Raw genomic sequence first — 144179 nt, 5'->3', positions numbered from 1 at the left:
AGCACACTCTAGTTTTTGCTATTTCTAGCTCTAGGTAAAATAAGCAGTTGTTTAGGATAAGGCTGACAAGACAATCTGGTACCATTACTCCTTGCTCTGGGAAGCCTCATATTTGCTGCTACTTTTGCCAACACTAAAGTGGGTACTAGTTCTGTTAGACAACTACTGATATTACTCTGTGTAATATATGTGTGTGTAGAAATAATAAAGCATTCCAATGCCTTTATGAAAATGCTTTTCAGTTTTTCTGAATCAAACTGTCTTTAAAAAGAAGAAAGGATCTCCAGAGTCTTACACTAATTTTTTCATCATCTCCTGTTTCTCACATATCTCCACCTGCCTCATAAAGTTAGTAAAATAATGTATATGCAACCATGGTTCAGTCCATAACTGTGTTCAAGCAATGCAGGGTACAGAAATTACTCCAAAGAAGCAATAAAAAATAGCATTTCTAGAGAGAGACAGGTTGTGGGACAGTCAACCTGATCTTGATCATAGAAACCAGTTAAACAAGGGTGTATTGAAATGCAAATATATCACTTTCATAAGTGTTTCTGTGAATACCTGTTGAAGAAATTGTCTTCAAAAGCTATTAAAGAATACGTTGGGTTTGTGTCAAACAATACATAGGAACACAATGAGCTCACTTAAATAAAGATAACATGGAGGAATAACCTTGTTAAAGGCATGACTGTACGAAACAAGGTTGTGCTTTTACCACTGCTTGACTGTAATTATGACTTGTAGAAAAACAGGATGTTCTTTGGGAATTAAAATGGTGATGGCTGAATTCTTTTATACTTAAAGACTTTTCATTTTGGTTTTAACCCTTTTTATTTCCATTTGAATATTTTGGAGAGTTTTATTTAATATATGGCAACATATTTTCAGTAAGCAGATGACAGCAAGAAGGAAATCACAAGGGCCATGTGTAAGGGTTATGTGCACTCTAGTGGTAAGGTCTCACTGTGACTTTGTGCTCAACGGAAAACAGCAAACAATGGAGCTTTGCAGGTACTTGGAAACAAATCCAGGGCATATTTGGAACTTCATTGAAATCCAGTTTGCATAAACATTTCTACAGAGACAAATAACAAAACAGGAACAACATGTCTGAATGCACTCAATGAATTCCCACTCAGGCACAGCCTCACTTTTTTATTCATAGGAATGTCATGGAAATAACCAGAATTACAACTTAGATCAGGTCAGAACAGAAGCAGCTTATTCCTATAGCTATAGGAGAGAACACTGTGCAACGGAGTGACAGATTCTGCTGATAAGAACTTTGCAGAATTGGGACAGTTACAGATTTTATATACCTCTAGGTTATAGAACTCCTTCTTCACCAAAACTCGGTCAGATAAACTGAATATGGTAAATGACAACAGGAACTGAAAACCGTCAGATGAAGAGGCTCCAGGCGGCACATCCTTTTACAAAGAAACCACTCCTTTTATGAATGACTCCTTTGTTAATTAAATCTTGCTTACTGGCAAGACCATTAGCTGCGAAGGTTTGTTAACTAGGGAGGCCTGCAAAGACTTATCAAATGTTAACTATTTTGCTTCCACAGGAGGCCTTGACTGAGATAGGGGATGTGCTGTTTGGTATTTTAATTTGCTTAAATCAAGATTTTTAAAATCCCAACCTACAGCTTTGATGCCACAACAATTTCTGTCCCATACAGCTCTGTAATATAAAAGAAAACTCTGGATTTGTTAAAGCTCTGGAGAGGAGAGTTGGAGAAGCCCAGAACCAATAATGCCCCTCTTGGATTTCTACTCCGTCTACGCCAGCACTGCCTGATAGACACTGCCTGAACCACAGAAAACTGACACATCAGAGAAACTCCAAACATGCAAGAATCATGAATCAAATTTACTCTTGCCCTCCAAAGAATATCAATTAGCATCTTGCAAATACAATGCATGGGTTCCTTTCAGTTTTGTTTGAACTTTTGAGGAACACGTTGCCATGTTTTGCTCTGCAAAGAAGGCAACTTCAGCTTCCATTTCAATACAGGCAGCTGTGCCTCTCACAGGAGCCCAACACTGCAGGAAATGAAAACCACCAGATCTTACAGGCTTGATAATATTACTTACACAAACTATAGGCATCTTAAACGAACTACACAAAACTCTGTGCTAAGTTGAACTGTATCTATTGCTCGTTTTTTGATACATTGACTAAATCAAAAGGAGATTGAAAAACTTAAGGAAAAACAATTGATAGGAAGTTTGATTATGTTTTTTCCCAATAAAATGAAAACTCAGGAGCAAAAATAATCTTGTAAAATGAACCAAACATGGCTTATTCTATTTCAGAGAAGTTTAATTTTTAACTTCTGTAAAATTTCAGTTTTGAAGTGTTTCTCTCTTGAAGTGTGCTAATATGTAATGTGAAAATGTTAATTTTAAAAAAATTACTTTGAATTTTATTCTTTTTGCAGTGCTTTTTTCATATTTTTTTAATTATTATTCTGGGATATTTTTCAAATGAAACTATTAATAAATGCTGTTTTCAAGACAGTGTCAGTTCACTATGAAATCTTTTTTTTTTCCTAATCTAGATACTTCCCTTTAAAGCTTAACTCATTCCTATGCAGAAAGTGTGGTAATGGAAGTGAGTTTTGTCAGTGTAGTGAATGCTACTAAGCTCACTATATGTTTTGTCTACTAGTACTTTGCTCAGTGACCTGCTTTATGCTTGTTTAAATAGTTTTGCAGAATAAAGTTTGATATGAATTCCTATTTCACTGTATTTCAGAAAAATATGCACAATTTTATATTTTTAGAGTAGATCTAGAAAGCACTTTGAAGACCATTTCCAGGGTATTTGATTATCTAAGTAAAGAATGAGGATCCAAATGAGCTTTGCTAACATACACATTTCAAATCTATCATCAGAGGCTTCCAGTTTGTCAGTCTAATCTTTCTGTGTCCTCGGAGGCTTGGAAGAGGGGAGGTGGGGAGAGGGTAGGTAACCAGAAAATCCAATATGTTTCTGGAAAGACTCTTCAGAGAGAGTTAATTTGTTGTTCTCCTCACTGATTTTAAGTCATTTAGTGCTGGTGAAAGGTGCCAGCTGAAGACACAGTGGACGAGCAGGGAGCAGCTTGGGTACAGCAAGCCTGTGACTACTTCATACCAGCTTCTCTGCAGGCATGCCAGGGCTGGAGCGGGGTTCAGGGAACTCACCTGTACCTGCAGGAAGGAAGGGGACCTTCCAGTTTGACATCCCGCTTGGCTTTTTGCCAGCTGGCTCTTACCTGGGTTCACTATGTTTCTGTAGAACATACACTTTCTGAGGGAAAGTTTTCTTCTTATATTTTTTTTCTAGGTACTGAAATCCCGATAGCAGTTGAGGCCTACATGTATAAACTTCTGAAAAAGAATTATTGCCCAGGCATAAATTCCCAGGGTCATTTAGTCCCAGGAAAGTTCTGCACTGCATGTTTCAAATACATCCTATCTCCTTTTAAAAACAAATAAATAAATAAACGTTGAGGCTAGAAGAACTTCCAAGGAAGAGTTTACAAATATTTACAGTAGAAATTAAGGAGCTTGACTCCCTGACCTCCAGTTTAGTTGCTATATTATTTATACTGCTAAATTTCCAATGTTTATCACTATCTATATCAAAATGACATCACATTCCTTTTTCTGATACAAATCAGATTTAATTCAATGCTTTTAGCTTAAAACCATTCTGAAAAGTGCGAGGATGTATTGATTCCCATAAGACAGGGCATCAGTTTTTCAACTCTTCCATACTGTTACTTAGAGAAATACCAACTAGAAGGCATTGTCTAAATGACTTTAAAATGTGGATTGTGTATCAAAATAAGTGATACAAGGTACTAGATCCTTTCAATTCAGGAAATAGATATAGACCTCCTTGGATCTTGACACTCCTGTTTTCAAAAGACATGACAGTCCTGGTTTGAGGTAAAACAGAACCAGTTTTCTTTTCAGAAATTTTACTTTTCAGTTAAGCCTCTTCTAACTAATGGCACTCTCTGAAATTAACGGCATATTTTTCAGAGAGTGTCTGCTGTCTGCTTCTAGCAGGTAAGGTCTATGTTTATAGTTAATATCAAGGAATAGTATGCAGAGAGGCTCTTGCTTATACTTATTGCTATAATAACAAAGGTGAGCTAACTTTGTTATGTACTAAGTTGGAGGGTCAGAAGTGGAAGAGCATAGAGGGGTCATGCTGTTGGGGAGGAACGGACAGGACAGGTGACCCAAAATTGACCAACAGGGTATTTCATTCCATCTGCATCATGCTCAGTATAAAAGCTGAGGGATCAAAGGAGACAGCCCTTTTTCTTCAATGGCTGGTGTCCGAGGATGACTCTATCTATTCATCTGTCTGTTCACCTCCCAATCTATGCATTACAGAATTCAGTTACAAATCCAGTCCGGGACTTTTCCCAGTGCCTGCTGATGACATGATCATCATCCTGGGAACTCCATACTGGTTTTGTATATATTGTATATATTTCATTATTTTCTTATTGATATTATTATATTTTCTTTTTATTATTATTATTTCATTAAAGTAGTTTTAGCTTTCTTTTCAACCTATAACTCTCTCCCTTCTCTTCTGGGAAGGGAGAGATGGATTAAAAGAGAGCATCTGTCATTCGTTTAGTGGCCAGCCCAGCCTAAACCACAATGACAGAAACCCAGCTAACCTCTCCAAGCAGCTATTTTATGCAAGTGGCTTCACAGCCATCTGTTTCTAGTGTCAACAGTGCATCAGAGTTGAAATTCAGACTCCATCCTGAACTGGGAGCTGATGCTTTTGAATAAACCCCATCATCCAAAATATGTCCCAGATCTCCAGAGCAATAAAAGCAGGGAAGAGAAGAGGGGTGAGCTCTGCAAATGGGCCATTCCTTCAGTTGTGATTATTCACGGGTTTGCCTTGAATACATTGCTCTCATCTGACACTGTCTTTGGACTAGCCTTGAATTTCAGTGGCTACAAAATAAAAATCACCTGTACATCTGTTTACAGTTTAGCAAACTGCCATGGTTATAGTAAGATCAAGAAGTAGAAAAAAATGTGTGGAGAAAAAAAAAATAAACCAGAGAAAGTTAACACATGGTCATGGAAAAAATAATGATGCAGGTTTCTTGATAAAAGAACGTGAAGTTCACAAACATGAAGAAAGGAGTTGTTTCATTTCGGTAGTTACAGGGGCTGAAAGTGACATATTTACAAATCTTTGTATAGGAATTAAGCGCTGTTTCAAACAGTATAATCAAGAACCACTCTGCATAATACAGCACTGGAGAGGAACATAATTAGAAATGTACAGAGGGCAAATGGCTGTTTCACTGAAGAACTGAGATTTAAAAATACGTGTTAATTCAAGCTCTAAGTGAAGACCAAAGTCTTCAGAATTCTTAAAGCAATAAAAAAAGACTGTGTGTACATGGAATTGTTAATATCTAATAGCAAAAATAAAGAACACAAAAATACACTTCAAAACGTGAAAATAAAATATAGCATTTCAATGTTGTTGGAGCTTTCTCTATTCATCCTAAACAGAAGTTTAGAAAAATAACTTTTTTTTTTTAATTATTGATGGAATATTACCCTGTCCAAGTTTCGGCAAATTGTTCCGCTGTGGGGATAGAAGTGATAACCTCACACTAAATTGAATAATCTTCTCACATGCTTCTGTCTTTTAATGGTTTTCAGCAAAAGAAACTCAAGTAAGTCAACTGATTACTGCACATGTGGTAACAAAAGCAAACTGATTCTAAATAATTCTGGAAAAATAAAAAAATACAAATGAGAAATAACAGTTTATCTCCTTGGATCTGCCACAATTTAACTGATGAAGATGTGAATGAATAATAAAACTGTCCTTCACTAAACCTGGGGACATAATTTTTAGACCATCATCTGAGCTATTTGAATTGTGCTAGAAATAACTACCCAGCAACCCACCAGTCAGAAAACACCCGAAGGTCCAGTGTTCTGGCCATCTTCCTCTTCTCTGTCAACACTCTCTTCTCCTACTAGTTCCTCACCACACTCTATTGATTGCTTCCCTAAAAATAAACTAAAAATCCCATTTATGGACATCAGTTAACTTTCTATTCCCTTGTCACTACCAAGTCGGCACAAAGAGATCCAAGTGAAGCCGCATACCTTTTCCACGCTGCTCTTGAAATCTCAGTGACTATACAATCTGCATTTCAGCATTCCTTATTGCCCTAATAACTTCAATGTCATTAGAGATATTAAACATAGGAAATGCTGATTTCTTAGTGTTATCTGCTGTATACAACGCAAAGCACCATAAGCTTAGTTTTCACACAGCTAATTCTTTTTATTCTTGTCATGGGGAAGGAAGAGGAGAAAGTGGAACAGATTTTAAGTCCTGAACAGAGAAAGCATATTGTCATCACAGCTTTCTGTGCTAACATGAGCCTTGACTGCATTAGAACACATTAAGAATTCATCAACAACATGGATTGCTGAAGTAATAAAAAAAAAAAAAAGACCAACAAAAAAACCCAGAACAAATGCATGGGAAAATATAATTAAGTGTATAATAGCATAAAAATTATCACCAAGTATATCATCTTGATATACTAACAAATGTTATTTATTTCCTAAAGAGCTATTTAACTGTCTACTAGGTCCACAAATTAAACTGTACGTTTGGATGTCCTAAGACTGTCAAGTCAAAAAACATACACAAAGCGAAGTTGGTTGGTTCTTTAACCAAATGATAAATCAAATGCAAAGATATCCCATTGAAAAGAGTATTATTGTTAGAAAGTAAAAGCAAAAAGTTAGGGAATGCCAACTTTAAGATGAGTGCAACACCAAGGGGATGTCAGAGGTACTTTGTGACAGAGGGAGATGAAGGCCACATTCCCTGCCCCCTCCTTTGCCAAAAAACTTCAGAAGATATTTTTTCTGTGCTGTTGGCTATTTGCTCCATATCTCCCCTCACTTGGATTTCTTTCTGCTCATGCCATCTGCCTCTCTTTCACTGTCATCTCAGTTCTTGTTGTCTTCCCGAAGGTCAGCCCAATCCTAGCCATTCATTGGATTGGCAAGATGATAGACTTGATCTATCCTGTGGCATAAATCTCTATATGTTTTACTAATAAATTGTTAGATCCAGAAAACACTTTGTAAGGCTCTCGATGCAAAGTGTAACCCTGTTTTCATTGTGGAACTGGTGTAATACCAAACATCGTGGGAATTCCGCCCAGGAACTTGAGACATACAAAATGCAATAGTGGATTGCAGGTGCATATACACTAGTGAAAACTATGTAACATCCCTTTGGCCCTCTCAATGCTTAAATAATGCTTACTTCAGTTATCTATTTCCTGTTTGAGTTATTATTTACAGTATTTACTCTTCTCTGAAATTTGTGAGGAGATATTTTTTGATTCATTTTAGATCATGGAAACTTTCGTGTCTTTAGTAGTTAGCTGTCATTGATCACACTTATTTAAAGGAAGAAAATTTGGCAAAGATGTCTTTGCCAGTGTTTGTTCCTGTGACTATGGATAAGTTCTTCCTACATCAACGGCAATTGCAGTATGAGAGTTTTAATAGTGTTTCAAAGCTATGTCTTTTGCATTGCCATTTTCAGATGTATCGTCTACATTGCCTTTTAATATCTACTGTAACTCTTCCTACGATCGTGTATATAACTCTGTGAACTCTAGTGGACTCACTTGTCAAAGATAAGCTATTTTATGGAGAGAAAGACTTTATAATGAGGCCAGTGTTGGGCAGTGACGCATAGAGACCCCTTGCACTGAATTTTCTGGAAGTTGATCCAGTTAGATTTGCTCTACACAGCAGTCTAAAGAAAAGTAATAAAGATCATTCTTGTCCTCCTGGTTTTGTTTGTAATTTATACTAAAATAAGATCAGTATCCAAACCCAACAACATTCTTCTATGTGCACAAGAGTTTAAAATAGAAAAAAGCCAAAGGAAATACTGTAAAATACGTTTTACAGACTAAAAAGGAGGTACAAACCTATCAGTCGCTTTAACTAAAGTCAAAGAACAAACACACAGCAATATTAGTGACTGAAAAATACCTTGGAAGCCTCTAGAAGCCAGAAAATTATCATTCCTCCTAGAATGTATGAATCTTCTTTGGTACCATAATCAAGTCTCTACCAATGATATACACACACTGTTGCAAAATGTCAACGACGAAGAAAAAAGAAAAAGTACTTACCTTGTTGTGGCAAGGTTCATTATTCTCTCTTCTGACAGGGCTGGAGAGAGCAGTTTTCTTTAGTCCCAGGGTATTTCAACTGTTTTTGCAACACAAATGTATTCCTCTTATTTTCTGCTTCTTTGACTATAGAGAGAAGAAAAGATCACTGTTCTGGATTGTAAAGACCATGACTTTGTTTTGCTCTCCACATGAATTTGGAGCCTATGTCTTTGCAGGCATAATTTTTCAGTCTTCAACTGAAACACTGCAAATGACTCTCATGAAGCCCATGAGATGAGCTGTAATATTTTCTAGCTATAACCTTGTCACAAGTGTTGAACGTACTCAGCCTTGTGCTAAAGATGAGAAGTTCGTTCGCTCCTACAGATACTGACGCTGCAAATAATACCAAAATTCCCTCTAGGTAATGCACTGAAGGCCTGGAGATAAAATAAATAAAATACAGAAATGGAGTCTCTGTTCACCTTTATATATCCTTTAATGTGTCCACTGCAGGTAAGCAAGGAAGAAAGCAATGCTCTCATGAGTTCTACTTGCTCTTTCCTATTCACTGTTAAACTTTTACAAATAAACCAACTTGTAAAACAGAAGAAGGTGCAAAGTGAACTTGACCAAGCATTTAAATATCCTTTTATCTACCTTTGCTAAGCAGAAGGTGATTTAAGAGGGATCCCACTAAGAGGTGAAAAAAGATTTTGGTATCACCATAATATATATGTCTGAACACACAGGTAGAATTCAATTTCAAAGCTTTTACAAAATATCACTACAAAGCAGACACAGTAAAGATATAATAGATAGCAAATGTCCTTTCCAGTGGAAAATACAATGTTAATTAATTCATATAAGCCAAAGAATGCAGCATAATTCATCTTATCAACAGCTTATTATGTAAACATAATGCAGGACTTGAAGTGCCGTAGTGCATTGCAAAATATAAATGAAAATAAAGAACAAATTGGGAAGTATGTTACATAAGAGTTATTATAATTGGTTAATATAAGAGCCGTATATATGTATCTATTACCAAGGACACACAAAAACACTTGCATATATCCTTGATTTTTAAATATGGGTCTGTTCTATTAAGGGCAGAAAGAAGAACTGCGCCAATGGAGAAACAAGCATGGGCAAGTCCATGACAAAGCTATGACAGGGTAAAAATTTCCAAAGCATTCACATTCGTCTTTTAAGATCTGAATTTTCAACAATTTTCAACACCAATGCTTCCACCTGCCCACAGCTGAAAACTAACCAAAACACTTTCTGTAAATATTTCTTTTCAACTGCATAGTGTGAAAGTGCTCCCATGCCCCACCTTTGACAAATGGTCTGGGTAACAACACTTGTAAAGATAGGAATGCGAGTGTAAACAGCATGAGTGAATCAAACTACACAAAACTATCTGGGAGGACATTTGCCCCAAATTGTTCATGTTAGAGCAAAAGGAATCATCAGCTGCAATAAATAACATCTGAGAAATTACAGAGACTTCTGAAACAAAGAAGTTGTCAGCCTGAAAAGAATTACAGAAGCATGAACATTTGTAAGAGAGAGGAGACCTTGAGGTTGACACAGAGGTAGTCAAAACCTGGTCTGATGCTGCCACAAGCTGTCCCAGGCAGCACATCCTGTGTCAAGGCCTGATGGAGCATGGATGAGCAGCCACACTTCACCCAGGAGAGTGAGCCCACAGGGTGCACCAAGCAGGGACCCAAACCTCGAGCGGGTGCACAGCACTCGGGGAGGGTGCGCAGCTTAGGGGGGAATCTGAGCCCATCAGCCTTAAAACTTGGGGATTAGTTACATAGGGGTATTTAGAAATCTCTGGGCACGTTAACATTTTTTAAGTGTCTGGTTTTGTGGCTTATCTAATATTTATCCTGAATGTATACTTCACTAATTGTCTGTTAATTACTTGTTTTTATTATTATAACAATTATTCTATAAAGTGTTTTGATCCTGATTTGGTTTAAACTATGTGATCTGAGCAGTCGTTCTCTGTGGAGCATGGTTTCACATATCTCAACATTTTACTTTTTTTCTCCCTAACACTTCAGCTGGATAAAGTTTATATATGTGAACTCCTAACAGTCAAAAACAAAAAATAAAATTATTTACCTTGGAAATTTTCTGCTGGTGGCATTTTTCGTGTGCACACTTCACAGAAATACTTTGAAACCTAAGAATCATCAATCCCTAAATTCCGTCTGTTGCAGACAATCATATAACTAACTTCACAATTCTTACAATGCCATTAAAATTATTTAACTATTGCTCAAAACACTTCCAGGGAAAGTTAAATATCATTAGTAACTCTATTTGCAGTGGATAATTCAGAGAAGTTCAATGAAGAATAGCCCAGGTTCATGAAATCTATCCCTGTTTAATTTCAGGGACTTCTGTGAACTAATTTAACTTTGTTGATTTCAGTTTCCCCACTACTGAGGAAAGACATAGTAATACTTGATTACCCACAGCACTAAAGGGAGTATTCTTTAGCTGCCGTCTTCAATCCAAAACTGCCAATCAGTTTGCTGATTACTGCATTTGGTGACTGGGTTGATTAATTAGTTCACAGAAAAGGTTAAAAACAGTCAGGAGAGAAGAGTGATGGGAACAATTTGCTAAAACCTAGCTTTTTGAAAATATTCAGGGCTCTGATTCATGACCAGGGATGGCTTGCATTGAGGTGGCAACCATGCAATCCTGCTCCAGCTGACTATAGGGAAAGAACAGCTACTTGTGTGGCAGCTGCTGAATAACCACAAATTACAGCCTTACGTATTACAGAAAACCAAAGGGCAGTTTTGGTTTCCCTTAATACATTGTGCTCTGAAATTGTGATATTTCAGCTTTTGCTTTTGTTTATCTAACCAAACAGTTCAGTGCATTCTGATTCTGTGACAGAGGGTGAACCGTGGGGTAGGAGCTGCTATATCCATCTTCTATTATGTGACTTGCTCTTGTGATAACAACTTAAATGCCTGAAAATTCCAAATATTTCTAGAGCTGATTTTGCCAGTATTAAGTGCTACCAAAACAAGATATTTTTCTCTGCAACACCAGTTCTCCACAACATTCCATAGCGTGTTATTTCATGACTATAATGTATATTAAAAAATATATATATTTCTAGTTTTCTTCAGATTACTTATTCATCACTCCCCCAAATTTGTCTTACACAGGCCTTTGTTTTTATACACTACATATCTAACATTTCCTGAGGTAATTATTTTAGCTGCAGTTACATACTACATTTAACAGAAGCTAATAAAACCGTGTATTTTCAAAGGTGAAAATTATTTCATATACAACAAGTTGTCAGTTACAAGTGCTTCTCATACTGCATCTTTTCACACCATTCTCATTTACTATTAGAATTCTCCTGCATATTCAGAAGCCCACTTCTGAATACTACAATTACAATACAAAATATCGCAATTGGTTCCTGAACTCTAGAAGACAGAACAGGCTTAATTATAACAGATTTGACAAGCCTGGTGTGTTCTTAACAAATTGTATCTCACACTGCTGAAACCTTCACACAATTGGCAGAGATGAAGGCCAAAACAGATCACCTGGTTAGCGTTCATGCCTACTTCCTTTAAACAAAGCAGAGGGAGAGGACTGGAAACCTAAATAGAGTACATGCTAATTGCTCATTATCACAGCTATTAGTAGGGTCTGTTTTATTTTGATACCATTCTAACAGAAGAACTTTCAGAAGGCAGGGTTTCCAAGATGAGTATAATATTAATAGAATAGACATTATGGAGCTAAGGTAGTTTAGAAGCATGTGGCACAGATAAAAACAGTCAAATGTGGAATAGATCCATTTAATAGCACCTGCAAATCACCATCCACAAGTATTTATTCTCATACCTCTGCAATGCGGTGCTTCTCAAAAGAAAACACTGTGATTCCCTCAGTATGAGAGATATATTAACAGTATATCAACAGGCTTGAATAATATGCAATATTCATAGTCAAACTCACCCAAGCAAATTTTGGAAACAAAGGCTAGAATTTCCTCTTCTCTGGCTCTAGCACATCCTTTTGTGATCTTTGGACAGAGAAGTGACAGGAACACTGCTGAGGTTTATAGCACCATTTTGCAGATCCCACTAGTGTGGCTACTTAGGATTCAGGCCGAATGTAATTTTTGATCTAAAATATCTAATATCTAAAAGCAGCCACAGTGAGTTTGAAACATCACTGGTCCTAAATCTAATCCATTCTGCATATAGCAGTTTATATCATAACTCAGAAGTATCAGCTACAGGTGCTGCTTTACCATTCAAACCAAGAAGTGAAATGCAGTGCATATTATGCATCTGAAAACTCAACCTTTTCCAAAATCTACTATCTCTGCAGAAGAAAATTAAGGATCAGGTGAAAAAAATGTGCTACATTAAAATATCATAAAGTAATGTAAAAATAAATTTGAATGAAAAGAACTCTTTCATTGGACTGATTATGATTAGCTTTGCAGAGCAGAGTAATCTGTGGTGGAAAATTGGAAGGAAGGAAATTAAAATCTCATCACACCATTTTCCTAAAGCTACTCAATAAATGCAGATTTTGAAATAGTATGTAAATAACACAGAAAGAGGTAAGTCTATTTGCCATTCAGCATCCAGCACTTTGGCAAAGTATTTTTCAGAGAAGAAACAACAGATTCTACTCTGGTCGCTCCTTATCATCAATTATTGACTCATTCAGTGTCTCCACTATAAAAAGGACAATAACTGATTTAAACTGAATCTGTTAAGACCTGTAATTGATTTCCTTATTGGCAGAGAAGGAAAAGAAAAATGAGACCTTTCTTCCTTCCTGTTGTATACATGATAATTATGGCAGTGAAAGACATTATTATACTGAGCAGCACCCTGAACAGTACATGGATTGCCACCTAATAATAGCATCATAGTTACTATACCATATATATTTTTAGGCCTATATTAACTTAGTGTCCTAGTGTTCCCTTCTGCAAATTCCAGTTAACTGGGATTTTTACAAGGTTACTGAAGGTAGCAGAATGTTACCACAGACCACAAAGGACAGCTATAAGCACATGAGAGATACTACAAATGACTCAAGGTAGTATTCATCCCATGGCATTGCATTTGGCAGATGATCTATGACTAGAGGGATCCTTTGCCCCTACTTATAGCTCATTCCAACTTTCCTCCTTTCTTCCTACTCTGCAAATGAAGCACTGTGGAGTGCTGCTTCATCATCCTGACACTTTGCACCAGCTCACTGCATTGTCAGCCATAGCCACCCAAATTTGAAATATGCTTTTGCTGCCTTGGGGCTCTATCAATACACACCAAGGTAAAAGGAAAGGGAGGAATAAGATTTTATCGCACATAGGTAATACATTGATTCTTTGAACATAAATTCCATTTGTAAAAACCACGTATTCACTTTCATATTTTTTCCAAAGGATTACCAAAAGAATTACCAAATACCACAGACTTTTTAAAAGCTCTCTTTCTGACCTGAAGATTATTGTGGTTTATAAATAAAAATCACAGTACCCTGAGAATTTTCACCGTGCATCAGTCTCATTGCAGCTACAAATATTCAATTGGAAATTATTTTAATGGCTTTCCTCGTCCACATAAACATTTCCTTCTCACAAAACATGTTTCTTGTATAAATTTAATCTCATTTAAGAAATAATCTAGTTTAGTCTGGGACAATAAACAAGAAATTGCTTTAATCATAGTGGGATTTTAAGAAGTGTGAAGTTTTTGGATTTTTCTACATATCATTCATAGTTAATCTGAAAAAAAAGACTTTTGTTACCAATATCTTTAGCACTGAAAACCACATATCATACTATAGATGTGGGAAGCAAGGCCTAAGTTGATGTAAGGAAGCCATTACTTCCTTATTAAACATCACATGGATACATAGCACTAATTCCTTATCCCCCCTCCTCCAATGCTGTATACAAAATTATTAAAAGCAACAAAGATGGTGAAAGGACTAGAGGGCATGATTTATGAGGAGCAGCTGAGGATACTGGGTTTGTTCAGCTTAGCAAAGAGGAGACTGAGGGGTGACCTCATTGGTCTCTACAACTTCCTCATGAGGGGGAGCAGAGAGAGGCAATGATCTCTTCTCCCTGCTGCCTGGTGATAGAAACACAAGGGACTGGCTTATAGTTGCATCAGGGGAAGTTCAGATTGGATATTTGAAAAACGTTCTTCACCAAGATGGTGGTAAAGTGCTGGAACAAGCTCCCCAGGTCATGGCCACAAGCCTCTCGGTGTTCAAGAAGCATTTGGACGATGTTCTTAGATATATAGTTCAACTTTTCAGTTGCCCTGTGTAGAGTCAGGAGTTGGACTCAATGATCCTCATGGGTCCCTTCCAACTCAGGATATAAAATTAAATTAAAAAGTAATTTAAATTAGTTATAGTCCATTCATGACACCCGTTCCTGTGAAGTATTAGGACATCTCATACACTCTAAGTGGCCTGACCGCTGTCTTTTCAGGCACCCTGCTCCAATGATCAAAGCTCTTTATTCATCCACAAAACAGATAAAAATGTGCTAGGAGGCAGTACGTGGTAGCCTGTAACAATGCTACTAATTTGCCACATCAATCCAAAGGTGCCAAAGTTAGGTCTGTGCTTCACCTTGGCTGCTGCCGCTGAAAACACAAAGGAGGTTAAGCAGGGCAGCTGTGGTAGTGAGACTCAGTGTCAGCACCTGTCCTTTGGGAAGTGAGCAGAAGTTATTTCCCCACAGGTAAGCACACGTTGCCAGTCTAGGATAGAGTTGCGATGAGCTAGTTAACTAAAAATTACAAACTTTGAGCTGAAGAATGCCCCTTCTTAAACGGTGTGGTAAATTAGAACCAGAGTAAGTGCTTTCAGCATGTGACACTGAACACACAAAAAATATAACTTTCCTTTATGCCATTTATCACATTCTCTTACTTAACACTAATTTGTCCTAGCAATATTTCTTCTCCTCCTTCTCTGCAATGAAATGTGATTCCTTAAAAGGAAATGAAGTGAATTATGCCTGGTTTCACTTTATGTCTACAACCTCTTCTTTCTTTGAGTTCAGAGCATATAATTTTTCTTTCCCATTTGGATAAAAAAGTTTCTGAAGGATCATAGTTAGTTAGAAGGACCAGTTAACTGTGGTATAATCATGCATCCATATCCACACTTTAGGATACTCTGATGGAACAAAATTTGATATGAAATCCCAGTCTTACTGAAATAAATGGGGAAATCACCATCTTTACTTTCCAAGAAAGTTTCACCTTCTGTCACCGATTAGGCTTGGTTGTCTTGCCTCTGCTTCCCATTCAAGTCTGACACTATCTGCTGGAGCTGCAGACTCTGAGCTCCCTGTTGTAACTCCATATTCTCACATGTAGTTCTGGAGCCTCTCCTGCCTTGAGCAGGCTCACAAGTTGTCAAGTAAGAAACAATCTCCTATTCCTCTTCCCAGAATTCTTAAAAGAACATTGACTTCAGTGTGAACAAAGAAACACTATTCATCACATATTCTAACATGTAAGCCCTTGAGGAAACAGTGCGTTTTGATAAGATAGAAAACTGATAATTTATTTTAATATGTTTTAAAAGAAATACTTTCATCTGCTCATAATATAACCCAAGACATATATAACCCATTTGTGGAATAAATACTAAACTGGCTAAAAAACCAAAAGTACAGCATTCTTCACACATTAAGGAAAAGTATAAAATCAAGAGGCTTCTGAGGTAGAAAATAGCCACAGCTGGCCTGAAGAATACAACACCTGTGGTTCCCTGATAAGCTACATGGGGTACGGGATGGGATGCAATTATTCCGCAGCTTTACCTTATGATGTATAGCAGATACGGGAATGGGACAGATAAGCTGCCAATTAGCTGCCCGCTCAATACTCAGAGCCAACATTTTGTCAAATTTTGATGAAATGCTGTCTTTTGTGCAAACTTTGCTCATTATAATGTCATTATAATACCAAAACACACCTCCATCCCGAAGGCTACCCGCCTCCAAGGTGCAACCACTGCTTCTTGAGTCTGCGCCCTGAATTTCTCGTAAACTATACCTTTAATTGTGAAGCGAGAAAAATTTACACCAATCATGATAAAAGTATGTATGACTAAAGTCACTCAAACTCCACCTTGAAGATAACACATAGTATAAAAATAGCCCGAGAGAGGGGGGATACCGAGGGAAGACACCATCGCAAAGAATTACATCACTGACTTCTGGGATCAGTCGACGGGCTGAGCCTCTCTTCCCCCACATAGGGATGCCTTTGGGTAAAACTTAGATTATACCGAGTGCTTCCTCGGGAAACTTAGAAATTTCTCTAGAGACTCTTTTTTCTACTTTTAGAGCCAGGCTGTATCGTTTATAACTTTGTCGCGCGTTTTGTATATGTAACAATACTTTCATTTGCACGTGCTTTGCAGACAGTGTATTTATCACTGGCAATCCTAAGAACCTATATATCTGTTGTTTAAATAAATTGCACTTTTTTTTAAGTAGCTAGTCATTTTGGTTTCTCACTGAATGCGACCAAAGACTCAAGAGTGGCCATGCTAGTTCATGAGCATGACTAGACTGAAGGTGCAGTCCACTATTAGTGTATCCAAATCATAATAGTTTAATACATATTAAACACGATTGGACTGATAGTGCTGAATTGGGCATCACTCAGAATTTAAACCTAGCCGCACCTAGCCTCCCACCTCGGTGAGGAGTGTTAGAATGCAAGGGGGTTTATTTTCTGCCAAAACCACTTTGCCCCTTTTCATGCAACACCATTATAAAATGGGTAGACAGAGATTTGAATCAAAGTGCACATAGAAGAAGAAAGAACACAGATATTTTGGTCTTCTTTCTTGCTGATACTAAGACAGCAAGGCAACATGTGTTCTGTTCTAAATACGTCATTTTAACCAAATGAGCCCCCATATTAGATTTATACGTGTTATAAGCACATCTGAGTGTCATACTTGGGTATATAAGTTCATGTAATGTAACCTCCTATTTGTTTAAGCACAATTATCTATAATCCATAGCTATGCATTAAGAGAGTTAGTTAAGAATGATGGGCAGATAAAAAACATATCATACAGTTATTTCAATAAAGCAGTGCAAATAATGCAGTTATTTTAATAAAATATTCAAATGAGTTCTACTGAACATGGCCATCAATGGAAAAAAATGGAGAGGTTCTTGATTTCACTTAGCTTTGGATCTGAACCAATACGACTATATTATTCCTTGCTTTGTTTTTTTTTTATGGAAAGATGATCAAATTCTTTTATGAAGGACAAAAACTGTCAACAAAATAGTTATTACATTTGTGAAATATTTAATTCTCAAGCTATAAACTGCAGCAGTGTTACTGTGAATATTTTTCTTCACTGTTTTGTAGTGTCTCAGAAAAAAGATACATGTTAGGAAGCAATATGAAAAAGGCAGAGATGGAAAATCTTAAATTAAAAGGTGAATATAATGTTTGAAACATATTCATCACTAAAAGGGAAAATAAATATGGATAACACCTAATTAAAAGCACTTTTGAATCAATTATCTGTTCATTTTCTCACCTTTCTGTACAGCTACAGTAACAACCTCTTAAAACGCTAACACATTTTGCATTTTTTGCAGCTTTGCAGAATATTCACATCCTTGAAGTTTTACCAAATAATCGTTATTTGTAAGTACAAAACCAACAGTCAGACTCCTTGGAAGCATTTGAAATTTGTTACTACCAAGCTCACTTATTCATTGTTCACATAAGTTAAATCTTCATGAAATAAAGACATTTCCACTGAAGACAGAAAGGAGTTATTTTATGTATGTTCTCTCCAACATAATGCAATAGCCTGTAAGCCCATGTGAATGAGGAGACAACAGAGACCAAGTCACAAACCACCCATCCTTCCTTATTTATATTTAATGGTAGCTCTACTCTACCACTGATGAATGAGAAAGTTGACAAGATAAAGGCTGGAGGAACAATGGTGGAGCCCTACTATCTACTGGGTTTTTGGATAGGCAAATGTTGTTCCTTTGTCCTGTACTTCAAACCCCTCTGAGATTACAGGATTTTAGCTCGCTAATCAGAGATGATCCATCCATTTCTATCTCCTGGTACATTCGTCTATGAGATGAAATTTACACTGAACTTAGAGTAAACGTGGGTAGCCAATGAGGTTAGTGGTTCATTTGTGGTTCTGAAGACTGATTTTACTGGTCTATTGTCATTTTGTCTGTTTAGCCTTCCTTATTTTTCTTTAGCCTTCTGGTGCTGGCATTATGTTTGAAGTTGCTAGTATTCATTTTCCACTGTGACCCAAGCAATGTGCATTATTTCACAACTTAAATGAATTCATTAAAAGATATAAGGGGAGTTTCTGTTAGTGTTTATTAAGCTTCTAATATCTTGTGGAACAATACATTACTTATGTCTGACTGGGATCTTGACTTTCTCTGCTCCCTCTCTATGGGAACTGAAATAACACTGAACTGTGTTGTGTTTTCCTTTCTAATTGGATTGCAATTTACATTTAATTATTTGATTTTTTTGGCCAAAGTTATTAAAAAAAACCCAAAACAAAGTGCCTATGGTTAGTAATATTAATCTCATGGTAATAAAACATGCTTCCTGTTGGCTATAGAGGTATTTTTCAGTCTCAGGGCAACATCCTTCACCAGTCCTCCGTCTATTGGGTTGCCTTTGTGCTACTGTGTACAGCATACACTAAAAGTGACTTTCTCTTATTTTTAGGAGAATCTTTATGTCTCAAAGTTAATTTGGCAATAGTCAGCGTATTCACTGTAATTGTGGCTGAGAAAGAAAGATCGGGTTTTAACAATAGTTCATCTCTAAAGAACTTCATTTAAGCACACATCCAGATTCCCAAATCAATGAATACCATTAATAATTACTATGAATATTCTAAGAAATGTAGAAACGCCATAAGCTCTGCACTCATGTTTTAGGATCTGTTGGAAATTTTCCTTTGAGGAAGGGAAAGCAGTATGCTACATACTGCTTTTTGCTCTTTGAAATTGCCTCTTGCTGGTGGTGCTGAATATCCCAATCGTCACCAGCACATTGAGGCCTGAGGCAGCCACCTGAAAGTGAAACAGCTACACAGCAGAATTTAGTATGTCCATTCTGCCCTCTTGTCTTCTCTTTTCACATACCATGAGTCTTCTTCTGATCTACCATTCCATTTCCTCTCATAACCTGCAGTTGAGACCTTTCATTTCAGCTCTGGAGGGAGTCTGAGTAACACGTCATGCGACTGAATTGCGCATATACACCAGGCAGGGAAAATTACAAATGTAATTCTAGGCCAACATTTCTGGGGAGATTCCAGAAAAGACAGCAATCATTTCTATGATATAACTCTTCCCTAAGAGCTCACTTGAATTAATGCTCCAATGGGTGATTACATTCTTTTGTTAATTCCTTCTACAAAATACATCCTCTACTCAGCACAGAGTATTACAAAAATTAGGAACATCACAGCTTGTTCTCTCAAAACTCAACATTTCCCTAAACACAAATAGATAAATGAAAGGCTATACATAGCAGCAGAATGTAACAGTCCCTCACACCATAACCCTGTGGAACAGATTTTCAAAAGGGGCCTATAGAGGTATGAAAAAATCTATGCATATGTCACACCAAGGCTTAAAAACCAGGCAAGCTATGGCACTGCAGCAGTACAGAACATTCGATGTGTTTTTAAAAGGACTTTAAAATAAAGCTTGTATCCTGGATCAGGCAAGAAAGAGAATGAAGTTGGATATCCATTGTTATTCTAATTAAGTATTCTTTGTTAATTAGCACAGAAATTAAATTGAATCTTCAAATCATGGAACAATTAAGTGGTACATTGCATGAGCACTGTCAAAAAAATTCACATTGATGGGAAAGCCAGCAGAAAGAAATTCTATTTTTATAGGTACTTTTTACTGTTTACTGCTAAAAATAAAAGATGAGTTTGGCTAGGAAAATCTTTAAGAGTTGTTTTTACTCTGCTTAAATGGCAAAGTTTTAAAATTTCTAAAAAAAATAAAAAATAAAAAGTCACAAAACTGTTAGATTTGTATAGGCAAAAATTGCATTAAATGTGATAGTTACAGACAGCTCTGAATCTGTCATCTTAAAACATTCATTCCTACTTTTAAAATCAGTATACAAGTTGAAGTGGACATGTTTTAGAATAGTAGAAAAATTAAATTATTTTATTACATACAAGTATCACTGACCTGTTGAGAATATCAGGAAAAAAAGAAAGTTGGTGTTGGTGTTTTTTGAACAATAGCAAAGTCCTTTCATGAATTAATAGAAAAATTACGTCAACACATCCAACCCTTTGTCACCCTTGTGAACTCTATGTCTTTTTGACCCTAGCTGGGAAATGACTAGCAACGTGGTAAAATCTTTTTGGCCTCAAGAATACATTTGAAGTCAAACGTGGGTTTGACTGAGATAGAGATTTGTTCATTGTTTAAAGCTTGCAACACATGAATTTACAAACAGATACCACTCTAGAACTTGCTCATGGTGTCTTCATTATACATGTTCCTTTGGTGATTTGGCTGCTGTATATTTTACTAATGTATTCAGTGGCATAATTCATCTGCGAATAAGATGCCCTTTTCAATTACATTTCTGGGAAAAAAAAAAGGTTTTCTAGCCAACTTTTTGACAGTACTTTGGGAAGAGTGCAAATGGGAAGAATAAATTCTTGAAATAGTGAAAGAGGGTTTCTGGAGAGGGGTTTTGGTTTCTTTTTCTTCCTGCTGGCTCATTTAATTTTGGGCTGCTAGGTTAATAGTCTTCCTCCATATTATACTCCTTCAGTAACAATTATTTGAGTGTTTTCGTAATTAACTGCCACACTGCTTATAGCTGTATAGACAAAGCTTTACTGTGATTAAATCCAAATTAATTATTTCCACATAAATACTAGCAGAGTGGAATTTGCTGGGGGGGGGGGAGGATCTTTTGCATTTTCCTCAGCTGTTTCAAATAGAAAATTCATAACCCCTCCCAGAGAAAGGGTTTTAAAAAAGCAGACTGAAATTAAATGAATTAAACTAACAGGTTTCTTTATGGCTTAATTAGTCTATTGGATGATATAGTTACATAACAGGACAATTTTGGTTAATTTGGCAGCTATAGACCATGAATAAAGGGAGATTTCAAAGTAGCCCTCTGCAACATCGCATCAGCAAATGCACAAGGGTCACAATGGACACCCCTCTCAAATTGCATAATGGTCAGATGGCAGGAAAAAACTACAAGTGACCAGCTTCAGCCAGAGAGAAGCATTAGGGACCCCAGTTCCTTCTCTCCTGGGGCAGGGATCACACGATTCACTCCCAGGATGGCTCCCCAACGCCCTTGTGCTTTGGTAGTGTGGTAGAGGAGTTAGAGAGCAGCCATGGGTTGCTTTTGCATTTACACCACATCTTGCACAGATTTTTCTGTCTTCTAAGGAAAGAGTTAATCTAGATTAGTGCCTACCACAATTTCACCGTAGAAGTTTGAACTGCCAGAAGCTGCCATCAGCAAAAGAGAGTTCTTTCCTGAAACTAGGACCGGGAAGCAGGTTATGGACTACAGCCTGGGTTCAGGCCGGAAGACAACCACCATGGTGTACTTGAATGTTTTCAGAAGCAAAACCTTGTAATGGCTTGGTTCTGCAAAATGACTGACTCAAAGGTATTCCCTCCTAACTTGTGCTTGGTAAGAAGTATTTTTGTCACCATCTTTCCAAGTGCCTGCCTAGGTAAGCAGATGAGAATTACATTTGCAACAAGGATTGTTACAATGGAGTCCGAATCTGACATTCTTAAGGCAAGTGTCAGAGGACTTGTGAATAGAAGTGGACCAGCTGCACTTTCTAAATAAATGAATAATGTAAAAACAACTCTTGCTTTTCGCAGCTACTGCGCAGTATAACACACAAGACTTTTGGGGGGGGGGTTGTTGTTGGGGTTTTTTTTGCATTTAGCTTCAACATGGATGTTTTATATTTACAATAGCACTTTTCTCTGGGGAAGTGACAATTATGACAACTGATGACAATATCTAGAAGGCATTTCATAATTAATGTGCTACAATGTAAAAAACCCACAACTAACAATGAATCCACTAATATCTAAACAAGCATTCCCCCATAGATTAATTGATGCTATATTATCTGCAGTTCCTCAGTCCAAACATAGCTTTCCCCATGCATCCAAGCTTTCTTCTTAGGATCTACAGACAAAACTCCCATATTCCAGTATCAAAATAACACAAGTGACAGTGGTACTGTTTATACCACTGATAGGAATAATCATGTTAGCTAACAGCTGCTACCCTTAATCTGTTATTGACGCATTTTGTAAAAGGGCTTGTTTGAAATTCAGTTTGTCTGATTTGAAAACAGGATTCTGAGAGGAAATATTTTCAATGGCCTGCCAGAGCAATTGGCAAAATATGAATAAACATAAACGAGAGTTACAAACTTTGTTCCTTCCTGTGAAGCTTTATTAGTGTAGATGTAACTGCAGGGAACATAGGAAGGTATTTCCCTGCAAGTATAATGTAGATCCATACTTGCCACTCATCCCTTATTTAAGGAAGTACATTGATCATTATGCAAGAAATGTTCTTTCTACTAGCTAGGAACATTTTTATGCTAGGTTCAAACATAACGAAGCAAAGCAAAAAAAACCCAAACCAAAATAAAAAAATTGCCTTATGCAGATTAGGAAGCCATATTCTGGAAATAAAAAGAGTTGCAGCTCAACAAAAATCAATCTTAAAGTCATAACAAGTTGGGTTTGTTATACATTACATCCTTGCTGAAGGATTTGATCTATGACATTTTCTGAATGACATTTGAAAAAGACATCAGGAACGTAAGGCACAGGGAAGCAGTTAAAAGGTTTCATACTAATTGCACATATAAATATGATTTTTTACTATTTAACAGGTTGATGAGCAGACATTTTCTAGTCAATATTTCAGGAAGGGGCACAGTGAATAATTAGGATACCTTTTGCCCTTGCCTTGAGTTAAAATGCCTGACTCAGTGATGTCATCAAATAAAACAAGTTCAGCATATTTTTTGTGCATCCAAGGGAAAGTCATTCATGTCACATGAAACGAAAGTTGTGTGGCATCTGCTGAAGATTGAAGTGTATCATGGCACAGGCTAGGATAGTCAAAGCAGGAAACATGCTTGTCTGCAATCAGAAGTTCAGAGTGATGCAAAAGAGTGAAGTGTGCAGTCATGCAAATACAAGGTAGTATTTCTGAAGCCTGTTTCAGAGAGCATTTTGGATTGTCTAATACTTTGGATTCTCTGATGCGCGGTTTCATTTCAGATGAATTTGAGATGCACGGTTTCATTTGATCTGATGCCATTTCATTTGAGAGAAGGAACAGACGCTTAGAAATCATGGAAGCACCTGAGAGGGGTCTGGTGGGAAATGGGGCCCACACTCACAAAAAGGTGCTGGAGTCATTGGCGCATCTGAAGTGCATCTATACCAATGCACTCAGTATGCGCAACAAACAGGGGGAGCTTGAAGCCATGATGCACCAGGAAAACTATGACATAGTGGCTATCACAGAAACGTGGTGGGATGCCTCACACGACTGGAGTGCCATAATCGATGGCTACAAGCTCTTCAGGAGGGACAGACAGGAAAGGAGAGGTGGAGGAGTGGCCCTGTCTATTAGAGAATGCTATGAGAGCTCGGAAATCAAGTATACTGATGACGGGGTGGAGAGTGTTTGGATTAGGTTAAGGGCCGATAAAGCTGTTATCGCTGTGGGAGTCTGCTATAGACCTCCCAACCAAAGCAGCAAGGCGGATGAAGCTTTCTATAAGCAGCTGGGGGAAATCTCGCGATCACTTGCTGTTGCTCTTGTGGGGGACTTTAACCTCCCGGATATCTGCTGGGAATACAACACAGCAGAGATGGAACAATCCAGGAGGTTCCTGGAATGTGTGGAGGATAACTTCCTCACACAGCTGGTAAGTGAGCCAACCAGGGAAGGTGCCCTCCTGGACCTGCTTCTTGTGAACAGGGAAGAACCTGGGGGGGAAGTAAAGGTTGGTGGCCGTGTAGGGCACAGTGATCATGAGATGATCGAATTTCTGATTCTTGGGGAAACAAGGAGAGGGGTTAGTAAAACTGCCACCTTAGACTTCCGGAGGGCAAACTTTGACCTGTTCAGAAGACTGCTGGACAAAGTCCCCTGGGAGGCTGCCCTTAAGAATATAGGAGCCCAGGAAGGCTGGACATACTTCAAGAGAGAAGTCTTAAAGGCACAGGAGGAGGCTGTCCCTGTGTGCCAAAAAACAAGTAGGCGGGGAAGGAGACTGGCCTGGCTAAATAGGGACCTTTGACTGGACCTCAAGAACAAAAGGAGAGTCTACGACCTCTGGAAGAGGGGGCAGGTCTCTCATGAAGGCTATAAGGATATAGCAAAGCTATGCAGGGAGAAAATTAGGAGAGCCAAAGCACAGCTAGAGCTCAACCTAGCTACAGCTGTTAAGGATAACAAAAAATGTTTCTATAAATTCATTAACAACAAAAGGAGGATTAGGGAAAATCTCCCTCCCTTACTGGATGCGGAGGGAAACATAGTCACAAAGGATGAGGAAAAGGCTGAGGTGCTCAATGACTACTTTGCCTCAGTCTTTAGCAGTGGAACTAACTGGTCCCTGGGCACCCAGCCTCATGAGCTAGGAGACAGGGAGGGGAAGCTGAATGAGGTCATCACAATTAAAGAGGAAATGATCAGTGACCTGCTACGCTGCTTGGATGCGCTCAAGTCTATGGGACCGGATGGGTTACATCCAAGAGTGATGAAAGAGTTGGCGGATGTGCTCACCATGCCACTTTCACATTATTTACCTGAAGCCATGGCTAACTGGGGAGGTCCCAATGGACTGGAGGGTAGCAAATGTAGCGCCCATCTACAAAAAAGGCAGAAAGGCGGATCCAGGAAACTGTAGACCTGTCAGTCTGACCTCGGTAGCAGGAAGGACATGGAGCAGATCATCTTCAGTGCCATTACAACTCATATAATGGACAAGCAGGGGATCAGGCCTAGTCAGCACGGGTTTATGAAAGGCAGATCCTGCCTGACGAACCTGATCTCCTTCTATGACAAGATGACCCGATTACTGGATAGGGGAAAGGCTGTGGGCATTGTCTACCTAGACTTTCGAAAAGCATTTGACACTGTTCCCCATAGAATTCTCATGGAAAAACTGGCGCCCCATGGCCTGGATGAGCATACGATCTGCTGGATCAAGCACTGGCTGGATGGACGGTCCCAAAGAGTGGCGGTCAATGGAGTTAAATCCAGCTGGCGGCCGGTCACAAGTGGTGTCCCTCAGGGCTCAGTGTTGGGACCATTTCTGTTTAACATCTTTATTGACGACCTTGATAAGGACATAGACTGTATCATCAGCAAGTTTGCAGATGACACGAAGCTAAGCGTGAGTGTTGATCTACATGAGGATAGGGAGGCTCTACAGAGAGACTTGGATAGATTGGACCAACGGGCCAATGCTAACGGTGTGAGCTTCAACAAGGCCAAGTGCCGGGTCCTGCACTTGGGCCACAACAACCCCATGCATCGCTACAGGCTTGGGGAAGTGTGGCTGGAGAGCTGCCTGGCAGAAAAGGACCTGGGGGTTCTAACTGACAAGCGGCTGAACATGAGCCAGCAGTGTGCCCAGGTGGCCAAGAGGGCCAATGGCATCCTGTCTTGTATTAGAAATAACGTGACCAGCAGAAGGAGGGAGGTGATTGTCCCCCTGTACTCAACACTGGTGAGGCCACACCTTGAGTATTGTGTCCAGTTCTGGGCACCTCAATACGAGAGAGATATCGAGGTGCTGGAGCGAGTGCAGAGGAGGGCAACGAAGCTGGTGAAGGGCCTGCAGAATAAGTCTTATGAGGAGCGACTGAAGGAGCTGGGACTGTTTAGTTTGAGGAAGAGGAGGCTGAGGGGAGACCTCATCACTCTCTACAACTACTTGAAAGGACACTGTAGAGAGGATGGTGCTGGTCTCTTCTCACAGGTAATTAGTGATAGAACAAGAGGGAATGGGTTCAAGCTGCAGCAGGGTAGGTTTAGGCTGGACATTAGGGAAAAAATTCTTCACAGAAAGAGCGGTTAGACACTGGAATAGGCTGCCCAGGGAGGTGGTGGAGTCACCATCCCTGAATGTGTTTAAGACTCATTTAGATGTGGTGTTAAGGGATATGGTGTAAGGGAGAACTTTGTAGAGTGGAGATGATGGTTGGACTCGATGATCCCAAGGGTCTTTTCCTACCTAAATGATTCTATGATTCAAAACTCTCAAAACGGAGTCATGAGAATGGACAAAAAGATCCTGACATGAAGTAGTGGGAGCAAAATAAGCAAAATACAGAATCTAACATAATGGGGGGGAAGTAGATTTTAACATGGATATATAAAGACTGTGTTATTAGCTGTCTTCACTGCAACTGTTTTCCATTCTCTGAAATCCAATTTCTACATCAATGAATTAAGTCAGAAACAAGATTTTTTTGAAACACATATATAATTTTTGAAACAAATAAATAATTTTATTGGGTACTCACTCTACTAATTCTTCACAAGTTAGTTATACTAGAATGTGTATACAGGAGGAAAAGGACAGGAAATGAAGTTACAGAATGCAAAAGGGTTTCAAGTTTTGTGATATCTTTCATGAGCCAAATGTGTCAAATTTTGAACAGCATTACTTTGAGTACAAGTATCTGAAAGTGGATAAGGAATGACACAAGTGAATCTAATTTGTCCCATGATAAGAAGAGACAATGAGAAAAAAAAAAAAAAAAAACAAAAATTGTGCCAGTGTAATAATATTACTGTGAAACATTAAAAAATGTTAATTCTGTGCTACTTTTGAATGATTATAATGCTTTTATACTGCCATATCCTATTCATGGTCATTTTGCCTATGACAGTCCACCTGCTACTTGTGCTCTCTGAAAGCAGGAAACCATCCAAGACTTCATAGACTTCTCTCACATCCTCTCCCCAGTTGTCTGTGTCTTTCCTTCTACTCTGAGCTAAGGAAACACATAAAGATTTGAAATACCTCTCCCTCCTCCACACCTCCATGTTTAAACTTGAAAAATTAATTAAAGAAATAAATAGTTATGCTTTTGTATAGCTCTGCATTTTTGCACTACTGGGGGATAATTGAGATAGCACAACACAGTAAGAGGTTTTATCTGATTTCTCTGATGGTGAAAATAACGGTTTCAAGATAGGAAAGGTATTGCCAAGTAAACTGTGGCACAGAAAAAAACAGACTACCTGCTGGTCTCCCAGCATGTGATGTAATCATTGATTTCTCCTTTCCAAGTAAAAATATTTTAAATCATGTGAGCCCAGGATTTTTTCTGGTTAAATAAAGTTAGTTTTTAGTAATGATAATTCATTTTTAATTATAATGTATGAATGAAAGATTGAAGTGCGAGATGAAAGTGCTGAAGCCGAGGGAAGAATGGGAATTCCTTTTTCTCTCTAGCTTTACAGATCTCAAGTCAACCCTTTGAACATTTCACAGACAATTCATCTCTGAAATGCTCAGTACTTTAAATCACATGGAAGCTATGCTTGTTACCTTTTTTACTTTAGTTTTTGTCACAGTGTATGATTCTTATGTCACACTCCTCTATATGCTGCCATTGCTACTAGACAAAGTGCCTAAATACATGTCAGATACAAACCCACTGTAGAACTAGCAAGTTAAAGCTACACGCAGCACTAGTCCTTATTTGGCATGGAGTTGTTAGCGGGTGTGTAAGCAATGCTAAAGCTGAAATCAGGCTTGGGATATTTATTCATCTCATATGAAACATTTTCATTTTTACTATCATGGTTAATTATTTTATATCGTGTGAGCCTTTAGTTCTAATGCTATGGTACTTGCTTTTAAAGTGGGCAAAAAAACGTTCTAACTGAAAGGGAGATTAGAAAATTTCATTTAGAATGTTTTGGGACATTACAGAATTTAATTTAGAATATTGTCAATAGCTTCTTTGTTAGAAGATGGAAGTCCTTTAGCATTGTCCCAATATTTTAGAGGATTCTTAGAAAAGGATTTAATTTATTATGGGCAAATATTGAAGATAGATGCATATAATTGTATGTTTGTGTGTATATTTACACTATAAACATACATTAGCGACACAAGATCTCCAAATTTATTGAGGACAATAGAAACCTCTTTCCCTCATGCAACCGAAATGGCTTCTATTCACTCATAATAGTCTGACAGAAGGTAGAAAGCCACTTATCAGCCTTATAAATTGAGCTGGTTATTAGTCAAGCAGTTTTAGAGCAATTCAAAGGCACTAATTTCGTTCTCCCTACCCCTACATCCCAATGCTCTCATTCCAGCACTCTATGATCACAGCCACTGATACCCACCTCTCAACTCTTATCTACTTCACACCTGCCTCCTCCACATCAAATCGAGTAACAGTGTGCTCCACTACCCTAGTAACCCAGGTGTACCATACCAAGCACTTTACTCCAATAAAATCACGCAGGCAGAAGCTCCACAATGTGCTGTGAAGACAAGCAGTCTGTAAACCACTAAGATAATACCTCTTAACGAGACAGATGCTTAATATTCAGTGGGAAGTAACAACAAAAACAAACTACTCACAGAACTAGCTATTTAGGGGACAATACACAGAAAATGCAGTAGATTAATTCAGCTCCCAAGTAAGGATATCTTGGCAAGTAATCTGAAATTAACCCCTCATTATTTGCCAGAAGTCTGTCCACAGCAGCAAAAACAACAAGGTATTTTGGCTAATTTAATTCACAAAGGCGTTTTCTTAGGAGGCTGAGGTGGGATAGAAAGTAAGCTTAAAATCTGAATAGCCTGGAAAACTAAGGCTGAACAAATAGGAACAGCATATCAATAATAATTTTCAAAGTCTACCATATAAAGAAAACAAAATCCTCAATCAAGTGAAAAATCTGAATCCCAGAAGGTTTCCTATGGATATATCCCTACCCAATGAAACAAGTGCATCTCCAAAGAGAGAGACACGAAAAAAAAGCAGGACCTGTTTTATGACAGTCCTGAGGAGGAGTTGGGGATGTGAAGTTGATAAGAACACCTATCTCAAAACCAATACTGACAGGTTAAAGGAAATGTTTTTCCATTGTTCTTTCCCACCAAAAGAAGCACTCATATAAGCGCTCAGATATTAGAAAGGCAAGTAATCAATCCTGGGCCACTTCTGTAAGTTTCTGACATTTCTTGTCTGACAGACAACCACAGCCATGCCACAGAGCACTGGAATTTTTTCAAACTTTAGTGAGAAGTTTTAAAGAATATCCCAGTGTCTAGTTTCTTTGCTCTCTTTCTCACACACACACAAGCATACCACCTCTTTCTTGCCTTCCTCAACAAAATGGTTTCTTTTCAAGTAAAATTATTTTCATAGCTTTCTGAAGCTATGACAGAACAGAATGAACGGCTGTTTGATTTCCTACAAATCCTAAGCGTGGGCTCAGCATTTTGAGAGAAAACTGAGAAATAAACAGTGACAGTAATGGCCTGCCTCCTTTTTCTTGAAGGAATATACTGTACAGACCTAGTGCAACATGAATTTCTATAGTGCCCACTTTGCTCCACGTGTCAGAGAGAAGTGCCTTGTTTTGTCCATTCACTCCTTGCCTTCTTGCATGACAGCGTGTCATACCTCTTATCCAGGTCCTGCAGTGGTAGGCTTGTTTTCCTTGAAAGTATCCAATCTTTGAAGTATGTCATGCTGACATAACGTCAATTAAAAAAAGTAAATTTAAGTTTCAAGGTGATGGAGAATTCTTCAAAACACTAAGGGCTTTAAAAAATATGAAAGAAATAAAAAGAATTCTGTATTTACTGTTCATTCAAAAAATATTTCAAAATGTTTGGGCCTACTATGATTTATCTAGAACAGCAGCAGCTCTGCAGATATACCATAAATATTGCGAGCTGTCACATGGAAATAAGGAGGTGACTTGTTTCTCCTCAATCCTTTAGCAAAGGCACATTATATAGGCTACGCGGTCTGGCTCCAGGGAAGTTAATATAGCACTTTGTATTCTTGAAACTGAAAAACATAAAGCTGAGTGAGGTTCTTTCAGGTTTTTTCTTTTCATATTGTGAAACGTTTGCTTTCACTAATGTTACAGGGTAGTAATCATTGTTCATGCATTAGGAGCAAACAATCAAATCATTTCACAGCTCTCTAGTATAAATAAATATTTTCTTCTAATCATACCATATGAATTAAGTACAGGTGTTCATGATCTTCTAGAGGTACTTAGCACTATCTTGCAAATATAGAGTTTTTGTCTTTCTCAAAGATTAAGAAAATCCCTAGATGACACTTTTTAATGCTGCATAGGTGGATATTTATGATTTGTGACATATAATTGCAATGGAACTATGCATAGTATTTACTTGAATACCTGAAGAGTTTGCTATTATTGAAATAACTACAATGATTCTATAAAAAAAACAGCTGTCTGATGTTCTAGTACTTAAGTATCTCAAGTTGATTTACAACAGTAAAGTGAAGGGGAAACAGACAGCCTCTGGGAAGGTGAAAACACATAGAATCATAGGGTTGGAAGGGACCTCTGGAGATCATCTAGTCCAACCCCCCTGCCAGAGCAGGGTCACCTAGAGCAGGTTGCACAGGAACATGTCCAGGCGGGTTTTGAATGTCTCCAGAGTTGGAGACTGCACCACCTCTCTGGGCAGCCTGTGCCAGGGCTCTGCCACCCTCAAAGTAAAGAATTTCCTCCTCATGTTTAGGTGGAACTTCCTATGCTCAAGTTTACTCTTGAAATTTTACCAGTTGTCCTGATGTACTTATGTTCCTTCACCTTTTCTGTTTATGGGGGTGTGTATTTTTGGGGTTTGATGGTTTTGTGCCATTTTTTTTTCAGTCTATTTCTCACTCCTGGACTTTTCTGTATCCCTGACTAAAAGTAAAAAGTACTGATTACAAGGAGAGATCTTTTAGGCTGCCCTCATTCAGCAAAGTGGCTTCAGCATTTCTGAACGCTAAGTAATGGTTAAATCCCAAATCTTTATACCGTTTAGCCCAATGGCTCTTATTTGCAAATGTTACTACTATTTAATCTGAGTAGGATGAAGGGTTGTGATATACTGCTTTTTACCAGTGGTATCACGTTCTTTTCCACAGAATTAATCTATAAATAATTAACATGAGTCATCACAACATTTACAGGCTGATCTTGCTAGATTTCCGTTTCTACCAAGTCCACTCAGAGAAGGAACGAGCCTTCAAAGCATGTCCCTTCTTGCTGCAATAAAAGGGGAAAAAACGTTTGGAAAGAGGCATTAAAGTCTGACAATATTAGACAATTGCGGTACAAAGCAAAAGGAAGCTGGCAGGTGGTCAGTTTGTCATGCATTAGAGTTTTGGTCACTTAGATAAATTGTAAAGTGCACAAGGCAGGATATTTAAGTGCACTGAATTATAGTGACACATTTTAATGTTCTGTGATTAGTTAAAAGAGTTATTTTGACCCATAAGCAACTGGAGTATGGGAAAAGAACCATCATGCCATGCCAATCTATATGAATTTGACAGACAGTGACAGAAAACTTAAACAGTGGCTAGCAAGTAGAAGCCAGCCCTTAATAGTGTCACTCATTCTAGACTATGAAAAACTGCATGATTTCTTTGCTTATCCTGTATTGAACATCCCATAAAACTGGATCAATGACAAATCAAACGGGAAGCTTTGAGAAGCAGGCTTCCCACGCACACTCAAGGTAGGTTTTTTTATGTGTGTAATTGATGTTGTTGTTAGATTAATAAAAACCACAACAAAAAGTGGAAATACTTAATATGTCAAGTAGACAATTTCACTGGATCCTGTCACAGTGATTCTAATGGAGGAGCTTAATACTTGTGTATTTCTTATAAATTACTTCAGCTGTCACTCAACATTGTCTGTTATGAAAACATATTCTGCATTTCACACCTGTACCTGTAGATTATTAGCCTAGAACACTTTTGTGTAATCATTTAAAACTCTGCACCTCCATTTGCGCTCCAATAAAGCTGCACTTCTGTCACATGAATAAGTCAGTCAAGAAATCACAAATTTGACTCTTGCAAAATATCCTTCCATTCAGTCTAAGGAGAAGATACAGTTGATTACCAGAGACATAGGTCTTCTAGAATAGAAGACTTTGTGAAGGTGTCTGTTTTCCCAAACACAATTCTTACGATGCAACAATACTGCACGCAACAAACCTTACATCACCTTTCAGAAAATAAGATTTTTCATAGTATCCTTTACCTTTTCAGGGGGGAAAAAAAAAAACCAAACCAAAAAAACCCCAAAGCAACAAACAACATTAAAAGTGATAATAGCTTATATTTTGTAGCTTTAGTCATCGCTAAAATTCATGTGACATAATTTATCTACATGAACTTTGCTCCAAAGGTGTGCACAGTATAGCTCGTTTGGTCAATACAAGCTCCTCAAGAATAATTTTCAATAAGAAATGTTCAAAGCATTATAACAGTAAGTTTGCCAAGTATTAGTCCTCTTCTGGACGCAAGAAGTATTGAAGCCCCAGATAATCATGTGCTCCGACTCTGAACTGTTCAGACCAAACCTAGGCTTAGAACTCCTCACACATACAGGATTCTCATTTCTCTGCTATAAGTAGTTTTCTTGCGAACCAGCAACTTACACAAGGGTAGATGGCTCTTCTCCACATGCGGACCGATGGAAATATAGATTCAGCATAGGATCAGTGGATATTTCACAAAAAAATGAAGAACAATATTTACAATTTTTTAATGCACTTTGTTCAATTAAGTTTATTGGGTTTTTGCCTGAATGGAAACCCATACCTTGTCATTATTATATATGCCACTTACGGAAAGAGTTGTACCTTTTACTTAATAAGTTAGTGCAGAGAAGAAATACGAAATTTTCTTTAAATATATATATCATTATATTCTCCATTAATTAAAATATTAATTTCATGTGTTTTTCAGGTAAATGCAGTACTTTTGAAAAGAGCTCAGATTAAACGACAATGGATAGTTAAAAGGAAACTTGAGGGCGATACTGAATTTAGCTACCACAGAGATGAGGGACTAAGAAAGGGAGAGAAAAGGCAGGGTTCCACTGAGTTCTGGGTGGCAGCAGAAAAAGATCTAAAGAGCCAAGCTTGCTGGTGACTGATACTGCTGCAACTGGCAGTAGCAGCCAGTGGTTGTAGTCTGTCTAAAAATCTCATTCACCCCATGCCAGTAGTAGCAGCAGCAGCTTAACAGTAGCAAGGCCCACTTCTCAAGGACCTGATGGAGGCAAAACAGAGGGTGGTACCATTGCTGTTTGTTTCTGAAAGTAATGTGCTGCCTCAGACAGATGCTTCCTTGCTTCTGGCTAGGAATGGTTTCAGGACAGGTGAATCTGTTTCTGGATGAAAACTACCAGATAAACAGCTCTAGAACATGAATTCTTCATAAATCTCAGGACAGAAGTAGCATATACAGTGGAAGTACAAGCTCCTCAAATGCACTGTGCTTGAAATGTAACCATGGAGAATCTTCATTCTGTAAGTCTAATAGTTCTTAGTCCAATACCTTGTGCAGTGTCAGCTGACTTGGTTGTTTTTGCAATGGTTCACATAGCTACCCCTGCATGGCGTTCTGCCAGGGGATGTGTGTCAAGAGGCCAATGATGCTCTATAAATGTATATATTTGGGGTATATATTAAAAAAAATCATGACAAATGTACAAAACATGTAAGAAGAAAAAAAAAAATGTATCTCTCATCCTTCCTATTCCACAGTATTTATTTCTTGCTGCTGAAAGTCTTATATCTGTAGTACAAAAATACCATACAAGATGAAGTGATTCAAGTCAAGTTACCTGGCAAAGCTGTGTCAGCAATAGGAAAATAATGCCAACGTTCCTGATTTCCAGTTAACTGAATAGACTTCTAGATTCAGGTGTCCAGTATGCTAGGCTATCTTATACAACATCTAAGTAAGCACATCTTATCCTGGGGAACTAATATTAAAGATAGCTCGTATAAGGAACAGATGTGTTCAAAGTCACACTTCTCAGCAAAATTCATTCTTACCTATCATGTTTACTGTTCCCTCTAAATATTTAATGTAAATCATAAGAAATGCACTTTATAAATTACTTCAGTAATGTTAAGTTGGAGGCCAACCATCCAAACGGAACAATATGCACAACAGAAAGTTACATGGCCTCCAGGGCTGAGCATACCCCTTCTGCATCTGGCTGTACATGAATTGTTTGTAACACCTCTGATTTAAGTTTGTATTAGTGTCCTTGTTAGGTTTTCATGTCAAAATATTGATTTTTTTAAAAATACCATTATCCTGAGTGTGTCCCTGAGTGTGCATAATGCACAAAATTAAAAGGTCAATAATGACTTCCAGCAATACCATCGGCCTGATTCTCCAGGGCTGTTAATCTTCTATGTCTGCTTAAATTTGTGCCAAGAGAATACAAAATGTTACAATGGGCATCAGTGATTAGAGAAACTTGCTGGATCATGACCCATGAGCTCTTTGCCCAGGTGAATTGGAGTCTTTGCATGCAACTACCCAAAGTGAAAAGGAATAAAGAATGAGGCCTATTGCCTCTGATGAAGCAATTACAGCGATCACAACATTTTAGTTTGCTTTCCATCAATGTCTGATTGTACTATATAGCTGTGGAAAGTGGTAGCTGACCACCTTTCTGATTGCCCTGTATAACTTGGACTCGGGCACCTAGAAAGATCCAAAGAATATAAAGCCACTAATTCTGAAAGAAAAAACGCTCCCTCCATAATGAAAAACCAAACATGAGAGTAATTTTACTAGCTGTCATTCTTGTTAGATTATCTTATGCATTGAAGCCCTGCATTACTCTGTTTAGACTGACAAGGCAACTCGTGATTAGATAGTAAATTTACTGTTTGAATAGGATGAGCATCAGAATGGCAGAAAATGCCATTGACTGCAGTTTCAAATTCCAATAAAGTCTGGCACGCTCCACTGCCTGTGAGCGTCTCTGAAGTAAACTGCTGTAGTTAAGCTTTCACCTCGCATGCTGGTCTAGAATTCATAGAAAGAACAGGAAAGAAATCATCATAAGAAGCTCTAGCTATTGTTCAAATTGTTACTACTTTACTCATGGTGAGACAACATATTTAGATGCTTCTCAGAATGCACTTTTTCACTCTGCTTCCCTCTCCCTGACCCCCACTCTTTTAACAATATTGTCTACTGTGCAGCCTAGGAAACACAGTACAGGGTGAAAACTTGTTCAGGTAAAAGGTTCAATGTCTTCCAAGTGAAACGAGCATAGTAGAAAGCAATCACAGCATACAAAACACCCCATTGCAGCAATTACAGAATAGTAAGACTCTTTAGATATAATTTAGGTGATTTATTACGCACTGTTGGTAGTCACTGGAGAAGACAATCTTGTAAACAGAATTATTTTATAGCATTAAAATGCTAAGTACACGTGCATTCTTGTTCTTCACATTTTCATATCTGGTGGCACGGAAGGGTCTGATGACCCCACACTGTCTTCAGACTGATAAGGGGTGTCCTTCATTGGCCTCTGGTTCAGACACAGAAATCTTCCTTCAGTCTCCATGGACAAACAAGCCAGGAAGTCAGTAATAATTCCCTCCAAGTCTCAACCCACCAGTATTTTAACTTTATTGAATTACAGCATAGGCTGAAATGAAAACAGCTATGCAAAGTCACTGCTCATTAAGGTCAGATAGAAAAATATAATTTTCTCAATTGTATATAAAAAGTCAACTATGAAATTAACGGATGGAAATTGTAGATGCCCCATGACAAGCACCTACAACTATGCAACGCATAAATTATATAGCCGAATAATTTATATCTGACATATCTTCTTGCATGTCCCCCCCTCTTTTTCCAAGGTGACTATACTATATTTCCCTTCTGTTCTGGGTTAGTAACTGGTTAGCAGAATACATTGGTCCTGATGCAAGGTCAGCAAAATATAATCTCAAAGTTAGAAGTTTGCATTTTAAAGTTATTTTACTTTCATTCAGGCTTCAGTTTCCTGATATCCATTAAGTCATTAAGTCATTCTCCACTGAACAGCTTTTCCTACAAAGTACTTCTGTATTTTGAAAATACTCATACATTGTAATGAATGCCACCTCTCAGTCTTCCCCGGTGGTCAACTAATCAGGCTGACCTCTTTTGTGTTTCTATAGATAATAATCTCCAATTCATATACACAGGGGCTTTGTTTCTTTTTTGCACTGTCAGAAGACTTTCAACACTCTTTTGAAGAACATGAGTACTGGAACTTCTCACAGAATTTCAGTATCACTCTTACCTGCGGCAAAGAGAGATGAAAAACCTTCCCTTCTCACCAATCTCCATTGTAAACAGCCAAGGACTCCCTTAAACCTCTTTCCATAGCTTTGTCTTGAAAGCTTATTTTCATCTATCCACCCTGACATCTATGTTTCTTATACAATCTCACTTTTTTAGAGAAAATAGAAAGGTTCATGTGGAGTTAATATTCACCATCCACATCTAATAAAACGTTGAAATTATTTTTCTGATCAGGGACAGAATAATCCAATGTAGTTTAGGTAATTTCTGATAAAAAGGGTAGAAGTTGAAAGCTCTTAGTATCCTCCAGTAATTTTTCTTTAGCACCATAAAATAGTCTTTACAGACATGTCTTGTAAATGTCAACATGTTAATAAGCCAGGCAAGGAGGAGGAAAGGAGGAATGAAGGAAGTGCTCTGTCACAAGGCTGCCAAAAGAAAGCTTTCCTACTTAAGCCTCTGCTTAGGTAGCTTTTCCCCCCACTCCCCCCGCCACAGTCTTCAACCAAAACAGAATTTAGTGGGTTTCTACAAAGAGAACTGAGTTGCATTGGGCAGAAAAGCTGTGCCAGTAAAGAGAGGGACTCACATGAGTTAAGAAAACAGCTTGGATAGCTTATTGCCCTGTAGTACAAAGAGAAAAATGAGTACCATGTTGTAACAGCAACCATATTTTCTTGCTACCGCTTTCTGAGGCAACACAACATAATATAACTTGGAGACACCAAGGGTAAGAGTACTTTCAGTGATAGTGGCTTATGTAATTAAGAGACAATATCAGCATTTCTTACCTCAATACAGCCTGTTGAAATAATCCAGAAGATTACTCTATAAGAGATGAAGAAGCAACATCAGTTATCCTTTTGTATATTTCTCTTGTTCTGTATTCTTTTAACAAAATTAGAGTAGCAAGAATGTTTCAGTATTCCTACCTCTAAAAGGTCACATGGGTTCCCCAAATCCATCACCTCTCTAAATAAAGCAGCATAGGTTAGCTCCATTTTATAACCTGTCACATGTTTGTGTCAAAGTTTCAAGAATTTAAGCCTTAATTTGAGCTCAGGGTGGAATAATTTAATGTTTAAGTAGACCTCAACAGTTAAGTACTATAAGCCAGGGGAACCAGTAGGGAAATACACTTCATGCACAGTGCTGTTGAGTTGCTGTTAGAGGTTAAAAGGACTGAAGCACAACAGCAACCTGAGAAATATTCTTCTTTATTCTCTCTTTTTCTAAGAACACCTCTTTCTGAAACTTCCTAGCCAGTCATATTAATTCTACTGCTGCAGCTAATTGTCCATAGCTGCTACTCTTCCACTTCTTCAGCAGCATGGACAGTCTGTGCTGCATGTAGTATGTATAAGAGTCATTTCCACATCATTTTACCTGCTGTTTTTCAGTCAAATAGTTTTGCAGCTGGTTTACTAAGATCAGCAGAGCATTCTTCACTGAGTGCCGAATGTATAAACAAATAGCGTCATGCTTGAACCTGTCAACTTCTTAGTCCCTCCAAGTTCTTTAGATGGCTGATGGTACAATAAATAGAGCCTGAAGTGGACTCATCCGTTGATGTTAAACAAGTTATGTTGTCATGAAAGAATACATAAAAATAATATTAATATTCATGTCATTTACAAATGAGGGATGGTCAAGCAGGATTGCCCTTTTATTATTCTGACACAACTAAACAACTTTATTGTTTCAACAGACTCAGTTTTGTGACTGGACAATGGAGAAAATTTTTCTACTGCCTGATATTTCTTTTCATTTTTTATTCTCCAACAGCCTAAATGTCTGTTTGCTTTTTCATCAAATAGGGAAGAATAAAAGAACTATCTAAGCTTAAGTACTCGTGGATCTTCAAGTGTCCTTTTCAGCAGACAAAGAAGAGGCAGTTTTTAATGGAACTTCTTCCTCTGCGGTAGGAGGGCCAACAGGTATCTCTGCTTCACCCTTTTGTCAATTATTTGAATACAGTTGCAAATTGCACATCAGCAAGTACAGGCTGGATGTAAGAGAAAAACATTTTCACAGGAGGATGGCACAGCACCAGAACAGGTGAGCAGTGTGGTTGAGCAATCTCCAGCTTTAGAGGTTTTTGGGGACTCAGGTAGACAAAGTCTCAACTAGCCTGATCTACTGTTGGCCAAAGTCCTATTTTGAGCAGGAACTTCAACTTCATGATCACTAAAGATGCCTCTGAGCCAAAATTTCTATGATTCTGTGTAATTGCAGGCAAACTACAGGTCCAACTGAAATTCCTCCTTTGACACATTCCCAAACCTTGTCTCAGACAGCCGTAGTGAAGCTGTAGTTTTCTGGTATAATCCAGACTTAGTATATTTAATCTATCTATTTATGCCTCAATTTCTCTGTGTGTAAATTGGGATTAATGTATTGCTCAAGAGCGGCTGTCAGGGTCACACAGCTAAAGAGCGTGAAGTGCTTTGATGTTTTGAGACTTTTTTTCCAAAAGGAATTTGAAATCTCAACCCACATATGTCAAAGCACTGTTATCATCATTATTGCATTTTAATTGCTTGGGGAAAAAATACATCCTATGAACAAAAGGATCCGAAGGTGGCAAACACCCTCTCCTCACTGGCCATCGGTAATACAGGAAAATGTAACTTTTTTTTCCTGAGGTTGTAAAACATCTCAGCATACCCACACAACCTGCCAAATTCCTGACGCATGCATTGCACGTACAAACATGTCCTAACATATTTTTTCACTAAAGACTTTTCTTAAAAGAAGAAAAAATAAGTAACCCTCCCCCCCAAAATAAAACCAAACCACAAAACAAACCAACAAAAAATATACGATATAATTTATTTTTAAATTACCCCTTATTTATACTTGTTACAGTCTGTTTGATAATTTACAGGCAGCCAATATAAAGATGACAAAAGAGGTGTAATCTGCTCATGATTGTTCAAAACCAGAGAGCAAATATGTCCCTGAACTCTGAAGAAGCGTAAGTAGAACAGCTACTCTGCTGGAAGCCTGACTGAGGGGGAACAGCAATAAATCAAGCACTATACTTATGAGGAGGATATCTTGCAGTTGCAAGGTCAGCGTGGGACAATTAAGAGCACTGGATGACCAAAATGTAGACTTTGAGACATTTTCATACTATGTCCAGCAAACGGGGCTTACCATAGAACAGATGTAGTTTGCAACAAGTAACAGACAAGAAGAGGCTTGCTGCAGTGACACTCTTCACTAGTAAAATAAAAGTAGGCAAACTACTACATTCCTTACATACCTATAGCATCACTATCATTTCCATCAAGCAACTGTTGTGTCCTTGCAACAATACACTGTAAGCTTGTCTGGGCAGGGAACATGTGTTTACGTAGTGTTGCTAAAGACACCCTGAATGACCTCCCCTCGGCAGCCAGGCTAATGTTTTTATAAAACTAAGAACAAAATAATTTGTATGCATCCAGATGGCAATGTCATGTAAGCAATTCTCCAGAGCAGAGACTAAACTCCACAGGGTACAAGACACACAGCTGTACATTATGAGGATGCTGATGTTATTCTGTGTTGTGTTAGGAAACAATTTTGTCTAGAGGCTTCACTTTTTCTTTGAGCAACCAAGGTTTGGAGACAGATCCCTGAAACACGTCATGTTTCATACCTCTGGGCACGATCTCTGCAGCTTGATTATTTCTCACTGGTCTTAAGACAGGATAAGTTCTGATATTCCAGTAGCATCTCTTAGTTGCTGAAGGAATCACCCATGATTAGTCACATCAGATGTTGCTGAAACATCTGCTCTAAAACACCTATATCTTTTGAACCTCCAGTTAGATGTAATACCTGCCCAAAAAGCTACTAGTGTCTCAGAAGTGATGAGTAAAGAAACATACTCTCTTTTTCATGAAGTAATAAATCTAGGCAATAACTGATAGGTTAACAGATGGTTTCTGAACGAAGTATAAGATCCTTGCTAAAAGTGGTCACTATTATTCCAGCTCTCCGTAATACATTTTTAATATCTCATGACCACACCCATGTTTTCTAGCAGCTAAGGATAGACCACAATCAGAATTGCACGTACCTTTTAGTCACTTTTCACTTCTTAATTGCCCATACAAAGACAAGTAAAACTGAACACATAATACGCAATGTGCTCTTGCTTCACGTTATTGAGTACAGGAATATGCTGACATTTGCAGAAAAGAGGTGTTAAAAATAATGAGTAAGACATCACAATATATGCACGGGAATAACTTAGACACGTCTGCGTCATACTGTGTCATGGGCACAGTTCATCCCAGAGTGGATGTGATCTACATAAAGAACAGCAGAGGTAACCCCTGGGTGGAAGTGCTGAACACAGACACATTTAATTGCCTTGTGGAACCTATATTTTACTTGTGAAGTGTTATGCACATAAATGAGGATGTATGAAGGATGTTATTATTTACCTGCTAAGAATACCAACATTCCAGTTGTAAGCATTTTCGAGTGATTGACTGTCTTCTTTCTTTTTCCTCATGAGCCTTAATGCAGAATATCTCCTGCAAATTACACTGAGGAACTGTTTGCAGGGGTAATTATTCTTAGTTGTTATTCCTGATTCTTCTTATTCATCATCTGCCATTGGCCCTGCTCTTTTCAAGTAAAAAAGGTACACAGATCTGAATTAGTTTACACTTCTTTTAAACAGAAGCAGCTAATTCAGACAGTAGCCGCACAAGAATTATTTGGGAACAGCTAGCTCCTTTAAACCCAAAATTGTCATAATACAAATCAACTTTAGGAGATTAGACCTTCATTATGTTCAGTTTTACATCAACGATAACCCTAAGATCTCATTGTGAACCAGCAGGGGTGAAATGTGAGCATTCAGCTATTGGAAACTAGTTTGACAGGTGCAGGGAAATTAAAAAATGTAACTAGAGTAACCACAATGTTCCTAGTCTTAAAAGTATTTCATACTTTAGTACTTCTGCAGAATGACATTGAAAGTGTTGTCAATAGGTTGCTTGGGAGGCAACTACTTACAAGGCTGGAACCAACATTCATAAAGACTGTGTAGGTCCTCCCTATAGGGAGTATTTTGCATCTGGAGCACAGGGCAAGATTCTGAGAGGACTTTAGCCATCTTAAACTCTCTTCGTAACTCTGTTTGCTGTGCCATTATGTATTCTATCAATACGCATGCAATTTCTTTCAACTAAAGAATAGAATTAGTCATTAAAAATATAATACAAATAGGCTCTACACAGAGTCAGAACAGTTTTTATTCTGGTAGCGGAAAGAAATGGACATGGACTTCCAGCATGAACAATGTGAGAAACCTTGTTCCTCTATAGTGTTTTTGCTGCCCTTGGCACTTAATGGGGTACAACACCCTGTCACGACTTGCAGTTTGAGATACATGCAGAATGCATCACCATGATATTAAAATAAAATAATTAAAAAAAAAAGTTCGGGGGGATGGAGAAATCCTGTGAGCAACTAGCACTGCTAACCTGATAAGCTCAATAGTGCCACCTGCTGAGAAAAAGTTCAAGGCACTTGTGCCTTCGAGGCCAGTGACTCGTTCAGCCAGTACGTCTCGTTTTACACCGCCTGCGCTGCCACGATCAGATCTTTCCACAGTCCTGCTTTGCATAACACACCGCAGGCAGTACGGCTCCCTTCCCTGCCCGGGTTTCATCCTCTTTAAGACGTGGACAAACATAAAGGAGGACAACATCTGTCTGGCAGTTGCCTTGAAATGAGTCTCAGCTGAGGTGCAAGTGAGCTGTGGATTTAGAAGGTGGCATGTTATCCACCTGTCTCTTCCTCATGTTACAACAGCAGGTTTAAAGGGTCTATCTTCAGATAATTATTTTTTCTTAATACAGCCTCCTCTCTTAGCTTAATCAGGCTTTTGTCATCCTGCATTAGAAAATGCTAGCAGCTCAAGCAAATAGGCGCTCTTTTCCTTTGTTAGAGCTAAGAGACAAGCTATTTCAGAGAGATACAATCACAGGGTGCATAAAGGTAAGCAGACACAAAACATACAGTTTCCACTGTCAAGCTCATAAAATTGAGGAGACTACAGATCTCCTTCTGTATGTGAATGATTGTGTTTTCACATCAGAAGGTCTCAATCTATGCCAACACTGGTCAGCTTATACACCAGCTAACACAGCCTTCCTGTTAAACCTCAAAACAAAATTCTTACAGACAAGGTCATGCACCAACAAAGGGCAAATACTGCACAGAAGATCCACAGCCTCTTTGGGGCTGGACTTATTTCACCATAGTGCCATGGCCACTCAGAAACAGGGAAGGATGTTTTTAAGCACCTGAAAGGAGTCCAACCATCAGAAATTTTGCATACCTCCAGAAGACATGGACTATACTTCGTAGGACATAGCTTGCTGTCCCTATATGCATACACTTAGCATTAGCCTTGACATACATTGCCCTGGAATAGAGGGATAATTCAGGAGCCTGAAGCACATAAATTTTGCTTTTTCTTCCCTGCAACATCTTCTCATGGTAAAGACTGAAACAAGAGAGGAAAAAACCCACAAACCACACATCTCCTTTCAAAGTAATGGAACCATAAAGAAGAAGGACAAGGCTACAGACAGGGTGATCTGTTTCACAGTTTGTAACCTGTGCTTCCTAGCGTGGAAATGAAGCCTACATGAATAACCTGTTAGCAAGTCTAATTCAGGAAGTGTTCCAAAGAGAAAAATCAAGCGCAGCTCTAACAGTTTGTGGTACACAGCCTCTAGAGGTACAACAAGGAAGGACATCTTGACCCACACATTTTACAATGAATCTGGTAAACTCAGTCAACTGCCAAGAACTATCATGTAATACGAACCAGCAGAAAGCACCCAGTTTCCACTGCACTGAACCCAGTAAGTCAGACCTAAGGATTGTCCTTGAAGTCTTCGTAGCCTGGGGGGGGTGGGGAGAAAGTTATGATCAATTAGAGTCCAGGTTGCTAGTCTTACTTTATCACTCACATTTCATTACGAAAGGTATTAATTGGGCTTCATGCAAGAAATCTGCCATAATTTTAAATAACTTTAAATAATCAAGTTACGAAATTAAGTAGCCACAGGTGCTTTGATCCACCCTATTTGGTTTTATCTGTATTTTCTGTTCTAATCCCCACGATCTCTGAATAAGTGAAAACAGAACAGTACATCAAGCTTTCTAATAAAGGCATTTCTGTGGGGTTTTTTGCTTTCATATGCTGCGTTCCAAAAAACACATCACCAAAACTGCTTGGTGTCCTCCCCCACCACAGCACTTTTAAATTGACATAGCTTTTTACACTATTCAGAGAGAAAAAGTAGTTCTTTCCCATAAATATTCACATTCTTAAGCAGTCGTCACATACATTGATGATACCTACAATTTCTTAAGTGACTTATCTATAGGAGGGTGCACTAGACTTGGCCATCCCTTCACTTACTAACAGTTTCGTGGAAGAGAGAGTTCTTTTTCCTATGATGAAGAATGAATTACAGTCTGAATGGCAGATGCCAACAGTGTGTTAACTATTTATATCAACTCACAGGCAGACTACTATTGAACTTCACAGTGTTATCCTAATCTTCCTTCCAATTTTTTTCGTTTGTGTAACTATGACATGAACTTTCCACAGGAACACACAGCGTGTGAAAGCTTTCAAGTGTGACGTGCAGAACTATTTTCATAAGAATTTTGAATGTTATTATCTCTAGTATGCCATATAAGATATCCTGTTCTACAAGCAAAATCTTCCAAAGGAGAAAAAGGTCCTGTTTTGCCATGGGTCTCCTGATTTCTTTCACCATTTGCAAGCAAATGCAATGCTATTTTGGAGAAAGATTAATCTATTTGTCAGGTGCATGCACTTAATTTTCCCAGACATGTTTCAATCTGTACTAATTCTATCCTGATGACTCCTCTGTCAAAATATAATTTCCCCTTTAGTTTCATATGATGAGGAAATTTTATTGTAATTATCACCAGGGTGAGTGTAAGCTGACTTCAGTTTTGCTCATGCAAATGTGTATGTACAGGTAAATATGGAATATATGCATTGAAGTGACCAGCTAGGCAGGTAACCACTAATTTCTGTGGACTGATTTCTATAAGATGTTACCTTAATAATAAACCAGCATATCTATTCAGTTCCATAGCAGAGGCAGCTAGAGCAAACTAGTGAATTCTATACTGGATAAACTGTCTGGTGGAGAGGTATAGATAGTTACCAGAGAGCTACAGATAGATACCAGAGAGCTACATTTCCCTGAGATTTAATACATCATATAAGCAGGCTGGTATGTGTTAAAGTTACCTGACATATGTCCTATCTAAAAAAAAAAAAATAAAAAAAATTAATCTCAAATTTCAGCTTACACTTCAAGTCAGTGTAATTTTTTTTCAGGCTGTTTAGGCTTCTTCTGTAAGACAGATGCGTAGCTAAGACAATAGAATTGTGGCCTCATCAGTTTACCTAAACTTGCTTTTTTATTCATTTTATAAGACCTTCAGAGTTGCATAGTACTATTCAGCCAGAAATGGAGGAGAAGAAAAAGGGAATCGTATCCAAAACAACAAGGACAGACAGAATAATCTCGAATAGATAATCATATAAAACAATTCTTCAATCATCTCTTTTATTCATGATTTTGTTTTTCCTTATACTTCTGAAGGGGACAATATGAATTTTTTTTTTTTTTTTTTTTTTGAGTTCAGCTTCATTTAAAGATCAGGCCTCATTAATTGCCAAGACAATGGCAGACTGAATGTTTTAAGCCTTTTGGGTTTTGAAAGATTTTTCAGCTGATAGAAATTTATGTGAAATTTTGCAAAGAAAAGCCTCATTCATTTTTCAAGATAACTTTTTTCTGCCTCTGGATGGTGCTGGCAGAAGGAATAAAAAGCTTCCCTCTATGGAATTTTAGCTCTCCGTGTTAGTGAGGCATGTGAGCAGCCTGATGAACAGAGTCATGGAAGTGTCTGTTCTTATTAAGAACTTTAACTTAGATTTCCAAGAGAAAACAAAAACATAGTCAGGGGATGCCAGGGCTATTTATGTAACAACATTGCCATGAAATGCAGATGGATATTCTAATGCAGAACAGCAGCACTGATCAGGCAAACAGCCAGAAGGACTGTGCATAGGTAGGTGTCCACAGAGGCACTCAGTACCAGCTTCCATGTCCTTTCACAGCATGTGCTGCTACCTGTTATTGTTATTCCCATGCTACAAACAGAGCCAAGCCATAGAACCCAAGTAATTTGCCAGAGGAATCAAACCTTTGATTAGAACTCAAAAAAAGCCTGAGCTTACTAAATTAGATTACAGTTAAATTTCACCACCTCGGGTCTTAGGCTTTTCAGTTGAATACAGGCAAAGATGCACCTTTTGACAAAATTCTGTGCCAACTTTTCAGAAAGCTGCCCCTACCACCTATGGGGGGGATGGCTAATCCCCCCCTTCACGTTCTTGGCCCAATGCAATTATGAGATAAAGTGTTCCCAAAATAATTTTTTGGCCTGTGATCCTTCATTATTATTCCAAATGAGGCCAAGATGATATAAATCATGGTTATAAGTGGGCTAACCCACTTTCAAATGGGGTCTTTTTAAATATTCACCTATAACACTGTCCTCTGATCTGTTTCTGATCAGATGGTAACTTCACAGTCAACAAGAACAAACACAACACTGTAATATTTAAATAATAATGGATGAAGGGACTAAAACTATCAAAGGCTCTAGAAAACAACAGCAAGTTGAGCTCTTTTTGGTATACATGTAAAGCCAGATACTCTTTACCAAAAAAAAAAAAAAAAATCCAGATCCAACCCAAAACTCTTTACAGGAGGAAAACTCATTAGAGTCCTATTTTATGTCCTATTCTCAATGCTGAAAAGCACATACACACTAAATATCCATTGATCAGCAAGGGCACCCTGTGCAAAGAAAAGTGAACAGACCTTTAAAGATAGTAAGAATATTAATTTTGTTTGGTAATAAGAGCTTTTCAAATGTTAGGTTTCCCTCTAGAACATTAATAGAGAACAGGATTCTATCTAAATGCTGTTTGACCTGTCCTCAGGATTTTAACTGAAACATTTAATCCATGTTATAAATTTCTATATGATTTAAAAAAAAAAAAATGTGGCCTAAGACCACAAGGACCACTATTTCCACAGCTATACAATCTACTCTTTTGACAGACGTGTAATATGCCCAAATGTGCAAACAGGAGTCATTGCTCAACACCTTCATAGTATAACTGCTTTGGCATTGTGTAAAGGAGACATTTACCTTACCAGTATTATGCTACACCATAGCAAGCCAGAAAATCATAGAACTCCTGCAAACGCTAAAAAGGAACTAGAAATGGTATATAGTCATGCCAATGAAGGCAGGTATGCAATGCTCAAAAGTTAACATTACAAAATGGATTACCTTCACGTAACTGGATGCGAGAAAAATATATCAGGGACTTCTCATACAGTACAAGGTTTCATCTTGCAAGCTATTGTTGACTTTGTATTTGGGACTTCTCCTTTGCTTTGAGTTTCCCCATTCTGGATCTCATCGTAGACATTCATCAGTTTCTCAAACTTCTTTGGGAAGCTTTTCTTTTTTTCCCCTAAATCTTAAGTCAAACTACCATGAAGGTTTACATTTTTTCCCCCTATATTGGTAATAGACGTGTTAATTGTTTGCCTTTTTTTTTTCCAAGATTGTAACTTTGTTCTTGTTGAGCTGCTAAAAGAAACATAATTGTCTAACTGCTATTCAGATTGTTTTTCTTATGTGCCTGCAAGTTGTCCACTGAAGTACGACAGTGATTACCTAAAATGCACAAGATTTTTCCTGATTTGCTTTCGGTTCTGTTGACCTCATTTTGCTGGGTGCCAACAGAAATTCTTGATGGTAATAGCAGTAGACAAGAGATTGCAAGAATTCTCTATGGAAGGTCTCAGGGCAGCATGAAATCAGATACACAGGACTCCCAGAGAATTGATTAAGGGTCTTGACCCTTAACCATGGGTATTAGAGCCACACGAAATAGAGAAAAATAGCTCGATTACGCCACTCAAGTTCTAGTCGCAGCAGAAGCAGCATGAAACTCTCTCTAGGGCAACTGTGCCACTGTAGTTTACACTTTGTAATAGTTGCTTGTAAGCTTGTGCTCCAAGAATATAGGAATGCAAATACCCAGGTTCTATAACAAGTATCAACAACTGCATGGCACTAGGAACTCCCTGGGACATTTACACTCATAATGACTTCAGAATATAAGAAAAATATGCTGAGCTCCTTAAGGTATCCTTCTAAGTAATGTACAGTTTCATTCCAGTGCTGTAATGTCATCTGAGCCAGCATAATTTACTTCTTTTCAGTAGGTTCATGGTGCATCACTACAATTTCCCAACTCACTAACCAAAAAATTAACCAAAGGGCTCTTGAATGTTATTAGTCTACAGGTATCATTCTGAATGATTACTCATTCAGCTCATACTGAATGAATGTTTAGCAAGGTGTAAGTAAGAAATTCTAATCTAGTTAGACTAACCTAAAGCATGGATCTCCTGTTTTTACATTACTGCTGGGACTGTTGTCCATTTCCTTTCTGTATTAAGTACTAACACCATTTTCCAGGTTGAACATTCTCCCCTAGTTGATTTTATGAATAAGAGACCCTAGGTTTTTTTGGAAGCTTAGATAATGTACCTTCCTCTTATAGAATAATAGAGATTTCAAACCGAGAACAAACAGAACTACTAATTCCACTTGCATGTCTCCAACACACGCCACGGTTGTCACTGCAGATTATACATATTTACATACATGTTGCACAAGTATGTGTGTGTATAAACCTAGAAATAAAAAAGAAAGTGAGGGTGGTATAGTCTAAACTCTAAATGGTGGCAACACAGAAAATCTTGGTGTTCCATCAAAACAGTAGGGATTAGGGAGTTTAGCTAAACATACTCAACGTGGTCCTCTCTGTCATGATGCTATTCCTTTTTAGGCTACTATTTTTGTTTTTAAACAATTCAAAACTACAGCAAGAGGAAAAAATTACTTTGCAATCATGGAAAATTTGTATACAATTTGCTACAAGATAGAAACTTTGGTATACCTTTTTTGGAACCCCTCCTTTTTCTTCTTCGTCCCATATACTTAGAAAAGTCATTTTTTTTATCCTTTTCATAAAAAAAAAAAAAAAATCAAGGTTTTTGTTGGAAATATATCAAATATATGTATCAAATAACCGCAAGAAGGCACGGCACTAATATCCACTTAAGGATAGTTAGATTCATAGTTATGAAAAAGAAGTGAATAAGTAAAAAAGTTCTTAATAGTAACAGCAATTACAACAATAGCATGAAGAATTTTTGAAGTCCTTTTACAGTCCCAGGCCATCAAATCAGCCTCTAAAATGCACAGATAGCAAATCACTGAAATTAATGGAAGGACTTTTGAGACTTTGGTCGATTCAGACATAGATATTACAGAAAAAACAGCACCAGATCTTTTTGGCTCTCATTCTCTATGTTGTTATGATGAGGAAGAAATAAGTCATGCTAAAAAATCATAGTCATGAGGTTTCTACTAGGAGATATAAAGAATGCATATAACAAGGCTTTCTGTCCCACATCTCCAGCATGAAAAAGGTCCTCTAGTGAACACCTCAAAATTAATCATCATATTGATCTACCATGCCTAAAGTCATGTTAATGTTCCAGAGTGCAGTAGCTTTTGACTTAACCTAAAAATTGAGCATATGTGGCATGTAACTTTTGATGTTACTAAAAAAAAAAAAAAAAAAAAAAAGTGTTTTGTCTTCAATACAACTATGGTCTTGCATCAATCCATGCAAATCTTAGCAGAAATACATTCAGTTTTATAAGAAACTTTAATTTCAAGGCCTAATGAACATGATGAAGTCTTAGGCAATAAAACATATCACAGCTTGAATGTGTCACCCTTTCAACATATAAAAAGACATTTGCTCCTCAGCTATCAGAAACATGAGCACCCATGGCCTAGAAGAACTAGTTATTGTAGCTGTAGCCATTTACTCTATTAAAGAATTTCTGAAATGTTGCAAAGACTTTTCTCAAAGTTAACAGTGCGATGAAAGACCACATATTGGGAGAGCAGAATCAATTTTGGAATTCTGGAGTTAAAAAACATAGGCTTGGAAAAAAGTATTAAATCCTCAAAGCATTCTCTGCTTAGTATTAAAAGCAGAAATGGAGCCTTTGATGTAGAAATCGGTATTTACAATTAAAGTAGGAGGCTATTATTATCTTGCTTTCCTTTCTTAATTCAATCCTTTTGACTGAGCATTCTGAAAGAAAAATAACAACATATTATATCTGAACTACTAGTGAAAGGCACGATTATTCACTTTTAAGTTTGCTTTAATTGCTGCTTAATGTTCATTAGTTATTTTCATGTTTAAAAGGCTTTTTCTCCCCCATAATGCTAAAGCTTAATTCCCTGATAAACTATAGCCCCCAAAAAGGAAACCTGGCTTGCTAATTTTATTTATCTTACTGTCCATGCTTCTGTTGGTACAAGTCCATGAGAGAAATCCTCAGCTGGTGTACACTGATACGATTCAACTGATTCTACATAAGCTGGGCAACTTGCACTAAAGGTCTGATATTTCATTACGAGAATTTGCAAAACTCTATTCTGTTGTGAGATTCCAACTGAGTTCTCAGTTTGGAATGGAGTATTGGCTACTTCTAGGTGCCTTGCTTGAAGCTGTGTATCGATCGCCTAATTAGTCATTCAGATTAAAAACTGGATTTGTTTTGAAGTAGAGTCTTTTGTCTAACCTTGTAGCAGTCAGCCTCCCACAAATATTCTCACTGAAAGTAAGGCAGCACTCAGAAATACCTCAGAAAAAAAAAAAATACTTTGACAAAGGTCTGCTCCATTCCCTTGCAACTGATACATTTCACCTGCAACAATCAAGCCACAGGGCTCTTGTCAGAGCTTCTTAAGGGCATACTTTCTTACCATTCTGACATAATACTAACTAGTGTTATTCATAATTTCAGCACATGTAAAAAAATCTCCTATATTCAACTGGTCTTTGAGTTGACCTGTGTTAGAACATGAAAGCATCAGGAACAGTGCTTTGAGATGGTAATCCTGGCTGAATGGTGTCAATCTACTGTAGTGCTTCTTTGAGGTCTTATGCAAGACCTCTATTTGTAATTGCCCTTGCATGGAATTCAGAGATATGCTTTATATATCAACATCATACACTTAACAGCTTTCCCCGACCACCCCATAGGACTTAGAAGTACTCCGGATCGTTCGCACCAAATAATTGCGGCAGGCTAAAACATACTGAACATTTTCTTATGCCTTTGCTCTCTCTTTATTTGCTTGCACATATCCAGTGACAATGGCTGGGCTCTAACAATGCAGGCATTCTTGTTTCAATTCTTCAATAAATACAAGCAAATAAGCACCCATGCAACAATCTTGATGCTTTGTTAATTTAAAATAAAAATTACAGAGCAAAGTTAGCTTTTGCAACTTTCTTAACTCATGCTTTATTATTTTTATATAATTTCCCACCATCTCATTAAATTGAGGACTTTCTGTAACATGTATTTCACTAAAAACTATAATCACACTAATTTAAATGCATGATATCTAACAAAAATACAGACACTCCTGCGACCCTTCCTCTTCCCTCTCCAGATTATGGAAAAGGCAAATAGTTGGTTGATGGGGGGGTTGTGGGGTGTGTTTACAGTTCCAAATTAGTTTATACAAACTCTACCAACTGTTTTAGTTTTGCTTAATAGTAAAATTCCTTCTATTACTGTAATTAGATAATTCAGGCTGGGACTATGGCTTTCCTATGCTAACAGTTCTCAATATTTTCTGCATCCTCTTATCCTGAGAAGGAGTTCTGGCTATCTTGTAGCCACAGTCATAGCTCACCTTTTCCTGAGATACTTCATTTCCTTCATAAGTTTCAGATGTCGAAAAGAAGAAAATAATTATTCAATGTTCTGTACCTTGCACGTTCACTTACATCTTTGTATAATGTGGAACCTTAGCAAGTAACTCATCCACTTTACAGGGTGCAAGTAAATTTCCATCTCTAATAACATTTCTTTAAGTATATTTTTTAAAATAACAATATTGTGAGATAGTTTTTGAAAATGCTATATTGTCCTATGGGCTTTATCCTGCGTTTTATGAAGTCAGTTCTTTCACATAAAGATTTCTGGGAGTGCCTGAATATATGCATGCCTATCTAGCTAGTGACAGCTAGGAAATGCAATGGGCCTGCAAAGTGAATAAAATTACAGCTGGAAGGAGGTCCCCCAGAAACACAGGTGTATACACTTGTGCCTCAAGATCAGAAATTGATACAAACCTTATGAAGAACGACTGAGGGAGCTGGGGTTGTTTAGCCTGGAGAAGAGGAGGCTGAGGGGAGACCTTATCACCCTCTACAACTACCTGAAAGGAGGTTGTAGAGAGATGGGGGCTGACCTCTTCTCCCTGGTGACAAGTGATAGGACGAGGGGAAACGGGTTCAAGTTATGTCAGGGGAGGTTTAGATTAGATATTAGGAGACATTTTTTCACTGAAAGGGTTATTAAACATTGGAATAGGCTGCCCAGGGAGGTGGTGGATTCACCATCCCTGGAGGTGTTTAAAAAAAGGGTAGATGGGGCACTGAGGGACATGGTTTAGAAGTGGCTCTTGTCAGGGTAGGCTAAAGGTTGGACTTGATGATCTTAAAGGTCCCTTCCAACCTCAACAATTCTATGATTCTATGATCCTGCTTTTTAGGGAAAAGTATGACTGATATTGCAAAAGCAGAAGGGAAAAAAAAAAGCCTATTTTTAAAAGAGTAAAGGTTTACCTGAGAATCAGAGATCACCTAGCCTTATCTGATACCTAGAAAGATTCTAGAAGAATTGCTAAGCATTCTGAGGATAGATATAAGTAAATAAGATACCCACCTCCATGACGTACAGTCTTAAAAAAAAGTCTGACTAGAGCAATGGAATTTCCTTCTAGCTAGCTTAATGAAGCAATTGGTGTGCCACATCTCAGCTTTAGTGAAGTATTCATCACTGTAACATTATAATAAACTGGAAATATTTGCAGAATGGCAAGCAAAATAATAATAATAATCTCAAAAACTAATAGTTTATGACTCATTATCACAGTAAGAGACTTTACGTGAGGTCTTTCAGAAGTCCATCCTGATATGTTTGTTGTTTTTTTTTTTTTTAAACTACTCAAGCCATAATATCAGTAAATCATTTGAGTAACGACATAAACACACAAAATCCATACATGGCATCGTACTTGGGGAATTTACAAGCATTTTGGATGGATGATCAGAATTTGAAATGCCCCTGATTAAGTCAGAAAAATGGTTTAAGGTTGGTAAAACAAATCCAGATAGGAACAGTGCAAAGCACTGCCCATAGTAAGGTGAAATGAAGAGCATAAATACAAGGAAGGGAAATGAAAAATCATATTATGTCAGGGAAGAATCTGGTTTTAAGATTAAACCTGAATAAGCGTCAACCATATGGGGCACTTATTCTGAACTGTACTAACAGGAAGTGTAAGTCTGAAATGGTGCAAATTGCTCTGTTTTTCATCGACCTGGTGAGAGCTCAGTTAGAACATTGACTGCAGTTCACCCAGTCTGCTTAAGGCAGACAAAAGCAAATTACCAAGTCCTGAAGAGAACATCAAGAGTAATAACAGGTTTTAAAAATGTGACCTAAAAGGAAAAGCTGCAGAAATTCAGTAGGGTTAGTCTAGAGAAGAGAAATCTTACAGGTAACTTGACAACAGTTCTTTAATGTGAAGGTTGGTAAAAATGCTATAGTGATAAATTGTTCGCCAATCTCACTGGCAGAAGCAAAAAGAGAAAGAAACTTTGGTTGCAGCAGAAATTTCAGATAGATATTGGAAAAAATTTTCTAATTCAGAGTGTTTCTATGTTTATCATTAGAGTGGACAGGGAAGTACTGTCACTGCTTAGACAATGAAGGACATAACATCTGTCATAAATCCTATCTCACTGAAAGGAGATGAGCCAAAAAAAAGGTCTCTTTCTAATGTTACATTTCTAAGATTTGTATGCATCCTTTCACTAAAAGACACAAAACTAAATACTGAAAAATATTGTACAATAGTAGTATTTGGAGTTTTGCAGTCAACATGAAAGCAGTTGTTTCTCCATTTTAACATAACTAAAAGCCCAGATGGTCCACGAAGTGCTTAAATTGTATTGATCATGACCTGTTCTGCATACAGGCTACATTCTTCTGCACATTTAAACTATGAGTACTGTACACATTTATGTAGCTTTACAGTGAGAAGGAGAGGTAATAATGATCTTTGACTGGTGAATGCATATGCCACTCCTGAATAGAAATTTTGACCATAAGAAGCTTATTTGCTTGCTTTTAAGTCACTGAAAGAGTTTGAGTAACAGCTAAACCATTTTTCGCTATTCAAAACAAATACTCTAAATCTGCCTGGTGTTTTGTAGGTGAATCTTGTAAAAAAGATACAAAGTATTCACAGCAGACACATCCTTTTTTAAACCCTGATTCACAATGTCCATTGCTATCATACGTCTAAAACCCATGGAATCTAGTGCTGATGGTGTTTTTTTCCCTATTTAATTACTTGTATTATGGGGAAAAAAACCACTGTTTTAAATGTTGATTTCTCATGGGAACATCAATACTGTATAATTTCTTTCTACTAATATTTGGGGGGAACAGTGTAATTTTCTTAACCAGTAAATGTGACTAATAACGCTATGCTATTCAAGCCATTATGCTTGTAATTTAGCCATGGCAGTGCTGTGGTACATTACAGACACATTCCTAAAATTTAGGACTGCTCAGAAACCTTACCATCTCTGCAAGTGTTCACTTAAGATATGCAAATAACCATATAAACATATATACCTGCCTTCTCCTAATCACATGAGGAATCACGTTCATCACCCTCCATTGCCAATCATCCTCCAATTTGTCCCTTGATTAACTTGATGGGCCCAGCTTTTCTCAGTTAGGAATCTCTTGCTCAAGTTGTAGGAGAAAGTAAGTCAGGACAACATACCAAAAACAAACAAACAAAAAAATCGCCACACAAGCAACAAATCTATTTCTAATGTCTTCATCCAGAGTTGACAGCACAGCCAGAAGGCTACAAGGTACATTAGGAAGATGAGTTTATTAGAAAAATTCGGTTTCTCTGAATACAGAAGTAAAGAAAAGGAAGGGAGAAAGAGGGAAAAAAGCTTTTATCCAAGACAGTCAAAAGCCTGGTAATTACTAAAGCAGAAACCTGATGTAGGAGACTGAAATTCAAGTTTTTGCTTTCAGCTAGCTCTCAATGGTCTTCATGGAGTTGACTATTTTCAATAGTCACCACAATTGTGAAACTCGGGGTAATCTTCTCTCACATTTTTAATGAAAATTTCAACTACTTAAATGAATTAGAGATACCAAAAGAAAAACTGTATTTTTGTCCATCGTATTGTTCAGGAAAAAAAAAAAATAGGTTTCCTAATGACACTTACCTAGAGACCTTGAAAGCTTACACAGTTGAAAGGACAACTCTTCGCAGCAATAATGTAGCAGTAGCAACAAATCATGAAAAAGGGACAAGAACTTTAGCCTGAGACCTAGATGAATTACTGCTTAGAGACTTGCTAGCAGGGATTGATTTTCTTTCTACTTCCTTTCAGTCTGTGAGGCTTTTTACCTTGCGCTGAAGTTTCCCATACATTCTCATCAAAGGAGAGAGAGAGAATAAGGAGAGGTCCTAAATTTGCATCGGCCAATGAAGATGCCAATGGACTAGTGAGGCAAAATGGCCCTCATCATCCCTCTCACCTGAGTACTAGGGCTCTTGCAGCTGTTATCCTCTAATTGCTCCACATCCACTTGAGGGTGAGTCAGCCAAAAGGGCTGAAAAGCATTCCTCTCCTTTGTTGGCAAATACATTTCTGTTGCTGCACAAACAGCCTCTTCTCTACACATCACTGGATCAGGAGCAGCATTTACAGTTTTGGCAACACACCTCCGTATCTTCTGAAAAAGATGGTAGTGGGCCAGACAGGAGCTAGACGTGCTCTTGATTAGGCTGGCTTACAGCATTGCATCCATGTACTATATTTAACATAGGTAAAAAGTATCCATCAAAATGGAGAACGTCACTTGAGCATTCTTGTTGATAACCATATTCTGGACCCTTAATTTCCCTTAGAAGCTCTAATCAAGAACTGTTGAGAAGCATTTTATCAAATAACAAGGAAAGAAAGATTGTTCAAAAATGACTAATGATTTTGGATGCCTCAATTTTTCGCCTGAGTTCCTTTGAAAGGATTTGTTCTGCAAAGCGCTAGCAAATATAAAACCTTACAAAATGTCTCTAATGAACAAAACAAGACAGTGCAAAACTACTCATCACATTTGAAAAGTTGGGCTGTAGTATGTTCCCAACCAAGACTGTGCTTGAAATATACACTGAGATACAAATATATGAAGTGCTGCAGAGTGGTGTCTGCCAAGATGATCAGCCCTGTCTGTTATATTTCTTGGAAGAGCATATAATCATCCTAGTTCATAAATGGCTACTGTTTCTACAGAACAAGTCAATTTTTGTCTTGTTCTCTGGCTTTAATTTCAAAGGCAGAACACCACATGCAAACCAAAGTACCAAGTACTATTAAAATATTTATTTTAAAAGAATGTGCTGTCTGCTTGTCTTCCAAATAGAAGGGTGATGAGAAAGTCAATTCACTGACATTTCAGTACTCAGGCCTTTTGCAGTGACAATGACACACTAGCTGAGGAAGACTTTATGCCTCTTACAATTTTAGTGTGATCTGAAACATTTTAAGTTGGTTGTGTCTTCCAAATCCTGAGAAGAGTTTAATTGTGAATGTCCAGACAAAACCAGAATGCAACCTACTTGACTCCATGCCTGTCAAAACTACTCTCATTACATATTTATGATGAGTTATATACCCTTGTCAAATCTTGGCAGAATATTGCAGCAAGGGTTCCCTATCTTATAAGAAGAAAGGCTCTATTCCAATACATATATTTCACAAAACTCGAAGATCTCCTATTATACCAAGAACAAATGGAAAGAAAAATTGATCTGGCAGCCTGGGTCAGTAAAATACTGTTTTAAAAGATGTGTCAAATAGCCAAAGTACTGGGATTGTGTGAGCAGGACAATCTCAATTCAGCAGGCTTGTCCAAGTGACTAAACCTCTTGAACATTTGAATAAATACTATCATACACAAAAATGTTTTTTAGAAGAAGGCTAAAACTTACAAGAAATAAGGTAACAGAGAGTTGAGAATAATTATCACTGTTGAATTATGCAAGTTGAACAAAATCAAGTAGCATGTTGATGTACTTTAAAAAAAGGAAGAGAAAGTAAAATGGAACAACTCTGGCAAGATCTCTTTGCCTTTTCTTCAACTTTGGCCCATCAGGAGTTTCCTGACTCCAGCATTGCAAGTGATAGATGATCATCAAGTTGAGCACCAAAAATAATGAGGTAGGCTTAACGATTTGCACAGTGTAAGAGCTGAGTTAATATATACTCACTCAGTGCAGGGTTTATTAGTTTGACACAGCACTGTGCTCACCAATTTCAGATCTCTGAGCACAGGAAGAACGTCTCCTGGAGGAGACTCCAGCATTGACGTCTCCTTGCAGCAGGAATATGCAAAGCAAAAGAGTTCGCTCATATCTGTGTGAATGAGACTATTTAGACTATATTCTTATTTTCAGATTCTGTACATTAGGCTCAAAAGGAAAGAAGTTAGATAAGCTGAACTTCTGAGGAAGTCAGTCTTTCAAAGGCCTTCTCTTTACATCAGTTTTAATGAGGTTTTAATTACCCTTCTCTTCCTTGGGCAGTGCATATCTTTTCACAAACTCGATGTTCCATTTGTGCAACATTAAAAAAACCCTCTTAGCAAAGCAAACATTTTGTATTTAATTATTTAGTGTTTGGCTTGAAGTTCTTCCATCATTAACTTATTGCTGTGGTGGACCCTCACAGCAATGCAGCCCATCACATAGCAAATGCTCTTTTCAATTCTGTCTCCAGCCCACGTCCAACTGCCTTGTTCTACAGGTTGTGGAAACACTATTTTCATGGCAAGACACCATTACAGTTTTCCCAGTATACCAACTCCCCCTGCACAGCCACTCAGGAGCTTCAAAACAGTACTTAAGACTTGTGTTGGCTGTGTGCTGGTCTTCTGAATAGGGCTGAATTTTTCTCTGGTAGGACAAGAGGATTAGACAATGTCAAGGGAAGAAAATCATCTAAATCCCTATGCAGGGGATGAACTGAAGGTGAGGATTATGTTCTTTAGAGTCATAATACCCAACGCGTAGACTATGGAAACAACTTGATGTGCATTTACTTGCTTTTACCTTAGAGGGGCTTTTGTGATGATCACCAAACCTTACAGACCCATTTTTACATTTTAAAGCTCTGCTTTCTGCATCCTAAAGTGTGTCTAGATTATCCTCTGGAGCTTGCATGATCTCTCTCCCTTTTGCATGGAGTTATTCAAGTAAATTCAGACCTAGCTATTTCCAACTCTGCTCAAGTGTTAAATGAGGCATACCACTGCAGTAGCCTAATCCGTACTTCTAGCAGAGTGTGCTGTGAGATTCAACTATGCCATCCACTAATGGTCAACACTGCTGACTGCTAAAATTATCGACCACGATTGGCAGTTTAGAAGTAAAAAGAAGCTGGAGAAAGAATTACAAAATACTTTCAGGAACCACAAGTTTGACAAAGTTATGCAGGTAGTCATGGCTTTACTGAAGTCAACCAGAGGTCTACAAACTTTTGTCATGAGCATGTCTGAGTAATATGTTATAAAAAAGAACTTACATGTTTGAAAGTTAGCTACTATGCATGAATCTGATTTTAAAATGGTTTGGTATTTGAAAATGGCTTTGATACACATTTGCGGCACTGTTTTACTCAGACTGGACCATTTCTGGAAGTCAAATCTAGTCAATTTTGATTAAAAAAATTGAGAGCTTTTACCTTTCAAAAGCACCTCTATCTGAAGATGTAGTACTGTATGTTACTGAAATAATTTTTACTTGTAAGCAACAATATGTAAGGTGTAACAGATGCATTTTACAAGATAATTTTCACTGTTATTCTTTTGGCTAAAATTTTACAGATCCACATCTCCTGGTAAACTTATTTTTTTTATGAGTTCTATTTTACAAGCTGTCCTAATACTTCACATATGATTGGCTAGCAGCTTGCAACCAGATACCTAGACTTGCCCTTGTGAGTCATTTATTCAAGGACAGCTCAGTTCAGGCTGATGATTTATAGAAGTTAACGTAAAATGAGCTGTCTTACATTAATGGGATTCCCAGTAAACAGTTACCTAATCACCAGTCAGAAACCTCAGCAGGTAAGTCAAAAGCTTAGAGCCAAATTCATCCTCCCAGTCTTAAAATCTGCAGAACCAAGTTGAACTGTACAGTAACGTAGTGCTGAAAGCCCAGCACTACAGTTAAACAACCTTGCACTCTTCAATCCAACACCAATGCCTATCACTGTGCTCACACTTTTTGTCTTGAACATCAACACATTTTCTCTGAAGGTATAAAATTTTCATAGTATTTTTTTCCACTGACTTGTTTTCTTTCTGTGCTTCTCATATGAGTCTAACTCCTCTGCCAATGAGGTCTATAGGAATTTTACAGTTGACCTGCATCGAAGAAATACTAGTTTTAGGCCTATTGAGTTACAATTTCCACACAAGTAACTCTAGAGAGGTTTTTTCAGTTCACACAAGATAGAGAGCCTTTAAGGAACACGCGTAAATGAATAAAGTAACTAAACACAAGTCAGAGACCAAAACCCTCAACACGATTAATTTAGTGACATTCAAACTAGTATTCAGAGCAAAGCAGTTTCATAAACAATAATAGAACCTCATTGCAGAAAATGAATGGTATCCGAGCACATACTATAGGATTTTATATCTATTACAATGATGAAAGATGGGGAAATAACAACATCTTTAAAAGGTTTAATTTAAAACACTATTAAAATCAAAGTCCCTTGTCCAGCAGGAGTTTCTAAAACCTTTACTTGAGTTCATTAGAAATGCAAAAAACCCAAAGATCCCTCTTGCATTAAACAGTATTTTGCTTGGTGCTGGTGGGATTGCTACAAGATAAAAGGTTTGTGAGGATATGGATTTGAAAGTATTACAAATGACTTTTTACTGAATATCAGTGCCATTTTATTGATAATGAGGGATTTGCTGACTATTTACCACTGACATTTTGAGAAGTTGTTCTGTAATCCAAAATGATCTCCTACTGCACAGCATTCATTTTTAAGCTAGGATCCAGAGGGAAAAAAGTAGGCGTTCTGCACAGCATGACATTTTGATGTATTCTGAAGAGTTATTAGAGGACTTATCATCCAAAGTAGCAGGATAGATTAAAAAATACATAAGGACATTTTCATTAGAGATTGTCTGTTTTCAAAAAGTTCAGATGTTTTTATATGAAACAGAAGAGTTCAGACACTCGTATCAAATTGTTTCCTGGAATTCAGATCTTTAGGGTCCATTGGAGTTATTCCTAGAAAGGTCTTCCTTTGAGACTTCCTATTATTTATATATCTTCTTGTATCAGATGTTTAACAACATGGAAAATTAAGATAAAAGCAGACTTGCATGGATTTCCAGCAGATTTGGATCAGGCAGGCACTAACAGAGCATACTTTTAGCACTCAGTTCAAAACTAGTAAGAATTGGGAACTCAGGAGCACCTAAGGGGAGACTGGAAGTGGAGGCACTGAGCTTCTCTTAAACCTCAAAAGAGCTCAGGTATTGTTACATGCACATATAAAACCAGAATAAATTCCGTTTTCCTGAAATTGTTTTATCTTTCTCTACTGTTTTCTACAATTACTTTTCTACAATAACTATTCTGGCATGGTTGCCAAAGGAATGCTTCAAGCACACTTTAATGGTGCACTCAAGTGACTACTACTTACTAGCAAACACTAGACTGTAAGGAAAAAAAAAGGCAAAAAAAAAAAAACCAAAACATGAGGAATCAGTAAGGGGAAGAAATCAGGGAATATATATCTCTGAAAATAAGCAGAAGATCCTAGACCTGGTAAACTGAGCAACAAGAAGAATCAAGTAGAAACACTGAACCAGTTCATAGGCTGAGCTGAGCTACAATTAGCAGTTTATTGTTCCCAGAAAACACCATCCATTAGCTCCTTTTCTAGCCTTATAATTACTATTAATTCCTACTATGAGGAATTCCTACTACTATCCCCTACTATGAGGGACCCTCATAATCTGTGTCTAAACAGATTGACAAGAACCGTCAGAACTTTCTGTGCCCAAACATAGGCTCCAAATTCATTATTTTGCATCTATAGTGAATCATAATTTTCCCCAATATGATGCACATACATTGTACATATAAAGTTAGGTAGAATATCTGAGACTTTTCAGTTTGGCCACTTGTATTGTGGTGCCAAAATGTGAATTCTGGAGCCTAGCTCTGGACATGAAACTAAGACCTTTTTTATTATTTTTTTTTAAAACATTGTAGAATGTAATAATATGCATACTCCTTTAGGAAGGAAAGAATACAAGAAAAACAATAAACAAGATGTTGATTTCACACCACAAATTCACTGCCTGAAAGGAAAGATCTCCATCAAGGAAGTTAGTAACACTGGTCTACTAGCCTTCCTGAGACTCAGATGCTAATATAAATTCATTGGGTAGACATATACCTATTGCAATATTTATTCATTTTCCTGCTGTCAATAGTGACAAATTGTTTCCTTGCATTCTTTGGTTAGAAAGGGGATGCTTTTTTTTTTTCTTATACACCTCCCAACACCCCAGACACTTTCTCAGTAATATCTGTATCTGTTACAGAACTCATAGCAACAGTGTTTTATCAGACATGCAACAACAGCAGTCACTGTAAAATATCAAGCTTGAAGAAGAAACTCCAGCTGTTTGGGCTAAAACGAAGCTTCAACAAACCCCCTGGTATCCCATCGCATAGTTTTTTAAACAAAACAAAAATAACACCAACAATAAAAACACCTCTACAGCTCTATTACATGCATATTAAGAACTTTAATACTGCAAAAATGAAACATGAGCAAGAATTCCCAGTTGGCTTCTTTAAAACACTTTTCAGCCTCTTTCAGCAGAACTTCATCCCATATTCACACATAACGAATTCCAACATCTCTGCTGTTATCAAAGATTTAAAAAAAAAAAAAAAGTGTTTGGCAAAATCTTTACTGAAAGGTGAGCTCCAGAAAAGACAAGCCAAAACAAATCTGTAACAATACAAGGACAGATCTGAAAATTCATTGGCTGGACCAATAAATTAGTCAACTATGGTCCCCCAGAGGGTGGGGTGACAAGGAAGGAAAAACAAAAAATCCTAGATGCTGAAAGATTAAAGAACATTGAGCAAACTCCACACAGGTACAGGGGAAGCCAGCCTAAAATTTTAGTACAAACATGATTTCCAAAGATCCCCTAAAACCTCAAATTATTCTATGATTCTACAATTCTTCCATTCTGAGTTAAAAGCAGCTTCCTTTATTTCATGTCATAAAACGGTTCTACCCAGTGTTGTGCTGTGCAGAATGAGAGCAGGAGATTCTTCGTCTTTTACTTGCTGCTTCTAATCAACTAAAATTACAATATCCTATATTTACATTTTATTTTCTCTGTTGGACTCCTTGGTTTCTTGTAAATTGAATTACCATGGAAAATGCCGGCAAAATATTAAATAAACATAAACACTTAATCTGAACTATTTAAGAAAATGTTAACTTTGTTTAGATGTTCTCTAGCTTGTTCTTCTGTAGTGAAAGGATGTATATTGAGATTGCTTTAGAAAAAGAAATCAAAACAGAATCATTTAATCGTGAAAAGCAGGCATCATTGTATTCTTGGTAGCTATTTACAACATTCTTTATTATGCAAAAGCTTTATTGCATTACATTACCGAGCATTATTTCAGTATGTATTAAATAGCCCCAGTTTCGGAAAGTTTATAGACTGTATCAAAGCACATCCAATCAACCAGAACACAGCTGTTTCCCACTCTACTTTCTCTACCACGACAATTCAATTTTAGACATTTCTTATTTAGACATTCTATGTCTTCAGACAGTTTTCCCTCTCCTGTATCTGAAATTGTTGTTTTAGTGCTGTATGGAGAAAGGTGTTAGTGATAAGATTTAAATTTACAATATCAGAAAGCGATACACTATTCCATTGAATAGAAACTGTGCCATTATGGGGAAACACAAGCTGCCCTGATAATGTGTGTTTCAGCTGTGACTGCGAAGGTGAGAAGGCAAATTTACCTTCTTTTGCATTCAAAGCTTGACCCAACACCCTGTTGGAAACACTGGAAAATATTTACATTTTTGTAAATATCCTTAATACTGAACTAATATTTGATTTTATTTTAGTGATTCACGGAAATACAAGTGTGTTGGACATTTTCTAGGTCAGTCTAGAGTCTTTCTAGATCAGACTTGAACTTTGTACTTGTTTAACAAATTGGGACAGTGAATGCTAACCTCATGTGCATTTTCCTATTTCAAAAACCAGCCAATATCTTTCCTGTGTTCCAGTGCCTTTACCCTGGCAATTCTCAGAAGCTAAGCCAATGCATCTTACCTTCCAGTCCCCCTGCAACAGGTGAGTATTACTGGAGAAGAAGGATCCTTCTTGTCTTTGGAGGCAATACAGCAGCTTCCTTCCTTATGGTCTTCCCATTTCTGTTGTCCAGCCACAGGTGGCAAAACTAAGTCCTCTTCAGTAGATGAAGAGTCCTTAAACCAGGCTAGTTAGTGTTCACCCATGTATTTCTTTACTGACCATTTTAACTTGTCAATTTGTGCATTATCTGCTATGTTCAGCCCGAGGAGGAATCAGCCCATGGAAGTTTTTATCAGGCCTCTGCTTTGGGCCCTGATTTGGGTAGGACTCAGTAAACAGGAGGCTTTTGTCAGATGAAAACTGCTGTTGAAGGTTTTGTCCAGCATAGCTGCAAGATGAAGCCCTCAACCTCCGAGCTGTCACTTCGGAGCGCTGATGAGCAAACTATGCCATGGCAGCCCCATCCCTCGGCTCCCTCCTCGGCTGCCAGATCCTCCGGCCACCCCAGCAGTGCCACAGCAGCTCCCATCCCGAAACCCCAAGGCTGACAGTGCTGGGTGAGGGGACAAGGCTGGGCGAGGGGACGGTTCCTCCATCCCGCCAGGTTCCTCCATTCCACCAGACAGGGACGGGGAACAGGAGGGGAAAAAGAGGGAAGTCTGTCCAAACTGGTGACAAAAGCAAAGCTGGGCGGTGAATCCTGGATCAGCTCAGGTGAATTTAGATCAATTCAATGGATTTTATCTAATGCAAAACAAGAAGTGTCGTTTTTCTGATACTTATCTCATTTTTTCTCTCGTCTCTAAAGGGTTTTTTCGGTTTGCTTTTGGAATGGCTAAAAATTGCCAGATGCGAAGCATAAAGTCTAACAGCCGCCTTTTTGCATAGGCCAAACTCAAGCGGCGTTATTGTTGCTACACACTGTTGCCGCCGGGCTACATCCCTGCGGGGCCGCCGGCCTGAGCGGGGTGCGAGGGCCTGAGGAGCTTCCCGCCTTTTTCACGTGAGGGAGCGGGCAGCCGCGCGCCGGCGGGGCGCGCCGGGCCGGCTTGGCACATAGATAAACTTTAGCGCCTGAAACCTCATTGTTCTGAAAAATAAAAATGCGCGGGAGCAAACTGTAGGAGCTCCTCAAGATCTTTAAGGCATAGACGGGCAGGATTTACGGACTGAAAGCCCCCTCCCGTGCCGGGCCCGCAGGCCGGGCGCCGGTGCCTCAGGGGCCGTTCTGAGGTGGTTGCGGCGGCGGCGTTACTCCTGCAGCGCTGCTGGGTTGTTCCCACCACAGCACAGGCTCCTCCCGCAGTTTTAAAGACGGTAACTCAATTCGTGACCTTGTACGTCGCTGTGCATGGTTAATTACTGCATTACCTTGGAGATTTTTATCCCATTTCAGATCCTGACTCCCCAGATAGTATTCTAGAAGTTGATGTGTTCCCTGCTACGTCGCCGTGGCATTTACAAGGATCCCGCCATCAGCTCCAAATCCCACACTTTTCCCATTGTCTCTCACAGCACATTGCTAATGTTAAACTAAGTTCATTACTGCATTTAATCTTTATTACAGCTGATCACAAGGATGCCACCATTGTGCAGAAACAAAGTTATCAAAGAAAAAAATCTGAAAAACTACTATCTTTCTAGACTTTGAAAACTTCACTTGATATTGAAACAGGTAAAGCAACATTAATTCAGTCTCAAGTAGAGCACTCTATTCCATTACAATTGCATTGATTTGCTGCTGATACAAAATGAACCACCAAAGACATTGATAAAAAAGCTTTATAAAGGGATATGGCAAGTGATCATCAATTACTAAAGTGTAACTTGAAATGAATTTTATCACCGTGGGCAGGAGCAGACACAGTATTACAGACAGAATATTAGCCAGGAGGCAGGTTTCTCCTTGGTTGTTGTGAATGTGGTTCATTATTAATAGGTCTGGGGGAGGAGGAGGGGAAAAAAAATAAAAGCCACAATGCCTCTTGATTTATCTGGAGACTGTGGCCCAAAGTAAAAGCATCCAAGCCTTTTCAAATCACCTTGACTGTCTCCTTGGCAGACAGAATATTTTTAGTCCATTGGATTTTGAACAACTTCCGAGACCAGATGGGTTAGCACTTCACAACTGTATGTGCAGTGCCGTAGAAAAGAATGAATAAAAAATGACCGGGCTGTGAAATCCTTATTTCCTCACTTCTTGTTGACTTCAACTAATTGTCTAAATGTCTACTCACCAATAGGAAAAAGATGTCTGCAACAGTTTCACAAAGCCTCCTTTTTTTCTTTGCAAACAGACTTTTATCTAAGGTGGTATTTTTTTTTACTATCATGGAAATATTTCAAGGTTTGAAAACTTTTCACGCTCTCTTCTGACCACACATCTCCTCAAATAACCAGTTATCTTTGACAGAGGAGCTGATATCACAGTGACGTGGAACTCTGGATGAAGTCAACATTTCTAGTGCAGGTTAAGGTGAACGACTGCAGTCCAAGCTGTTCATTTTTGCTACACAACAATGGCTACTTTGTGGGATGTTTCTCATTTGCATGCAACCAGTTTATTGCAAATGTTTCCATTGGGTATTTGAATGTGTAGTCAAATACATGTAGTTGTATTTCTTAATCGGAGACCTTCATCCAGGAGATTTCTGTTGTGACTAGTCACAATGACAACCTGGAAAATTATATCCTTTTTCCTGCAAAAGTTCATGAATAGGCTTAGTCTTTTACATAACAATAGGATTGATAGAATTAGCCTTTTTCAGAGAAACTGGAATAGCAAACTTAATTTCCATTATATTAGTTATTATTCCATTTAAATTAATTAATTTTCAGTGCTCACACTTTTTTGTTGTGTATAAATGGAAATCATACTGTAAGCATCCAAGCATGTAACACAAAATATTCAAAATTGTGAACAATATACATCAGTTCTTTTTTCTGAACCCACCCATCTTGGTAGCTTGGGTTTTTTTCTCAATAAAACATTATCTGGGGTCTTATTTAAACTTTCATAAATTTATTTCAGTTGTCAAATCAGATATTTAATAGGCTTGACATTTTGAATAACTGTTCCCTGGGTATTTCCATTCTCCCTTAAAAGGAAACTAGCGTTAAGGGAGAGAATGGATACCTAATGAAATGTCAAAAACATTGAATTTCTGTATTGACTTTGCAGCCTAATGCAGCACATTTTCTTTAGGGCTGAATAAAAAATAGACATTTTTTGTGTTAAATTTGTGCATACTTCTCGTATTTTCTGCAATTAAAAATGCCTTTAGATAGTTTTAATCTTTTTTACTCTAAAGAATTGAAACCACTTCATGAAGCTTTGCATTTTGAAAACAGAATGTTTCTCCATTAAAAAGTGTCAATGGAAGATTTTGGAGTAGCTCAATTTCTTTCTGGAGGAAGTGAAAAGTGATTCCGGTGGGCAGTCCTTATAAATAATTTTCATATTTATCAACTAAGGATTCCCACATGAACTCCAGTGGATGTTGTGGGGGCTCAGCATTGGAATTGGGTGAACATTTTCATCCCATAGAACAGCTTGCTCACATGCACAGCTCTTTACTGTTTTGTTATTAAAATATGTAGATAGGTTCCAATATAGCACATAGCATACTGAAATTCAAAATGGATGAACCGGTGTGCTCTGAGTACAGCACATAAAAAGTAACAAAATACTGTCTAGCAGTCAGACCAGAACTGTATACATTTAGTCATCACCCTTAGAATTTTACTTTTTTTTTCTGGGATTCCCTGAGAGAAAATGTTAATGGTAAAAATGATAATGAAATGTATACCTTAATACATCTTCCATAAAGTTGGATTTGAACAACTTACTAAAAACATATTTCTCATTAGCATCACGCTATCATAAGCAAGATGACTTTGAGAACCAAGAACAAATATAAGTGCAACGGGCTGTTTTACTAATTGCAGAGCAGTGTTCAGTGTACAGCTCTCAAATGATTTGCTGTAATATTTAAGTCCATTATTAAGCTTAAACTCCTAGGTGAGAAGACATCTTCTTGTTTACAATACTGACACCATTTCCTACAGGAGAGGAGTATAACCGGGGATAGCTTTATTCTTTGTTAGCTTTTTAAGTGCTATAAAAATTACATTGAGAAGTTCATTATGCTTTATGTGGTAAGCAGTAGCTTCTACATTCTGATATCCTGATAGTGATGTATAATACATTTTAAAATCCTCTGCCCCAAATATCACACAACGATGCATATTAACTCTTGTTAAGACAAGTATTTCTGATTTTCCTTTCAGACAATCTATCTTCTATGAATTTGTGGAATAGGAAGTGCATTAAAATTGGCCACATCTTCACATGCATTGACCATTAATGACAATCATATAATCAAAAGAATTATCTTCTACCAAACAAGAATTTGCAATCACTCCTAGATCTATATACATACATATACAAAATATGTCTTCACCATGTTCTTGATCTACACTACTTCTGCACCATTCCTGGGGCACTGGAATATTACTCACTCAACTCCATTTGGGCCCTTTTCACATCCAGTATGAATGCCTTCCTGTTGCTGTTGTGTAAGGGAAAAGTAGTGACGATAGGTCTCAGCCTTGATCCTCTGAATGCTAAGCAGGAAATACACTGCATCTCAGGAAATACTTAATTCAAGACTTCGCCTGCTGTTATACCTATAATCATATGAAATAAGACAGTCCTACATTCTCTGTTTTCTCTCCATTGCTCATGAGCGTATGACCTTCTCCCACATACAGTTCTCACTAAAACTGAGAACAGGGGAGAAATGGCAGCTAAACCTTAAAGGAGACATTAACATGCTAAGAGTTTTCTTTGCACATAGATCAAACACAGACAATTAGGACCAAACTAAATGTCCAATCTCTTTTGAAGTTGTTTCTCCTCCATAAGAAAAAACACTTATTGATGCTTAATAAAGATACCATAAAATGAGGTTACCTTCATTTAGAACTACTGGAAGAAATTCCAAGAGAGAAGAAACCAAACTCATTGAAGGCTCCAGCCTAGTAGAAAATTTGCATTAGCTACGGGTCATAATGTAAATATACAAGCTACAGGACTAATCACTAGCAATAAACAAATATTTGAAGAGAAGGTTTCACACAGTACTTGCATGGCAAGAAATTAGCTGTAAAAATAATTATGCATCATTATCATCAGACATTATGTATCCAGAAGATACATCTCAGGAAGCACAGATCAAACATCTGGTCAAGTGCAAACACCTCATTCTGCAATTGATAGCCCAGCCAGGGACACATTATTACTGCACAGAGGTCACCAACCCTATCTTCTTGGGAAGGAAAAAACGCATCTTAAAGCAAAGACATAATAAAACAGAAAAGAAAGTCAGTCCTTGAAAATCATTAAAAAAATAACCCCCAACTTGTAAATTATGCACACAAATTTATTCATACAAAGGAAGAGAAAAATTTCACCCACTCTGAACTACCACTTTTCACTTGAGACCAGGTTTATGTTGTGGCATTATGTAAAGAGAAGAATTTAGACTGCAGTGAAATGTGTTGTATTCAGGTCTGTGGGAACTCAGGGGAAGAATGAGCAGAAGTAGATCCCTAGTTCATACAAAACTGAATTGTTTTACTGTAGTCAGTGTATTAATCTTGGCTCAAGAAATAGGTTTTATTAATTTGATTCAAAGTCATTGAAATTTAGTGGAAATTCTCACTCTGAATCTGGTCTTTGGAAACAGTTTCTACTCAGCAAGTCTGAAAATAATCTCTGTTACAACTAAAATTTTTAGATACTACTTTCTTGAGGCAGGAACTGTCTTCTTTTGCTCAGTACTTGTTCAACACAATAGGGATTTAGTACTTAATAGTTGACCTGGACTATTCTTTTATAAAATTAATATGTAAATACTCATACTACATAATTATTTCATTGCAGTAATTACAAGAGGTAATAGACTGGCATCTAAATTCTTCAAGTAGCCTTGAAAATCTCATCCATGATTACTGTAAATTTCTTTGCTTGCTTTTTGTTCTCTTCAAGAGAAGAGAGCAGTATTAAATTGCAGATGTGTATGTACAATAACAGATGAAAACAAAATTAGAAAGAATGGATGCATCTGTGGATTCAGGAAGGAGAAAGAATAAATCCTCAAAAGCTACTTTTTCAAAGATATGTGCAAACAAGCTTGGGACCTTGTGTGCCATATTTTATTGCTGTGAAACAGATATGAAGAAAAATTCGATTCATTTAAAAGTTTAAAAGTTTTCCTTATTGCTGTAGCATTTTTTTTTATGAAACAGAATTACCATAATAGGACTCTCAGTGTATTCCCAGTGGTCTCATTGACAAGAAATATTGACAGGAAATCTTATAATGAAAATCCATAACACACACCTCTTACAACTCAACAATAGCTACCACTAGAAAAACAGATCAGAAAGTAAGACTTGAAGGTCACTGTGTAATAGAATAAAGCTAGCCATTCCAGACAATGAAACTGCAGCACTAAAAAGATTTTGTATACAGTGATGAACAGCTTCAGACAGCACTAAATGTAGAGGCAGACAGTGTGAAGCAGATGCAGCATTCAAGGCTGCAGTAAGGACCCGCTCAGCTTTTACAGACTGAGAGTGTAAAGTCTAGCTCCAGGGTAGATTTAGCTCAAAGCTGAAATTTTGGAGACTTGCAGAGCAAGAGGTAGCAGTGCCCAGTCTTACTCCCAGGGTATCAAAACTCCAAAATGCTTTCATAACAATGGGATAAGAACATTTTCCCCTTTCTTATTTTCTTCATTTTCCATATTTACTCCTTCACTGCTTTCTCATCTATTCTTCCTACTAGCTGGTTACCATTCCATACTCCCATCTATTTTCTGTAAGGCAACAAGAAGCATTTGTTAGCTCAGAAAACATCTCCACACTTGTACCTTGCCTGCAGCCCTCAAGTATATTGGCAGCAGCTGCACATCTCTATCAAGGAAAGCTTCTGTTCTTAATTTCTGCTTGCTATGATCTCCTTTTGTTTCCTTCAGAATTCATCTTCAGTTAAGTTGTACTGTATTTTACTGCTGCTGCTTCTGGTTATGTATCGTTGAGTTTTTCTGTCCTGGCAACTCTATGAATTTGCTGGCTATTTTTCATTATTTCTGTGGGGCTATGGGGAAAAAGAAAAGCAATTCCTTTACTTGAGAATTCTGACATTTATTAGCATAATAAAACTCTCAGATGAAATTGCAGTTTTCCAAGTAATTTCATTTGCAGGGGAACTTACAAGGGATTTATTTTAAAGCCAGGTAAAACCTAGAATAAGAAATGGATGGAACACAGACAGAAAAGTTTAGAAAACAAAAAGTAGGAAATGTGCTCCGAAGTGAAAATGATGATGCTGTTGTGATGTTAATGACATCACAAGAGGACACAGGACTGGGTGTATTCTCATCCTGGATCACATACCAGTCTTCTCGTTTAATGAAGACTATAGATCCTACTAGAGGCCTACGTAAGTAGTCTACAGAACTGCAGAGCAGTATTCCATTTCGAGAATCCAGCCCCCGGTGACCTGCAGAGGAACACACTTTAACAAAATTCCCAGACCATTTGGGTATCTTGACCTTTTTATCTAGCTGCCAAGTCACTTTGTTTCTTAAGGTATCAGACACATAGCTAAAGAATGCCCTACTTCTATGAGCCTACTCGCTGTGAAAAGCCCAGCTGTCATCTTACCTGAGCACTATGCACTAAGAACGGCTGCTCCAGCTAATAAGCATTGCTTATTTGCTGCGTCCTGATTTGCTTTGTTATGAGGTGCTAACAGTAACTATTTAAAATCTCCTGATCCGGTGTCCCAAGTGATTAATACTGAAATTGTCCAGCTAAGTCTCCATGGAAAGTTCATAACAATTTTCTTGTCATGGGTCACAAACATTGATGGATTACGTCACACAAAAAGCAACGTTAACAAAAGAAAACTTTCTTGAACAACAATGAAGTTTGTCTGCAAAAATCTGTACTTTAATATGGGCTAACTGTAGAATTAATTATGAAAAACTTGTTGCTATTATTACTACAGGTTATTATTATTATTGTAGCACCTTAAATGTATAGTGTACTTTATAAGCTTGGACAAGACAAGTTTCTTTTCCTAGACAAGCTTACCATCTTGGTCAGAAAAAGTATAGAAGGTAACAGTGAGTCAAGAGAAATGACTATTTGAGGAGAGATGGATTTATGTGGTGTTCGTGAGGGAAGTCTACACTGGCATTTGGGAGAGAACCACATAGGAAATCAGAGACTGCCCAAAGCAGTAGCTTATAGAAATATACTATGTGCCTCTCCTATGTTTTCAGAGATTCCCAGGAAAAAATTAACCATGGAAGCAAAGTAACACATACAGATTGGTCCACTTTACACCTCAAAATACACGTCACATGTTAAAAAAGTACTGAGAACTCTGAGACTAACCAATAGGTACACAACTACTTCCCTCATGTTCCCCTTCACTCTTGAAACAAATAAGTTGCATACAAAACTGTCACAACCCTGTTATTTGAAATATTGTCCTGCAAAATGAATGTTTGGAGCTGAAAAGAACACTTCTATACCCAGCCATTTTTATCTGACCATTCATGGGAACAGAGCAAGGAACACAGGAGGGTAAGAGTAACAGTTCTGCAATTCTTTCACTCCGGAATTGGCTGCCTCGGTAGTATCCAGCTTAGCAGTGAAACAATGCAGCGCTACATCTATAAAGTGTGACAGCCCAGAGTGCAAGGACTGCTAAAACACAAATTTCAGGAGGGCACATTAATTAATGTGATGAGACTTTTTTTATAGTCCAAACACTAAGCAACTGCACCATAGATCTACGCTACAGGCTATATTCATGGGGTTTAGTATGGAAAACAAATGGATCAAGAACACAATGTGTGCATCTTTTTTTAAACATGAAATAGCATGATGTAATTAGTTGCACCTTTTCTATGGAAAAATATACCGCCTCCACCTTCACTCATAGCTCAGCTAAGGAAAATATTTTGTCCTATAGCAAAGTAAAGCTAAGAATCTCCAGCATGTATCTTGCACAACAGAAAGCAGAAAACAGAAAACATGACAAGGCCAGTGAGAGGAGTTGTTGCTGCAAATCAAACTGCTTTCATTAGAATAACTAATTTAGAATAAACTGTCCACTTCCAGTACAGGGGTAAAATTCTTTCCAAGGCTGATGGACTGCATGAAATTGTAAATAAAATGTGATTGACCTTATTCTCTCTTTGCTATGGTGAACTTTGTAGGCTTGAATTCAAAAGCACAATGGCAAGTTTCCAGCGACACCTAACCATTTAAGCAATCGCAAACTGCAAAAGGACATTGTAAGACTGCTTCACTTATTCTCAAAAGTCCACCACTGAGTAATGAGATTGACAACAGAAACTGACAAACCTTGCTTTAGAAAAAAGAATCTGTTCACCAATATTGGTACTTCATACAACACTCTATGAATAGTTCCTTCTTGCTGCACTTTGCAGTTTCAATCTCAGACATTACGGAAATTAAGATAGGAACTTAACATGCAGTGCAATTGGCCAGAACCCCTTGAAAAATTTCTGGGAACAGTCCTCATTTGTAATTTGCCAGTAATTTCTCACGTTTAAAATTTTAGCAATATGAATAGTGACGATAATTCAGATGCAAAACAGAAATATTTGGGCCTTCTAATGAGGATACTTTTTGGCCACAGGACCAGTGGTTTTGGAAGTTTGTTAACTACTTTTCAGTGTTTACTTTTGTAGCTATCTATTACTACAGCTATCCAGAACACATTCCTGTTAGTCCTGGATCAGTTATTCAAATAAAGGGCTGTAGTCTGGTGGATTCTTCTGCTGTCCGCATGGCTCCAGTAGTAGCTCCCCACCTGAGGATGTGATGATTTCTTCCTAGAAAGAAAAAAAACAATTAAAACATCATTCATAGATGCCTAAACCTTTCCCTGTGTTCTAAGAAAAGTAACTGACCATCACTCCACTGTAATTGGTAACCAATTATGAATAAACACTTGACAAAATAAGTACAGACCAGCAAAAGGATCCTATCAACTATTCATCTTCTTCATGCTTTATCTCGTACTAACACCAGTATTAATTTGTGCTAGTATCAAACAGTGAAATCAAACAGTTGGTGTACAAAAAAGGCTTTGATTTGGACTACCTGTAAGTTGTTACACTACTTAAGAAGAACAGCTACAGATGCCTATAAAGGATGTTCTCAAGGGTTGATTTAACAGGCATATGCTGGTTCTACTATGCTACTTCCATAGCCTTTGGGACGAAGGAAGCTCCCCCAGGAAGACTGAGCAAGAGCTCAATGGTGAGTGCTCACACACAACAGTAACAGCTTTCTGACTGATTACAGAGACGAGAAAAGATATTAACCTTGCTAGGGTAAAGACAGTCTTTACAAATAGCACCTATTCTCCTTAATTAAACACCCACATGCCAAGTCTGTCATTCCAGTAATTGATTACCAAGGTGAATACCAAAAAAAACTTACTGGAAAAGTAGAGAATTTGGTCTTTGCACTTATTGCTAGAGTAATGATACTTCATTTTTATTTTTGTACAAGTTTAAGATTTATAGATGCACCAAAATGAGCCAGAATCCAGAATTACATTGACTAAAATAGCAATCCTTCATCAAAAGTTTAGATCCAAGTTATGGTTCTATATATAGGCCTAACATTTTCAAAATTTAATCTAGTTTCTATTGAATATCAACGGAAATTTGGTGCCTGATTTCCTCTAAACACACGCAGGCTCCCAGTTGTGGTTCCTTCCCGATTGCTACATCAGACTGAGAACAAGTTTAGAAAGTTACTGCTCAAATTAAACACTTTCGAGAAGCTTATGAGGAAGTAAATACAAAGATTTAGCCATTTTCTTGGATGTATTATTGCTGCTTTCCACACAGTATTTAAATGCAAATAGTAATAAGAGAAAATGCATGCTCACACCCTCTTCTGTAAGAAGTTTGTTCTTCCAGCTAATGGTTACCACCTCTTTGTATCTGTCAGCTGAGTTGCTTGAGCAACCTCTTCTTAATTTTTTTAAATCAAAATGAAGTGATTTTAGGGGAATAAATATAAGGAAATAAAAAAGTAGTTATGCCAGTTATACCAGCCCTGCTTATTTTGAATGAAAGTGAAAAGGTCCCTCAGAGAGAACTCCATGCAGCTTTCGGGGTGGGGAAGTATACTCTTGCCAAAAATAGTCCTGAGGAAGCAGCAACTTTTCCAAACAATATAGCAATAGCCACAAGAGAAAGTGTACCTGCAACGCAACCATTTACATAAGTTTAGTTCACATAGTTGGTTACCAGAAAGCTTTGGGACACTTGACAAGGTACTTCATCACAAACGGAAGGCAGAAAATCTTCACAGAAAACCATGTGAGAGACAGGATAAGATGCCTCCTGAAGTGATTGCCTAAGAGACCAGTTTAAATATAGCTATTAAGCTAGACAGTTAAGAGAGAATTGTGTGGTGAAATTAAAGGTGAACCAGTTTCTCTGATAGGCTTACTACAGGGGGAGCTATTATCAGGGGACAGCTAAGAAAACTTTTTTTTTTTTTAAATGCCAGGAACTAAAAGCCATTCTGCTTCTGACAAGTGCCCTACAGCTGTCTGTAAACAGATGTGTTTCCAGTACAGTGATTGCCTAGGATAAGCTGTGGTGAAAATATCGGAACATAGCTGGAGCAGAGATGTTTGAAATCAGTTGTCACCATCACCCCTCTCCAGGAGCACAGGGGATACTACTTCAGCCAGAGCTCCTACACCCAATGCCTGACAATCAGCATGTGAGGTGTTGTATGTGCACTTTTCTTTCTGCGACAAGGCCCTGGTTAGACACTTTCCAGTTGTACTGGGTCTGGCTGAGATGGAATTAACTTTCTTCACAGCAGTCTGTACAGTGGTGTGTTTTGAATTTGTGGCTAAAACAGTGTTGATAACACACTAATGTTTTGGCTATTGCTGACCAGTGCTTGCACAGTATCAAGGCTTTCTCTTTTTCTCACTCAGGCCCTGGTGGCAGTGAGTAAGCTGGGGATAAGCAAGGAGTTGGGAGGGGACACGGTCCAGCTGGCTGACACAAACTGGCCAAAGAGATGTTACATACCGTAATTTCATGGTCGGCAATAAAAACTGGTGTAGAGGAAGAAGGGGGTGGGGTTGGCTTCCAAGGTGGCGATTGAGAGAGAATTTCATCAAATTAGGGAGGAAATATTTTGTGGTCAAATGTGACACCTACTATTCTCCCATGTGGAAATATAATTTGTGGAAATATAATGTCATAGTGATCTGTGAGGGGACACTAAGGCAAATCTCATTTGTCTTAACTTTTTACTTGATCTTAAAATAAAAGACACCTCTGCATGCACACATACCAGTAGCCACGATGGGAGAAAGAAGGTGAGGGAGAAGCAGCCAAACAAAACCTAACTTTCAGAACAAATTAATCATTTTCAGTGAACCTGAATGCATTTGGGATTTTCTGCCCTTGATTTTTGTTGTTGTGGTTGTTGGTGGTTGTTTGGGGACTTAAATATCCTATTTAGGAAGTGAACATCTATATTTTTATGAAGGATATCATGTTATAATCTCTGTTCCTTCATGTAATGCAAATTCTGAGAAACTCAACTGCTTTTTGTTAAGCCAATAATCCAAAATAATTGACTTCTATGGTACTGCTAATAATTGAAATGTAAGGATTACAGCTGGAAGAAATAGTGTGCAAGTTTGACTGAAGAGACGTTGCAAACTAGCTGAAATAAAAGATTTAAAAGAGAAGGGAAGTTAGAAGAAAAATAATTTCTTGGTGTCTGTGGGAGTGAATGCCGAAAAAAATAAAAGCTGTGAGGAAAAAGAGGAGGAAAAAAAAATAATAGAATTAGTTTCAGACAAGATTGAGAAAAGGATAAAAAAGGCAAGGGAACTAGAAAAGAGAGCATGAAGAGAAATCTTAAGGCGGCTAAGAAAAAAGCAGAATTAAAACTGATTAAGATGGGGAAAGATGCAAGATGATGAAAACAACCTACGCTATCAGAAACAGTGCTACTGTTTAGTCACAGTCTGGCAACAAGAAACACAAGTTCAAACCCATCTACAGGCAAAGACAAGTAGTAAATTACTCTTGTAAAATTGCTTTGGATAATAAGGAATGACCCTTATTATCCAAACATCCCTAAAAGAGAACCCCTTCATGTTCCCTTCTTTACTGCAGGGCTCCACTCCTTTGCTTTTGCACAGTATGGCACTCACATCAAAGGCTGAAAAATGCTGAAATTTTATTGACAGACCTTTCTATGGCATTTCCAATCCAATTTTGCACAGCAAAGAGGCTCAAAAAGTGTTAGCTTTGTCAGCCCTTATTAGTCCACTTTTAGCCCAGGACAGCTTGCACTGTGTAAGAATCTGCTTAGAAGGGGACACAAATACATGCTGAAGCATTTGAAAGAAGGGGAAAAGCCTTCTGAATCACTGCAACAAGAGACACAAACTACAAATGTTACAGCTAGGTTTACTGTAAAATAAATACGTATATTCTTTTCCCCACTATGGTTACTTCTCCTTTCCAGTGTGGTTTCAAATTACATGGTTCCTCTTTAAATTATTAATCCATTCCACTCAGCTATTGATCTCTACCTAGCAAGTGTTACCTTGTGAAAATCAATAAGATCCGTCAGTGTTGCATGTCGGTTTGGATCTACCCCCAAGAAGCTGTAGAAATCCCCCGAAGCATCAACCAGGAAGTGTTTGAACCCACTTTGCTGGCGATAAGACAATGCATAGCCCCAGATTTTCTCACTGACTCGCACCAGGAATGTTCCTTCAGATTTATTCATCAACAACTCTTCTGCCTCCTGGCGGCTGATAATACCTGGAAAGAAAAAATCCTATGGTTATGCAGATAACAGGTCTGTCAGAGTAAATCAAATGCAACAAATACAGAGCAGAAGTGAAATTAAAATGTTGTAACCTTTCAAGATTGAAATGTTTATAGGAGGAGTTAGAGCTATGGAGACGATGTTTATGCTATTTGCTTCTGAAGGATAGCTACAATAGGTTTGATGGAGTCTGGTGGGATATGCTGTTCAATCATCTGATTAAGAATTGCTTTTTTCCCATCCTTACTGCTTTTTCAAAGGAAGTGTGAAAACGCAACTAGCCTATCAGACCAGCGAATTCTGCACGAGTGATTTAGCAGACTAGCATGGTTTGGCATTGCAATTTAGACTTGCAATACATTGCTGATATTTGCAATTGCATTGCAGTACTTCTGACTGTGTTGCCTTACAACAGTTTGATAGGTCCTAAAGAAGGAACATAAAGCAAGTGCCAGGAGAAAAAGCGTTTGTCTGCTTTTATATAACTATACACACATACACACATTGATAGATAAACTGGAGCACAAAAAATCAAATCCTGCTGCTAACAGAGATGGGTATGTTAGATTACTTATTCACAGGCTTGGATTTCTAGGGAGCATTGTCACAGAGGAAAACAGGAAACAAAGATCACATTCCTTTCCTTCTGGGACCTTTCAGGCTTACTATCAGAGTAAGTTAAAAACTGTAGCCACGAGCTAAACAGAGTACCAATGCAAAGAAAAGACTGACTATTGTATTTGTTGACCAGAAGCAAGCTTGTTTTTACAATTCATAATGAACAATAATGAGTTATGCACCTTACTCTGGGACAAGAGAAGACAAAATCAGTCGGGGCTTCTGGCAGTACGTAACTGTCATCCTGTGGTCATTTTCTCTATGAGCCAACTTACGTCTCTGGAAAAACTCATTCAGAGAACAAACTCTCTCCCCCCATCCTGGTCACCAAGTAGTTGTTTTAGAGGTGAATTCATTCCTTTGCTGTATGACAAACTTATTTTTCAGGGCAAAAGAAGGATCCCAAATTCAGATTTTCAGAGTAAGCAAGGGAAAAAAGTTTAACAGGAGCAGAGCTTTCAAGAACTTTCCCATTTTTTTCTTCTGCGTTTGAAAAATCTTCATCTCTCTTTTTCTTTCTGATCCGAGGACACAACATTGAAGTTGCTGGTACTTCTGCTTGCAAACAGGGTCTAACAGACAATCCCTATTCTGATCACATGTCACGTAAAAGGTGTGATCAGAATTGCGCCCAGCACTAAACCAGGTCTTACCATCCACCTAGAGAGCCTGGTTCCAATTTGTCTGCTGGGCCGAGAGGACAGTAAGCTCATGTATCATAATCATCTGTGAAATACCAGATGCTCACTTTAATCAGGAACAGATGTTGAGTCAGGCCATCCTGAATGTGAACATGGCACAAATGTCAATAAATAATATATGTACATGTTTCAAAGTTACTCTCTGTGAAGCTAAACTTCCTCAAAACAATAGATGTAATATTTAATGGAACCGCTTGTCATCACAGAGTCCTACACATGTCCTACTGAGGGTTCCATGGAGTCCAAGTACTCCACGTTGTTTCAATGTAATAATAACCATAGCCCAGAGATTACTGGTTCATGCAAAGAAGGACCTACCTGAAAGACCAAAGTTTGGTATGCTCTAATTAAGCCCACAAGGAAAATAATGCCTTTGTGAGACATAGGAAGAGACTGAGGAGATCCGAGTCCTAAAACCAAGCACTATGTGATGTTAGGAAAGATAAAAAAGCATCTCCTCCTTTCAGTTTTTGTCTACTTTGAGACAATGAATTTCTTTTATAGTTTTCCTTGGTGCAATGATGAACACAACAAGGACTCAATTGTCCCTACTGAAATATTCTCAGTATGAAGAACAAACATACACTCTGATGAATGACGTACAGTTCTCTTTTCTGGAGGATATTACATCATCTTTGCACCAGACATGCAAAAGAGGCAGTAAACATGCAAACATATGCATTTGTTTAGAAACAGCACACAACTGTTCAGCCAACAGTGGCAATTACTGCACTTCGCAAAAGTAAAAACAGTTTTATTGGAAGAATTCCGAGATGAATTGTTAAAAATTCTTGAACTACGTTCAAATGAAAAGATAGTACTAATATGAATCCATATAATACAGCACATTATGTGAAGCTCTAGCACTAGATCCCAATACCAGGTGCCATGTGCCAAGTACTACACAAAAATTGATCCTGAAATCACACTATTTGTTCAGGCAAATATCCATCCTTCTCTCAAATTGCCTTAATTTAAATATACAATGAAAGGTTTTATTAGTGATTACGATGCCTTCTTCCTTGACAAATCTCTGCTAGAAATGCATGTAGATGAGCCACACACTAGCAAGCTCAGAGCATTCAAGGATACAGGAAAGGATAAACAGTTCCATCACCAGCAAATACTACCTTAATTCCAATAATCGATATTTATACTGTAATTCTAGATTGACACCATGCTGGTAACATTTGGGGTAGGAACCGGGTGCTGTTACAACTACCCCTTCTCCAAGCAGCCTCAGAACTGTTAAGCAGCCCTGCTAGGGAATGAGGTGGCCTAGACAATATAGCACCTATAAAAATAGGGGGGTTGTTAGAAAACTGAGTTGTAAAAAAAGAGGGTTTGTATTCTATGGTGAACTTTATTCTTAGGATATTTCTAGGGTTTGAATGGCCATCACTATCAGGCATATAATATGAAATTAACCATCAATTAGTTTAATGCTAAACAATCCGTTCATCTGCTCTCAACTCCCACCAGTAGAGCTAAAACACTGCAGGCTTCCACATGATGTTATCTTCTTTGCCAGACCTTATTTTTGTTCTGGGCGCTTTATATCATTGAGTAGGTGCGAAATGCTATGTTGCTCACGGCCAAGTTCTTTTTTGTTTTAATTCTCTTTTCCGATGGAGTAATAAATTATCAGCCAGCTGCTTTCTTCCCTTTCTCTCCTGATTCTGTTAACAGCTCCTGAGAAACCATCTCTCCCCATCACCTCCTCCCTCTCTCTGCCTCCCAGTTATTTTATTTTTCACTGGTTCAATTCTTTAGTGGGTGGTGGTTGCAGCAATGAAAGTCTCCCTCCACCCTTTAAGAAACATTATACTGTTCTCAAGACAACTAGAAAAAGAGTGGCACTGCTCACTCTTGAGACGGCTGTAGAGAAATAAACAACATCTGTGAAAGCCCTGCATGAACATTTAAAATTGTTTGAACTGAAGTCAAGAAACTTTGGTTTCCCAAGGCTCTAGTAAGAGGTTTAGAATCACCGATGCTCTTATTTGTGCTAGTTAGGATATTAATTGGAAATACTCTCTGGAAAAGAAACCACTGATGCTTTGAAAGCTAATTTTCCCCTCTCTCTAATTCTTCCTAATCTCTTAAAAAAAAAAAAAAAAAAAAAAAAGAAAAGAGGCAACATCTTCGCTTGGTATAAAGCAGCACTGTGTCAAAAGAAGTAATCCTTTCACACAAGCACAACTTTTGCAAATTTAAATAAATACCTCACAATTAATCAATCTATCATCAGTATCATCATTTTAACTCGTCATTTGGCCAAATACACAATATTTGGACAGCAGTTAGCTACCCCACTGAAACTCACATCTTCTACCTGTTGTGTCAAATAATTTCTCTCAGAGTATACAAACTGCTGTCTTCTATAACAATCTGCAAAAGAGCAGTAGGGTTTTGACTAGGAGAGGACCAAAGGTGTAACTAACTCCTCTTGAAAGCATGGAAACCCTACCAGCTGGTTTGAGTTTTAGCCCCCTACCCCCAAATTCACTACCTGCATCTATCACATTACATGCATCTACGTGTCTGCTTTAAATATTCTAGTTTTGCAATGCTTGTACTGGATTCTTAGCGAGAGAATAACATTTTGGAAGACATATTTTAAATCATAGAACATTCATCATCAACTGAACATCAATGTTCCTAATTAACGGTTTCATTTTTAAATACAGTGCCTGTAATGACAATTTGTACATGATAGGCAAGTCTTAACATTTTTGTTCTAATTATGTTCTTTTTACTGCCACCAATCTTCCAAAAAGGAAAAAGAACATCCTAACATTTACAGTATATTAAGTTCACGGTGGAACCGGAGTGTCCTTTATGAATTTAGTGGGCACAGCTAAAAAATCTTGATGCTGCCTCTTCCAAGTTTACAGCAGCCACAGCAGCAGAAAATGCTATTCTGAAATATTATGCAATGACACTTCAGCTTCCCACTCTTTTCTCAGCACTATCCTACATACATCCTTGAGTGAAACTCAGGCGATGAAATACATAAATATTTGCTAAGAGAATGCCATAACAAGCACGAATCGAAAGTAGAAAAGCTGTCAAACTTTGCCAACAAGGCAAGACTATGTACTAGTTGTCTAAAATTATTTTTTTTATTATACAAATGAAGTTACGTCATGTCTGTTTTTGTAATCTGTCAATGGTCTAATGTACCACATGTAATAACAATGTCAATATCTAAAGATAATTTGGCCTTTAATGATCAACATATTTTTAATATGCATATGTGCATTTATGTATGCCAAGAGGTCGACTAAGATTAGGGGGACAGCAGGGACAAACACAGCCCAGAAGTGTTCATTTACCCTTCTGCAATAGAAGCTATTTGTTTAGCTGATGTTTTCTCTTTTCATATTTTTTCATTAGCTTGATCTCAAACACTCTAGTGCACGAGGTTTTACTCACAGAGCAAAAGCGTCACAAATACTGGCACGAATAAATATTAATGAGAGCAGTCATGCCAAAAGCGCTTTCATGACCATTATGAAAAGCCTTCTATTTCATGCAAAATTGATTTGTTGAACAATTATGAATATTCACAGGTAATCAATAAAGAGGAAAGAGAATCATCCTGTTTATACAACTTAAGACATCTAACCAGGGAAGTATGTGATTTAGGTCACCAGTCAAAATTAGGAGCAGGATCCAAAACACAGAGAAGCCAATACCAGTATCTCTTTTGTTTTCAATGGGATTAGATCAAAGCCCATATGAATACAAATATTCCTGGCAATCATTACATGAATTATTCGCATGCTAAAGGTCATACAGACACATTACACCTAGAGCAAGTGTAAACAATAAATAAATGAGTAAACACAAGGAATTATGAGGAATTAGCAGATAACTCCCGAATAATGTAAAGGGCTATATTTGTCTAATTATACCAGGCAGATCTAAACAGTAATTTGGAAGATAGTGATAAAATGGCACATGGGTTAGAAGGATGAGTTTGCTAAGCACCAGCCAATCCCTTCCATTTTTTTGGAACTGAAAAACTGAGCTAGACAGACATACTACTATAACTATACCATTTGTAATAAAATGTTCTCCCAAAGGGATATAAACAAGTGAATTTACCAAAAATTTCCAAATAAATTTCCTCTGAGACTTAATTTGAGAGTGAAAAGTTGGATTACACCTCACCTTGCAAAAAAGCTGAAACAGAAAAGAATTTCAGAACAAACAGCTATAAAAGCCTGATAATAAATTTGTATAGAACAGGCTTTAGGTTTTTGGGTATTTTTAATCAAAACAGAAAAGTTCTGGTTTGAGGAGAGGAAAATACATCATAGGTTTTTCTTCCTACATCATTATAATAATAGAAGTCCTATAGTTGGAAGTAAAGACCCAACCTCCTTGAGACCAAAATACGAATCAGGGCAATCAGTTTCGAAAGAAAAGTAAAGAGAAATTCAGAAGGGATTAATCCAACTGCAGCCGTATGGTTTAGGAAGAGCTGACAGGCTGTGTTAGCATGCCAGCATCGACAGACACTACTGTCAGGAAGCGCAAGAACAGCTTGTAAGAACACTAGCCTATGAACCTAACAGAGGGGGCCATAGATCACAGAGCCCACAGCAAAAGAAGGTACACAGGACGAACAAACACAAGCTAAGATGAAAACCGAAGCTGAGGATCTAAGGTTTAGAATAAATCTGACCATTTTTAGTTCCCATAATAAGGTGGGACACTAAAGGCTTGAAACAAATGTTTGAATGCGTGACACTAGCAGCCAGCTCTGGTCTAGGAGAAGATGAAAAACCCAGCTCCTTCAACCACTCAGAAAGATCAAAAGCATAAAAGCAGGGAAGATGAAGTGATTGCTCCCCTGTAGTGCAAGAACTAGAGCAGGTATAGTTTACGCTCTTCAGGAAAAGCAGTCGCTACATCACTCAAAGCAATAGTTTCCTCAGGTTGACTTTTTCAATTCTCTCCCACAGGTGCAAGTCTACATGTGGACACTTAAGCTGACTGAACATACTTATGGATGTTCATTGGGAAGGACACAATTAATCTACAAAACTATGATGTCTAGAATGAATTCTTTATGGTATCCTTGAGACTACCAATGTCACCTACAATTTAAAGAACACTATTACCAGTTACGGTGGTTTATGGATTGATCTGCAACTGAAATAGCCAAAGGAAAATGTACATATCTAGGTCATACTTGTAATTTCTCTGGCATTTACAGCAGCAGTAGCATGCACAATTAAATACATGCACAAATATTTGCAGCAATAGGATCTTACAGTGTGCCACTATTAAAAAGGTTTCATCCCTCTCCTTCTCCTTCCTTTTAGTCACAGTACATTTTTTGGATAGTGCAACAAAACAAATAGTGAAAGAAGAGATCAATAGTATTGTGTGAGAAAAGATATGGCTGAGAGATAACAAAAGCTCTGCCTCTGCTATTTCAGAATAGAAGCAATAAAGACTGGAAAGCAAACCAAGGGAGTAAATCAAAGACGGCTGGTAATAGAAACAAAGCTGTTGAAGCTATTTACCATCTGCTGTTAATGCAGGATAAACTCACATGGGACCAGATCTTCAAAAGGGTTCTGTTCCCATTTAGGCATCAAAATAAATGGCCATTCAAAAAAAACCCCAACCCAACAAACATCAAAACAGCACAATGACTGTGGTTGTTTTCTTGAAAACCTGGCCACAAGTGTCATGGCAAGAGCCCAACTGCCAAGGGGTGTTGAGTTCCTATGAAATACTTTTCCTACTTGCAGCTGGTGAGAACGCAGGTATTTCATGGTGTGCTGCATGTTGGTAATCTGATTTAAGTCCTAGTAAATAGCAGAGTATCCATAACTGTTACTAAGTAAGGGGCTATAGGCCTCTGTGATGATAACAGAGAAAAGATGTGCAATAGGTCACAAAAGCAAAACCTAAAATAGGAGTAAATAAACTAAAACCTTCCTGTCTGCATAGAGCTGCAATGGGGTGCAAATGTGGGATGTATTTAGAAATGAACAGGTAACACGCACATTTGAAATACACTGGCCATGTCACGGGTTATCTGAGTACTCAGTGGTTGGTACCGGGCTGGCCTCCTCTCTGAGCTACATAGGCAAAGCGAAGGGACACTGCTCAGGAAGCCTCTGGAGAAACTTCTCTTTGTTCCACTTCACCACTTTTTCTTCTGCGGAAGCTCAGGAGCAATGCATGCAGTAGCCTAGCTAAGACAGAGATAAATCTGTGCTGTTGAAAGTTGAGCAGGAGTCCATTACCTGTTCTTCACCATTCCTCTCCCTTGTAACCATCCTGGTAGATTTAAGATATACGCAGAATTGGGAAACAACACATCAGTGAATCTCAGCTACCTCCCCAGTGGGCCTTGCTCAGTACGGAAAGTATGCTCTGGGCTACGTACAGACATGTATAGAAAACCAAGGTCCAGAGGAATAATGTTTTTCTGATGGCAAGAGATCCCTTCAGGCAAGGAGGAGGCATATTGATAATGCACCATGCCCAAAACAAGCTCTCTTTCAAGACTTATGTGGTACATAGGACTATCTTGAGCCTCTATACAGAAGAAATTCAACAAGGAAAGGTATCATATGTAAAAATATATAGCCCTGCTTTGTTGATTTTTTCTTTTTTTTTTTTTTTTTTTAATAATATGAATTAATCTCTCTGTTCTGTCAGGATAAAGCAGTTCTTAGAATACAGAAAACTCAGACCTCAGAAGCTTTCCTAATTTCTTAAGTCTGAGATTCCTTAAAGCAATTAAAAACCTACTGAAATTCTGAAGGAAATGGGTGCCTTACTCCCCTGGGAATCTTTGAAAATCCTATCTAAATGAGTAATGCAGTTATAATGGGTATTTTTCTTCAGGTTTACAGAAAATCAGATGTGCTACATCCATTGTTGCCAGTGTGGCTCACAGTTAATTCCCTATGCACTCTGCAGAAAATATACCCCGTAATTGTCTCCTTTAAAGTTCATTCTATATCCAAACTATCAAATACTGTAAAAACCCTTTATACTCACTGTCAAAATATTTACACCATATTCACTAACAAGCAGTGCAGCATATAAAAGACAGGCGTTTGCATTACTTGCCTGAATACACCACTGGTATAACAGAGCTATAAATTTTTCTGTTAATGTCTCCTCAAAGCATAGTGTTGGTTTCTTTCTTTCCTTCCTTTCAGACCAGCCGATAGAATGCATTAGCCAGGAGGAAAACAAAGATTTCAAACACTCTCTTCTCTTTGCACATTATTAATTGTCATCTATCAGAGGAGAAAAGATAGCACAAGACCTTCAGCATTTTATCTCATATATATATTTATTTCTTAGTATTTTTTTTTTGCAGAGATGGGCTCTTTTGACCTGAAATCCCTACATTAAACCTCTACTATTACGTTTTAATTTTTGTGAGTTTTCTCTTCTCATCTGAACAGCTTCTGAAAAGAAGCTCATTTTAAAAAATGGAACAGTTAACCATTCTGTTTTCAGTGGTTTGTCAAACTACATTCTCTGTGTGTAGTTTACCATGTATGATCAGTAAATTGATAGAAATTTAGGGGCAAGAATATTTATTTTTGTATTGTTTTCACTGACTAAATTTGGAAGCCTCTATATTCTAGTAAAGTTAATGCAAGATCAACAACAAGGATGCCTTACATAAACAGTACAAATATTCTTGATAATGACTTTTTTCTTTGCTGATAAGATGCCTGGAAAATTAGAAAGTGTTTTTTATAAAAAAATAAAAAAAATCAGTACATACTTCCAGACCTATATAAGCATCCTAGATGCTGTAGGAAATAGTTGATATTACCTGCAAATAGTATGGAAAATAAGCTCATTCATGAGGATGTCTGCAAACTCCAAATAAGAAACAAACATGCTTTGAGAAAATATCAGTACACTAATCCAAATAGAAAACTTTGTTACAAAGTTCACCTGCATTCACCTCATTATAATACAAATGGGATTGAATTTTTATTTCTATTATGTGTGAAAAACACAGCCAACTATACAGACTATCAACAAACTTCTGTGCTAGGTGTGTGATGTGACATATGCAAAGTAGATATTAAGACCTTACTTCATCTTCTGAAATACTAAAATTTGCTTAATCAGTAAAGCACACAGAAATACCTCACTAAAGCAGCCTGACTGAAATAGTACAGTGGTGTAATACAAAAACACTGTAGAGCAAAGGAGCTGATTTAAGCTCTGATCCTGATCCAGCAAAGAGAAACACGTCTGTTCTGGTACAATAGTCACTGATACTGTGTTTTGTGTGAAAATGGAAAAGCGTGGCAGTTTTTTTAGAAGGTTAGTGGCCAGTATTCACCATCCTTTCTCAAGGAAGACAAAATATTTGTGTTTGTTCGGTCTTGGTCTTGCAAGCAACAGCGAAAAAAGCAAGGGAAATTCTAGCTTTGGGCATCATCTGCAAGCACTTAAACACTTGCTTACATTATTCACCTTGTTACTTCTCATTGAAATCCTCAAATTTGCCTGAATTTGAAAATGAGAGAGAAAATCTTCTGGTATGCAAATGAGACCTAAATCAAGGAAAAAGATAAGAAAGCTGATCTGTGATAGAAGGTGAGAGAGCAAAAGCCCTTCTTGGATCTCTTAATGTTCTCATGACTCCAGCCATTCTAAGTCCTTGTTCCTCCTAAATACTTCTGAGGGCAGCATGGACATGAAAAATCATGGAAGACTGAGCTTTTACCAAACCAATTGCACAAAACAAAATAAAACCCACAGTGAGATTTTTTTGTTTGCTTTAGATGTCTGTAAAAAGGCAAAGTAGAAGAATTGGTTAAATGTAATCTCTTTGTAGCCCCTTCCTGGCTTTGTACAAGCCATTCTGCAGCAACACTGCCAGATTACATTCCAGGGTGAACACACGGACCAAAGACAAGAATAGTGCATGGAATGGCACTACTACTAAATAGCCTTGGCTGGGATGACATTCCTGCAGAGACACGGTTTCAAAGAGCCCGTTACTGGCTGATGGAGAGTTGCTGAAGGAGAACTGGGAGGTACCGCTCTGAACACACAAAAACTGAGGTTGGGGGGAATTCTTTCTTGAATCAAAAGCTCCTTTAAAAAAAGAATTTAAAGAAATAGTCATATAAAAGCAGAATTTATTTGCAATGCAAAATCATCTTTCACTGGACACTTTAAATGCTGCAGGCATTAGAATAAGAATTGAGTGCAAGTTCTCCAATTTGCCATGCAAGCTGCAATTTGGAACTTAAAACTCTACACACCTGCTCACTTAGTGCGTGTAATTGTTACCGTTTCCCACTTTCCGCAAGTGGAAGACAAGTATGAAAAATTGCAAGTGTTAAAACTACTGTCAGAAAACACTTTTGAAAAAAACATGTCTCATCATTCAAATTCTGAAAAGCTGTCTATAAGTCTATGCTTTATGGAAGCACACGTCAGTCCTATTTCCATGACTTATAGCAAAGATAGTGTTTATAAATGACTCCAGGCTTACTACTGCAGTAGCCAGCTATTCCGTTTAAGTTCTTCTTTTAGAATGTGATTTCAACAATTACAGTTGTTAGAACAGATAAAACGTGGACATCCCATTACCTGACAGGCGCAAAATTTCATTGATAGAAAAGAATTCAAATTGATGATCCATATAAATTTTGGATCTAGTCAGAGGAAAGGTTTCATCGTAATATTTTAAATATTTTTGTCTTTTAAAATTATAAATTAACCAAAATTTTAAAGCAAAAGTTTCCCATTCAAGGAAAAATTTTGTTTTGTTTGAAAACTCACAAAATTGTTTCAAATACTTTCATATTGTTACCAGAACAGGAGAGTCATCACAAAAAAACACCACTAACACCAAAAGACTGAGCACTGAGCATAAACCCAGGATATCCTAAATCAAACTAATCCAGGGGATTGAATACTCCACAAAATTATTTCTTTATATGTTCAGAGCAATACGTAAAACAAACCACCAAAGTTAGGCTTCAGTTCACAGCTGTGTTTTTAAGTGTGAAAACAAGTAACCTAAAACATTTGTGCCCTGTTCTTAACAGTATGTTAGTATCTCAGTAAAAATAATGTCTTTTCCACATTAGGCTTTACAGAAAACATCTCCAGAGTAATTAAGTTGCATAGTAGAATTTCTGTCATTTTATTTTACTGTTTTCTTCTTTCTTCAGGTAGCTCCTCACAGTGTTGGCACAAACTGGATTTTTATCAACTCGCCACTGCTCCCTTCACTCAATTATATACGGACATTTAACCACCATTTTCTTAGAAAACCAGTGGCAGAAGAAATACTTGTACTTGCAAGTCAACAGGTGTTTAATCTCAACAAGAAAGACAAGTCAAGTAGAAATTTCTACCTAGAAGGATAAGCTATGCAATCCTTTAAAACAGCATGCCTATTTTACCAGCTCCAAAATAAGCATTACTGACTGGAGTGTGGAATACTTTATAAAACATGTAATTCCATAGCACTATTTAAAAAATTAAATGCTCAAAAATATACAATATATTTACTTTAGCACCAGGTTCTGCTTCTGTGCTACACATTTTAATATATTAATGCCTCTTAAGGACTAAGATGCTTCTTTCTGTCCTCAAATAATCTTGACGTAAGAAAAATGCAATATGCTAAAAACAATTATATATGGTTTCACTTAAAGTATTGATACGTAAATCACTTTTGATGATTAAAAATTGTGAATACATGGATGCTTAGGCAAACAAATCATTTATGTTTGCAGATGCAGACTGGATCCTTTGTGTTACGAGCCCCTCTTCTAAAAGCAGGGTCACATTTAACGATGTATAGAACAGAGAGCGATAATGCATGTTCATTTGAAAAGCCCACCATGGTTACCCCATAATTTGCATGCTCTATCATAAATATATATACCACTTCTAGAGGAAAACAAGGGATCTACTTCAGCGCCCATGAAATTCTTAATGTCCAGGCTGTGACTATGACATTATACTGAATAAGTGATATAATAAATCAACATAAACTCTGGCAGAATAGTTAGGGGCTGATTTGCTTTTGCCTTGTATGTTGTGCAGTCATTTATTCTGGGGCGGTTTTGTGACCCATTATACCCATTTTTCCATCATGTAATTGAGTACAGAAAATACAGAGAAATTTAAAAATCAGGCCCCTGTCCACATAGACTGGACTGAGACAACCAGCTGCCAAAAAGCTTTCTAATAATAACAGTAATAAATTACTAAGAATTGCAATATGCTATGATTTCATAGCAAAAGGAATAAGTAAGACACCAACATTAAGTCCTAGTGCAGCTTTCCTGTGCCACTATTACCATAGCTGTAAATATCTATGAAATATAGCCACTGGATTTACTAAACGAAGAAAAGGAACAAATTACTTAGAGAATAGGAAGCTACTGGCAAATTTCATCAAGCCAAGTGAGAAGCAGCAATATGAACAAGAAGATGACTCTTAAATCATGAGTTAATTGCACTGGAGGCTGCAGGACGCAGGGATTGACTATAAAGACAAACAAAAGCAAAGCAGCCCTACCTAGATCACCACATTTTATGGTAATCCTGCCTTTATCAGAGCATCTCCAGGAACCATACAAAAAACCCAGGAAGGAAACCCAGCACATCCAATCATAAGCTAAATTATAAAAAACCTGCAATTATTAATGGTAAAACACAGAGAAAATCAGCAGTGCCACTTTCCCAAGCTCATCCTTAGAGAAAAAAAAAAAAGAAAGAAAGAAAAAAAAAAAAGAGTAATTCTTGGGCATTCTTTCCTTCTCCACATTGTCATAAAGCTTGTCAACACATCACGTATAAAAGCAGTATAATTTCTTCATTACAAAGACAAAGTATGTTTAAGAATATCTTATATACATACTTAGGTCTTTTCACAATTTTAGTGAATTAAGATAAAACCCAACACTTCAAATTTGGAGTTAGAAACTGACCTTACTGTCTTTATTAGGGGGTTGAGATTTTTTATTTGGGTGCAATAAAGCAACCAAAAATATAGATTACAGCTTCAGGCAGGCAAACAGGCAATATACCTTAATCCTATTTAGAATAAAACTTAAAAAAATAAGTGAGATATACTGAATGAAAGCACATTTTAAGAACACCTGAAGAACGATGATCATGTTAGTGGTGTAAAAAGGAAGACAACTGGATTGGCTTTAGACTAGCGGGTGTCACTGGTACGTCCATGGATGCAAATAGTTTTTTATGTGATACATCTCTGAGGCAGAAAAGATAGAGAATAAATACTTGAAGTACTTTCCATAAGGGCAATTAATTTGCAGTTCAACCTAAAACAAACAAGCTTCACAATTACTACTGTTAACCAGAAAAGGAAGATTTTGACATGAATAAGGACTATCAGGTATTCAAAATCTGCTTGTAGGTAAACAGAAAACCAAATCTCTCCATATATATCCATACTCAGTTTTATGCATACGTCAAATTTCTGTGAACAAACATCTTGAATAGTGTAATACAAAATGCACAGCTGTGTGGGAAAGGTTTTGTAGGTCTGCTGGTTAACGACAGAGAGGCGACATCTAGGTTGATTATGCTTTTGAGCATTAGGAATGTTCAGAGATTTCTTAGGGAGTCTTCCCAGTATACTAGTAGTTTAAAGGGCTCTATTTTATGCTAATATTGATTTGTCATTCAGTACCCTGGGAATGCATTATGAATACAATTTCATTAATTTAGTTGTCTGACGGTAAGAGCGTTCGCCCAATGAATGGACACTGAAATGTCTAGAAGTTAATTGAGTTACATGATAGTAAACAAAATATCGCGTTACAGCCTCTGACAAGCTGCTAATTTGCTAGAGTTGCTAATGTTTTCCACTGGCCTTTTTATATTGATACTGATTTGTATTGATGTAACCTATGCTATTTTAATTCTAATTTGCTTTTTATCTGAGCATATGGAAGTTAGATTTTGATTCTTCATTGCATCCAACAAAACTCATTAAACCTCTAGTTCGACCTCCAGCTCCATAAGCAAGAAGAGGTGACTTTTTGATTCTGGGGTCCATTCTACATCAGCCCTAGGAAGTCAGACCAAGGCCCATGCAGGTAAGTAGGGACCAGAATGGCATTGTCACTAGGGTGCAGTAAGCTCCAGCTTCTCTCTTCCCATGGTATGTTTCCTTGAACCTTATGACGTAGCTGGGGGCTGCTGTATGCTCCTGGCATGAAACTATTAATTTCAGGAAGAAACTCGACTACTGTTATAAATTTGGCCCGTAGTTTATAGCCAATTTGACTCACTATCATGAATACACTGAGTAGAGATCAGCTGATAATTGCAATCATATCGTGCAATTGGTTCTGCAATCACCACAACAATTTGTGAGTATAAGGTATAAAAACTTTTCAGAAGGTTTTAATTATAACATTCTTGATTGTGAATTAGGCAGAAGAAAAGCAGTTGAATGCATTCTCAATATGGTTTTAAATAATAAAAATCCCTTGGTTATTAACAAAAATATATCCCACACTCAAAAATAACCAATCAACCGTTCTCCTTTTTGTAATGAAATTAATAGATCCAAAAAGTAGGAAAATTTACATGTATACAAATACATGCATGTGCCCATGATGGTCTTCAAAAGCACCTATATCTTACAGTTTACCTAGAACGCTATAACCTCATAGGTGTTGAAGAAGCTGTCAAGATACATTTTCCATGAACCTGTATGACAACTGTAATAGTAAATCACAGCGTCAGCAGAGCTCACTCAATAGAGGGAGAAAAATAAAAGTCACAGTTAACATTGAGCCCTGGAATTCAAATTTTACAGCTGGTGTTACAACAGATAACTAAGCAGAAAATACACTGCGTTCTTTGCTTTTCATGCTTTTTTCATAGGTGAAGGAAAATGTTTTTGCCTCAAATATATTCCATTTGTGTAAGGTTTAGGAATGCATAAATTTTTTAGGTACACTAGCAACCAATTCGTAAATCTATTTACATCTGTGAGAATCTTCCAGATGACATCAGAGGGCTTAGAAGAAACCTTTCTACATGTTTTTTAATCAGGTAATCATTAGAACTTTTATTGCTAAACGGGATACAAATTTAAATCATGCTGTATCTGGAGTATTTTCCCATATTCAAATTAAAGTAGCAGTTCCAGACAGATTTCTACAAAGCAGTTTGATTGTGGTATTTTCTGTAAGTACTTAAGAAACTGTACTTCTTTATCCATCTCAAAGAAAAATAAATCTGGGGATAATATTGATTACTAATTTTTCTTCTCATATATTTGGCTAGATTTGGGAACTTTAAGCTAACTTTGTTAATTACAGTGCTTTCTAGCTGCTTGCAACGTTCTTGCATATTGATTTAGTGTACTGTTCCTCAGGGGAAAAAGTTACCTTTAATCACTCAATAAAGTGAACCGGACACTGAAGCACTGTTGAAAGTCAAATGACAGTAACATTGGGATAGTAAAAACTTTGTGCCTAATCAGCAGCAGTACAATAACCACGTGCAGCTCTTACAACGATCCAGTTCTGGACATCCTCTGGGGTTTGACCCAGTTCTCAGTTAAGCCCCTAAAAACCAGGCACTAAATTGCCTCATTTCCCACCAGCACTGGAATTAAGGTAAGTGAGCTGTCGGCTGGGCTCAAACTCGCAGCAGGATAATCTGAATTAGGTGTTTGACGCCACTATTCAGTGAGCAGAAATTGCTTCAATGAAGGGAGGTTCTTCAATCCGAGGTTCTGAAAAAGTTACAAACAGAAGCAAACTGCATGTTTTCCTTAATTTCTAATACAAGACTCTTTTGTTTATGCTAAATTTCATCCATGGAACTATTCCAGTTTACATAATAAGAGGAGCTGCACACAGACGGCAAGCGTGCAGAATCATTTGTTGCTACCACCATCTTAGCTCTCAACGCTTCCGTCCCCACCCTGTAAACAGTAGCACAGATAGGAGAGAAAATAGGAGAGAGAACTCTGTCCCATGACTAATGAACTATTACTTTCTTGTGTCTTGGATTGAAATATCTATAAATGTTTACAGCTCACTTCAAATACAAAAGATTCTTTTTATCAAGCATACTGGAATGAATTTACAATAGCCACATGGCCTCATGAAAGGTCCATGTTGTGTTTAGTTGTGAGAAGCAGTGGTAACAGTGGCAGAACATTCCATGGAATTATATACGATTTAGATCTGAGTCCTCCCTATCATGGATTAAGAACTATTGTGTATTATACTACAGATGTTAATCTTGGATAGAGAGGTAGGGTATGATCCAGTCAGAGCCATGCTAATCGGCATGCTAATCTGCATAGTTCTTCTGGAGTTTTACCTCTTAAAAAAGTTGATGAATTTGTGATTTGACAGTCCCCTTCACTGAAAGGCCAGGAGAAGAAGGAAGAACTGCCCTTTCTGGAATCCAAGAAGGAAGAAGGGGAGCTGTCACGCCCTTAACTTTTACAGGGGAAGGGCAAATTTATGTTCCCCACGCTCCACCTCACTCTGCCTCCATGCCAGCATCACATGGTGAAGTTGCACATACAAGTTAGTTGCCTACAGAGTCACAGAAATCTCTTCCCTTTGTTTTTGTATCATTTCCTACTGTTTATCTCCCCTGGTGAAAAGCAGTTTAAGTGTCACAATCTGCTCTTGACTGGGTGAACTGGAGTTAAGCTAAGCCAGCAACATAACTTTGCAGAGTCACATGCTTTCCCTCCGGCATGACTACACAGCATAGCTGCTGATAACCCTGTTTGAGAGAGTTGTGTTGGCTTAGCAGGAAAATAGCATTGTTTCAAAGGAGCTGTTGAACAAGTAACTTGCAATCTCTCTTTTGCCTTGAGGCTGGATCAATAGGACTGCGATTTCAATACTTTGCATAGCAAGACAGAAGGACCCGTAAGAAGGCCATCTGCTGGGAAACCAGTAACATTTTCTGACCTTGGGCCTGCACTTGCTGTGCTTTAAACAGAAAATACTGCAGATAAAATAACAAATGTAACTTAGCCTAGCATAAGCTGAAGAAAACATACGGAAGCCTTTAAAATAGATAGCATGTTATTGTTAAGTGTGCAGTCAAAGGAACAAGAGCTGGAGGCATGGCTGATAAACAGTTAGATATGGATGAACAATAAGCAGGATATCAGCAAAATTCATCCAAGACTAACAAGGTTTTACACAGGACACCTGTGGTATGCTAGGGGGGATGATCAGCAAACACCCAGATACGGCATTTAAAGATATGGAGTAGGAGCTGAATGTCTTGTGTTGGTAGCAACTGACATCTAAGTGCACCTTGTGCGTAGATGAACTAAGTAACCAATTAACGCATATACGACTGACACTGAAAGGAGAAAGGATGACCCAGCCTGTAAGGAACAGCCTACAATATACGTAAAAGGGAACCATAGCTCAGATTCAGGCTGCCTGGCAGATGAACATGGCCTTCTGCATTTGCTTAGTCACCATGAAGAGTCATAATTTCTTCCAGTCTTAGCACAAACAATCTTTGTAGCTGTCAGGGCGTTTTACTTGACTCTAGCGTTCCTTATTTTCTTTAAAATGGGTCAGTTTTAAGTCTTTAGATAAGATTTGTTCCAAATAACTCATGCTCTTATATCACTCGGTTTTTATGAACAATTCTTCATTTCCAAACGCTAACAGCAGAGCTTTCCATTCGGGAACACCTCTCCTTTTTGTTTTCTGTAATGTGATAGAGGAAGCCTGACTGAAGGAGCTGCAGTGATAGAGAAATAGCCTCACACAGAGTCCAATTCAATAAGGAGACAGAACACAGAACTGTAATGTAAAATTACAGGTAAATATGTTAAGCTACCACAGTGGCATACTAAATGAAATTGTAATTGCTCACTATGTCATGCTCTAATAGTAGCAATCTTAAAGTGTTTTAAATAAAGGGGGCAAGTAGTCTTCAGAATGTAAAGCAATTTTATTTTCCATAGCAAAATATTTTTTCATTAAGAGATTAGTAAATCCACCTGGAAGTAAACGCTATGAAAAAGCTGGTGCACATTCTTCACAAATACAAAGAATTGTCTGGCACTAAGTTGAATTGAAAGGAATTTTATTTTATTTTTTTAAAAATCTTTGACTAGCAGTGCACCGTATGGGCACTGCACCTGACCTGTTTGTATCCGTGAAACTGTTAAGACTTCATCAAACTTGTGTCCCCTTTGTGGTCAAACACTCTTTATTTTCTCTTATTTTTAGTGTCTGCAATACCTGTTCAGAAAAATTGCCGCCTTCTATCTTTAGAACACGCCTAAACCTTAGAATATAGCTTCCAGTTAAAAAGCAGCCAAGAAGGACAATGTATTGTAAAAGAATAAGAAAGCTCATTTCACATTAGCAATTAGCCTATTTACATTAATTATTCAATTGCCTCATTCTACAATTTCCCTGCTGTTCTTTTGTGCTTCCTTTCTCCTTGCAGCATGTTACAGCTCGCATTACCTCACTTTGATACTTTGCTCCCTTCCAAGGGGAGCCATGAGTCTAAAACATTTATTTTGTTTGCTAATAATCTGTCTGTGCAGACACTTTGGAACTGTAATGGCATTAGAAAAACAATTCCAAAGCCTTCAAAAGAACTAACAGACTGAAACAATCATTATGACCTAAGTGGAATGACTTAGTATATGAAGGATCATCCTGTTTCCTACAAAACAGCAAAACACCTCTCATTTCTTAAGGAGGAAGCTGAGAACTGAATTAGAGTTGATTAAGTAATTCGGGTTTTGTCATATGCTACGGGTCTGACTTGAGACATCCATAATCAAGTAACAGAATCTACCATAGGATTTAAACACTTAACTCCAAATACTGTACTATCTTTGAAGAAAAAGCAATATTAGAACATCCAGTAGATGTTTGATAGGAATATGTTCTAGCAATATAAAAAAGAGTTCCATCTCACAGCAAGTAAACAGATTATCATGGCTCTAATAACTACGTATAAATCCACCCATATAGAGAATTCATATAAACCTGCAAGGACAAACTGGTTCTTATATAGTGCCCCAATAAAACCTGTATGTGTTGGTTATAAACATTAATGCTTTATAATTATTTCAAAGTAAAATAAAATGAGAGTATTATTACTATTTAAAGGCCATGGTACAAAACCAGAGTGAGCCTATCATCAGTCCTTCAAATGCTAGACGCAGATTTTCCAGCCTGACTTGTGCCATTCAGTGTTTAGCAACCCCTTTGTAAAATACAACAGCGGGCTCTCATTCATCCTGCATAACCATTGTGATATGAATATCATGCCTCTCTGTGTCTGAATTCAGCAGTGATGAAAAGCACAGGACTAAGCAGCCTTGGAAAATAATACACCCTGTTCAGCCACAGAACAGGGACAACAAGGGTGACAGCAGTGCGTGCCCCCCCCCGGCCCGGCAGTATGCCTCAACCCATTTTCTAATGTAGGGTTACGTGATAAGAGCGTAATTTGGTGTCCAAACTTGTTCCATTTCTGTTCTCCCTGCCAAGATTCCCAGCAAAGGTAACGTTGATTCCTAACAACGTATTTGGAGAAATCCACACAGGTTAGGAAGGACTACTAATACTAAATGACTGTGGCATTACTTGTTTTACCCAAATCACCCAGGTAGCAATGACTATCAGCCTGTGTTGACCTGGATGTATCCCTGCAGCAGTCACAAGCCACGAAGTCTACAGATATTGGAACTGCTCATCACAACTGTCACCCCTCTCTTTGAGAACAGGCTGGCAGAGTAGAAAACAGAGAAATCTGCCTTTGCGATAAATAGAGTAAGATACAGTCTCTTCTAGATCTATCATCTCTGAAGTCTTCTTTCAATCTTTCCCAGACAATTGTTCAAAATAAATTTTGATATTCTGTAACCCTTTTTTATTCTCACACTTCCCATTCTTCATTTACTTGCATAAATTAGAGACCCAGAGCTGTCCTGCAAATGCATGCAAGATAACAGGTACATTGTAATTGAAAACTTTTATTTTAGCTTTTTTAATCATTTGAGTCAGAAATTGCCTGATTCCATCCCAGATGTTTCCCAATCACAGGATGTTTTAGACACCAAGCTTTGAATATAGCTAATTTTTGGATGAGTCCTTCAAGGCTTATGGAAGAGAGCGGAAAAGCTCTCAATGAATTCAGGAGATTTTTAACAAGAGCTTGCATCTTTTTCCCAACAAAGTGACCCATAAAAACAATTCTAGAAGGGAAAAAAAAATCCCAGACCCCTGGAACTCAGTTTACTGATGCAGAGACTCCATCTGTGCTCTTTCTCCAATAGAAGTAAAAGCTAGATAACAATGAAGCAGTGAATTAGAAAATGGATCAAGAAGTCTGTACTTCTGCTGGATTTACACAATGCTTGCTTTACATCTTCCTAACACGCATTCATTGAATGATTGCAAAGTTCTTCAAGAGCAGGAGAAAAAGTGTGCTTTTGCGTTCAAAGCAGCAAACTGTATTCACTGTTAGATGTTTTTCAAACCAAACCACTGTCTTTTCTGTGTCCCTTAGAAAATAGTATAACACAAGCTTTATTTTATAAGCTATATTTCCCACAGTTCAGCTATACCAATATGCCCAGTATTGCTGGTGCTGTTCAAGGACTCAAAATTAGTAGGCGTTCAGAAATATTAAGTCTTGAATCCTTTACCAGGAAGATCTGATTTGCAGAACCATTGTCACTATTTAGGTCTGCTAGATATTCCTCTTGAAAACAAGCGTCTTCCTGAAAACAATATTGGCCATCTGAAATCAAACCTTGATCTATAAGCATCTGCAACGTGATCCTGTTAAATTGAAAATTGCCTTCCCTGGCTCCCCTGACCCCCGGGATTACTCAGCTTCTGCTTCTCTCAGCGTTTCCCAATCCATCCTTCAACTTGCTCTGATCAGCTGCTTCGCAGTTTGCCACTCCCTCAGCCAGTAGCGGCGCCCCCACCCTGACTTCCCTTGATAAAAGAGTTCTCCACAACAGGAACCATGCTACTGCAATTAAATTTTAAAGATACAGCCTTTAGGGCAGCTACCTCATGTTTCCAGATCTGTGATATCAGCCTCTGAACTTTCCTTTCAACCTGTAGGCAAGTAGGGATCTGATAGTGCTACAGTAGATGCTTAGCAAACACACGTACAGCCACCTCACAGACAGGCAATGAATAAATTCCTCATTGTGTCTTACCATATTCTTCTCACTAAGCATCTGAGAGATCCCTTTTATATTGTGGATAAATAACATCAACCATCATAAAACCTTGATCTCAACTAAAGCTGGGGAAATATTTAGAGATCAGCCCCCTCTGCAAACAGCAACCTTCTCCTATGTTCTGCGTGGAAAATGACCAAATGCAGAACAGAATACATGAGAGCGAAAAGTCTAACATCTGAAGTTGAAAAAAATATGAAAAATATCAAAAATAACAGCTGACAAAGCAGTGGAATGGAAAAAAAACCCACGCTGAAACAGATTTCAAGCAAAAGAGAAGGGGTAAAGGACAAATGAAAGAGCAAACAAATGGAAATATTATGTGTTTCAGCCACTCGCACCCTTTTGTTAAATATTATGGGAGGAAGAGGCCTCTAGTTTTGTTGCCATATTGAATTCTATTCCCAGTATCTTATGCCTGCAGTAAACGGAAAACTACGGTTTGCTAACATCTGTGACGGAGTTTGGCAAAACTCTTCAACATATAGGGAAGGCTGGGAACTTTCCCTTTACTTGGCATGGGTCACAGCGAGGTTAGAAAAGAAGATTCCACTTCAAAGATAACTTGGCCAAAACAATGAGCACGTGTCCCTTTCTAGCCCTTTGGAGAGACAGACCTCCCATCCCAAACACCAAATTACCTCCCAGCTTTCAAAGTGTACCAGCAACTGAGATCTTGGCAAAGCATGTTCTGAATTCAGATTTACAAAAAGTTCCATACATCTTGATACAACATTAGGATGCCCTTGTAAGTTAGATTTTTCATCTGCCTATATTCATCAATTAGCAGGTAAGAAATCAGAATATGATTATTAACTTCCTGGTTATCATAATGATCAGAATTTAGACCAATTTCTAAGTTTTCACAGTTAAAAAAATTTGAAGGCATAATACTTTTCACTCAAACCTAAGGCAACTATTAAATAATACAAAGAAACAGCTGGTTTTTGTACAAAAGATATAGGCAGCAATTAAATTATATCCCAAGATAGTCTCAGTGACACCTTCATCACTTGCTCTGATTCTCTTTTATTTTAGCAGTTTGAGAACTGCGCATCACTGCACCATGGCCACTAAGTGAGCGTCAGCCACACAAAAGCCGATTCATTGTTTCCCAATCCAGAAGAAGTAAAGTTCATCTAATTTTATAGTTTCTGAAGGGATTAAAGATGGTTTCAAGTTATAAATAAAATTTCAAAATACATATTTAAAAATAACATTTCTCTTTCTTTAGAAACTTAAAAAACCTCATCCTATATTGAAGGGATAAATGATCTAGTTTTTGGCGAGAGTCTATTACCCAAATATAGGAAAAATAATAGAATTTACATCCAAAATTCAGCTGAACATTACAGCTTGTATCTTTAACATGGTAATTTTTTTAATCAAGAAAACAGTAAAACCTATTCAAAATGAGCTAAAAATATGTTAGAAGAGTTTTGATAAGTGATGATAATTTCAAGAGACAAATAGAGACAGATGAAGTTGAAGCTGGTATTCATTTAAGAAGTAACTTTTTGTGAATAAGGAAGGAAATGCTCGGATTTGAAAGGACTTTACTACAGATTTTATGACCGTACTTCAAATGAAACATTTTGTAGCAATTCTTCAAATGAAGACAAAAGGAAAACTTCAGGTACATTAAGTATGCCATATGTTACCCTGTTTCACTTACCATGAAAACGCCCTAGACAACATATATTTTAAAACAGAATTCGGATCGGTTTGATAACTTAATGTGGGAAACACGTCAAATAAATGAGGGTAAAGACATTTTTGCATTATCATTTGGACTTCGTTATTTTAGCCAAACACATCTGTCTCAAACCATCATCTCTGTGTAATTAGAAAATATCATAGTCCATAGTAGAATTTGAAGACAGTGAATCAGGTAACGCTTAACTTTATCTAAAAAGCTGAACAACCTGACAGTCAAAGCAGGTAAGCAGAAGTCTATTGACATGTAATTGTGTAACAAACTAATATGTAGTTTTTCAGTACTGCTGTAATAGATCTCTTCGTGCACTGCATTCAGAAAGCCCTTAATGTGAGACGGAATCTTTTTCTCCCATTTTATGGTCCAAAACTGGTATATGAGAAAATACAGAAGTTGCTCAAGGATGTGAAGGACCTGAATGTACCTGTTTTGAGAGATACTTGAGGTTTTGAGAACCTGTCATCTTTATACTAGACAACATTAAGTACTGGGCAGCAGTTCTTTCCACAGAAACATCCACCTGTCCAAATGATGATGATATTATTGCCCCGTTGGCTCAAGTGGTTAGCCATAATTCTGGGCTTTGCAGAATGGCTTTCATTTGTATTGCCAATTTCTTATACAAGTCAGATACATTCTGCTGTATTTTTGTTCATACACAAAAAACCATATATCTGTGTCCTGGTTCCCTGAATACAATACAAAATGACAGCACACAGAAAATCCTAAATAGGCCTATACAATTGGAGTCACAATCTTTATTTTAATAAGAAGTAAATAAAGAAAAGAAAAAAGATTTTTGGCTGGATCAAAAGGTTTTTGGTTGCCTTCCTCTCCCGGCCTCCAAATTGGAGACCAATACAATAAAGAGGGTTTTTTTTCCTGGGGGGGAAAAAAAAAAAAGTTAAAGTATGTCAATACTTTCTAATATTTTGCTCTGGGGTTTTTGTTTGTTTCTTTCTCCTCCAAGTTTGTCTACATTACAAAATGCAACATAAACACTACATAATGCTACAAAGCATGGAGTACTGCGTCTGTAACAACCTGATGTTTAGCTTCCACCAAGCCAGCAGAGTTACAAGGCAGGTCAATTGTTCACTAAGGATTAGGATGAATCTGACCAGAGCTGCAGAAGCTAAAACAGCTAACCCAGCGAATAGGTACCAAAGCAGCATTCATGTGGATCTCTGCAAAGAAAACCACTGAGCTTTGTGCTGGGAATCTGTCTTAATGACCTTTGCCACGCTCCTTGAGTGGGAGGAGGACAAACGAGGTACTTTGCTCATTTTTATAAATGTCATTGGATAGTCACAGTTTCTTAAGATACAAACTGCATGATCTGAGAAACTTAGGAAAGATCATGAATTCTCAATTCTTGCAGTGATTAACAGGCTAATCCAAAAGCCACTGAAGGTAGTAGAAAGACAGCACAGGTGTTAGCTCAAGCCCAGATGCCTTCTTAACTTCAGGGGTGAATTATGTTCATAATTGTTCATGTCAATTTATATGGATGTGAATTTCCCACAAGCAGGGAAAACATTTACCATTGGACCACACAGAAAGATCATGGTTGAAAATACTTTTGAAAAATGTCCACAGATGAAATTTTAATCAGTTTGACTCTCAGAAAGAAACCACACCAAATGTCTTTTGTAGGAAAACAAAAACCCTGTCTGCATCATTGTTCATAAGAAATGGAAGTGTGTAGCATTTACAAGCTATTCACGGCTGACTTCAGTGCCTGACTAATTAAGCCAATGAAAATAGCAGCTTGCTGATGTCTTCTAACACATAAGGATTTGTATATCATAAAAAGAAATCTGAAATATATGAAACACTAAACATGTTCAGAAATCTCCCTTGCCTGCTTCATTTTTGACCGCCCACACACCTTCATCTTATGCTCAGAGAATCACGAAAAGAGGATCAGGGTCAGCTTTGTGCTTTGAAGAAAGAAATATCGAATTCACCCAAAGCAGCAATGAAAAAATATCGAGATGCACATTAAAAGGTTTTCCCATCCATCAATTATGTCAGATATTAAGCCAGAATTCTTTTTTTTTTTTCACGTTTAACTATAACATATAAAGATCATTGCTAATACCTACGAAAATAAGAAGTCTTACCTTTGAATTTGATATCAAAGATTCAGCCGCATAGCAAACGCTACACAGAACAAAAGCCTCAGAGATGCCAGGAACTCCAGCAGGTATGACAGCAAATTATGGATCTGAACAGGAATCGGTTTTCCCCATTTCATGAAAACTGCCTAAAATCATACACTCCCGAGTCTTTCTGAGAAAAATCGAGATCTTTCAATAATTTCTGTTCGCAACAGCAAGCGAGAAAAATGCTACCTGGGTTTAGAAAGTACAACAGGGATTAAACAGACGCGAGCTCAAGTCCTTCTTGCAAATCAGGTAAAGCAAAAACTTGAATGTCAGTCATCCACATACCATACTACTATGGTATTTACAGTTTACTTTGGGGGCCTCTCCTCACCCTGTCTTAGTCTCATTCCTCCTGCTTGGTTTGCTATTTTGCAGCAAGTATATTTTGGCCAAAATATTTCTGAAAAAAACTTTGGTGATATGAGTCACAAATTAGTCCATTTAATCAGAAAAAAGAAAACAGGAAAATGATATGCTAATAATAGGAATGATGCAAAAATCTTCTTTTAACAGGCACTAAGTTTCACAATGTCATTAGACGTTCCTTTTTATGATGAAAGCTGGCAAGATTTATTTCCTGAGCGTAAGCTTACAGGTCTATTATATAAGAAATGAAGGATCAGCGTTATTACCATGAAACCACTGAGCAATCCTGTTGGTGCTCCTCTCAAAGCCAGCGCGTCGAGGGATCTGCTCTTCTTTGAACCAGCGAATGATGACATCTCGAGAAAAGGGTCTAGAAGGACGCTCCCAGATGTTACTGCATTGAAAGGCAAGTAATTACAGAAAAGAGTAATTCAGGGAATTAGCAGTGTATGAAAGCAGGGGACAATATAAATATTAATCTCTTTTTTATATATTTACAAAAATAGAGCTACAAAATGTTCAGTATAACTGCTGTTCAGTATAGCTCACTGAACAATCTTAACTTTTTTAAAATTTGTTAAAATTATTTTGAGTTTTTATTTTACATTTGCAATGAAACCTTAAACATTTTCTTAAGCATAGAACTTAAATTGGAAAACAATTTACTACAAAAGATGCAATGGACGTTTCAGTCAGCTTTCCTTTTCCACCACATTTTTATTCCAATGTACATATTTACAAGCAAAGTTTATTTTTTTTGCTTAGAGTATACTCCTTTTCACTGGCAAGAAATTCTAAATCAGAATCAGGTATAATAGGTTGTGTATCCAAACCACTGAGCATGAGAGAGGGAACATTTTGTTTAAACTCTTATGTTCCCTTTGCATTCTCTACTTGCCAGCCTCCCTTTACTGTTTCTACTACTTTCTATGTATTTTAGATTATTTTAACCAGTAGGAGGCAAATCAGGAAAAATATGTGGAGCATCCATCTAGCTACCCCACATGAGGACTAAGGTAGATTGTGTCAAATGAAAGCATGACTGCATTCCAATGAAGCATGCAATCTCATCTACCCTGATAACAGTAGTGGAAGGGAGGTTTTACAATGGGTTTCTGTATAGTTTGAAATCCAGTGGGTTTCTGGGTGCTCAAACTGTTAGCACAAATTACCAAATCTTCATCACTGCTCTGCAGATAAGTAGGCTGAAGGCTAGTGTGGGTATGTCTACTTGTCCTGGAATTTCACTTGCATTTGGTGAGACATACACTTCGAAGTGCCCAGTACAGTAGCTGGCTACGTACGTCTAGCTTTCCTACTCCACCTGCCATGGAGCTGCCACTTAATGTATATTTCTAGACAATGTAATGAAGAAATATTACTAAAATTAGAACGTCAGCTCAGAAGTCACCAAACAGCGTTAAACTGATTCGCAAGATAACCAAAACCCCTCAAAACCAATCAAGGTTCTGCAATTCATGGCAGCAAGGTGCTCTTTAGAAAGGAATAAAAGCTTGATGATATGCAACTGAGTCCTCCTTTCAGCTTGTCTTACTTTTACTAAAACTAGTGACTGATTCTGTTGATATCAAGTGATGAAGCCTGCAGTGAATGTAATAGTTATAGCTCAATCACATAAACATGTGTGAGTAGATCTGACCGATATTCATCATAAAATTTGAAGACACAATCATGAGTGGGGGGAGAAAGTGAGAATTCAATTACAGACATACATTTAAAAAAACAAACTACATGTGTTGCTTATTTCTGGTTTTGCATATTTCCTATAAAGTAACAAGAAACCTTTTGAATTCCAGGGCTCTACATCCATTCTCATTTCTTAACTCATTTCTCTCTAATTCAGTTTAGTTTTGAAAAAAACTGTCAAATCAGTAATTTTTTCTGCCCGGGACCAAATCTCAAATTTACAGTTTCTTTACAGCTACTGTGGTTGAGCTTGTCCAGTAGGGGCAGGAAGAAAGAAATACAACTAGAAAAGTAAAAGTAAAAAACCCACAGTAGGCAAAAGGATAAAAGCGACTACGCAGGTCAGAGAGTTTCATTGGGAAGAGAACACTCAGCAAAATAAGAAAGACAGTAGGGGAAAAATTGAATGGAAGCATTCTAAACTAAATAGAAATTACAAGGAAGAGAGATCTCAAGTAAAAATAAAAGAACACTATTTTCATGCAACTTTTAGAAGAAAAGGCAAGGCAAGGTAAAAACTACAGGAGCTATGCTTCATGCTGAAACACTTAGAGACATAACACTGAACCCACATTCCCTTGAGGCAAAAGAACTGTCTCACACTAGTGGTAAATAACACCATACTGAACATCTCCTGCTTCGCCGTGCCACTGTTAGGTGTGAAAAGTTGAATTATATACATTTATGTATATTCACTGTTAAAGCACATGTTGAAAGCAACTTTTATTTTTCTTGATACCTTCACAATCAAGTCACGGACACTGACAAAGAGGAGCATTAAGAGATAAGAAAAATAAATACTGCCTTTTTTTTAAGTATAGGCATAGCTTAGAAACAGATAAATAGTATTAAACATAAGCTGGAAAATGATCAGAATATTTTTCAGCCCTTTTTCAGGCCTGTTTTGAAAAGAATCACATCTAGCACTGCCAAATTCTATAGTAAAAAAAGTCACCTCAGAAGCTCACAACTTCAGGTGAAAGTTATGGACCAAAATCTGCCACTTTTTCTAGTGTTTTTACTACTTCAATTTGAAGACAACTTTAAGTAGTTGGGAAAACAATGAGAATTACTTTGGCAGGTTGATTTGATGGTAACTTTAAAGATCCCATCTCTCTGACAGTAAAATTCTGATTCCTCCTCAAACTGGGAGCTTTGGTTGCTGTTACTGAAGAGTTTCTGTCTCTCAACACAGCAGAGCAAAGAACTTGTCAAAACAGAACACATTTGCGAACAACGAGGGACTGATTCTCTCTGGTGCTACACCGACTGGTAAAGAATTGTTTGTTGGGATTATTATTTTTTTAATTTTTTTTTAGCATTTTATACTACCATCCTGCCACTGCTCCCATTGCCTTTATCACCCCATGAAGCCAAATGAATGGCACAAGATAAAACCAGGAAAAGACCAGAGTGACTAGTCAACTTTCTAGCAGCCATCTACCCAATAGGATTCTTTTCCTCTTCTGTGATTCATGGCACTCCCTAAATAAATCAGATGATTAATAAACAGATTAATAAACACCAAAGACACTTGATTTTTCCTGAAAAAAAACCTTAAAATCCCTGAAACTTGGGAGTATGACAGCTCTCTAAAATGTTTCAAAGAGCTGTTAAACAGCAGGCAGTTTTAGACTTGAGGCTTAAGACTTGCCTAAGAATTTTTCCATTTGATTTCTTCTCCACATCACAGCCTTGCATACTAACCTCATACTGACTTTGGAAGGACCTAGCTCTATCTCCATGAACTCTAAGAAATCTGTCTGAAAAAATGAATGGCATTTAGCTTACATTATGTATTCAATCAGTTTTCATTTTTCTTTAAATATTCTTTTTCTGGTCATAGTGAAAGAGCAAGACTGAGAATTTCCAGCAACTGAAGAAGAGCTTGTTGAAATGGTGGGGACTGGAGAAGGAGCAATTCAATAGAAAACTATTTCAAAGTCACAAACCAACCTGGATGCTGCAGAAAGAGACAGCAAAGGGCTTGCACTGTTGTTGTTCAGCTTTATCTCCTGATCGTTATTCAGGCTTGTACCCTGGAACAAATTACTCAGGCCAGCCACTCTTCCCTTCTGGATGGCACGCAAGGATTGTCGTCGGTATTCGTCCCGGGCCCTGCGTGCCTTGTGGCTCCTTTCCTCATCTGCAGCTTTGGAGCGGCGCACTGAGTGGAATGAATGGGAAGGGGGGGGAGGAGAGACTTTAGAATTACAGCCATTTACCCCTTTCCTTATAGAACAACTCACTATCTTTATTCCTTACATGACCTGATTTTAAGAACGTTCAAATGACAATGCACTATCAAAGAGATGGCTAACTGGATGACTTCCCTGATGCTTCAAATACAGGGCACCACGAGAAGAAGCATGCCAGGCTTGAGCTATCAATGGTCTGATCACTACTGGCAATAACCGAGCCTCTACATACTGCGCTTACATCTGACACTTGCTTTGGCTGTAATAAGAGAAATCCTGCTTCGGGACATCTTTTCCACTGGCAGTGCACCAAGTTTTATGTTTCAAGAAAGAATGTTAACTACTGCTTAAAATTAAGTCTGTGTTTAACAGAATTCTTTGCAACTATGCACATAACTAGCATTGCAGGAGATAATCCCAAAATTTACAGTTATAAAAACTAACAGGTTGGTTGCACTTTTTGTTGTTAATGTTGCTTTCTTTCTGAAAGGCAGATGCTATCTTTATTACGGTACTTAAAGTCACAGAAGTCTCCACCTCAAAAACTGCAGTCTAAAAAATGGTTTCAGTAACAATGGAGAAATTAATAGCTATTTTAAAGGGCATGCTGATGCTACGGATGGCGTTGTCTCACACTCGAGTCTTCAAAATTGCATATAAAGAACCAGAATCTGTACTGGAAGATTTAAGACACACCCATCAATGGCACTGACCAGGGAGTTACATATTTCCATAAGCTGAAATGAGACTCCTGCTCTGGCCATTGCAGGTCAGGCATCTTTCTCTAAAGCTTCTTCATTTTAGAACTAATGTACGAACAGTCCCGTGTTCAAAACGGTGTAACTTAAATGCAGCAAGAAGAATTGTACTGCAAATATTCGTCATCTATCAGCTGTATTCTGGTGCCTCAAGCCCCATTTTGATGATTTTTGTGGAGACACAAATAACTTCAGGCAGGGAAATTATTCCAGTACAAAATAAACTTTAACATCCAGTGAAGCAAATATTAAAGAAGCAAGCTATTGCCTCCAGTAGCAATTACCAACCCTCCCATGACTATCCTGGCTTAGACCAAACCCAATTCATAAAGCGCGCACACTATTTCTTACTCTACTTCGATTGTACCCGTGACTCGGAATGCATGATATAATACCAGACAGCTGCATTTCATTAGGCTGTTTGCACGCCTCTGGTTTACACTCCTGATTTAAAGCAAGCAGAAGTATAAATGGATTTGTCCAAATTATGGAGAGGTTTAATGGAATCAAGAAATAAAAGCGCTCAAAGCAAAATGAAATGAAATAAAACCCTCTAGGCAAATGAGGGAAAGAGAAAAGACTTTCAAGCTTAGAATTATATCAAATTGTTATAGGTAGAAAAGTATACAGAACTAAATGCTCATCAAGATAGCATAATAAATGAGTCATAGATACTTCATATATATACAACTAGCAGGATTTCTGTTTCACTTAACTACATACCCTGTAGTTTTAGCTAAACACAGTAACAAACAACTGTACAGCATAGAAAACATGAGTAACGGGTTTCACTATTTATCTTACAAGTCATTATTTTTAAGGGTAGATAACGTCATGTAAATATGCTTTTTCAATGGCTCAAGTATATTAGTCACAAAGTTTCTGTGATTTATCCTTTGTAAAGCCACTCAGTAATGGCTGCTTTAAACGTGGACGTTGTGTTTGCAACACCATCAGAGACAGCAAGGAAGATGAGTGCAATGCAGCTTGGTAAGGCATTTAGAAACCAGTCATTGTTTGTCACAATCACAGTATACAGATCGAGGGCAGACTGCCTGGAGCTTTCTGGGATTCTTTTCTACTGATGTACAGGCTGCCGGGTAATGAAAAAGGCAAGGTATCTTCATGCCCCACTTTTCTCAGCAATAGATACTCTTTTCAACCGACATTCCTACTGTATTTTTGCTAGCTAATAAACTTGGACCTGGACTACATTTTCCCATACGGTATCAAATTTTAATGTTTCTTATCACAAAACAATGGGGAGAGGTAGCATAGTTTGCAACTGTCAAATATCGACATTCAGAAAACTTTTTGAAGGTATGTATGACATGAAGCTTTCCCTATCCATACATGTATATGTATAAGTGTTTACATGTATTTATATACCCATATATGCGTCTGTATATATGTCGGGATAGGGAGGGCTGCATGCCATAGACATTTAAATGCATGCCTATAGATTTTTTTATATATACACACACATATAGGCATCTCTTTCATGTTATGAAGAATTTTTATTGAAGAAATTTTATCTGAAGAATTGTATCATTGACCACAGGGACATGTAGTACCTCCTAATCCTTTTTTTTTCATTACTGGAGTCCCGATTTTCTCCCTATCCCATTCCTTATAGTTATTTCCCAGAAACCTTTCTCTTTTTCCTCACATTCCTCTTTCTGTAGGAGCTGTCTAGTACAGCTCCTAGCTCCTACTGTGGAGCTGCGTTGCTATGTTATCCCAAATTTCTTTTAAAACTCTCTGACTGGTCAAGGGACTTTGTGTTGGGTAAATAATCGAAGTCACTGACATCAATAACTGGTTTTGGTGACTGGAAACAGTATTGTGGATAAAGATTCATCTGGACATTGCAGTCAGAAATCTACAAAAAAGTTTTCCACTACACTCCAGACAAGATAATGCATGTCACATGAATCATCCTCCCATACCAACACCTCTCACAAATACATATATCTTCAGAAAACCCCTCAAAGTCTGAAGGTAAATCTGGACGTATTTCTGTAGCAGGTTTTTCTTATAATAGAATTTAGTGAATATTCATATTTCTCTCTTTGACTCTGAACCGTCTCACTAGAAATAAGAACTTGATATCTGGATCAAGTCTAGCCCACATATTCTTAGACCGAAGAAGCCATAAATTCTGCATTACTTGCTGTATTTCAGGACACATCATAGCCTTTCACACAAAAAGAAAGCAAAAGTAGTCAGGACTTCTAGTACTATCTTAAGTGGGAACAGATTCCTTTTCTTGACTGGTGCCCTTTTACAGTAAATGTACTTCTGGCGTGACCCCTGTGCAAAGCATTACATTCAATAGTCAGTATTTTCCGTAGGGAGATTAGATATTTGAATGATGTCTCCCGTCCTTAAAATCTACGAATCATCACCATAGGTCCATATATTTAACACCAGGAATTACTACAAATAATAATCTGCATTTTTTTCATCTTCCTTTTATATTATGGAATAATGTCAGGACTGACAAGTCTGGAAAATGAGGAATTTGATTGATTTATCAAGCTCACAGGAAATCCACCGTCCAGCCAGGTCCCACGAGTCCATCTCCACTACTAGTTTTCTCTTCATGTGTTGGTGATACCAACAAGAGGTACATCCTCCTCCAGCGCTCATAAAATTAAGCACACTTCTGCCCCGATAGCGCTGTACCTTGTGTAGAAATGCCTGAGCTGTTTATACCAGTTAGGTACCAATATGATTGTAGCTACAGTAGAGCAGGCCAGAAATGGGTTACCAAACCCTCCTGGAAAACTGGTAAGACACAGACTGAGGTCTGTGCTGTCATGATCATATGGTTATCATTACTAGAAACATATAGTTTAAAGACAGCTTGGACATGTCTACATGATCTGCAGTGTGAATGTACTCTAACAACAGAGAAGAAAGCACAAAGCTTGTGTACTCAATAACTCTTACGATCCTATAGGTCTCAATTTACTGTTCAATTTACCTTGAACAGTTTACGAGAACCTGTTATTCCTCTATGCTAACCTAAAATGCAAGATTGCTTTTTATATTTTCATTGAGGTTTGGGAAATCCATATTAGCAGTCCTGGCAAAGTTCTAATACCAATAATATCTTTTGATACAGATGAGGATTAACTCATGCTGCACTGCAGCTGAAAGTGACCACATAATTTGTGAAAGACTAGGAACTCTTCCTTTTGTATAATTTATTTTGTGCTTTTGAAGACCTGTGAGTTACAGTCAGAGCTATGTGAAAGCAGAAAAAAACCCGAACACATGTGCCATGAATATGCATCCTCATTTTTAAATTATTTTGTTTCAGCTTTACCCTTGTTAATAATTCTTGGAAGCTTGTTCATGAGCAATTCAAAATGACTACTTAATAGATAAAATTCAATCTTCAAATTTTCTGAGTGCACATACAAATCACTCAGTGTTTTTCCATTTCCTAATTGGAAAATAACTTCCCGCAAATACTCTGCAATATGGCTCCAGTTCAGCAATCTTCTTATCTGAAAGCCTGTGAATAATCCCATCCCTATTCAACAATGCACTCTGAGACCTATTGAAGTTCAGTGAGCACATACTTAAGGTTAAGCACTTGCTTAGTTAATGCATAGCTGAACTGGGGACTACTCACTTTAAAATTCAGCATAGACATAGTTTGTAGAGGAACATAAAAATATAACAATATAAAAGAAGCTACAATGAGTCAGCCTGGTATCCTACTTCCAACAGAGACCAAAACTGGATGCTTAGGGGAAGGCCTAAGAATAGATGAAGTTACTCAACTTTATTTACATTTTTACTGAAATAATTTTTGTCTGGAGATGAGTACAGCTGGTCAGATGGTACCTGAGCACTTTGTAGCTTGATAGAGTTTGCAGAGGATTGCAAGTGTACTAACAGAATGCCTTTTGCAATATTCAATCAGATGAATATTTATTTCATATTTTTTCATATTATGTTTTGCAGATTCCTTCTCGACTCTCACAGAGGGAGGTCACACTTAGAGACTGTGATATAGGGCATTGGTTATTGAATACTCTAGAAAATGGAACAGCCCGTAGAAGGGTTTAAAACTAATCAGAATATATACACTCCTCTATCTAAGCTTGGCCTTAGTTTTCACTCCTCAGTTTCAAAGAGTAAGAGCTTTGAACAGTGGATGCTTTCAGTCTTTTCCACTATTCATCTTCTCATTTGCCAACCAATATACTTGCTCCATGTATTAACTCACAAATGCCCTCTAAAAAACTCCAACATATATCCACTATATGAAATCAAAGTGTGTAATTGCTCTTACAACATCTTTTTTTCCTTTTAGTGCTGATTTCTCAAGCTATTCTACGTTTGTTATTTAGTATATTAAAAAGCACTAAAATTATGTATTTCAATTAACACAGCGGTTCTATGGGCTTTCATTGTTGTTTGGCACAATCAGGCAAACAGCAGAAGCAAACTGAACCGAACAACAGGAACTAATATTAGCAACACTTTGGTTATTGCCTTGGCAATAAACAGCTGAGGGATAATGTGATGAGGGGAGATGAATCCTCATCACATTCTAAATTCCATCTACTAAATAAATTAGTAGTGTCATCAATATCATTGCTACATTTGCTCTCCACAATAGCTGCTCTAGCGCTGCTGTTCCTCTTCAGTACTGACCCCCCAGCACTGGTGTCTATGAAGGGCTGACTTCAAGGAGGTAAGGCACAAAGGAGCCTGGCCTTGTTCCTAATGAGCAATACGGTTTCCATTGCAGGTGTGTAGAGACAAAAGATGTTAATATTACATCTGCCTGTAATTCTCTTATGCATTCATGCATTTATTTATCGCTTAGAAAAGTTGACAAGTGGATAGCTTTGCCTAACTTGACTAAATTTCCTCTCAGTGCCCCAAAGGAATATCTGAAGACAAAAGGAAAGGATTATCATTAAAAAGGAAAAAAAAAAATAATGTCTGAAACTGAAATCAAAAGTGAAAAAATCTGGTGAACCTGAGGTACTAGTTCATTGCATAGCAATTTCAGATGTTCCCACTTCCAAATATTTGTTATTGCCTGTCTGCTGGAGGTTCTGGCTTCTGCAGCAAAGTTAAGAAAACCGAATATGTTAACATTCCTCAGGAAGCTCAATGCAACATCTGACGGCATAGTCTAAACCAGCCAGGAACTGGTTTCAGATAAGGCACTAAACACTGCATCTTCATATCTTAAGTTGTCACGCCCATTTGCTAATGGAAGGTTCTAAGCCCTCAAACCAACTGGGATAAATTGAGACACTGAGATAAGCATAAGAGGATAAACAAGGATGTGATACACTCTAGTCATTAGTCTGCAGTTAGTTTAATGCTAAATCAATTACTGATAACAGCATAAACTCTGGCAGCACAGAATTTATAGCAGGCTGCAGAACCCAGCTGTGGTGCCGCCAGCGAGAAGGTGCTGAGCTTTTATTTTGCCACGGCAGCACTATTATTGATGCCCAGGCTCCAGAGCTTGAAATGACGCGAGCTGCAGTTGGTCGCCCTTTTGACCACAAGCAGACAGGTCTATAGGTACTGAGGCACGCAGGCTGAAGGTGACAGAGCTCCTTCAGAGCACAAACAATACTCCAAAGATTACACAAGAAAAAATATTGGGGATACGTTATATCCATCAGCATAGGATCCAGTTGAAAGTGTTTTGACAAACCAAGAATGCCATTACAGAAATCACGTTCAAAACCTTTCATAGCTTGTTCCTTTCCTCTCTGCTTCCTTACATCATTCCTCTATTGCGTTTCTGATATCTGTCCCTGTACAACCAGCATTCCTTGAGAAAACTGAGACAATCATTTCAAACCTCAGTTACCTCTTTAATGCAACAGTAAGAAAACGATAGCTGGTTTTAGTAACGTTTACAGTATTTTATTTTATTGACAATTTCAGTGTAAGGATAGGCTGGATTTTAATTTTTTTTATAACGTGGTTGCAACTGTATTTTCTTTCCTTATTTACCATCAATGATATGCTAAAGTACATAACACCATCCTCTATGCTACGTTGCCAGCTGAGGCTAATTGACAATGCCTCATTTTGTACAAAATTAAAATTAAAGGGCTATTTTTTCCCCCAACTCATTCTGCTCTTAAAAAGCCAAAATACAAAAAACTACAGTTTTCCTTTCCGAATAAACACTTACACCTGGATTTAGATAATTCTTTAGGAAATAATTACCTTCTCTTTATTGACAGTGTAATATACAGAGTCTTTATTGATCAAAAATGAGCATAGCCAGCTATGAGCTTGGAAAATTGCACCAGTGTATCTCATATAGATTTAATTCATGTTGAACAGAATGATTCACTATCACATTAATCCCAGGTAATAGGACTTCAGTAATTAGTCTTCGAGAACTCCTGAACTGATGACTAAAACCATAAAATAAACTCATTGCATATTTTGATACATTTCTTTTACTTCTGTCAGGAAATAAGTAACACTACAGCAATATTTTCTTCCTACTTCATGAGGTATTTCATGCAACACATACTGACTATCGGCTCCCTAAAACTCCACTTTTAGTATTAGTTGATTAACCTTTGTGTTATATATAATTAATATAACAACCTCACATGAGCTAAAACATTCCAATCGTTACATTTCCTTTTTCTGCAGAGTAATCAAATCAGTATAGATATGGCAAATAAAATAATCTTTCCCCCCCCAAAAAAATGAACAATTTTTATCGCAAACAAATTTCCTACTTCTAAAGCTAACTGTACAGTAGACTCCACATGCAGTAGACATACATTTCATTCACAATAACCTATTAAGTCTCATTTACTCATAAAGTGGACCTTTACTTACCTACAGTATGTATACGTATATATAGTAACATATTTTTTCTGTTCCTTAGAGGCTATTAAAACTCACTAATGTATTTTTAAATTAATCACAATGATGATATTAGTAAAGAATTTCAGGGTGACTAGAAAGGAACAGCACCTCCATAGCGTGAGATCATGATCATAAGGATATTTTTCAGGGCAACAATCTACACATTATTTACTGTAATCTTTTGAAATGGAGTTTCAGTGCTGATATCATAGCTTGACCCCATCACCATATGGAAGTAATTAAAATACAGATGAAGACAGATTTTACCTCTTCAGAAACAGTTGAGGACACGCTGTCAAAATAACTGTGTCCAGAATTATTATTACTAAGCCAAAATTGTTAATTAATTACATTAGACAAAAATTAATGATCTCAGTCACTGTACACGAAAAATTTTCTATAAGGCATTGACACAGGTTCTTATTCAGAAAGAAATGTGAAATGTGGTAAACTCACAGTAACTTCTATTTGTCAAGCTGGTAATTTCCTGCAAAATAATACAGCATTTTGCATTGCTTTAGGTAGAAGAGATTTTTGGCAGTATCTTTTTGCATTCTACAAGTCTCTCTTTATTTACTTTTGGAAATGCATTAATCCCGTGAAGGTAATTTTACTCACACTGTTCTTCCCACTCCTGGTCATCGTCACTGTGTTGACTATGCTGCTGAGCTTGCTTGAGGCTCAGATACAACTCTTTTGCTCGGATTTCTTCCTGCTGCCTTATTTGTTCTTCACCCTTTTGTCTTTCCTCTTCTTCTCTTTTCTAGGCAAAATGAAGTAAAACAGAGGTGACTAAAGAGGAAGAATGTGCCAAAAGTTAGGACGCTGCTTCAGTTGCTTCCTCCCACAAAGTAGCTACGTTACCTTGGACAAATCACTGTCTCTTCTAACTTTGGGTTTCTCACCTTTCACAACAGGCTAATAGAAGCTTCCTACCTCTTAGGAATTTCTGAGGAAGGTATGTTTGGAGATGCACGGGTATCACAGCAATAAGGAATACGTAAAGGTATCTAAGACCTGAATCTATATGGAAAACATGTTTTGTCACGTGGCACCAAAGCCTGTGCTATCCTGCAATCCATAAACAGTGCTCATTTTAAGTCCACAGTATTCCCATTGGAGATATCAACGTCACTCCAGCAGTATACACATCATCTACAGAATCCGTAAAATTCAGTAACGGATTTACTGGTGTTCTTAGTTTAGCAACTGTCACGATGTGTCATCATAACCAACGCAGAGAATAATGTCTTCCAAATACCAAGATCATTACATTCTGGAAGACGAGCCAGATCCTTCAGCACACACTAGTCACTTTGCAAAATGTAGCTAAAAGTAACATACAAAAAAGTTCCCTTCCAAGAAGACCTTAAAGGAGATGGAAATCTGATAAAGATTGCCCCTACATCTGGCCTTCTGCATGCTACCAATAACACGGGAGCTTGATTACTGCAGAAATAGGAATCTGTATCTGTTTTCCAATAAATTTTCCCAATTTCCTTAGGTAGCGAAGAAGCAAATTTAATTCATTCTTCAATTGACCCCCCAAAAAAACGCCAAAACTGAACTTCACGAAGGGTTATTTGTATTATTGAAATAATTTGAATTACGAATAAGAACAGGTGTTTATTTAATTTTATAATGGAACCAACACTATACCCTTTTGGGTAACAAACTGATGGAGAAGAATTTTGTTATAAGTCATTGAGTAAAATCACTCTCAGTAACTAACCTAGTTACCTAACCTAAACTATAACTAAGCAAAGCCCAAAGTAGATTGTGAGTTGTTGCAAAATGTTAATCCTGTTAAATTTCTGGGGTGAAGCAACTGAGGCCAGCTGAATAAAATCTGGTGAAACTCTGCTTTTTACGTTAGGCAGTTTGGGGGAGATCCTTCTGTCTTCCTTAAATAACTTTTGTTTATTAAAGGTCAGATCTTTGCATTTTCCTAACTTTGCACCTTTTCAGTGTGATTTTAATGTTTCACTGCAATGGGACCAGCAATAATTGAGCACAGGGGAAAAAAACAACCAAACAAAACCCCATGATTACTTTAAACCAGAAAACAATTTTCTCAAATGCACCAACACATTCTATCAATCAGCTGAGCTGATATATTTGACCAAATGTTTAGCTACAGACATTGTACCGGTAATTTCTTTTTTTTTTAAGACATGGTATGATGTAAATTCTGAAAATTATGTTCAGATGGGATTGTGCTCCTGCTCTCAAAGGGGAATCAAACATATTTACCTTCCTTTTTATTATACCATATTTGTGCACTGTGAACTTTGTGGAAGGGCATATTTTCTAAGTTTGAAAACAAACTTTTGTCACAGCAGGATTCACAGCATGACCAAAACAATCCACGGTCTTTTTTAATAAATACTACAAATATGAGTGGAAAGATTTAAAAAATGGGACTAAAACCTGAATTCTATTATTCTCCTAAACTCAGTCTGTGGGTTCAGGAGATGCAAAACAGCTTTCATGATGTTACTCATAATCCTGCAAGAAGTAACTTGCATACCTAATTTTTTTACACGTAGATTGTTCCTGTTCAGTGTTTGAAGATGCTACTTATAGGAAAATTCACACTATATACAAATGTTTGTTATAATTCACTGTCTTTTTAGGCTGAAATGGGTTGAACCATCAAAAAGTTACATTAATTTAGTAAAAGTCTATAATAATTGATTAACACTTTCCTACAGTAAATAGTTTGTGTTTTATAATACATTGGAAAAGTACTCATCCAGAAGTTGTCTGTCCTGTCTTACCACCTGCTAGGGCACAAATACCAAAAGCAGCACAAATATAGTAATATGAACATCCAAACAATGTTATTGTTTAATGCCCCTAAGAGGGATGCATACACATTTTCCCAATTGTGAAACAGGTATCTGGAATTTCTGTCTGGGAAACAGCAAAAAATCTTTTGTCCACCATAGGGAAGGAAAGGCTTATTTTTCTCTCTTCCTTCCCCCACCCCCAGTTCTCTCTAGCTCTGCAGAAGTTATCTGTTGTTAACCAGAAATCTGGCATTAAAGGAAGAAAACTCTAATTCTTTTCAGAAGACAGCTTTCCAAAGCAAACAGTATTGCTGTTTGCAACCTCTAGAAGTTCAGTGAGGGCCAGAAGCAGCAGGAGAAGTCTGGACTCTTTGATTGTTCTGGTCGTGGATCACAACAGCATGTTTAAGGAAGAATGACATGTTATATTTGCATGAATATGGAAATAACAGTGTAAATCCAAGTGTGAATAAACAAGGACAGGTGTCTTGAGCGTCACAGGGTTGGTTTACTTTGGAATAGTCAGCCAGCTGACACGGCTCTAAATGCTTTTGTCCACTGACAATTCAAAAAGACTGAAAAGAAGTAAGCAATTTAGCAGTGACAAGCAACGCCATCGTCAGAGTGGGAAAAATGAAACAAATGCAAGTCTCCACCCTTTGAAAGGGCGCAACCAGTTTTCCATTTCCCTAGGTAACATAAAACAACATTTCACCATTTAGCATAGCTGAGCTCCCCCAGTTTACACCAGCAGAGGATCTGGCTTCTTGATAATACAACAAATCAAAAGACATGAAATATTGGGTATTAATAGTGATGTACCTGTGTAGAGAATAATAGTTCCATAACACACATGATGTACAATAAATTAGGCTGATCTTATTATTTCTGAGAAAGAAAAGCCTGGTTTTGTTCTTCAATCAATTTTTTATATTTTAATGCTAGTATATTTGATTATTTCTAAATTCATCCTCCCATTGTTATCTCCCGAGTCCTAAAAAGATTAGCTGAGTGGGCAGTTCATTATTTTTGAAAAGGCAATGCTTTTAGGAAGCACTGATTTCAAAGCCCAGGAGCTTCTTCAGAATAAAAAAAAATAAATTAAAAAAATAAATTATATTTTTACATATCCCATAGAATTAAGGATTCTATATATCAGTTGCTAGTAAATGGCTTTATTCTCTTCTTGGAAAAAGTATGCAATCAGCTATTCTTTATTCTTATAAGGAGAATATTTATTTACTTAGCTTCACTGCCTAAAATATCCAATATATCTAGGCTATCTTTTCAGGAAGATGGACAGACACAGGGGTAATCCCTGAATCACACATGAGTTTTGTCACAAGTTTTGTTTTTTTAATATAGCTACAGTTGAAGCATTTGTAGTAAAAACATGAAGGTGTCCAAAAAAAACAAATCAAAAAAACAACAAATCAGAATTCAGGTGGAGTTTGAGTTCTCAATGGAAAGCAGTAATGCCTACTAAGAAAATTCTACTTTTTTTTTTTTTTAGTGACAAGGAGATTTACATCAAAGAAGAAATAATAAGAACAACAAAAGCCTCAAATGCTGATACTTGATTCTGAATTCCGAAAACTTTTTCATCTCAGTTTCCTTTTTAAGGGAAGCAAAATTTTAAATAAAATTTTGAATTTTATTTATTCAAATTAGCACATGAATGCATGTGCAAGTATATTGTGCAACTCCTTAAAGGTGCGCGAGGAGAAACAACCCTTGTTAGTATGACGCAGGAAAGAAAACTCATCGATTTGTCAAGTATGAGTAAAATGTGTGTGTTTATATTTAAAATGAACAGCAGTTGAACTTTTCACATTTACTCCACTGGAAGAATACAGCAACCAGTTTATCTGCTTCTCCCTGTGAACCCAACTCTGCACACCAGAGCTAAGAGTGAAGAGCTATAATAATCTTGTTGATTACAAGTTGAGAGAGGTCGTATCGTGTGCCGTTACCCTGTCAGCTCTTCCAGTATAGTTAAGGAGGTGACAATTCAGTACGTGGTTGCAAATTGCCAGGAAATACTAACCTGCTGCGACGAATCTCACTGGCAATTCAATAGGCAGCAGTAATCTTCTCCAGTTTTAACTCCACGGGAGAATTTGAACATGCTAAATGATCTTATCTAGCCTCTGGCAGTTCAGCATTTACCACAAACTTGTTACTTGTTACTGTAATTGTGTGCATCACTAGCTTTACTACAGCCAGCTCTGAATAATATTCAATATTAGCAATGGTTAGCTTCCAATGTATCAGTCCAATGCAGATGAGAGGAGATTAGGTCAGCATTTATTTTTTGCCGCAGAAAGATTTTTTTAAAAATGCACTGAGGAAAAGCCAAAATACAGCAATTTTTTTTTTTTTTTTTTTTTTTTAAATGGAAAACTGAGTTTCTGGCTGCCATGGCTCCTGGGGTCTCTCTGGGGAGTTTTATAGAATGCAGGGCAGCTGAATGACTGCCATCCTGCTCAGAGCAAAACCTACAAGACATATTTGTTACAACAGCCCCCTCCGAAGCATGGGATGCCCGGTATTCCCTCAATGCTTCGGGCTGGCAGGAAGAGTCTTGGCAGCCCCGAGAGCTGCAGCTAGTCAGCTCCTAACAGCTGCTCCGAATCTCCTGAGACCCCTCAGCAATCACCCCTGCGCCACGGCAGACATTCCGGCTGCCTGCCGCAGAGATGACAGCACAGCTCCTCTTCAGACCTGAGCCCTTAGGACTCCCTGCTGTGAAGAAGGGAATGTGGAAACCCCAGGGTCCCCGGCTCCAGGACAGCCTGTTGTCAGCAAGGCTGACGCAGCAGGATGAATCCAGAGACCGGCGTTCTCCACAAACCCACCTGACAGTTTCCAACAGAGCTGTGAGCGAGTATCAGCAGAAATACGTCCAACTCCTTACCAACCTTTTTCTGAAAAAATTCCCTTACCTGCCTCAGAAAATAAAGTGTTTGCAGAGACATTATTTTCTTCTCTACTACCGGTGTCTCAAAAGGAACAGAAGTGGTGCAGGTATTTGCACAGTGACAAATATACAAAATAGAGTCATGCTTTATGTAGAAGAAGTTATGTCTCCATCACGGATATGCCCCAGGACACGCTGTTCACACACAGCTCATGTAGGGAGGTAAAAACACTCTCTGGTTCACAAAGACCCTCTTTTAGATGAGACAGAAGACAAAGCTAAGGCCCATTCCTGATTGGGAGATGTACTGCATGTGCTGGAGCAGACTCTGCTTGGGTAACTTGCCATAGATCCAGTGACAACCTACTAAGAGTTTGTCTCTGGATCTTAGGGACGCTTCACAGCTTGAATTCCTGATATGTAAACTATCCTTATTAATGGCTCAGATTTTCCCATTTACCCATGGAAAATATAAGAGCTTCAATAGTTTTCAGTAGTGATCCAGCAGATGTCATTACTGATGTCACTGGGGAAAAGATTTTTCTTTAAAATTAATGTCGCAGTTCCTCACAAGTAGGATAGAAAACCCTGAAGACCACATTCCCAGGAGAAACTAACAGCTGCCTCACTGTTAAAGAGACAGCTCTATAGAAAAAAAGAATTTCTGAACTGAGGTCGCACAAGAGAAAACAAAACTAAGCATTACTGAATTATTGTAATTGTGATTGAATGGACCCAACTGAGGCATTTTCAGAATGAACTGGGTGTCAAGCCCCATCAAGAAGCTGTTGTCATATTCCTGGACTCTAAATATGCTGTCCTTGGGAAAGAGTTCAATGATTTCTTGGCACAGCAAAGCACAGAGCTGAACTTACAACTTATCTGCACTTAAACATAACCAGCCCACTCAAGCGCTGGATGTTTACTTGGAGACAAGAGGGTTTTTGAGATCAGGACAGAACACTTACTGTTCTATCATAAGGAGCCCACAGTACTGTAAGTGGCAATGGTGACATTTTACTGTATTCCTAAACTCTACACGTGGCAGCAATTGTCTGAAGAATCAGGTCCACAGCACTTTTGGGCACAGTAAAGCACTCAGATGTGTGTTGAAAGCCCATCCAAGTCAATGGGACTGAAGTGTGTCCTTTCTATTACGCATAAGTTGTCTTTATTAGAGACTTCCTGAACTGAAGCACTAATTATCCTGTTCCTCTCTGAAGGTTGATTGTAAACCTGTTGTCTTTGATGAGAACAGAAACAGCCAGGACATAGAAACTCTTGGATCCATGTCTTCAAAAAAGCTCACTTCACTGACCACAATCCCAACTGGAATTAAAGGTCATCAACTTGCATCCAAAAAAGAAAAAAAATTGTGGAAGGAAATTATAATGCACTGTTACTGTCCTGTTGCCTATCAAGAGAATAAGGATTATTTCTCCTTAAGCGCCACTGCCATTAAAACTCCCACTAAATATTTTTTTATGAAGAAAAATAATGCCGATAGAAGTTTATATGCAGCTTTTGGTTAACACACATTTCACCTCCCAAGGAATTTTTAAGAAGCAATTTAGCTTTATTGTCAACTGTGCTTATATTATTAAATTTGGCGGGTATCTGATGTTGTCCTACAGATAGTACTTTACTACTAACGTTCTCTTGCTTTATGTAGACCACATGAAGAGGAAGCTGAGAGAATATCTCTCTGTTCTTTCTAAATGTAGCTGAAGGATACCAGCCACCCCTGGCTGGCTGACACTCATACCTTTAATTTGCCCTAGCTCTCACATTGTTCATGACTCTTAATGACAGCAACTGATAAGAATAGGAAATTATGCCTATGATCTCATAGCCTTTGTGAATTAGCAAAAAGATTAATGATAGTAATTGGCTCTCTTATTTGTCCTTTGCAATAGGTGCATAAAAGAATAGCTGTCCTTAAACTGCAAAAATAGAGCAGTCAACATTTATATTCTCGCTTCATAAATTAAAGGCATTTCTGCTTAAGAAACACCAAGGAAAGCAATACTTTTCTAATAGTGCTGGAAAAGGAAGCAGGGATCATCATTCACTTTGATATGTGAGATACCATTTATCTAGTGCAGACAGCCCTAAAGTCCCATGATAGGTCAAGAGGAATAAAAGTGTTTTAAAAAGGAGTGTTTGTGATACAATATGGTTAGAAATTAAATACATCAGCAAAAGCACAGCATTTCAATCTCCCGAGTCAAAACGCTTCATGAGGATGAAGCATTAGCAAAGACTGAACTTTTCATACCCCAGTTTGGAGACCACTTTAAACACAGTCTGGCCATCATCACAGAAGGATGATTACCAATGCATTAAATATTTTAAACCTGTTAAAGTGGGCTTGCGAACTGATCTGCATCTCATTCCACACCCTGAATCATTTATGAAAGGTATATTTCCTCATGATTTCAATGATTGCAGTCATACATGAGTAGATTCATTAATTTGTCTTTTTCTCGATGCCTTAGTTCTATTCACTTTTTGTAGTTGGAGGTAGATGCCAGAAACATAACTTTTCTATTTTCCTGTCTAGGTACCTTTTCACTATTTCAGCCTGTAAATGTTTCATGTACCTCCTCCACTGCACAAGAGTAGTTATAAAAAGGGTAAAATGGGAAGGAGAAGGAAAGCCAAGTGAGCTTAAATAAGCCACTGGACAGAAGTTAACAACTCCCCCATATTAAGTTGTGAGATTTACTTGCCGTTGAAATGCCTTTACCGTTTTTAAGTAGTTCTACAGCACTATGTATGAGATCTGCTCTTTCAAGACCAAGTAATAGATAAGCTGCTTTTCTGAGTAGCAAAGGTGTGGTGTAATAGTACCAGGGATCGATCCTGCATTTGGGTCTCTGCTGGTGGAACCCTATGTTAGTCCACATCCCTCCTGACAAATCTCAAACTACAGACCTAACTGAAGACCCAGGGCTGGAAGTGTAATTAGACTAGGTTGTATTAATCACCGAATGCCAGGAGCACACTCAATAAAAGGGTGTTTAAAAAATAACCACCACATAATGTCTTCTTTCCAAACTCATTCTTGAAGCCAAAATGTTAATTTCTGCTGGGTCTTGTCTTAAAAATTTTAGTCCATTTATTTATTTTTTTTGCAAATATTCTCTTCAAATGCTTGATTTAAAGGAAACCATAGGGAAAAATAAGGGTTTCTGTTTCTTTGATAAAATAAAGATATTGGCAACTTTATGAATAGGGCCAAAGAAATCCTGGCCAAAGCTTAGTATTTGAAATTCAAAGTAGAAACTGAACCAAATACTCATCCCATTTACAGCAGTGCGATTCTTGCTCCTAGCAAGCACACGGTTGGATGGAGGATACCTGCTCACTTCCCGAGAAACAGTGGGAACACAGATCACTGTGACATTACCTTTCCATCAACGTGGAAACGAGCAGAATTTGGTGCCATTCCTTTTAAACTGTATCAACTGAAAGACTAGTTTTCCTTAATAGAAAATGATCACTGCTTGCCACTAAGAGTCTCACAAGTTGCTCACTTTGCTTTTTGAAAAAGTCTATTTGAAACAGAAGAACAATAATGAGCTTGTGGACACTGACCCCATCAAGTGCACTGTAAATCAACCACAGAGGTATAAGCGAACAGGCCTGTATCAGTCTTTGTTCATGAGAGCTTTGCTTTCTGAAAAGCAGAGGAAACAGTGTTTAATTAGTCGCTCTGCTCATTATTCATACATTAACAAATACACTTGAAAGGTATAGTTTCATTACTCATTGACACCAAATTTCAAAGGCCCTGTTCTCTCCTATGAATTCAAATTAATTGTGCAAAGGTAAATCAGCAACTTTGTGCAGAGGAGGCCACAGGAACTGCGCTTGCTTTGTGCTACATAACCACCCGCAAATCCCAGTCCCACTGTTTAGAGAATGACAAGTAACTTGCTGACTCCAGCTTGTAATCAAACTGCATAAATTTAACACTGAGGTTTTCAGCATTCCTCCCATCACAGAGGGACAAGGCGGGAGTCTATCTCCACTTTCTACACCTTTAATCACCGTCCCAGGATGGGGGGAAATGACATAGCAAGCTGTCAGCAGGGGAGAGGCGCACAGACAGACGTTACTGGATGTAGATCTCCTAGAAGTCATACTTTGCTACAGGCTTTCTCCATGGAAGCCCAGCCTCACCAATCTTGTGCAGCCCCAGAGTGCACACCCCAGACTCAGAAGACTGTGATAACTTTCCTGCACACTAAATCAATTACATTTTGTTTTCTCATTTTTAAACAAGTTTTTAACTTTATAAAGTAATATGAGAAAGGTAGACAGAGGTCTTCTTTTCCTGTTTAGTTTTCAAATTGTTATTTTCAACAAAAAAATGTGAAAAAATATTCTTGCAAGCAAGCATTAAAATATTATAAGTGACCTCATAGAAAATACATGACGAAGTTAATAAAAATCAGGCAAATTAACTTCTCCCAGCAAAGCCAACTGGACTTTTCCTATATGTTGAGTAGGAGAAGGATCCACCCCTTGTTATCTTAAAGAAAGTAGTGACAGAATTGTCAAGTTAAAAATGTGAACAACTCCTCTGAAATACACAAAATATGTTCAAGCAAACTTAAAATGAGACATTTGACAATTGTACATTTTTCACCCCAGTATGATTCACTCAGCACAGCTGACTGAACAATTCTGTAAATGTGTGAGCTGAATAACCAGTTTGATTGTCCTGACACTTTTGAATGAGATATGTAATTCTTTCACATCACTCACCCAGCTGTTCTGGTGAACACCATGTAGCTATTTGTATATTCCAGGACAAAAAATTACAATTCTGGGTTTTAAAGCTTATTAATAAACATGCACTGAAGGTGACAAGAACTTTGAATCTATATAAAAACACTATTTAAAAAGCTAAATCATTCTATGCAAACCTTCAGTTCCTCCTGAATTTTTTCCTCCTCCAATTTGGCAGCTTTCCGATCTTCTATTTCTATTTTCCATTTTTCTGCCACTATTCTGGCTTTTTCTTGAGCCATAGCATCCCGGAATTTCTTTGTAATTTCAGCCTCCTTTTGTCTCCTTCAGAAAAGAATTTGAAAATAAGATTAATTTAAGATGCTGATTATTTTTTTTTTTTTAAATCGAGGATCAATACTTGCTCACTGGTTGCAACAAATAATTAGCATAAGACTTCATGGAAATACATAAGGAAAGAATTAAAATGTATTTAACAAGAGACCTACCACAAATCAGATTTGACAAAACTATCCGGAAAACAGATATTTTCAATTTTGATAAATGACTAATTAAAATAGCACCTTCTAAATTAGAGAAGTATTTCTTGGATGTCTCTGAGTCATACCCTATATTTTTCCTTCCCTGGCTGAAAAAATAGATTTTTCTCTCAGTCTAGCAAAGCATGATCTGGAATTTATTGTCTCTCAAATATCAATGCAAATGTCTGCCAAATTCTCACACTAGATCGTTTACCAGTACTGATGATGTAAAAGGAATGCAGAGCACAGGTTGGACCTCTTAATCCCCGCTTAAGTATGCAATCACTATAAGCAAGAAGACTCTCATATGAAAAGGAATAACATAGAATAATCTGATATTTAAACTGTCGCTTTTCAGTGCTGCACTACAAAAGGAAGTGCAGGAGGCAGGTGGCCTACTTCCCAACAATATCAAGCATCAAAACACTTTTGAATCTCTCCCAAAGCTGGAAGAGGCCCTGCTGGAAACACCAGCGTGGCACTTGTGTAATCAGTTTCTGAACTGCTGGGATAAGAACTAATACAAGCAATATGCAAATGAAACCAATTTCAAAAAGGATTTTATGCACCAAATCTCCACTGTGGGCATAGATGTGTGATACAACAAACATTCCTAATTCAATCATCTCACAACCAGATTGTTTCATTTTTATTTATTTAGAAACTGGTCGATGATTTAGAAAAATTCCCCAAAAGAAAAACGTTTGTTTCACTTTTTTTTTTGTGAAAGAGGGGTTTTGTTCTTCAGTATTCAATAAAAATAAAATTACATTTTTCATGTGCTGAAAAATTGCCCAAACAAGTGAAAGCAAATGTTCACAAAACATACTTACCAATTTCACCCACCATTACCTGCCACCTTTCTACAAGGCCATGTTTCCCATTATGTCAAGTGGACCCTGAATTCAGATTCTTAAATCCTCACCATAGTTCTTCTGCCTCCTTCTGTGCTTGTTGCCTGGCTCGCTCAGCTATTAGCTCCTCTGATATCTGTTCATACGGCTTGTCACCTGGGGCTTCTCCCATAACCCAGACCCAGACCTCACCATCCTTCCCGCGTAGCCACTGCACGTGTTTGCCATTACCTGCAACAGCCACCAAGAAGAAACAAATATTATAAATACTGGGTCAAATTCTTAAGTAAATATAGATGAAAAGATGAGAAATCTGAAATTTAGAACCATTAAGCTTGCAATTCACAATTCAGAACAAAATGTTACCAAGAAGTTGGATGAAATCTTCAGATTTGATCAATCTACCATGCTGGGGGAAAAAAGGGTTTGTACACTCCAGATCACACAATCTTTAAAGACTCACTGTCCCACAAAAATAAGGAATTATTAATTCTGACATGCATTTCCCAGAATCTAGGTATTATGATCCCTTTTGAATTTTTATAAGTGTATTTTCTTGCTTTACTCAGCAAGGGATGAACAAAGAGAATGGAAAAAGAGATGGAGTGACAACAGCAACCAATGACATTATGCTTCAGCACTGCTTCAGCACATGGAGAATGCCAAGTGTCGAGCATACAGACACTTCATCGAAACACCTGCAAAAAATCCAGGAATTTTGTGCTCCCACTGCGTGAAGGAGGAGTTTGAGAAAGCCTGCATAATCAGAGCACACCGCTCAGCACTGCAGGAGCTTTTCTGGTCAGGTAAGCAGTTGAAAGGGATTAAGTTTCTGGCTCAGTTTTCATGAAAGACACCATGCAAAAATCTATGGTTACTGTGTTGACAGAGCGTTTTTAAAAACCCTAAAAAAGCCTGCATGCTCTTCTCATCTTACAAAATAGACTACTTTTGGTGAACCTTCATGTCCAAGAATCAACTACAGCATCCTGCTGACGACACTAGCTCAGATCCTATCTGAATACATCTTCAAAGTCACATACACTACCTGATTTAATACATTTTGGTCTTTTCCTTCTGCTTTTATACATATAACTCACAGGTATTTTATGCGTTTTAGAGGTTCATACTAAGAAACTGATAGAGACACCTCCCATGCATCCATTTTGGTTTTATTTCTTGCAAATTTGTTGAAACTGTTCTTCACAAAAGGAGATTCCACCACAAAGACCATTGCCAGGGTAGACAATGGATGTATGTTAAAGAACACAGACTAAAAGGCCACAAAGGCTCAGCATTTCATCTTGCTTCCCTTATATTACAGTCCACTAGATTTCATCTACTGAGGTTAGTAAATTGTGTGTGGCCACATAGTTTCTAAAAGGTATCCTGTCTCATTTGAAATCGTAAAGAAATGGACAGTTTGCCATTCTTCTAGGTAGTTTTTCTCTGATGCTCCCATAAAAGTCAAAAGAAACCTGGTCCTATTTGAACAGTCAGTCTTCGCTTCCTGTCTTTCTCTACTAGCATCTGCTTTGCTACTCTCACCTTCAACTACCTCTTGTTCTGCAGTAGGAGTATCCATTTAACCAGATTAAGTTTCCTGATGCACAATCAATAAAGTGTTTTTGACATCCCAGACCGAAGAGAGAAAACTGCAGGAGGGAAGGAAGCGGGGCTGTTGACAGCAGGCAGGGCCAGTGTCAGCCCACACTCGCAAGTGTTGACAATCTGAACGGAAGGCAACTAACATATCAGATCTCGCAATGAAAGCTAATATTCTATATCGAATTTGAAAATGTGATTTGTACGAATACCCAGTGTTGGCCTAACGGTACTGACTTAAAGTGGGGGTGGAGATTTAAGCTAATAAGGTTTTCCTTCAATAACGCCCAAAAGCATTTGCTCTTTCACAGTCTATCACATTATGTCTCAGGTTATAAATGTGAATGTATTTTATTGTGGTTCCTATTCTGCGCATTTCTGTGTTCCTGTCAGCACATTTCCATCGTATTTTTTGGACGCAGCCTTTGAACACCATCTGCTGAGAACGGACTGGCCATATCAGTATTTGTCCACAAGGTTTTCACCTACTGCATTTCATGATAAAGTATCTTGAGGAGTATGGGATGATTTCCCAGGAGTACCGATCCCACATTACCAATGCAGCTTTTGTTTTAAAAGTGGCCCATGTCCCCTTTCCTGTGAGGAATCTAGATATCCTAATTGTTCTCCTTTATTTAGTACTTAAAAGAAAACATTGCAAACAACATGCCTCGTGTTAATTCATTTGTATCATAACTGGTTGATACCACGTACTTCTAGTGTTCTGAGACAACTTCACTACTTCTGCTCATTTATGGGCTTATCCCCTTTGTAAAGAGAATTTTAAAAAAACTTTTCAGGCAAGCAGATAAATTTTATCTTTGCTTCTTTACAGGCTTTTTGTGCCAAAGAGTTATTAATATGTTTCTCAGAGGCACAACTTACCCATACTACCCAGACCCGTAAAACAAATAGTTGATTTGTAGACATGTCTTGAGAAATTGTTCTCTCTCTTCCTTTTAAAACAATGGATCTCTCTTCTAAAGCTTAGACAGTAGATGTATAAACTCTTTTGAAAACATTGGTATAACATATTGTTGGTTCAGCACTAACTACTATACAGTACAGTATACTACTGTATACACATCCATAGTTCAAGTTGAAAGATAACAGCAGTATCAAACAACCAGGCAATTTTAAGCTTCAGCATTAAACAGACAGACCTCCACATGTGCAATTTTAAAACAACTGGAATTGAGCACATATGCCTTTATTCAGGTTTTTCTTTAGAACAAGAGAACGTCTTTGTCACATCCAGCACCCTTTCTATCTTACTTGAAGAAATGATTCCCATGCAAATCTTCCCTTGAACCTACACTCCCATAAAGTTGGAGATGGGGGTTTTACTATACAATCTGACCATAAAACACGGTAGTTTCTTAGCACAGAATAACATCAAAAAATGAGCGTGCAGGAAAGGAAATAAGCAGCTCAGGGAGAAAATCTGAGACTGTAAAAACAGAATTTCTGCCATACAAAAAGCCTTTGCAGCCGGCAGAGTCGGGTTCAGAGTGGTCAATGTCAGGGCTAACGATACTGGGCTTGCACTTTTAAACTGTGGAACCAACTGCAAGATCTGAGCTGAAAGTACAGAAAATTATTTTCCTTAATATTTTTAGGAAACTAGTGTTATCTGCTTTGCAGAGGGCTGATTATAATAAAATAATTTCTGCTTTAAGATACCTCTCAAGTATTACATTTTTCTGCAAAATAAGATATTTTGTTAACACACTTTATTTCCAAATAGGAAAAAAACCAACCAACCAAACAGAAAAATTCAACTAAGTCTAAAAGGAAGAGACAGGTCCTGACTAAACAAATTTGAAATCTAGGTGAGAAAGAGGCAAGGAAACGTCATGTTTCCTGTTCAGAAGCAAGCTTCTCAGCCCAGTCACAAAGCCTAATGCAGAGTCAGGAAACAAAAATTAAATCTCTTGAGTTCCAGTTTTGTGCCTTGACCACAAAAGTACTTCTCCTGGAGAGCCTGTGGCAGGCTGCAAATAATTACCATTAGGAAGTAGTGGACATCAAAATTAGTCTGGATCAGATAGTAGAAATGAAAGTGGTTTAGAAACAAATACTGCTTTATCAGGAAAACGTACTGAATAATTTACCAAGTCTTTTCCATCTCTACTCTTCAGACCAACGATTTATCAGCTGTAGTATTCTACCAGGTTTTTTGTCTAAAACAACTCTGTAGCACCACAAGAAGGCAACATTAATTCCTGCAGTTCTTTTCACCTTCTCCATGAATTAGTATCTCCCATGGAGTTCCCCTAAACCTATATCTATACCTTTTTGAGACCAGTAAATTGGATATTGCTCCTTACTCGAGCCAAATGTAAAATCAGGTACCACAAATTTGCAGCACAAAGGGATCCTAGTGACAACACAAATTTGCATCTATAAACGTACACAACCAAAAATAATACCAAGTCATGTTTTCTATTTGTTGGTATTTATGCAGTCAATTCTATAACAGCAATGAAAGTATAAAACAATGTCCTAGAGATCAATAGGGCCTAAAATAATTATTAGTCTTTACTAGGAGCGCTACCAATTTCATACACACTCAGAGAGTGCTGGAGTGCAACCATGAATCATTTGGCACCACAGGCTGCTCTTGGCCTTTGTGCTGCCCCCAGGACATCCCTGGCGTGGGCAGGGTGTCACTGCTGCCACGGCTGAGCGCTGCCAGAAAGTCCCAACGCTGGCAGCCACCTTGGGAGGGAGAGAACGCAGCTTCTGAAGGTGCACGGGAGGCGGAATCCTGGCTACAGGCAATGCTCAGGCTAAAACAGGCTACAATTCCAATCACTTCAGGCTTCCACATTGTGACTAAGGCTTAAAACGAATGGAGTTACGGAAAGGAGAACTGGGCCTTTTCTTGCCTCCGCTCATCAGGACAGAGGAGCAGAACCACAGATTGGGTTTGGGGATTGTGGGGGTTGTTGTTTGGGTTTGGTGGGGTTTTTTGTTTGGTTGGTGGGTTTTTTAGTGACGGTTTTGGGTTATATCTGGCTTCATTATCACGCATGTTTCTAATTAAAAGTGCTTCAAAAATAACAGTAATCAGAGCAAATGGAATACTACTGGAGTCAGCTTCCTTCCTCCAAGCCTGTTCGTCATTGCTTTAGCAGTTTGAGCATCCCTGACTATTCCCATTTGTGATCCATCTCCAGTGCTTACAAGGGAACTACTCCAAGGACCATTAGAGGCCTGATTTGGTGTCAAGTCTCCCAGCTGTGCTGCCACTTAGTCGCTGTTTGCCTGCTTAGTCCAGCAAAATGAGAGAGCTCCAAGTAACCCTGACTGCTTTTCTGTCATGGGGAATATTACAGGCTGCGTCAAATGTAAATTCAGAAAATTAGAAGGTCGTTGATTTATAATCTCAGAAAGATGGAATAGCATTCCAAGTCTGCTTTAACTTTCTCAAAAGAGTCTGCTATTTCCATGAACAGTCTTGTTTCTCTGAGATTGGACTTCCCACCATAGTTCTACTTGGAAGCTACAGATCTCTGCAATAACAATTGACTCTCCTTCCTCGCTCCCTGGAAGGTTTTGTAGTCATACAAATATCCTTTAACTCTCTCTTTAGAAAACATTCCTTTTCTTTTCTCTCTCTCTGCGATAGAAAAAGGCTCCTGAAACTTATTCTGCATTTGAAACCGGCTGCATGAGCATTCACTGCTGACATCAAGCTAGTCAGCCTGATCTACTTTTGTCATTCAGAGATAAACTGTAGCTTGTGGAGTTTGGTGTGTTTGTAGGGTTGGGTTTGGGTTTTTTTGTTCTTTTGGAGTTTAGATATCTGCTATACTTTGGTCTAAGCACATTGTGTTTTACACGAGATTTTACCCTTGGCTTTCCGAGCACAATTTGTATGGCTTCTTTAAAGTAGAAGCTTGAGGTTTGATATTCTGCAGCGTAGATCAGGTTCCATCCAGAGCTTCATTAGTTGCAGGACATGCGTTAGAAGCACACTGATTAGGATGAAAATGAGAACGTGAACTTTAGGCTGTTCTCAGTTCCTTGAGCTTACCCAGTATAAGGTTTGGGGGTTGTGGTTGTTTTTGTTTGTTTGTTTTTACTACAAACACAAACACACACACACAATTTCACTTCTTTCTAAGGAGAAAACCTAGGAAATTACTGTGTACGTTTCCGAGAGACTGTTCAAAGGACAGAATGCACTTTTCCAAACATTAACTGCCATAAATCCATTAATATACATATAGAATAATTAGGTGGTAATAATGAAAGAAATGAAAATAACATAATCTGACAATAAATTGAAGATCTTCTATAATTAATTCTATGGTCTGCCCCTGTTAATAGTCATAGGACCATGAACCCCTCTCAAGAATCCATTCAAGAACCCCAGTCACTTCAATTCTTCAAACAAGTAAATGGGGAAAAATTCAGAACTGCTTAAGCATCCCCCCAACATTTCAGTTTACACACCCTCCAATTTCAACACTGGGTTGCGTGCCTTTCTATTTAAAGAAGGATTTGCAGAGGGAGAAAGACGTTAAGCTGATTTACATTAACATATCAATAAGGGTTGCGGGATCTCAGCATTGCTAAAAAATCAGCCTTCATAGCTCTCCAGCTGCTTCCTGATCATATAACAAACTCAATCTTCTGTTTATGGAATTACAGCCTGTTACCATGGAAATAATTATGCTGCAATATACCCCTGCAGGATCAAATAAAGGAAGAGTGACTGCAAGAGAGCAAACATTAAGGGAGGAAACAGTTACTCAAATAAGACTATGGTAATTAACAAACGTAGCAAAGATGACTGTACATAACATTCAAAGGTAAGCGGGTTTGCATTATCACATGCTATGTATATAGGCAATATGTATATAGAGGTTTGCATATTGTAAACCAAAAAAGAAGGGAAAAAAAAAAGAAATACAGAAATAAAGTGGCATTTATGTGGTCTCTGTTTAGTATGCCCCAGATATTTTCTTGTCTCCCTGGCCACGGCATGCTGTTGCACATAACAGTTTTGTAATTTGCCCGCTTTCAACTGGGAGATAACATTCAGAACTCATTCTTTAAGACGTTGTTCTAACTCCATGTACAATCTAAAGTTAGTCTCTGTCTGTCCATTTTAATGACCCTTTCACAGTAAACAGTATAAAAATGCAGGTAACACATCAGATCAAAGTCGAAGGTGTAAAATCATTCGCACATCGGTATAATTCGTTTGATTTTTTTTTTCTTCATAAAAAAAAAAATAGAGTCAAGAACATAGCACTATAGTTTTTTATTCCTGATCCCAGCTGTCTCTTGTAAAGATTAAAAGGTATATAACAGGGCTTGGTTTCTCACACAGAGCTACCACAGGTTTTCCCATTGCTGGAGAACAAACAAAACCAAGGCTGCGTGGCTACTTCAGGGTCTGCTGGAAACTCAAAGCAGAAGGATAAGGGTTCTCTGTCACAGAATGAACAGAGGAACTACAGATCACTTTCTGCACCAGACCTAATGCAGCGTGGCAGGTTTGTACTGATTCCTTTTATCAGACACACAAGAGCACAAAAGCAGGAGGACTAGACCACTAGGGTGAGATTTTCTAGCACCACCACACACAAGTGGATTTGAAGGTTAACGAACCACCATCAGCGTCTGGCTAAATCCACCGCTGGCTTGAATACACTGAGTTTTCCCATGCCTTCCAAATCCTGCTATCAAAACCTGGTGCCTCTGTCCTTGAATGTTTCAGTCATTTATGCTGAAAACTGGCAAAATCAGCATGGAAATATTGAATTAGCTTGGGCAAATCCCATTCTCCCCTTGGCCACAGTACTGCTCTCTTTCCATATCAAGTATTCATGAGCTTACAGACAGCCACAACCTCATATCATTACCAGAGCACTAGTATGGCCAAGAAAGCCCACCTAACACCACTGTATCCAGACAGGCTGAGGAACACAATGCCACAGAGAAAGACAGGAATGCTCGCCGTGCCAGTGGCTCAATTAACCCAGTAGCCTCTCTCAGAAAGCGGCTGACGCCAGAAGCTTCAGCCAGTGGGAGCGCTGAGGATCGCAGGCATGCAAGAGAAACCTCCAGTGTAATAAGGCCCAGGCAGCCAGCAATATTCTGCTCTTAATTTTCTGCGAAACAGAGAAGTCGGCTGCAGGGCAGGATATGAGACTAAAGAGTACAGATTTACAGCTAATCCTAGGAGGGCAGAGAAGTCCCTCTGGATTTGTTCCATCTGGTAGATATTTAGGTCATATGGCGATTGGGGGGGTCTCTTTCTAGCCCCGGCTTCGGAGAAGTGAACAGTTTAGAAGCTGCTGCTTAACCGTACCTCAGTACACAGCCCCACTGAGCAGGAGCTCTGAGCAGCTCCTGGTATACAGTACTAACAAAACTGCATCATGTCACAAGCCGCTATACATGTTGTGAATGTTACGTTACAACTTTTCCAATGACTTCAAATTAGTTTGCTCAGTCCCCTAATAAAAATTATTCTAATGTTTGTCTGTATCTCTGGGTAGAACCATATCCAATAATACAGAGACAATGAACGGTGCCAGGAGCATGCCTCTGTAGGAGATAAAATCTTAGCTAAGCATTACCAGGGTGTATAGAGGCCTTGGTATAAATGAAGAACACATTTCTGAGTTCAAAAACATAGAAAAAAAAGTCACTGCATCTACACCCACTCACCCTTCATACACACACTGGAACACACACCCACTCACTAGCCTTCACATGTGACACTGATGTATCCTCCAACCATCCGCTTGTGATATTTTAAATACTTGCTTCCAAATAGCTTCATCTATTCTCTAATGATTTTCTAACACAAATGCCATTTAGATAGAGAAATTATTTTCTAGCCATGCTGTGATAAGCCTACCTAATATTCTCCCAGCCACTCTTGTTAAGGACAGGCAAATAAGAGTGTTTACAAATAGCTCCTGTCTGAACATCATGAGCTGCAGTTCACAATGAATAAATGTCAGAATAAGCAGCAGCAGACCAGCTTTGTCTCCCCTCCCACATGGCTGTCCTTCAGCTACCTAATGCTCAATAGCTTTTGAGATCTCATTTTGGGTATGCTGACAGCTCTGGATACCGCATCAGAGTGAAAATCCAAATTGGCAGCGTCCTCTGCTTACTCCCAACTCAGCTATACTGGTTAAAGGGCTCCTGCCTAATCAAATAAATATGTTTCTTTGCAAATTGCAAAGCTGCCTGTCAGTCAACTCTCGGGCAAATCCCAAAGGGATCCTGAAATTTTGAGGAGACTTCCCTTAGTGATTTTAGCAAGACGAGAAAAGGCAACCTGTTTTATTACAATGAAAATATGTTCCTAAAAGATCTGCCCAGGAGTAATTTGTAAATGAACTGGAGATGGACCTCTAAGAATTCAACTCACTTGTGAAGCTATTTCAGTACAAGCCAGCAGTCGTGATTTAATTAAAGCTATGAAATACTTCTTTTACCTTCAATAAATTCACTAAATGCTGCAGATTTGGAAGGACCAAATGACACTCAAATTCTACAAATATTTTTAGGCAAGGTACAAATGTTGGCTAGGTACAAACAGCGAAAACATGGGAACATTTTATTCATTACCTTCTAAAGGAAGTATTTCATTGTGAGGTAACGTTTATGTATTGCTCCCTTTTAGACATTGATCTGTGTTTTTAAAAGGGGAAGGAGATTAAAATTGTTGAATAATCTGAAAACATTTCATTCATCCCTGAAGTGAAATAATTTCTTTAACATTGACTTATTCTGATACAAATTTTAACCTTTCCTCAAGACACATGAAGCTAAACAATCCAAATGGAAAAATCAGGCAAAATTTAGCATTTACTGAAGGTGACTAATATTTCTTTAGAAATGAAGAATAAGACTAATTACGCATGGACTGTTACATTATTTGGCTTGCTAAACACTCCCAACAACTTTCATTTTATTTCATGGTTTGGACTTGTTTTTATTTTTTAAGAAGCAAATTTCATAGTACTGAATAGGACACCTATGGACAATCTGTGTTCAGTGGTGCTTCTATAAAGATCACCGTACTGTTTGGGTCTTCACTAGTTAGTTTCCACACAATTAACAAATGATCACGCTGACGAGCGTTTCCTAAACCTGCAGTTGATTTTAACTCTAGCACAAGGCCAACCTGACCTGCATATGCCATTTCTGTCCTCCCCAACTCTGCACTTGTGGTTTCTGTAAAACAACACACCTAAACCTCGCACGAGAACCCTTCATCCTCAAGCCTGTAGAACATCAACATGGGATTCACAACCACTGCTCAGTTTCAAAAAATCCACCCCTTCTGCTGTGCTCACATGTACTGTTGCAGGCAGGCTCTTGAACTGACTGACGGAGAATTGTACCAATTGGGGTGTATGACTCCTGATCAAGCCTAAGCACTTTTTGGAGCATTTTTATTTAGAGTAGTGCCCATTGTCATGAATTCCTTTTGTTCTATCTCACCCCATCCCATCCTAGAGAGATATGTTCATATGTAGCTATTCAAACTGTGAGGAAAACAGAAGGATTTGAAAGGTGGTCCTATAAAGACAATTCAGACTAAATTAGTAAAAAGTTCTTTTATGCAAATGTTATGTTGTATTCACAAACAACATACACATTTTGCTGTCAACTAGAAAATTTCAGAAACCCAGCACAACATTAGAAATATTGAAGTTTCATCTCTGTTTTCTACTATATGTCAGGCTACACAGATCTCTATAAAGCCAGAGTAACTCTTGGCTTCAACAAAATAACACGAACATAAAACAGGTGTCATGCAGCAGAGAGCCAAAACCAAAACCTTGCAGATGAAACTGCTCAAATCCCTCCATTTCAAAGTAATAAAGAACATGCAGTTGTGGTAGCTCTATATTTCCTGCTAGCCAGTAATTTTAAACGGGAATAAAAATACTCCCTATTCCACCCTGTGTAGCAGGGGGAGAATGTTTGGAAATGCGCTTATACATCAATGGAAACTGTAAAACTAAGCAGCTTCAAGGTCCAAATATTTTGATGCCAAATGTCTTTTAAGAAAAAAAAAAATCACATATTTTAAGATAAGAAATGATTATTACAGTCATCTACTCTGACCCTTTCTGTCATATAGGCAAAAATATTGCACAGTAATTCCTATCTTACACCCATAACTTCTGATTGACTTTAACTTTTTTTTTTTTAAAAAACAAGAAACTAGCTCCAGTATGAGAACATTTACCTCCATATTATGGAGCTGTGCAGTAGAAATCACTTACAAGTATCTACATAGTTAATGACCTGAAAGATGGAAGTTATTTTTTGTAACTCTGGCCCACATGAGCTCATGGAAGTCAAAATATATTTTCAGTGGAAGCAAATGCCTGACTTGTAAATCTAATTTCAATGGTTCTCTCTACAAAAAAAAAAAAAAAAAAAAAAAAAAAAAAAAAAAAAAACCGGTAAGAACAGTACTTTAGTACAGTTCTGAAGGAAGTAGAAAGTTTCCGACAGTGGGCAAAAGTCAAACCTAAGCAATACCTTAAATTGGCAATTTAAGAAGGTAAAATGGAAATGGACTATTGGGAAATTTAACTCCACGAGTATTTGTGAATACTTTTGTCAGAGCAAAATATAGGTTACTCTGCTGCTCTCCTTTCTCTTATACTTTATAAATCAGAAAATTAATTACCCAGAAAATGGTCTCCTGTAGTAGGAAGCCGAACAGGTTTAATGTATAATTTATATATGGAAATTTAGGTGTCAACACTGTGAAAAATCATCACATAAATATTTTTGCAGTTAAATTTTTCTGCATCTGTCTTCCTCAACAAATAAGCATAATACAGATTATCTCAATAATACAATCGTTTTTTGGTATATGGAGCTGAACTGCATTTTTAATTTTTTTCTCAGCTACAAATCAATCAAAACAAACAAGGTTTTTGTGCTGTATGAGAGAAGTTATTTTGCTGCCATCCCTCTTAAGAGAGCGCCATTCAAAGTAACACTAACATGAAGAAAATAGAAATTAAACAGAACGAGGTTTTTCAATGTCCACCTCACCATCTGTGAGAGAACATTTTAAACTCCTATTATGGCTGATTCGGGTGTTCTGAACATTCCCCCTTTATTTTAAGGCTCCCATTGTAACTTACTCTAGAGTCATTTCATAAAGGCCTTTGCTTCAAGTGAGTCTTGGAAACTAGTTCTGCCTTGAAACACATTTCTTTAATAACAGTCTTTGAATTGTTAACTATCTAATAGGCACTTTTTAGAGTTCAGAGGCCATAAATATTTTAAGTAGTCTGACAATTGAATCCAATAATTTATCTGTATAGAGGTGCTCCAAGCAAAGCATTCTACCACAGGTGTGTTAAGATGAACAACATTCTAAACACTGACTACAGAGTCACATAGCTATTACAACACTTTCCTAAAATCAGCTATCCAAAATTATTAGAAATTTTGAATATTCAAGTTTTAATAGATTTAAAAACAGGATAAGATCTTTGGCATTTCACAGGGAAAGGAGTATTTGACATATCTCTATGACGTTTCCTTGTCGAATGAGGAATCAATGCAACTACATTTCCAAGACAAAAATGTTTTCTATCTTGCATCAGCCTAACAACTTCATCCTGTGAATGGGGGAAGTGTTGGAAGCCACTTGTTCAGTGAGGAGAGCAAGGAAATAGGTATGTCTGTTTATTCCAAACCACTTGGACCCAAGACCAGACACTTGGAAATGACATTTGGAGAAGTTCTTTTTTGATGTTTTCTTCCACAGTTTTGCTTATTTGCTTTTTAAGTCAACACAAGCATCGATAACAGCCTGTGGAAGGAGTTTAACTACATACTGCATGAAAACACATTTCTAGTTTTTGTCTTTTCTGGTTTTGACTAGGTTTTAGGGTTGGGTGTGGGGGTTTTTTTTTGGTTTTTTTTTTTGTTTTGTTTTGGTTTTGTTTTTTTTTTGTTTTGTTTTTTGTTTTTTTTTTTCCCCCCACACTCACCCCACTACTCCTATTCCCTAGACATAATCTTTTGGAGAGTGTTTACTAGAACAGTTGGAAATTTAGTCTCATATGGTATGGCTGTTCTGATGCCACATCTTATTCAAAAACAGCCCTTCATAACAAGCTCAAATTCATCAATTTATCGCCTACTCCAACCACTTGGAAACATTTAAAATACTAAGTCAAAAAACCTCAAGAGCACAGGCAAGGCTGCCTCTTGCCTGACTGCGGGGCAGGGGTGGGGATGGTAAGTGAAGAAAAAAGGCCTTAGGAGCAGAGGGGAAACATGGTCACTGTACATCTGTTACCACAGCAAGAGTAGGAGCAGTGACTCCTGATTGAAAGCGGCACTTCAAAACAATTCTCCTTACTCCCCCACCAAACTATTCCCTTGGAGAAAGAACCAGCCTGGAGAGACAAGGAGCAGGAAAATGGTGCTTTTGCTGCCTCAGACTTTTTGCCTATGGGGACACCTGGTACCCCTCCTTATAATCTCTTCCAGATGCATGTTGCACCATAGCCAGTTGCATGCCCACCATCCCCAGCTCTTAAGTATAGGAGGAGGTCACAAATCTTACTCTGTTTGCGCCTTGCTGTCTTTCTCAGCACGGCCTCCTCCATTCGTGCTTTTTCTTCCCTCTCCTTCCAGCGCCTCAGCTGCTCTTCTCTCATTTTGTAGAACAAGATCTGCTTTTGCTCTTCATTCAGCTCTGCCAGGAGCTCAGGGTCAATATACATATCACGCAAAATTTGCTGCAGCATGACGACTCCAAAAAAAAAAAACCAAACCAAAATCCAAAACAAACCTGCTTCCAATTATACTCAGTACAGTGACAAAACCCCACCGACACCACTCCAGAAAGCAAGCTGCAGCAAAGGAGCTCTCACACTCCTGCCTGCCCGGGAGAGGTCTGATTCTTGCTCTGTCTCTCTTTGTGCAGGCATATTCCACTCCTATGTCTCTTACAGGGCTGGAGTTCTATGCTTATCTCATCCTCCAAAGGTAGAGACAGGTGTCAAGTGAATGGAAGGGGGAGGAACAGACAAGGAAAAAAATTGAAAGGCCAGGAGAAAAAATAAAGTCACTTCAGTGCTCCTGACAGCAAGCCAGTAAAAATAAGGAATTCTCAACTGAACCCATCAGCTTTGCTCCCTTGAGCAGAAGGAAATTCAATGTAGAGAAAGTCTCAGACTTTCAGCTCAAGCGGTTCCCTTCAGCAGCAATACACTCCCAAGGCTGCAAGTGTTCCCCAGGGGTTTAAAGTGATGTCATGGTTAAAGGTATCACCTACACCAACAATATCTATGTCACTTTGGGAATTGATCTCTTCTGATAAGAGAGGACAAACGAGTTTGCACGTTATTTCCCAGTCTAGCCTGTTAACTAGTCTCAACAGGGTAGCTCATATTATAGGTCCTATTTACATGGTGTTGACAAATATTGTCATGCCGCAAACTGATTAAAATGCCTTTAAAATTAAAAGCAGATGTAACAAAAGCCACGAGAATCTTGTTATCACTTTATAAATAGTAAATTAATATTAATTAAACAAGAGTAAGTTCTCAGCAGTTCATGCGGACTGTGCAAGTCCTGCTGTTAATTCATTTTCCACCTTGTGAATGGAGAAAGTTACAATGTTGCTCTTCAAGCAAATTGTGGCTTTTTGCTATTTAACAGAGTTTTACCAAAATCAGTAGAATAATATTATTTCAGCAGCAGTGCCAACGCCACTCAATTACATAAAATAGCCCCAAGCCAACACACCAAAAACCAAACCCTCTGGATTCACTAGCCAGCTTTCATCCGGTAGGGGCCCGGCTCCTCTGGGGAGCGGTGGCACTGTGTGGGAAGGGGAGCATCTTCTGAGGAGAACCGAGATGGGGCCACTCTCGAGTCATAAGAAAACACAGATCACATCTGCAGGATAAGCTGCATCCCATTGCATGAAGAACAAAAGCAGATCTGCATTTCCTCACAAGAAGCCTGCTTTATAGATAGGCATCTGTCAAACTCTTATACGACTTCCCTGATCCTCATATTCAAAAACTTATGCTGTTAATCCCTCTATTCCTGTAACATTCTTTCAAGGTAAGCAAAATACTATCATCTTAATTTAGGCAGAAAATACATGTGATCTTAACTAAAATTCAAGAGAAGACGCTGTATCACCTAGAAGCATGAATCCAAAGATTATACTTGAATGATGTCTTCAGCTGAAACAGAACTTCAGAACCCACCATCTTTGGGCTTTAAAGAGTTCAGTTCACTTGCATGCTACTCTGCAATTCACAATCTCTCATGTACAAATTTTATCTCCTATAATAAAATGCTTTAATTGTTTCATTTTTATTTTTTTAAGAAATACAGTTTGGCAAGAAAAAAACCTAGGGTAAGAAAGACTTTGTTACTGCATCTTATACCCTACTTGGTCAGGTATAGAAGGGGGAGAGGCTCGGGGGGGGCTGGCCTTTGTTTGTCTGCTTTTATTCAATTATATTAGAGCTGTGTCTCCACATTTTGGCACTAATTGAAAAAGACTCGCCTTTGCAAAGGCTTCAGGGCAAGCAGTTTTGCTGTTCCACCCATTTGTCATCTTTCTTATTTTATTTTACTTGACTTCACAGAACAGAAATCAAATCCTGATCACAGAAGCTATCACAGTGCAAAGAACAAACTCTTCATCAAGGATTATGTGCATTTAAGCATGATAAGAAAAAACATTTTGGAACTGCATTTAGCTGCAGAAGTAGCTCAGGATAGAGATACAAGACAGCATACAAACATATTTTCAGGCAACTACTGGTAATGTTCAATGAGCAATCACACAACAAAAATAACAAGAGCATGGAGACGAAACAAGTATTTCACAAACAACCCATTGCCTGAGAATTATTCACCAAAAATACCTGAGAATGGTAACCAAATGATCAAGTGGAATTAATCTGTGGGACTTTTTTTTTTTTATTTATTTTTAAAAAGTTACATGTGGAAACGCTATCTAATCACAGCAATGAATCTGATCACCTTTCTCTGTTGTAGCTTTTCTTCTATGTGTTGTAGCAACCCCAAAATAAAAAATGGGGGAAATGCATCTATCTAACAAAAGCCAACATCCAAAGAACTAGAAAGATACATCATAAAGTCTGACATTAGTTTCTTGTCAAGAGAAAAATACTCTGTCTCAGAACATTTGGTCTTTGAACTCTCACATGGGTCGAAGTGTTTGATCAACTCTCTCCCTTTGCGTTCACTGGTAGGTAAGTTTTTTTTTTTTAAGGGTTACGTTCTTTATGGGGTGGAAAATCCAAGAGGACCAGTGGGAAGAATCAAGCGTTTTCACCAGTCCCTTCCTTTCCTTTACTAATTAACATTTGATTCGATAACCATTTGTGAATGGAGTGAACAGAAGGGGGGAGATGGCTACTTACCTGCAGATCCCAAATGTATAGAGAACTTCTGTCACGTACGTAAACAGTAGGTACGCTTGAGAAATCATTCGATGTTCCACTTATCAGAAAAGAGTAATGGTCTGGGGATGATGTTCCCAGAAATACAAACCTTGAATGTTTTGGGCCAATGAGGTATTTGGCCCAAACTAGGCCTAGCCTGTTGGGCTTCATCAGGAGCTAAAGCTCCTTCATCAGGAGCTGGAAACACCTAACCCATCTAATGCTGAGCCCTTCACAGGATATGAAAGAATTCGACAGCAGGTCCACCTTCTGTATACCCTCACCGGACTAGAAGTGCTAAGGAGCAATAAATAACTCAGACAATGAAGTGTAGTCACTAACCACAATTCTAGTACCTCAAATCTCTTCTGCATCTGACAAACCCTTTCAGAACCACATTTCTCCTCTCTGAATAAATACTCTTGAAGAACTATTAGGAAACAATTAAATGACCTCTCTGATACAGCAGAATGACCCCAAACATGCACTGCAAGGAATAAAAGTCCAAAACTCAAAAGGCAACCTTGAAGAAACACAAAACCTACACTAAAAACTCTTGCTGCTTCTAGGATTAGCTCATGTTTCATAATGGACAAGCTTTGCAGTTCCAGCCAACCCGGAGTCTCAACAGGAGATAACTCAGGCAAAACATAAAATAAAACTTTCTACTGCAAACCCCCCAACATTCTCTGTCTTCCCTTCTTTTCCCAGACCTGATTAAGATATTGATAAATTAATGACTCAGAAGAGCAGGAAAATTTGAAGTAAGGGTGCTCACTTCCTGATTGCGGCCATTCGTCACTTCCCAGCCTTTCTGGGAAGTATTTTGAAGAGGTTACAAGAGCAACGACCATTGCCTTTCCATCTTGGTTACCCCTAGTTCTAGTTCAACAGCCCAAACTAAGATAAAATGATTACAGAAAGATATTACATCTCAACAGCCTATACACAAAATAAAAAATTACTATTAATGTAGTTCTTTGTCAGCAGTCATTACCCTACAATAACTGCCACACAACTTGATGCTCTAATTACTAGCAGTCTCTGCAAGGAGCTCAGAGCTATTTAAAATTTAAGTTTGGAGTTTCCTTTAATCTTTAACGCTATCTTCAGGAACTAGACATGCTCTGTCCCGTCTCTGGTATACCATCTTTCTAGCTAAGCAGTTCTCAGCTCTGCCTCTAGAATTCATCTGCTGGACAAAGGCAGGGGAGGGAGAGGAAAAGGCATAGAAAAACATTTTTATTTCATTTTTAAGAAAAGGGGAGTGCTTAATTGGCCGAGGCTTGCAAATTTCCTCATCCCTTTTCTTCCTAGCATGTGCATGCTCCATTCCCTGAACCAAAAAGCTCACTGGCAATGCTTATGAATGCTGAGACA

General features: G+C 37.9%; 1 protein-coding gene across 2 annotated transcripts; it reads right to left on the bottom strand.

Annotated features, from left to right (window-relative positions):
- Positions 1–73137: 73137 nt before the first annotated feature.
- SH2D4B (SH2 domain containing 4B) lies at positions 73138–140111 on the bottom strand. Of its 2 annotated transcripts, none has more exons than XM_063338974.1 (8): positions 139928–140111; positions 126798–126957; positions 125528–125675; positions 115497–115641; positions 106988–107198; positions 103591–103718; positions 77264–77484; positions 73138–73485 (listed from the first exon to the last, which is right to left on the bottom strand). In XM_063338974.1, exons 1-8 carry the CDS (start codon positions 140109–140111, stop codon positions 73393–73395), a joined length of 1290 nt encoding a protein of 429 aa, XP_063195044.1. In that variant the 3' UTR covers positions 73138–73392. The 2 variants fall into 2 exon arrangements, with proteins under 2 accessions (XP_063195044.1, XP_063195043.1); XM_063338973.1 differs by having other exon boundaries at positions 103591–103740; positions 107004–107198.
- Between the last annotated feature and the right edge of the window lie 4068 nt (positions 140112–144179).

Source organism: Chroicocephalus ridibundus, chromosome 6 (genome assembly GCF_963924245.1).
Source record: "Chroicocephalus ridibundus chromosome 6, bChrRid1.1, whole genome shotgun sequence".
Classification (NCBI taxonomy): domain Eukaryota; kingdom Metazoa; phylum Chordata; class Aves; order Charadriiformes; family Laridae; genus Chroicocephalus; species Chroicocephalus ridibundus.
Note: the sequence above shows the minus strand (reverse complement) of the source record. Positions and strands in the feature narration are given on the sequence as shown.

What these genes read in the sequence shown, in the direction of transcription:
- SH2D4B (XM_063338973.1), bottom strand. Translation starts at nt 140,111, where the DNA reads ATGCTGCAGCAAATTTTGCGTGATATGTATATTGACCCTGAGCTCCTG. An exon ending in GACAGCAAGGCGCAAACAGA is followed by an intron (nt 126,958 to 139,927) that starts GTAAGATTTGTG and finishes TGGCTGTTGCAG; the next exon opens with GTAATGGCAAACACGTGCAG. An exon ending in AAATTCAGGAGGAACTGAAG is followed by an intron (nt 115,642 to 125,527) that starts GTTTGCATAGAA and finishes CATTTTGCCTAG; the next exon opens with AAAAGAGAAGAAGAGGAAAG.